Source organism: Phaseolus vulgaris, chromosome 7, assembly GCF_051622355.1.
Source record: "Phaseolus vulgaris cultivar YP4 chromosome 7, ASM5162235v1, whole genome shotgun sequence".
Classification (NCBI taxonomy): Eukaryota; Viridiplantae; Streptophyta; class Magnoliopsida; order Fabales; family Fabaceae; genus Phaseolus; species Phaseolus vulgaris.
The window spans coordinates 53,752,812-53,875,203 of NC_143504.1; the positions used below are offsets into that span (position 1 = coordinate 53,752,812).

Genomic DNA, 122,392 nt, shown 5'->3' on the forward strand with positions numbered 1-122,392 from the left:
TTTTGTCCCTATTATAACACCATGTAGCTTGTGAAATTTTACTTATTATTTCCGTCGTTTTATTAAAATAAATTACAAACCCAAATAGCTAGAATTTCTTTTTCATTTAATTATATTTCGCTTTCACTTTTCTTGAATGAATAACTCTTTGTTGCACTAGTTTTCTTAAATATGCTTTTCCTTTTCTTTTAACTCACGATAAAGAAAGAAAGTAGTATAATTGATTGATTTTATTAAATTAATAAAGATTGATAGTTTGTTTTTAATGTAATTTAAAAATTGTCTTTAAGTAATATTCCAAAATATAAATATTTTTTTTAAAGATTAGTTACAAAATTAAAATAATATTAATTTTAAAAAACAGTTATAAAAAAAGCAAAAAATAAATAAAATCCTTACACATCTCGTTTTCTTTTTCAATTCTTTTTTTCCCTATAAAATTCCTCACAAATCTCCTAAATCAAAATAAGAAAATCTTCCTAAATCATCTCAAATTAATCCAGGTAAATCGTCACAAATAGTAAATAATGTCTAATGGAGAGAAAGAAGATTTGAGAAGTTACAAATAATTCCTGTTATTTATCAGAGAGAATACAGATAAAGCATAGTTATGAGTTTTCCAAAGGAGATGCAATGAAGCTAACAAAGTGGTCTTAACTCTTTAGAGAGAAATACAACAAGTGATGTAGATGATTGACTCAGAGTGAATAATCCCCAAAAGTTCTGTGAACTTCGAGAGACTTGTAACATATAAGTGACCAAAGAGGTCGTGTGTTGAAATCAGTGGTTGAATTTTTTGCCCAAAACCATAGCTCGCAGGTCAGCAACATCAATCTCGTTGGTGTTCTCAGGTTTGTAGTAACCTGTGACAGGGTCAGGGACCCACGAAACCTTTTCAGCACCTCTCCCCTTCTCCTCCCCTGATTTTGGGGTTATGTTGCCGCTGATGGAGGCACCTCCTCCTCTGGTTGCGCTTTGTGTCGCCGCCGCCGCCGCGAACCCACGCCTGTTCCAACATAAAACCACATGAACATTAATCACCACTTTTACCGATTCTTTATCCCTCACTTCACCACCCGTTACAACAAGATTCCCCCTTTCGTAATAAAGGAGACAAAAGAGAAGAAAAAAGATCCCTCCCACCCAAAAAAAGCCAGCAAGTGCGGCTTTTGAAATATAGCTGAAAAAAAGAAAGAGAAACGGTTGGTGAACCTGGTGAGAGTGTTGGAGAATCCGTCGGCGACAAGAGCAGAGAGAACCTTAACGGTAGTGAAAGAGCGAGCCATGGTGATTGAGTTGACGAAAGGGTGTTCAACTGCGGAAAGCTTGTTCCTCGGATGCGAACGAAGAACAGGAAACAAACTCTCCACAGAAGACTAGAGAAACCTCTGTGGTCTAGAACGTTCTTGAAGGCAAGTTGTTTTGTTATGAAGTGGGAGAGAGAAGTGGTCGGGTATATATAGGCGAAGGAGAAGGTACGCGTTGGGGAAAAGCGCAAGATACAGCCTCACACCTATTCGTTCATTTCTAGAGCCATTTAGTTCTATTACAGCCTTTTTCTTTTTCAGCGCCCAATTCTTTTACCTAAAAATCCCCACAATTACATGGATATATCGTATGTACAATGTATTTGTCCAATCCAATGTTTCAAACTTCTAAAATAATTTTCCTCTCCTCAAACAACAGTCGTGTACATACGGGAAAACAAATGGAGAAAAAAAAATATTTGTCGCATCAGAATTTCAGAATCGCGAAATTTATTCATAAATATTGTATGGAACTATGATTGGCATGAACTAATAATTATGCGAGGAAAAGTCGGCGTTCGGCAGTGGTAAAATACTTTACGGATTCAGTGTTCTCCACATCACTAACTATAACGACCGTTCTTCGCATGATAGTGTGACATCAAACCATCCACGTGGCAACGCTAGTGGGAATTTTGAAAGAGACTGTGGGGCCGTGTTCTGTCAAAAGAATCCTAATGTTGTGTTCTGTGTTGCAGCGTGGTATTATGAAAAGAAAAAGGAGGAAGTATATAAATTTAAAAATAAAAACAAGGGAAAAAAACAAATTTGATTGTTTGAAAAGATTAATTTTGTGATTGATAATAACATAGCATAGGAGTAGGAGACCGAGCTTGACGCGTAGATCACGAGGCTTGGAGGTGAAGTCGGAATGTGGGGTTGTTTTGACTCTTCTTCCATTTGAACTTTACAACTTTGCCAACTTGTTTGTGAGTGGCGTCTTACATGAGTTATTATTGACTAAACCAATGGTCCTTCCTGGGAATCTTCTAAAGCCGGTTGACAAGTTCTTAGAAGCGGAATTAATTGTTTAGGAATTCTACTAGTGGGACGTGTTTTGGGTTGATTCGAATGTAATAACTCGGTTAGATAAATCCACTTGAAAAATATTTAGTTCGGTTTGAATAATAGGTTCAATTTTCATGAGATCGCTTCAGATAATTGACAATTTAAATTAAAAATAATAATTAAAGATAAAATAACATAGTGATTAACAAAATTAGTTAGATGTATATATATTTTAGATGTAAATAAAATTGATAAAGATAAAAGTTGCATGAACTTTATTCTGCAGCAGATTCTTGTTGATAAAATTATATTTTTGTTGATGAAATTGTTGAAAGAATGTCTATAAAAGGGGTTAAGACCCCAAGTAAAGATAAGTTTTTCTAAGAACTTTACACTAATATGAATTTTTATAGTTTGAATGTTCTCACTAACTTGATGTCAGGGTGTGATTAACAAGTTGAGTCACTGATCACAAAGCACTAGCATCTTGGTTCAGTATCTTAGCGCTTCAATCCAGAGTCCACTTTCAAGTCTGCAAGAATCAATACCTATTTTAAGTTCACTTTACTTTTTATTTTTAAAATAAAAAAAAATATTTACGTTGTTAAAACTCTTATTTTTTTAATATTTTTTTATATATATGTGAAAAAAAGATAGAGTGGACTTAAATAGAAGTACGCTTATATAATTTTTTTAATAGGTATTGTTATTATATGACAAATAATCTTACATTATTTAGAAGTGAAAAGTCAACAATAATTTAGATATAAATTTCTCAATAATAATTTAAATATGTATTTCTCATTTATTCTTTTATATGTCTTTTTCAGTCCGTTTGTTTTCAAGAAAAAATAAATAAAGTATTTAAGAAAATATAATAATCAAAAGAATAAAAGGTTAAGATTACTAATAATTGTTTTTACTTTTTTTTAAATAGATGCTTTAATGTTAGGTATCATTATGCAACTTGACATCTCATGCTGACACCTCAACTAACAACAATCAAAATTATTTTTCCTTTAGTTTTTACTTTTAATTTTTTTAACATTTTAAAAGATATTGGCAAGAAAACGTATATATAATTTACTTTATTACCCTTTTTCATTTTAAACTCAAATTATAATACATTTTTATGTAAATTAAAATTACAATCTAAACACAACAAATATAAACAAAATTATAAAAATTATTAGTATTAAAAATAATATAATTAACCATATTATAGATATAATAAAATATATATTATGTTTCAACCACGGAAAATAATATTTTAATTAAAAATAATTAGAATCTAAAAAAATCAAATTATTTTTTCAATAATTTTTAAATATAAGGATAAATTTGTAAATTTATATTTTTATCAATTAAAAAAATACAATTTCAATGTCCCATTACTCACAATTTTTTTTCACACTTTTCACTCTATTTACCTTAATTTAAGTAACTTCATTTTCTTCACATTTTCTCTTATAATCATCTCAAATTCAATCCCTCAAATTCATTTTCTAATCCAAACAAACATAAGGATATAATGTCGATAGAACTTCAAACTTAAAAAAAACATCTTGAATATGTTAATTAACCTTAACTATTTTATCTCAATATATTTAAGTTCAGAAGATATATAAAACTTTTTTATGGTTAAATTAATGTTAGTTTTTTTTAAAAAAATAATGTTATACATATATGAAATGAATATTATTTAATTTATTAAAATCATTATTGGTTAAAAAATATTAATTCTTTTATTTTTAGTATTTATTTAAGTTCATGTGAATTAAATTGATATTAATATAGTTTTTTAATATTTATTTTAATGCAACAACCGTTTGAATGTTATAACATTAAAGAGGTTGAAAATCGTGGATAGAATTATAACATTAACAAAAAAATATAAATATTTATTATGTTATAATATTAATGGAGGTTTAAAGTTGCATATATAATGTTATGATATCAAGGAAGGTTGAAACAATTGATAATGCTATTTCTTTAGTAGAGTTCAACACAGAAAAATATCAATATATACAATGTAAAAAATTATACAATGCTGTTTCCTTTACAATAATTCAGTTTCCCTAAATTCTAAACCACCAAGTTCTTAGTATGCAAAATTTAATGTTAAAAAGTATTTTTTTTAAAAATATTTTCTCTCTTATATTACTTGTCCTTTAAAATTTAAAATTATGGTTTTCAGTTAGTTTATAATATAATTTGATTTGATCTGGTCGAAATCATGAATTATTTTTATGTTATATTTACTATAATTTTATAATAATTTATCTTTCTTTGATTTTTATGTTATTTTTTGTTTTCATGCTACATAGTACATGAATAAATCACGTTACATATATAAGTGACTTATAAATCAGCGTAAAGAATTTTTATGTGTATACTTTTATGTTTTATTCTATTTGATAACTTTAGTTATTTAAACTTTGTTAAGTATATATAATTAAACTCTGTAACTACATTTTTATAATTATATTTTTGTTGTATAGTTTGTTTGAGTTGTTATGTTATATGATCTTACTAAATAATATTTGTTAAATAATATTTTTTTCACTAACTTGCACCATTTTTTAAAACATTATTTTCTAACTTTCTTTTACATTTATTCTTAAACTATTTCTTAATTTTTTCTTTACATTTTTTTTATACAAGGGATGGCTTTGTTATATATATATATTGTTGATTATTTATATTTTTTTTATCTTTATTATAAGATATTGTTGAATGTGTACTTTATCTTTGTTGGAGTGTATACTTATAGAACAATTTTTTATATTGAATCTGTATTAGAATGGATTAATTTAATATTAGGACAACATTTCGTACAATTATATAATCAAATCTACAAATTGAGGTTCTTAAGTTTTTTTATAATTAAAATGATTTTGTAAATAATTTAACAACTTTTCGCTATCATCTAATTTTGTGAAAGATAGTTAAAATCAATATTTCTATAAACTTTTATAATTATATAAATTATTAGCATAAATAATCAAAGGCATTGTAATATAACTAGGAAGTGATTTAAAGGTCTGAAGAGAAATAAAAATATTTAATGACACATCTAATATGAGAGAAAAAGTATGAGAGGAGAATTGTCAAGTTGATGGAGGGAATGAGACTGTATAAGAGTTTACTCTTTGGGGAAAGTCAAGAGCCATTGCATATCTTTCTTTTTAATTAATGCACCTTGTTTCCTATATTCTAGACTATAGAATATAGAATATATATACACCATAAAGACTGCAATTCATAAACATATGCTTAATCATTCTCATCTAATACTTGACTTTTTTAATTAATTTAAAATTATATAATTTTACTTTATTCATATTATAAAAATATTGTATTAATTTTGCTACCAGCTTTAGCTCTGATATTATATTTAACAATAAATTTTATTTGTAAATTGTTAATTAATACTTTACATGTATTCCTTTGCATTTTGCATTTTAATAAACATGAAGTGAGACATTTTGATGGCATTAGAACATAAATTTAGGCAAAAAATAAATAGTGGAACACAAGTCAGCCAAAAAGTTGGGTTCTACTTCCTCCATATGCATCCTTATCCATTAGAACATGCAACAGGGATCAACAAGGACTTTGTTAAGAAATATGTTATATAGAATTCCCTGAATGTTTTCTTACAAGTACATCATCATAAAGTTATTGATTAAAAAAGTCAATACTAAACATCACCTTAAATGTCAATCTGTAAAAAACATTTAACTTAAAGTAGACGCCTACGTGTGTAGTTGCGTTTGTTATGAAGGTTGTCCATTTTTCTTGTATGTTTTTAAATTATTATATAGATAAATAAATCAGTTTATTTAACTGAAGAAAAACCTGAATACGTTATACCTAGTAAAAGAATGAATGAAAAAAATGTGAAGATGATTTTTGTCGTGTTCTGTTCCATAGTCAAGTCACAGCAATTACTCATTGCACACCCTTCTACGGAAAGGATACAAGTCCATATTCTATTCGGCCCACACTAAAACGAAAGTGAAAGTAACTACAATGACTTTGTTTTGCATCTCTATATTTTCTTCTTTTTATAAAGTAACGATAAAAACTCATATTATTCTTTATATTATCAACTTCACTTATTATATTACTAACATCACTTATTATAAGTTTATATATGTTGATCTTTATTCCATATTCGAATAATGTTTTTTCAGACTATTTTTCAGAAATTCACAACTCAAGCCAAAGGTTTCTTTAACTTTGAAGAATTCATTTAGTGACGATTCATATTTTAGTAAAAATATTTTATTCATCTTTAGATAGCATATACTATTTTTCATGGAAAATTATAAGCCCATCAAAAACTTATTTGCATATTTGGTTTAATTGATTTTTTTTTTATATCCAATAAAAAAAGACAACTAGGCAGATTCTTCCTGCACCAAATCATTTTGGACTGCACCCAATATACGTAAATAAAAAAACTAAAATATCCTTAATGAAATGAAAATTAAAGTTTAGGTAAAATGTGCACCCAACCCACACCCAACCCAACAACATTGCATCTTTTTTTTTGTCTGTGAGAAGGCAGCGTGCGGAGAAGACTGTGAGGCAGCGCGTGGAGAAGGAGACAAAGCCACCAAAGAAGGATTGAAGCCACCGCGCGTTGCCTCCTCACAGTGATCACAGAAAAAATGGTGCAATGCTGCTGGGTTGGGTGTGGGTTGGATGTGGGTTGGGTGCACATTTTACTAAACCCTAATTTTCATTTCATTAAAGGTATTTTGGTCTTTTTCTTTATGTATATTGGGTGCAGTCCAGAATGATCTGGTGCAGAGAGAATCTGTCAGACAATTATAGGATGAAGAAGTGTATAAAACACCTTAAAAGAAACCATAAAAGAATATTAGAATCTTGTTCAAAGATTAAAAATAAGATTGAGACTGCAGTTGGTTTCTTTAGCAAGGACAAATTATTATCATTTTTTAGTAAGACTTTAGTTTAAAATATAAAATAAATTATATGAGTAATTTGAGTTTATAATTTAGTTGTTTTTTCTTGCACCTCCATACCTTCTGCTGACACCCCATAGTTTATTTAATTCCATAAATACCTTCATGTAAAACAGATAACTTTTATGGAGTTTTCGTTGTGGAGGTAAGTGCGTGAAGAGCTTGGTGAAGGTCACGGTAGTGATTGTTTTCATAATGAGTTGCAAAGTGGTTTGTGGTTGTTTTTTGTGGTGGTGATAGTTGGAGGTGTGTGTTTATTGTATGCTTTTTCGTTTATAGTATAAGTTCTGGTGTGTTTTTTATTAAAAAAAACACATTCCGAATTGGAGAATTTAGAACTTATTCCTCAATAAGAAAAAAGGCTTATGGATTCTAGATTTTATAATGTATTTTTTTAATAAATACATTTTGGGTCTTATATTTTAACTTATGATTAATTAGGGTTAGCATTCTAAACCTACCTAGGGTTTCAATTGAGTTTCCATTGACCCAAAGAAACCTCTATAGTGGTTTTAAAGCAAGGAGGGCACAACAAGGGGGTCGAACCTCAAAGAAGGTACAAGGAAAGCATCAGAAGGAATGCGTAATTAGATACATGACACATTTTCCTTTATTCTTCTAGATCTATGATTTATTTTTTAATTTTGTCTCTCTTTTGGACCGATCATAGCATTATAAATAAATGTGCTCAATTCATATAAATTTAAACTTGAATGATAAGAGTTATGCTGTCCAAATTTGACAATAAACACTTGTTATTTTTTTTAATGAGCAAATATAAACACTTGTTCTTGAACTCTCTTCAATATAGTTAGCCTAATTTTAAACTATTTCTTAGTAAGTTGACCTTCCCTCTCACTCTCCCTCTCCCTCTCCCAAACTCATTTCTCCACTTCAGATAGAAATTTCTATTCCTCTATTACCAACAAACTTTCGCAATTCTATTCAAAATTTCAAAACAAGACAATGGTAAAGGAAGAGATGCTACGTTTGTTAATATAACCATGGTTGTATGAAGTAAGTGTTTTTTCTTCTACTACTTTCTTTCTTATTTTCATTTTGTTGGAAATGAACCAAAACAAAATCCCTCGACAATAGAATAATCTCTCATGCACAGTATTTTATAGGACTAAATCATTTTTCTCTTTCATATACAATGTTCACGCCAAAAGGAAAAGAAAAAGAAGAATGGGAAAAAAGATGGAATGGATAATTTGGAGTTTTACTTTGTAGTAGGCAGTATAGAGGCATTACGGAATGACAAACAACCAATAAAAGAGACATGAGTCACCATAATTAATAAAATTTTATAAATTCTCTTATTTCATTATTTTTTTTATAGTTAAAGTTGGTATTAGTGACAAAATTTGTTTCGTAACTAAAATACTTATACATGTTTCAATGATATTTAGTTTAACATAGTGATTAAAATACTTCTACATATTTCGATGATATTTAGTTTAACAACATAATTAAAGTTTTGTATTAATGATTTATCTTAATTAGTAATTATAATATTCCTTATATTAAAATAAAATAAATAGAGGTGATTTTAAAGTTACTACTAAAGCCACCGCCACTTTAAAATTATATATCTTTTTTAAAAACTTAATATTTTATTAACTAAAAATTAAATAATAACAATTGCAGACAAATACTAATTCATGATGGAATTTTGGTATCCATTTAAAACCGTTGCTAAATATAAATTTTAACGCTATTAAAGCGATTAGATGGAGATAACTATGTTTAATTTTTTTTTTAAAAATTATGAACGTAATTAAATATTTTAAAAATAAAGTAATCAAATTAAACTTTTAAAAATAAAAATCATAAAAATATAATTTAACTTTTTTATACCCTTAATTTACTGTAAAGTCTACTATGAAATAATCACTCATTCTCGTGAATCTATTTATTGGTCTAGTAAAAATGTAAGTAACATGTGAGGTGAAATTTTTTTTATTTAAAACAAACATAGTGTCATTATTTTTTGTTTAAATATTTTTTTTTTTTGTAATAATAAGGTTGAGATTTCTAACATTATTAGTTTTAAAAAACAAACTTACATATTTCTTATTTTTTATGAATTAATTATTGCTTTTTATGCAAAGGATTAGAGGAGTATCAATAATATAAATTAAAATCAAACATATCTTCTTATTACATTCTAAAAATAATAATAAATGTCTTTTGTTATAAAATAACAGAATAGTTTTCAAATAAATATTTTTTCATTCATCAAACGAGTGAAGATAATTTTTTTTTAATTCTTATTTCTATCTGTTTAAAAAACTCTTATCCACAATTCTTATGTCTTTCTATCTATTTTACCCTCTCTCTATTTCACCTTTAATCCAAACAAAACATTCATATATATATATAATAATTACTTTAAATTTCATAAAATACACTTATAAGTTATTAAAATATTTTTTCCGAAAGTAAGAAAGCATATCGGTTAAAATTTTACATTTCAGCCGCAAATTTTAAAGTTGATTTGAGTTTTTCTTTAAATATGCTTTTAATTACAAAATAATAAAAATTGCTTTCACTATTTGTTTATTCACTTTTTTCTAGAGTAGTAGTAAAATGAAAATTTTCTCAAACCTTAGTTGTTGAAAGGTCGAAAAAATGGAGGAGAAAGAATCACGTTGACCATTAACTTCAACTTTTTCTTTACAAAGATGATTTTGCAGTTTAGGCCTTGAATTTAGTTCTTATTTAGATATTATTCCAGCGTGCGAAGCACACCTCATAAGTCAAGCCCTTGTATAAAAGCGGCGTCGTATGCTGCAAGTTGAAACAAAAGCTTCAAAATTGAAAGTTGAGTGAGTAAAATAACGTCACCCATTTCCCTCTAAAATGGCGTCAAGTAAAATGAGGGTGGAAGAGCTAAGAACGGAGCTCCACAACCGTGGACTCTCCATCACCGGAACGAAACCCACTCTGGTACTCTCTTACCAAATTCACACTCATTCACTCTTTCTCTTTTCTCTCTCTCTGATGCATCCATAATTCCAGCTACGTAGACTTGGAGCCGCTCTTCGCAAAGAAACTCGAAATGCGACGAGTGAAGCTGATGCTAGTTCCACTCGTAGAACTAGAAAGAGAGCGAGGGATTCGCACAATCAGGATTGTGATCACTCCCAAGAAATCGAGGTTGCAGAGGAGACAAAAGAGGAGGAGGTGAAGATAGTGACTGCAACCAAAAAGGGCGTGGCGGTTCTCGATCAGTATCTTCCGGATTCTGTGAAAACGAATTATCATGTTCTGCGTCTGGTAAGTTTAGTAACTATTACGAGACTTAGTTATCCTAAAATCAACTAAAATTTAGAATAAAAACATATTTTCGACATCACTATTTCCTTGGACATTGTGTCACTTTAGGATTAAAAACTTTTAGAAAAATGAGAATATTTCTTTTTAATTTAAGGAGCGAAATACGGTTTATTCAAATTTCAGACGTTAAAAACATAGTTAAACCTGATTGCATATTAACCTTGCCAAGTTGTTCATTTTGTTGTTATTGTCGTCTGTGACGTGCTATCATTTTGTTGATTGGTGGTGGTTTCTTAATGTGTTTAAGGCTCACGTGTTTTGGTACGCTTTTGAAAAATGCAGGGTGGTGACGTCTATGATGCTATGTTGAATCAGACGAATGTCACAGACAACAATAACAAGTTCTATTTGATTCAAGTTCTTGGTTAATTTCAATTCTGTCTGCCTATTGATGATTTATGATAGCTTTTTGTTGATACGTTGATTTATTGCAGTCGTTAAGTGGTTGAGACTAGTGGTTCTTCATAGCTGTGGAATTTTGATAAAGTTCTCTATAAGCGTTTGCAGGAAAACAAAATTAGAAGTAAAATGTATTTAGTTTCTCCATGAACTAAAATCTACTTAGGAATCTTAACTTTTCAAAAGTTAAAGGAAAAGGCTTTTTATAAGAGTTAAGTACGTTATTTGATTTTGGCCTATGCAAGAGTTCAGTTCATTTTATTTCTTATTCTCTTCTAGTGCTAGTGCTTACAAAAAAGTTTATCCTAACAAAGCCAGACAATAGTTTGGTGCTTCTCTCTCCCCCACAATTTTGGAGTAATTTTTATCTTCCATTTTGGAATATCAGATGATTTTGAGAGAGATTAAAATTTGATATCAGTTATCTCCAACTTGAGTAATTACGAAAATTTGTTGCTTGAGTTGTATTGGAGTTGTTTTGCATAATACTTAACCAGCATTTCTGTTTATTGCACTGGTTTTGCTGACTGCATATATCAATTATTTTGCAGAATCGGATACTGGTGGTGAATTCCTTGTTTACAATAGATGGGGAAGGGTAGGTGTAAAGGGCCAAGACAAGATACTTGGTCCTTACAAATCATGTGAGAGTGCCATTCAGGAATTTGAACAAAAGTTTTTAGCCAAGACCAAGAATGCTTGGTCCGATAGGGATAGTTTTGTTAGCTATCCTAAAAGTTATGCGTGGCTGGAAATGGACTACAGTGGCAAGGAAAATGAATCTACTGTGAGTTATGCGACTCTATTCCTCTTGCTGTAGTTTCTTTTGCTTCATAACTTGATGTGCATTTTGCAATTAACTCTAGTCCACTAGCTATTAATTCTGAAGTTAGTTCTCCGTCTCTTTTGTATAAAAGCATTTGTATAGAGTAAAGTTCCCTTTTTTTCTTGTCAATATTTTATTTTATTTGGAGTGTCACTGGTGGATGGGGAGCAAAAGGAGGAGAAAATAATTCGATTGGCCATTTTAAACGCTTGGATCTTGTTTTTAGGTTACAGAAAATCATGGTCGTGCTTTAGGAAAGCAGCCTCAGGAATCTAAACTTGAACCACGTGTTGCAAAATTTATATCTCTTATTTGCAACGTGAGCATGATGAATCAGCAAATGATGGAAATAGGTTGGTTAGTTATTGCTTCTTTCCTTCATGTGGGATGAGTCACGCATATAAATCAAAAACATGCTTGATATATTCTGTTGATTAATTTAAATCAATGATATGGTTTGCATAGATTTGTCAAACAATTGACAGTCAACACTCATTGTCATGCATTTGAATTCCTCATTCTAGAATTGTGATATAGCCGAATTCAATATTCTTGATGTGCTTTAACTGTGAGATCTTTACTTTAGGGTACAATGCAAACAAGTTGCCCCTTGGAAAACTTAGCAAATCAACAATTTTAAAGGTAGGCCTTTGACATGTAGTATTGTTTATTTTATTTAATATTCCTATGAAAAGTCTGTCACATATACTAATTTCTTCTTTTGGCATTGTCATGTTGATGGAATCAACATTTATTAATACCGTTGAGCTTTTAGTATTTCTCCTTTTATATTTGGGTAATGCAGGGTATTGTCTATGTTCCTATGTGTGAGAATAGAAAAATTAATTCATTTGTAGCCTCAATTTTCATATATTGTTATTAAGAAGCCTTTTGACTTCAATCCACTTCTCTTTTGCTTCTTAGAAACTAATAAAAACTAAGAACTTATAAAACACCAGGTACTTTACATCTTTGCATCTTGATCACAAAGTTCTCTTGGGCGGGGATTCTGTTGTTTTCATCTTTCTGGGAACTGCTACAGCATTTCAACTTGCATATCTTGTCTTGTTAAAAGATTAACTATTTATATTTTGTGAATTATTTAGGGCTACGAGGTTCTCAAAAGACTTGCTAATGTGATTGATAAAGGTGACAGGAAAGTTATGGAGCAATTAAGTGGGTATGGAATTTGGGTGTTCTTTTTTATTTTCCTCGATGTCCTATGCTTTGCTTTTCATTTGGAATACTTGCCTTTTTTATTTACTTTCAAACGAGATGTGTGCTGTTTACTTGTATTATAATTCATTTTCTGTCATTTGAGGTTGGAATTTCTTGCTTTAATGATATTGGAAAACCATATTTTATAATTGGTTTATGTGCTTGTTGCAGAGAATTCTACACTGTAATTCCACATGATTTTGGATTCAAAAAAATGTGTAAGCTGTCTCCTTCTCATTTATCTAAAGAACACATGCAAAGGTTTATATCATAATGGGTCTAAATTATAAATAAATCCTCTTGGTGGCTATGCATTCTCTTTTTCTAGAGGAATACTAACATGAAAATATTAATATGGCAGCTGTGTTTGTAATTGACACCCCTCAGAAGTTAAAACGCAAGTTAGAAATGGTAATCTTTTTTTCCCAGATGCATGTGTTGACCTGGTTATTCTGGTTGCTCATAGATTATGATAACTATTTTCTTACATTTTGGATGGTGGATTCTCTTACAAGGATACATAAATTATGTACTTCCATTTATGACATTGTTGCCTCTTGTGTTGTCCTTAGTACCTTCCTCTTGTTTCCTTAGGAACTACTTCCTTGAATTTCTTACAATTTTTCTAGAAAAAAAACTTTATAACTTTGTTTGTTTAACCATTAATTGATTCTTTACTCAAAGGTTGAAGCTCTTAGTGAAATTGAGGTTGCCACAAAGCTTTTGAAAGATGATGCAGAAATGCAGGTATCTCTATTTAATTTTCTTCTTGTAGTTGTCTATATCTGGAATTTTTTGGAGTCTTTTCAGTGTTTTTCCTGGGATGCTTCAGTTAGTTATTACAGTTACAATATTCGTGTCTCTTCCAGCTACAAGGATAACTTAAATATGTAATGAGCTTGATGCCTATGATATAGGCTGTAGCTGAAGTGTAGTTATCGTAGATAATATACTCATCTCCAATCCTAACAATTTAGGAGTTATTATTTATCATTATATTGTAATCAGAATCAAAACATAAATGTGTACTGCTGAGAAGAATCCTCTCAGGCAATTCCAAGTATTCTAAAGAGTTCAAATGCTATTATGAGTGCTGAAATTATTATGGAAATTCTAATTATTTAACATTAAAGATTAAACTAATTTACAAATTATGATTATTTATGGATATATTTGATTTGTCCTTGGTACCACATATTTTGAACAAGATATTTTATAGTTGTATTTTTAGTTTTGGTGAAATGAGTACAGGTGTCCACTATTATCACATCAAACAACCTAAATGGATTTGCTTTCTCTGGAAAATATGTATTTGCAGTTTTGTACCAATTTAATGAATTTATTGATATAATGTTATTTAGCACAATTCTGTATACCAGGAAGTGCCCCTTGTGCAAATAATATCCACTTCGCCAATGAATGAAATGCATTCTTGTTTTGTTTGTGCTAAGTATTTCCTTCAATTTTAAATAGCCACTGGTTTAGGCTCATTATTGTAATTCTGATTTGCTGTAGGGAGATCCCCTGTATACGCGTTATCAACGCCTTCATTGCGAACTGGTACCTGTTGAATTTGGTTGTGGGGAATTCTCCATGGTAAACAACTATGCCGTCTCTAGGGTTTTGTTGAAAAAATTAAAAGTTTATTACTATGATAGACAAGGGCTGAGAAAAGAAAAGTGAATTCTAAATGGTGGTATCGTTTCTTTCCATCTGATATATGAAATATAATTTTGTTCCCAAGCCAAAAAATCATCCTCCAAAATTTCTTACTGCAGTCCTTAAATTTGACCTGTCGCTGGAGCTTCAGTTCTTGATCCTGACAATATCATCTTGTCCCTTTTGATGTCACTAGATTGAAGAGTATATGAAGAGCACTCATGCAGAAACTCATTCAAACTATACTGTGGAAATTGTTCAAATATTTAGGACATCACGAGAAGGCGAGTCTGAACAGTACAGAAAGGTGTGACACTGGCTAATGCATGATTGATTATGGATCTTAAAAAAAAATTCTACTAGGAATATATATTTTTTAATTAAAAGTTTGTTTTGGTTTATGATATAGCGTATATATTTCGACCTTTTTTGCATTGAGGAAATTGCCTTTTGGTTTTGAGACAGTTCGCTAGTACAAAAAATAGGATGCTTTTGTGGCACGGTTCTCGGCTTACAAACTGGACTGGAATTTTATCTCAAGGTCGTTTCTTCTCTTATTTGTTCAGTAGTTTTTTGGTTTGTGAGCATGTGGATATGGAGTATAGATATTGTAATTTTTGGTACATTAATATCCGAGTCTGAGATGGACATGTAATTGTCAGGTTTACGCATAGCCCCTCCTGAGGCACCTGTAACTGGCTACATGTTTGGAAAGGGAGTGTACTTTGCTGACATGTTCTCAAAAAGTGCAAATTATTGCTATGCTAGTCGTACTGCTAAAGATGGAGTGCTCCTTTTATGCGAGGTTGTTTCTTGTTTAATGAAATTATTGTTACATTACTAATATAAGTGCTCTCAGAAATGAGGACTGAAACTCCAATTATCAATTTCACCAATTGGTGTCAAATATAACAGCCTTAGTTCGAGAAATTTGCAATTCTTTTATTTTATCACATGTTTCTGAAATATAATGAGAATTATGCAAGATTCTATTTAGAAGATCAATCTTACAATATATTTATTATTGATCGACTTCAAAAAAATTGATTTATTATTGATCCAATTATCCAGTAAACATTCTTTATTTACTGTATTTTATAGGTTGCACTGGGAGAGATGGCTGGGCTTCTAAATGCCTGCTATGATGCCGATCAGTTGCCTGAAGGAAAACTGAGGTTTGTTCTCCAATTTGTAACTGTCACTACTCTCTTCATACAGTCACAGTCATTGTTATTTGTTAACATTAGTTTAAAATCAACTAAATTGATTATAAGACCAACTAAATAGGGAGCGAGACCCAATACTTTCAAATGAGTCTGGGATGAATTCCACTCAATAATTGTGTGCAACAACCATTTTTCACTGTAATTCAATGACAAAATCTATATTTGATCAATTGACTTATGTATTTGACCAAAAATAAATGAATATTTATGCCTTCATGTAATTTCAGTTAGTATAACAAGTTTTCAGGGATCCTGGATCCCGTTTGACCCCACAATACTAGTTAAGTTTATATACTTCTCAATCTCATACTGCAGCACGAAAGGATTAGGAGCTACTGCTCCTGATCCCTCAAAAGCACGGGAACTTGAGGATGGGCTCGTAGTTCCCCTAGGAAAGCCTGAAAAACATTTATGCCTCAAGGTATGCACTTGAAATTAATTTTTGATTAGCAGGAAAGTTTGTTGATGATTGTCATGATTTAATACTTCATATTTATTCTCTATCACTTTGTATTGCAGAGCTCTCTGCTGTACAATGAATACGTTGTTTATAATGTGGAGCAGATTAGGATGCGCTATATTGTTCACGTAAATTTCAATTTTAAGAGTAAACGTTAGCGTCCTAAATGATTACTATGTTATTTGAGTATTTTATCATTTTGAGCCAATCAACAATGATCATCAATGTAAATTATTTTTACCTTGAAACTGATTAGCTCTGCACTGCTGCTTAGAAAATGAAGTCAAAGGCTACTTAGTCTTTTCTTTCTTATCTTTGGTAATATTTTAAGCCAAGATAATCAAATGGAAATTAGGATAACTAAATTAAGAAAGGTAAGGGATATATTAATAAAATCACTAAATATAGCGACATTTGATTTTAATTCTTCAATTTCTTTGTCAGTTTTAGTTGTATTTTTCTATAAATAATATGCTATTCGGTGACGATCTACATCTGTCATCAAAATACATGCTTTGCTCCTTTCTACTCGTTTCTTTTATTGTGTATAAAAAAACTTTGTACTCTTTCTATGTTTTTTTTTATAAAAATATTTTTATTTTAGTCATCATTATATAACTTAACATTTGAGATAGACTGATACCTCAAGTAATAACAATTATCTGTATCACATGAAAAAAATATTAAAAAAAAAATTAGCCTAAAACTTATATGTTAACAAAAACAATACATAGGTATACTATCCTTATTCATAAAGAAAGATACTAAATAGAAACTTATTATACTGAAATAAAGAATTTTAAAAATATACTAAATAAAAACTTATTATACCAATGAAATAATCTCTTACTATATTTTTATATTCATCTATGTAACATTTCTACCACATTTATATTATATACTATATATGACATTTTATGTAATTATATTAACGTATTTTTGTACTATATCAATAATATTGCATAACTATAAAAGTATTAATTTAATCCCACAAAAAACCTTTTTTTTAAGGATATCACATAAGCTAACTAAATATTAAATAACTATAATATTTTCTTAAACAACTTATTTAATATGCTAGTTTTTAAATTTTATCATATATATTTTTTCCATTTTTTTTAGCTGGCAATCATATTAACATATATTTACTATATCATTTAACAAAACAAATAAACATATAACGAATAGCATTTTTAGATATGTAATCATCTTTTAATTGCAACTACTTTTATAACAGAGTTCTACTGTCAATTAATATTTTTATTATTCTAAATTCATTTGTTTTGTTTTAATGAATAATTTTGGTGCATGTTATAATTACCTATCATTTATATTCTATATTGTAATGTACTGGTTTCTTGATGAATGGAAGTTATCAAATATTTACACCCATCAGAAAGTAAAATAAATTAGTTTGAAGTGGTGAGTATTTGCATTAACAAGCGGTAAATGAATAAAAAATCCGATAAAGATATTTTGAATAAGATTATCATATTTATTTATTTGTCCTTTTAAGCAATCCACATCTTTTCATTTTTCCAAGTGTTCGACTAACTTAATGTTTAAATACTGATAAATCAGTTTATTATAATATTATTGTTTTTCTTTTTCCTTATTTTAATATTTGAATATCTGGATTTTTTATAATTTCACACACATATCCCTTTCTCGTAAGAATCTTATTAAAAGTTTCATTTCATCATCTAACTTTTATCATTCTAAATTTGTGTAGGTATCTTGATGTATTTAATTGAGATTTTAAAATATTTACTCATAAAAATATCTTGTAGTATTGAATTGAATTTTTTAAATATTAAACAAATTCATGATATTACCTTTTTTAGAAAACAACAACAGGTGGCATTTAATTGAAAATTTAAAATGCTAAAAAAATTAAAATCATACAAATTTCGATAGATAATGTTGTTAATTGAATTTTTATATATTTTGAGTCTTTTTATTTGTATGTATACAAAAGCTTATTAAATATTTATATGAAAGTAATTTAATATTTAAATTAAATTTTATAAAGAAACTTCTAATAATATGATTTATAAATATATACTAAATATATATTAGATTGATGGATTGAAACACCACCTTAAATTACATAAAACAAACAATTCCAGTAATACTTAATAACCTCTATTATCTTGAATGAAAAAAAAAGGAGTTGTGAAGGAACTTTTTAAATGTGTCTCTTCTTTCTTCTTCTTTCGACGTTAATGTTTTTATTATTTATTTGTCATTTATTTATTAATTAATTAGTTAATATTTTTTTTATTTTCTGTTCAAAAATGTTACTTTGTATTATTATTATTATCTAATTAGTTGTTTACTAAAGTGAGATATTCATAATAAGAATTCTTTTTTTAAATGCATGAAAGGATGAAGTCCTTTAAATTCTTATGAATCCATAAAACCATTTTCGTTTATATCAATCTATAAATCTTATAAAATGTGAAAAGTGCTGAAAAAAAATAAATAAAATAAAATAAAATAAATAAATAAATAAATAAATAAAATAAAAATAAAAAAATGTGAAAAGTCCTTTAAAATTCCAAATTATAAAATTTTAGTTAAAAATATAATTTAAAAAATTATTATATTATTACAATTTTTGTTAAATTTACCTAACTTTTTTAATGGAAAAAAGTCTTCTGAATCCCATACATCCCCTGATATAAATTTAATAGATGATATAATTAATGTTTCTGTAATATTTAAACTGCATAGATATCTTAAATTATTAATTATTAGATTAAAAAATTATTATTTGGTTTTCTTTTTTTACCGTCTAATAATATACAACATACAAATCCGTTATATAGTAATGGCACGTGGTATAATTATCCATAATTTATTTTATTTATTGTAATTTATTATTTTTAAATAATTAACTTATAATTGATTTATTATACCATTATTACTCTTGTAAACGACCTGCCTTATGATTCTCCTAAGAAATCCATGAGTAAATAGTTATTTAGTTATTATAAACATCATCACTAAAATAAATTTTGTCCAATTTTAAGATGGCATTTTTTTTCTCTCGCTTAGTCAAATGTTTGTTACAGTTATTTTTGGTTTAATTCATTATCTCTTAATTTTATTACTTAGAGAATCTGACGTTGATGGTAACTCTCTTACTTGTCATAATATATTTTTCCACTTATAATTTGCTTATTTTCTTAGAATGTGACGTCCTTTTATGATTTTATACACCATTATTCTATAAATGAAAAATAAGCAACTTCCAATATAAAAGCAGCTTCATCACATCTTCAAAATGAAAATGAGATATACCATAAGAGCATTCAGAAAATACATTGATTACATACCCTGATTGTCTAGGCTTCAGGAAATTCATACCTTATGATTAGTTCCAGCATGGAACAATGGTTGAAAAACTGGACCACAGTAATCATGAACCAAAACCAGAAGATTTTGAATTCAAGAGAGTTTTTCTTAATAACATTAATGCAGATATGGTAGGGGGAGGGAATATGACAGTAATTCAAAGCATTGAAATCAGTGGTAATAAATGTGATGTTTTTTTAAAAGTTCTTACTAATTTAGCTGGGTTGAAACATAAAATTCTGCGATATTTGGAAAATTTAAGAATTTCTGTCTCTATCCCTCTGTTGATATGCTTAAATTCATTTAATATATATATTGGCAGAAAAAAATGATAACATCAAACCTTTAAATTTTGTTAAGTACCATCTTACTCTAAAAGATAAATAGTCTCTTTGTTCCTCTCATCATCTGCATTTCAAATACAAAAACTGCACTCTCTGCATTCAAAAGACTTTCTGGAATCATTTGCTTCTATAAAAGTTAGATTAGAGAATTATAAAAGTTAGGTTATCTTGTTTTCTTCGTAAAAAAGTTTATCTAAAGCTGAAGTTGTTATTGGAAAGCAAAATAGAAAAACTCGAAGGAAAGGGTAATGGTAGGTGTTCTAGACTTGAAGACTGCTTAAACTACCTTACTTAGAATTTGTCTGGTTTTGTTTTTGTATTTTGAAAATAATTGATTATTTTCTTAGGCTACCTGAATTAAGGGTCTATATCTTTTGATTTTTCTATATTATTTTGTTAATTTCATTAACTTGTATTTAGTCATGATTAATCGAATTACGATCTAGTAATTTGTTCCAAAATTAATATTTGGAAGAAACTTTATATATAGGGAAAATTGCGCAATTTTTTTAATTTATTTGTTTGTGTTCATAATTTCTTATTTCCTTGGTGGTGTAAGAATGAAGCTTTTGTAATGAGTTTTTTTGTTTGTGTTCTGAGTTGGAGACAGAGTTTAAAGATGAATATAAAGCCTTAGTGTTACTGCATAAGCCTCCTCTTTGAGCAATAAAAGAAGAAAAATAGGTTGGGAACCATGGCTATGAGTAGTGTAGGCATTAGTTCCATACCTGCAAATTATTGAAAGGTGTTTGAGTCCCACGTGAGTGGTGAGTGCAAAGGTTGAAAGATTTGATGATGTCCTAAACATAAGGGGTAAAGAAGGAATGGGTTGTTTTGTTATGTTGCTGTTCCTTTTTCCGAAGCATAGTCAAACACATACATCAAGTGCTGTAGAATTTTAGCAGCTTGGGAGCATGATTGACTTTGAAAAACCTTTGAGTAGTGCTAGTGCTTCACCAAATAAAGCATTTACCACATACCAAGTGCAGAGTGCACACGCCAATATTAATGTCCTTAGATTTCATAATGACCTCATCCAGAATCTATGTTCTTCTCCCACAAGATAGATAAAAGCATGTCCATTTTCTCAATCCATATTCAATAGATCACCCTACACCCATAACTTCCCCTACTACCACTTCATTGTTTCTTTAATGCATAAGACATGCGTGCATGCAAAATTTAGAAATCCACTGTGACATACCAACCTGTTTCATTTTTCCCTTCAACCATTCTGCATAATTAATTCAATTGACCTAGCAGTGAACCCAACAGCAAAGAGTAATGATGGGCTGCGTAAGTGTGACCTATGGAGAAACTGAACTAGGATTTGAACCATTGCTGCACGCTAAGGTTCTCGCATGCTATTCACTACACTTTGAAATCTTTCATCACACCTCCTCCCCCCAAAGGGGCAAAAACCTCTCTGTTGTGAAAACTAAATACTTTGCTAAAGACAAGACAAAAATTTGTTATACCAAGGTTATTTGAGCAAACTCAGAATGCAAAATGAATTCCATGAAAGCTTAACAATCTAAACATGTCCTATATGATTGTGTAGGACTTTTGTCACTCGGGCACAGTGGCTAATCAATAACTTGTCAGTTTCATTCATGTCCTTGATGGAGGCATTAATGTTACCCTTTGAAATTGTTGGAGAGTAGGGTGTGTTAATTAAATTGCTAAAAGCTTAGGGGAGAAAAGGTAAGGGTCTATTAGGTGTAGGGAATGATATCAAGCTAGGGAGGCTCCAACTTTCTCTAAAACTCACACATGCCATGCCATGCCATACTCAAAAACTTGCGACCAACACGCAAAGCCTACGTGCACTCATACATTATTCTTCTTTATCTCCCTTCTTGCTGCTTCCACAACCCAATTCTTTGCAAACCAAAAGGGTAACCCAACATGGGGCTGCCCCATATCTATGCATGTGGGTCCCAACACTCTGGATCCAAAGGCTGCCATTAGTACTACTCTCTCTGCTGCAGTGAACCTCAAATGAACAAAGGGCTTCCTCACTTTTTTATGAAATTAAGCCAGACAACACTCCAATCGCCTTTCCTTCGATATCCCCTTCTTTCAATTTCTGTGTATACACTCACTGCCACCACATGCCACGGTTTCCACCGCCACACTTCTTTTTCTTTTCTTCATTTTCATCTCCACTCCAATTAACACCATTACATGATTCACTTCTGTCGTAATCACCCATAATCTTTTCATAACATGCAGTACAATGTTATTACTTTTAAAGAGAAATGTTATCAATTCTTTCATATTAATTGAAATTTTTCATTTACATGTGTAATGCTATGTTACGTCAAAATTAGGATTGAGTCACCTTCTGATGTCTTTCACCACGTTGCTTACATAACTCTCTTCTGTCTCCTTCTCTCTCTCACACACACACACTCACTCGCACTCAAGTTGCTACCTATAAATACTGAGCCTCTACCACCACCCTCGCACACTCTCACTCATGTTGTGCAGTAATTTTCGTTCACTGGGTGAGAAGCTCCTTGTTGGAGAAGCAGGGCACGTGCAAGTGTGCAACTCTTGGCTCTCTTAAACGCCATAGAACTCATTTGCACGTGCTCCCCTTCTCCAACACGGCTTCCTCACCCTCCTTGCTTCTCTTTCTCTGTTACTCTCTACTGAACCTGCCACTTGAGAGGTAAATTGCTTTCCTAATGTCTTCTTTGTTAATTTTCCACGTAAATTTAGTTCCAAACTTACATCATGATTCTTGTTGTTGGAAAGAGTGTGAAGGGTATCAATGTTACACTGTGGTCTCCAATAAATGAATTATGAAAGATTAATTACCGTTTTATCTTACAGCCCTATGATCAGTAATTTCATTACACCACTAAGTTATCATACACCATACTGAGGAGTGAGGGGTGATAGCTAGAATGTGCAACTCTGGATGTTTAACTAGGAACTACTATGAACACATTTTTTCCTGCTGTAAAGGGTGTCAATTAATTTCTAGTTTGAAAGTGGATGCACACTGTTATAAGCAGTATCTGAAGTTGATGATATGTATTTGGCTGATTAAATATTGTTGAGTCTGTGAGTGAAACTTAACAGGGAAATGTAACTGAGGCACCTGACATAACAGCGGGGCCATGAAGGGTGAGTTTGTTTTGAGTGTAATAATGGAAAGTTATAATTTGCAAGGCTTGTAGTGTAATCCGAAATGATGAAACATGTTAATGACTCGGTGGTACGACAGTGTAGCTGTACAAATGCTTTCGCTGTCAAAGAATCTTTAGGATTTATTTTAGGCCTATGGTTTGTTTGGAAGCTCTTAAACCATGCATGAAAAAGTTGATAAGAATGAGTTGTTGAAATAAAACAATCACTATTTGGTGTGAAATAGTATTCAACAACAAGTAGGGGTAAGTAGGAGCAGGTAAGTGGATGGTTCGACCAGTTTAAGATTTGGTAAGTCTTTTCAAACGAGACAGATAAGTCTGGTATGTGAAATGCATCAGTTCTTTTTCTTAAGTTCTTCAAAATCTGTACATAAACTGATCAAATAAAAGTATTTAAAATATCTTTTTTTCTCTTATTTTTAAAGAAAAGTTTTATCGTACTATGTTATTTATATTTGTAACTAAAATATATCATAATTAATCTGCACTATCAAAATTAAAAATCAATATCTTCATTTAAATGTTTTCTTAATAATAGATATATTATGTACCATCAAGTGTAAAGAGACATGGTTTCGTGAAGGGCAACTGTTTTACACCATTGTCTTGTGCCTGCACTATTCATTTGCAGAAAATTCTTCTGAAAAACAACATCGCTACAGGGTTCGGAAACCACAGTTTCAGTGTGGAGATAAAGATGATTTCTTACCGTTATGCGAAAATATGCATGTACAGTTTCATAACGTGAAATAAATTTTGAAAAAAAGGGAAAAGAAAAGACGAGTGTGGGAAACTATAAATGGGGCAATAAAAACAGATAATATATATAATTTATTTATTTTATCTGTTTTAAATAAACGTAATCTATAATAGGAATTTTATTTTAAATGGATTAAAATGAAAAAAAAAAAGTTATAGTTTTAATGGATTGATAACTGGTTGTTAATTTTAACTTGAAGCTCATGATCAATACCTCATATTTTTCTCATCTCACGTCTTCTATTGAAAGAACAAAATACTCTTAAATATTATTTCAAAAACCAAATTCTGTCTCGTGCATTCTAAGACTATCATTTATCAATATTGCACTTTACATCTGTATATCTTCATCTTGGAATCATCGCAGCAGTTATTTCACAATTGTCCCATAATTCACCACCATGCATTCATATGAGATAAGAGATGGATCTTCTTACGGTAAGATTTTCCATTTTCGATCCAAAACAAGTTTAAGCTTATAGAGTTGCAGATCTAATAGACTTTTGAAATAAACAATCTAAAAGTATATTCGAGAATATAGGAATAAGCCTAAGAACACTTTTATGTTAAGAATGTACGGAGATAATATGACTCGTAACTTCTAAATAGAATTTGATGTGTTGTCATTTAAGCTTTGCATATTTTTAAATTTTTATGCTGCTTGTATTAGTTATTGATTGTGGGTATTTGTATGGAGAGCTGAAGTTGAGTCTCGCTCTCACAACACTAAACACATATCGAACAATGTGGATTATTATCATTATCTGTAAATTATTTTTTCATCAGTAACTCATATTTTTTTTAAATAATTATTGAATTATATCATATTATACCTTAGAAACACGTTCAAAGAGATGTTCAAAAAATACAACAAGAAGAAAATGTTAAAACCTATAAACCAAAGAGATACCAAAGAGAAGGTGATCTGCTATTGTAAAAAAAATAAGGCATTTCAAAAAGCATACTATCATGAGCAAGAAAGACAAAAAAAAATCTTTTATATATATATATGTATATATATATGTATATATATATATATACACAGTTGAGACTCTTACTAAGAGGAAACTCATATCGGCGGAAATTACACCAAAATGGTGTAATTTGGTAATGAAAATACGAAAATGACATATGCATAACAAATTAAGGGAACAAGTATTTTCAAAGTCGTATTCTTAAATATCACACATCGAGTATAGATTAAGACATTTCATATATAATTGGGTGCAAACTTATAAGTTGATAAAGTTGAGTATTCTTAATACGTATATTGTGAGTACGAGTTTTAGTTTGAAACACAACTTAAGTTAGATTTTTTTTCCTCATCAAAATAATAATTTATACTTTTTTAATAAAAATATGTATATAATAATTTAAAATTTGTTTAAAATTACATTATAACAATGTGTAAAATTTTATTTATAGTATATAATTTCAAAATTTTAATTTTGTATTATTTAAAAGAATCATAAATAAAGTTGAAGAGTTTAACTTTAAAAAAAAATTACCTTAAATCAAGTTTTGATATATTAAAAATATATATTAAGTATTTAAAATAATTTGTATTAAAAGTAGGTTATGCAATAAATTAAAAATAGTTTTTATTTTTTAAATATTCTTAAAGTTAAAAATATTTTTGTTGTTTTTAAAAACATTAAATTATGTTCCTGAAGTAGCATTTAAGATTGATACGGTTGTAAATAAATTGGTTATGGTTTATGTATAAATTGTTAGATTATGTAATATGAATGTTAATGAAAATATAGATTATATGATATATAAAAAACAATAAAATACATGTATTTATGTTAAAATAAATGTATTAAAAAATAAATAAAGTTATTGAATATGAGTCATTAAAGGAAGATGATATTATAATATTTGATGAAAACAACAATACAAAGGATGACTTTACTGTTTAAATGGATAATTTCATCTGTTGTGACATTCATTACGACATTAAGAATTTTTTTTGGCTTGTTCTGAATTGGTTGATCTCTTTCATTATGCAAACAAGATGTAATTGGTTGTCCCGACTCTTTGCGTCGCATGTGGAGGTCAGGTATGAGATTTGGTCCAATATAAGTAGACCAATAATCTTCTTTTTTAACTGTATAAAATTCAACTTATGCCTTTTTAATAATGTGGAAGTTGTAGATTGGATCAATGAATGTCATCATTTGTAAATGACAAGAAGAGAAAACGACAATAACGTAACGACAGGGAAGCCGAAGAGCTTGGAAGTGGTCACAAATTCACAATCACACCATTAATCATTTAATCTAATTGTATTTGACTAAAGTCGTTAACCATGTTGGGGGTAACTAATTTTTGGACATTGTTTAATGTATCGGGCTTAGCCCATAGTTTATATTATTATATAATTATGTTATTGATTTTGTTATTATTCTCATCTATAAATAAAGACCCTTATGTGTGTATTTTACACAAGGGATATCAATCCTAAATACATTTTCTTCATTCTTAACATGGTATATAGAGCTTAAGGTTAGGATTCAATTTTTTTGGGTGAACCCACTGTTCACCGTCAGCCGTCACCGCCATCGAAGTTGTCACCGTCGTCGGAATCTCGTCAGAGTTGTCGTTGTCGGAATTCTTGTCAGAATCTCACTGGAGTCGTTGCTACTAAGCCCAATCTCCTACTACTGAGCCCAATCTGTCTCCTACCACTAAGCCCAATCTGTCTCCTACCACTATGTCGCCGATAACTAGGTATGTGGCTTCCTCGATTGCCACTATGCCCAATCCCTCCATTTATAATAATTATGTCAATGTTCATCTTTCTATTGACAAATTGGATGAAACTAATTATGACACTTGAGCCTCAAATAAATTATGGCTTAAGAGTCAAAATTATGTTGATCATCTTACCCAATGTGTTCGCATTGTTGCTATAGGTGAGGCTTCCCGTTGGTTGAAAATTGATGCTCAATTATGCATTGTTATTAAATCTATTATTCACTCATCTTTAAAACAATTTTTTCGTGCTTTTGAAACGTGTTTAGAAGTTTGGGAACGGGCGAAATTATTATACACCAATGATACTCAACATCTTTATGGTGTGTGTCAAAATTCCCTTACCATTGTTGCTTCCCAAACGTCTTGATGGTACAATGACTGAATATTTGGGTAAGCTACATGCTTTTCTTCATGATTTTAATGAATTATTGTCTCTTGCCTCCACTCCTACTCAAGAACTATAGCAATGGTCCAAGTTCTTCATGTTATTGGGCTTACATGGCCTTCCTGATGATTATTCTCATGTCTGTGATCAGATTTTGGGATCTCCTGTTGTTCCCAATTTTACTTCTACCTGTTCTACCCTTCTATGTGTGCCAGGTAAATACATCATTGATATACCTCTTCCAGTTGATGACTCTTCTGCTTTAATCTTTCAACGTTATGATCGTACTTGTCCTTCCAAGTCGGGCAAATTGAATCACAAGTGTGACCATTGAGGCAAACTTGGCCACAAAATTGATCGGTGTTATGCCTTACATGGTCGTCCTCCTAAACCTGTTGCGGTTGCCGAAAATGTTCATGTGCAACCTTCTACCATGGGCCCTCCTTCATCTAATGATGATAATCAAATAAAGGAGGCTTTTATTAATGAAGGAAGAGGTCATTCACCTTCACATTTGAAGTTCTTCCTTCTAGTCTTCTCAAAATTAAAAGAAGACATAAAATAAAGAGAGGATCAAGCCTAACGCCAAAGAAGTCTACAAGCTTTCAAGAATGGGGTTCAATTAAATATATCTCTTTATAGTTTCTTTTAAATTGTAAATAATATAGAATAGTGTTTAGAAAGATGCTTAGAGGGAAACATTAGACACCTCTTTTGTAAAAGCATCTTTAGGCTTTAGTTTAGAAAATTCTGGAAGCTTGGGGAGTGAGCTTAGTAAGGGGGTGTGATCTTAGGAGCTTTTTGGGTAGCTTAGGGAATAAGCTATGTAAATGACCAGCCCTTGCTCCTATAAAAGGAGGGCTTAGGTCCTTCACAATGCAGATTGGAAAAATAGAGTAAAGTTACTATGCTCCATTTGTGAGTGATTGTGAGACGAGTTCTCCCTTTCCTTGTCTTATCTTGTGATGCATTGGGAGCATTCAAGTGGCGGAAAATCTGCACTTATCTTGGAACATTCATCATCCAAGTGGCGTGTCCATTCCCAATCCTTGCTTCAATCACATAAGTCATCTTCCTTCATCTTGTTCTTCAATTTCAATCTGTAATTTTGTTTGTTTTAGTGTTCTTCATCGTTTTCACCGTTTAAATGGTGTTTTCCAGCTTTGTTTTCATTTTCTGTTCGGTGCAGTAGCTGTATATTTCAATTCTGTCCAGCTTTCAATTCTTGTTCTTCATTCCTTGTTGTTTGATTCCATTTGACAATATATGGACTTCCATATGAGCTTTGGTTTGGTGCAAAGTCTTGGTGAGTTCTTGAGTTAGAACATTGATCCAATTCTAAGTAAAGTGCCTTTTCATGACCAACTCAAGTTGATAATGAATTTCTTAAATGGTATGAGGATTGTCAGAACTCTGGTTCCACTGCTCATGTTGCACATTCAGGTACACCTTTTGTTGGCCTTATTCAGTCAATTCTCTTGGTCCTTGGGTTCTCAACTCAAGTGCCACCGATCATATTATCGGTAATAAATATTTGTTCTCTTCTTTGTCTACCTTCGGCTACTTACCAACCATTACCATGGTCAATGGCTTTAGGGTCTCATCCCATGGTGTTGGTACTATTCATCTTCTTCCTTTTGTATATATTGATAATGTTCTTTTTGTTCCCGAGTCTCCCTTTAACTTATTATCCATTAGTCATCTAACTCATTCCCTTAAATGTGTTATTTCTTTTACCAAAGATTCTATTTGTTTACAAGACCAGAGTTTGAGACGGATAATTGGCACCGGATGTGAGTCTCATGGTCTTTACCACCTACGAACATATGCACATGTTGGTATAGTTATGGATTCTCCATCTCTCATTCATGCTCAACTAGGTCATCCTAGTCTTGCCAAGATGCAACACCTTGTTCGAAGTTTGTCCAAAGTGTCTAGTTTATCTTGTGAGTCGTGTCATTTAGGTAAACACAGTCACAATTCTTTTCCTATTAGTGTCTCACAACGTGCTTCATCCCCTTTTGCCTTACTTCACTTTGGCATTTGGGGACCAAGTAGTGTCAAGTCTAATTTAGGGTTTCAGTATTTTGTTACTTTTATTGATGATTATTCAAAGTGTACTTGGTTATTTTTAATGAAATCTCGTTATGAGTTGTTTTCTATATTTCAATCTTTTTATAACGAAATTAAAAACCAATTTGGTGTTTCAATTCGAACCTTACACAGTGATAATGCTCAAGAGTATCTTTCTCATTCTTTTACCATTTTTATGAAATCTCATGACATTCTTCATTAAACCTCACGTGCTTATACCCCTAAACAAAATCAGGTGGTTGAGCGCAAGAATAAACACCTTATTGAAACTACTTGTACTATGTTACTTCACGGTGACGTTCCTCAATGTTATTGGGGTGATGCGATTCTTAATACATGTTATCTAATTAATCGTATGCCATCTTCAATTTTAGAGAATAAAATTCCTCAATTTATTTTATTTCCTCGTGAACCTCTTCATCCCTTACCACATAAAGTTTTTGGGTCTACATGTTATGTTAACAATTTTTGTCCTGGTCTAGATAAATTATCTACTAGGTCACACAAATGTGTTTTTTTAGGGTTTACTAGGTCTCAAAAAGGATATAAATGTTTTTCACCCTCTCTTAACCGCTATTTTGTTTTTGCATATGTCATCTTCATTGAGTCTTCTCTTTATTTTAAGTCTCTATCCTCCCCATTTGTGTCTCCATTTGAACAAATACATATTATAGTTGTCTTTGATCCTCTTGTTATGTCTAGTGTGCCTGCAAATTCTCCTCCCCCACCACCTCTTCAAGATTACAATCTTCGCCAGTCTTCCCATCGTGCACTAGATGAATCTCTTTTAGTGCTAGATCCTCCGTCCCTTCTGGCTCCGATAATTAAACCTGATATTCCCATTTCCATCCGTAAAGGTATACATTCTACCCATAATCCCTCTCTACATTATAATGCTTGAAGTTATCATAGACTATCTCAACCTTTTTTTACTTACCTTTCATATATTTCCTTTGTGTCTATTCTGAAGTCTGTAGGTGATGTCTTAGCACATTCTGGTTGGCGTCAAACCATGCTTTATGAAATGAGTGCGCTTTAAAATAATGGAACCTGGGACCTCGTTCCTTTACCTTATGGGAAATCTGTTATTGGTTGCAGGTTTCTTTGCTATTAAAATTGGTCCTAATGGTACTATTGATCGTCTCAAAGCTTGTTTTGTGGCTAAGGGTTATACCAAAATTGTTGGTTTAGACTATGATGATACTTTTTCTCCAGTAACAAAGATGACTTCAATTCGCTTATTTATAGCCATGTCTTCTACAATGACATCTTTATCAACTGGATGTCAAAAATGCTTTTTTTAACAATGGTATTGTTATTTCACAGAGGAAGTATGTGATGACTTTCTACGACAAGTGCACCGCGTTGTCATAAGTAATACTTGTCCATAAGGGCGGATATCGATCCCACAATGAACAATTCAATTATCAAGTACAAAAATCGCTAAATATAAAGACAAAATAATTAAAAGTGTGTTGAAATTGAATGAGTTGGCTATGATCAATAAGAAAACAGACAAAGAATTTGGTTGCTTTAAGTTGGAATAATAAGGATTAAGTTTCATTTTTCTCACTCTAACGTATTTTGATTAACATGTTAATATTAAGTTCTTTGATTGAAATTGATGGCAGTAAGAAATTCATTTATATCGATTTCTTGCATATAAAATTTTTAAGAATGCTTCATAAATATCAATTTCTCGCATATTTATAAAAATATCTTAGAATCACACTCAGACATTAATGACAATTAACATTTCAAGTATATTTCTAATACTCAAATATGTTAAGTATCACTGTTAGAATCCTAAAAATACCTCAGTCAGATCTAAGATTCTCAAACTGTCACAACGATTTAGAAGTAAAACAACAATACCAATAATCAATAAAGAATAAAATATTAAATATTTAAATATCACCTCAATACATAAGAGTTCGACACAACTTATTCCTAATCCCAAATGGGTTACAATTGGTTACTAGCACATTCCATTCTTCCAATTGGTTATAATTCACTCAATGGTGTTTTCTTTTCACTCTGTCACACTAGGGTTGTGCCTCTAGCCCCTATTTAACCTAATTGCTATGGTTATGTGACTTTGTCGTGCTCATAGACTTAATGATAAATTCATAAAAATAACCAATTTAATCTTTCGCATTCTAGTATAGTAAAAAATAAATTACACCTTTATTACAACAAATTTAATTTAATTTAAATTGATTAATATAATTGAATACATATTTGATAAAATATTAATTAATGTTGATATAAAATAATCTTAAAAAAATTATTAAAGATTTTAAATTTATAAATTAAAAAATAAGTAAATACTCATCTCAAAATTAATTACATATTAATACTAATTTTATCAATATTTTTAATAATATATCATGTGATAATTATGAAATATTATAATTTCTTCTTCTTGTTATACTAAAAACAAAAGTACTAAACCCACTATTTAATAAACTCATTGAAATTGAATCCATATAAACACTGAAATCCTTAAAATGCTTTAACGTTTTTCTTATTAGTTTTACCTTTTAGCGCCAAAGTCTCAAAACCCCAAGTTCTTCTTCACATGCACTAGGGTTTTGCTTCGCTACTGCAATTCCATTTGACGAAAATGGGAACCGGTTCAGCATTAGCTGGGAAGGAAGTTCCCGTCGTCGGAAGCGACGCCGTTCGCTGGATCGATCTCTCCGTTGCTTCTTCCTCCAGCATTGTCGCCGTCAACGGCGACGCCGCTCCTCCTACCACCTACGACCGCGCCTCTTGCTTCGTCGTCGGAGATCCTCCTACCTATCTCATCTGGTTCTCTTCTTCTCTCTCTCTCTCTCTCTCATTTATAATTTCATTTTTCGCGTTCCGAAAACTCACCGTTTTGCTAACCGCAGGAGAATTCACAAGACTCTACCTCACTCTCTTGAGTTGCTTGAACTCGGTGCTTCCAAGGAATTCCCTCGCGTGGGACTCAGATTCACTTTCCCCGACGCGCTTTGCCCATTCGCGTTCATATGCAAAAACGAGGTTACTTACTTCTTCACCACGTTTGGTTGGGTTTGCTGTGTGTGTTTTTGCATTCGCAGTTCATTTGGTTGCCTTTGTCTTTGGCGCAGATTTCTGGTGCTTCTAGATTCCCTTACTTGCTCTATGTGTTGACTGTCTCTGGCGTTGCTTACCTCTTGAGAATTCGAAATCTTTCTGCATATGCGTCCATTTCCATTTTCCCTGTGGAAGAGCTTCTGGAGGTTAATGTGCGTGGTTATATTGCCAATCACGCGGCAACGATAGCTGCCGTGACTGCCACTGCAGGGGGTCTCGTTGTTGGTACGAGTGATGGTTCTGTTTTCTGTTTCCAACTCGGTGTACTAGATCCCAGTGCTCCTGGTATGAACTTGCTATTTTCTCTCTGGACATGCGTTTTCTCTTGCCTATGTTTGCTTTCGTAGTAAATTGTTTCGTATCTCCTAGGGGAACTTAAGAATGCACTGAACTGCACCCCTATTCTGGTTTAGGCTGGTGTTGTGGGATGTTTTGATGGTGAATTAGAAAATAGGGATGGGGTTCAGTTGTATGGCAACATAAGTTCATCTTTTGACAGTCTTGAATTTCTCCTTTTGTTTTGAAATTTCGGTTATGTCTATTTTATCACTTTTCAATGGTTTCTTTTTATTTGTTTTTGTCAAAGATTTTGTCCATGAGCTCAGAGATGAAGCTGGAATCACTCGCTTGTGGGGTTTAATACCGCGGTATTTCCTTCTTAAATTCTAATACTCGTTAAGCATGTTTAGTATCTTTTCCATGTTTCTAATATATTGTTTCTTCATTTGATTGAATCTGTCTCTATGATGTGAATTATAAGAAATTTCATTGAAATGTGTCTTTAGGGGGAAAATGGTGGGTACTGTACAGGAGTTGGTAATTTTGGAGTTGCACGAGAAAAAGTTTGTCTGTGTGCTTCATTTGGATGGGACTTTACGTATTTGGGATCTTGCATCTCGCAGCAGGGTCTTTAGTCATAACATGGGGATTATGACAATGACAGGTATTGTCTACCTCTTGGATTTAATTCCATCCTACAGTATTTTTTACTTGTCCATAGTTAGTAATGCATTTAGATAGGAGTTTAATGAGCAAGTTATGTGTATGATGTGTCAGAAGTTTAGGGCGTCGATGTGTTTCATAGAAGAGTATTAAGTGAGAGTTGTTCTCTATGAGGAACTTTGTGCTGTGTTCTTCCTTTGCTATTTGATTACTTTCGTATCCCTTTGATGGTCTAATCCAGAAAATATACAAATAGAAGGCTTAAATTTTTTGAAGTCCATGATAATGTATCATTTTTTCTACTCTCTATTGTTTGTTTTGACCTTTTAATCCAGCAATGTTTGCCATCAACTTTATCAAATTAAGATTCAAATAATGAATCGTGAATCTTAATTTTGTATGAAATTGTAGGATTCAAGTACAATGAAAAATTATTTCAAATATATGATACAAATAATATATAGTTTTCAATTTAAACAATTCAAACTAGTAATAGATAAAACGACTAAAGCAGAAGTCATACTAAACAAGACTATTAGTTATATCTAAGTTTGTGAAGTCTTTATTTACAAGCAATTGAATGGCTAAATAGGGTACATGCATTGAATGAGTGAGTGGCAAACAAAGGTGGAATAGTAAAGTGGGATGAGTTCCTGAGTGTTATTTCTTAATTCCTCTTTAAGCTCACATATTTTTTAATTGTTTTTTTATTAGAATTGGTGAAAAAGAATTCATGAATGGTTGAATTGTATCAATGATATGAAATTAAGTAGATATTAAGAAGTGGACTTTAAACCTAACTCAATCTTATAAAATCGGTTTATAAGGTGAGATTTGCACATACTTATATACTATAAAATATCTTAATCTTTAGTTAATGTAGGATCTCAAACACTCTCTCTCACGCCAAGGTTGCTAACTCGTGTGTTGGACTATATATTAATGGGTGGCCAATAGCGGTCTGATAACCGGTGACCTGATAAGTCCAACAAACGTACCATTTGAGAGAAGAAGATTGAATGTATTTATGAATGTGTAAGATCAAAAGGTTTAGAACTTCTATTATTATTGGGAAGAAAAGTTGTCCTATGGTATTTTGCAAACTAACAAACATCACCATGAAAAGACTTAGGGTACTAACAAACTTCTAACAAATATTTTTATAAATAAAACAAAAAAATAAGGACTTTAGGGTACTAAATGAAGGATGAATGACCAAGATGTCTGTGTTAAAACCATATTTGAGAGGATGACCAAGATTCAGGGCCTTGCTGAAGATTAGAAGTTTGTGCCTGCACTCTAGTACACTTTTTATTTTTTTCTTGCTGGTATAAACCTTGTTACTGTTTAGCAATTCTAATCATCCTCCTCGTGGAAAGATCTGGGGAAACACAATGGGAATGAAAAAAAATATCACTTCACAATTTAAATCTTGGGTAATCTTATGAATAGACAAGAGGTTATTAGATAATTTGGGGGACCTTCACCTATTCGTAATATCTCAGGTGCAAAATGGTTTGTTTCATTTATTGATGATTGTACTCGGGTTACCTAGATATTCCTCATGAAAGATAAGTTCGAAGTTTTTCAATAGTAGAGTCATTCACATATGTAAGATACAAAGTCATTTGAGATTTATCTTGAGATACAAATCAGTAGATAGCCAAGATGTACCAGATCGTGGTTCATAAGATCCTAATGACTATGTTTGCCATAACTTGGGTTGGCCCTTGGCATAATAGTAGGTCAAAACCTGCATACACAGTCTTTAGGTTACACAAGACAAAAGCAAAAATTATCTTATTTTTATAGAGACTAAACATAAATCACCATATTTTATGAGGACAAAAACTCTATATTTGTAGGGACATAAAACATGTTTTTTGTAATGGCTGATCACCTAGCTATGGTATCCAAATACTCCTAAAATGCAAAAAAGTATTGGTGTTTGACACATATTTGACATCACTACATACCTGAAATATATCCATTGATTTTTTTGAGTAAATTATTTTTATGACTACCAGACATCTAAGATACTGTAAGATATAACTCGAGACCCAATTTCACACTTACTGTAGTTTTTTATTTGTTATATTTATTGTTAAAATGTATGTTTTATGTGATATTCTAACTTGGGCAGGGATAATGTATATTTTGTTGATGGGTTCATAGTAAAAAGAATACATTCTATTAAGTGGGGTAAAAGATATTTAACTATGCTTACTTGTAATGATCACAAGTATATTTTAAATTGTGATTATTTTTTATTTTATGTATTGATGAGCAATTGCCAATGTGAATATCTCTTTATAAATATTGTGCACTTATATTTTTTTACACACACTTCTTAAAGTATCTTGGTTGTGTTGTTGTATCTTGATTTTTTAAAATTTTCCATATCCCCATATCAGTTTCATGATGTACTTTTATTATACTATATTTGGGTTTTCTAGCATGTTGGATTCGAAGCAGGTGACAATGAATATTGTGGAGATAATAACTCATTTTTTTTTGCTCTGATTAAAACATATTTAAGCTTAAACAAAACATCCTAGTTTAGTTTAATTTGTCTGTGTAATTCTCCGGAGTCTATTAGAATGTTAAACGTCGTCTCTTTTTTGCTGGCATGTCAAATGCAATTAAGTACATTTGATCTCTTCTTTACTTTGCTTATTGATATATTATATTCTCCCAATTCTTTTGTGTACTTGTACTATCTGCTCTCATACTTTGCTGTTTGTATTTCAGGTGCTACCTTTGAAAGGTTATGGGTGGGTCAATCTTACCCAGATACCAACATAATTCCTTTGGCAATTTTATTTCGAGACACCTCGGTATGCATTTATAGACATTCTGATTTCTTACTCTTTTTTTAAATACAACTTTACAATATTGATGATGTTTAGATTATCTTCTGTTTTGGAATTACACTTGAATGAAACTTCATAGTCTCTGAAGTTTGATGATAGCAGGACTTGTTAAAGGAGGACATATATTTTATTAGGAGTTAAAAAAATGCATATGTCGATTGAAGATTTCCTGTTTTAAATGTATTTCTCACATTTTAAATAATAATTTTACAGTTCTACACTAACATTGAAGCCTATGAAAGAATCCAATTTGGTTTCTTGTGATCAATACGTTAAGTTGGAAATAGCAAAGTTAGATGAATCTGTAAAATAGTCTTTTGAAGTATCGGTCTGGTGATAATAATTTCACAATGATAATTATTATTTAAATTTGGCTTGAAAAGGACTGCATTTTGTAACCTAAGATGCTATGTTTAAGCATTAATTAGTGAAATAGGAACAAAATTTGATGATATAGAAATATAATTCATATGAAATATTAAATTAGCAACATTTTACTCCCTTGTTTTGTTTTATAATTTCAATTTATTTGATGGAGTGTGATAAAATTTCCCCTGTCCTCTCCTTTAGGGTATGTTTGGATTGGGGAGTGAATTTGAGGGAGTGAATTTGTAGTGATTTAAGAGGAAAGTGTGAAGAAAGTGAGGTTGTTTGGATTAAGGTATGTTAGAGTGGATTTGTGAAGAAAGTTTATTGAAGTTTGTGAGTGATGTAATGGTTGTAAGAGTATTTTGAATTATTTTTAATAGTGTGAATTACAAAATTATAAATTTACCCTTGTGTATAAAAATGAAAAAAATAATAATAATTAATTTTGTGTATATTTTAGTTGATTAAAATAATATAAAATTACAATTATAAATAAAGAATAAAAAATGTAAAATTAAAATAAAGAAATAAAATTATATTATTTTTATTTTATTAATCTAAATTACATTATTATATATATATATATTAATCTAAATAATTATAGTTATTTAATTTATATTACATTATGTTATATATATATATTAAGTACATATTTTTTTATATAAGAAAAGTAATATTACTGATGATTTTTATTATTATTAATTAAGAAAAATATTTTTGAGAATGTTTTCAATTCAAATATTACACTGGACAAAAAAAGCACATTTATTTGGGGACAAAAATGGAAACTAAAAAAAATCTTACGTGGCTTTCTCTGCTGGGTTCCACTTTCTTCTCAACTATGAGAAGATACCTTATACCCCTCATTCATCTTTCTTCGCCTTTCCATCTGTCTAAATGACTAGAAACAAACAAAAAATTTCTGTCTTTTTCCATCCGCATGTACAGTATATACATAGATACAAACAGAGCATTAATGATATTAAAATCAATTTCATATTCATTGTGGTTCCTTGGACTCTTAGAGGGAGGTGGAGAAGGTGTATGCAGCTATATGTTGGCATGGACTTCATTTTCTCATATATTTAGGGAAGGCAATAATTGTGTTGATAAATTGGCTAATCTGAGTGTTGATAATAAGTTAGGCATTTTTTGGTACACTGCTGTTCTGCGTCCTTGTCTTAGTTTGGACATTTTCCATAACATATAACAATTTCCTTTATTCCATGTTTAGATTGTGTTCCTTTTTCTTACATGTGTTTTGGTTTGGTTCCCCATGTTTTGTATTCCTTTCTTTTCTCTTTTATGTTATGTTTCATGTGATGACAGATAATTGGTGGATGTTGAGGTGTTAGTCTAACTGAAATGTCAAAATTCATACTGATGACTAACATGAGTTTTTATAAGAAAAAAATAAATAAAGTTTTATATTCATTGTGTATGCATACTTGTTTATGCAATTGCCAGCTAATGAGCCAAATGAGTTGGCTAGGCTTCTGAACTTTTTTAACTAATAATGCCTAGAAATTGTGGTTGTGTTCGCTTATTTAGTTCACGAGATTTCCTTCTAATTCTAAAGCAAATAATTGATCAAAATTTGGAATTCTCCTATATGTTTTTGCTTAGTACTTTGTGTTTGAATTTCTGTTGTTTTCTGTCACTCTATGGTTCTTTTGTGTTCCCTTTTTTCTTTTTCTCCCACTTTTTGGATTGAATCTTCTATCTTCTATCATAAATTTGGGCTGAAATGGTAACATTGTAGTTTTTCTTATGTTTTCATTTCATAATAATCTACATCTGTTGAAATTTGTTGAGAGAAATTTGGGTTTGTTAAAGATGGTGTAATCTGTTGTAGCATTCGATGTTCATTCAGCTAATGTAAATTTGATATTACACTTTGACTTGTTATATTTGTTTTGTTTTCTTTTTGTAACTGAGTTTTTAGGCTTAATTGTGAAGGATGAAAACTTGGAGACGATCTCTTTATATAGTATCGTGTATAATTTTGGAGATAGAGTTGTGTTTTCTATGGAGTCTTCAGTGCAAAATATTCCCTTGGAGGAGGTAATCTGTTGTTTTTATTCATTCAGCTTGAATTGGATGTGATTTTTCCCCTTGCTCCAGATATGAGTGTCCTTTTATTTTGTGCAGGGAAGATGCCTTGATGTTAAATTAACATTGGATAAGATATGGATACTGAAGGATGATGAATTAGTATCACACACATTCTCTACAAATACTGATGAGTAGGCAACATTTTCAGTTCTTTAATATCTGGCTGTTCATTTGATCATGTTTCAGAAGTAGTTGTGGAATAAAAAACCTGAAACTATATCTGCAGTGGTTTTAGCATTTTATTGCTCAATTGGAAAAAATGAAGTTGATTTAGAACTCTTACGTAGCTAAATCTTTGCCAATTGATAGTGATAGTACATGTTTTGTTGTCCATAATTCCAAAGGCGGGCAGGCTGGGTGGGGGTCTGTTTTGGTGCTGTTGTAAAATTTTATACTCTCATAACACATAATTTGCTTTTGAAAATGGTTTTCATCTGCAATATATTTACAAGTATCCATCATGTCATTCTACAGTTTTGTCAAATTTCTGAAAATTTAGATATTATATTGAGATTGTTGCTAACTGCTTATGTTTGAAAAAAAATATGGTACATAAATTATATTACTTGCAAATGCAATGCAGTATAGTCAATTTTGGGTTATTTTGGAACTCATTTAGAAATATACAATGGTGGTAGCTTTTAATCTAGTCAATTGTAACGTTTGGAATATAACAATCATTTAGTAAGTTATTCAATCTTCTAAAGAGTATTTCACTTTACACTAGTGTGAAAGGTTCTTAACTCTATATATTAAGATGTAAAAGAAAAAGTTTACTAGACAAATGAGGATTGAGAGTGCTCCTAGTCATACTATACGAAAATCCAGACATCCATTTTTTATTTTTGCTTAGTTGTTATATTGTGTTTTGTCAGGGTAGAAGCATTTTCTTATGCTTTACAGGAGGAATTTGTTGCTGATCAACTATTTCAAAGTTCAGAGCATCATGCAGATGAAATTTTACAGATTGCACATTCAATATTTTCATCTTCAAAGGTATTAGGTCACGTATAATTTTCATCTTGAAAGGTCTTGGAGGCTTTTTATTCCTTTGCTATTATTAATCGAAAAGAGGTGTACTTCATAGTTCATTAAATGCATCTACACACATTGGTTGCACCGCATTTGTGTACACTCAAATACATGTGCACTGGGTTTGCTTATTGCTAATGTTGATTACTCATGGTGGTGGTTTGTATCCAAACTCTCTGGGCGTATTTAATGATACTGTAATTGCATACCTGATAGGCTCTTGGTGCTTGGTTGCTTATCACATACTTAGTTTTCGTGGTTTAGGATGTCTATATGTATCAATTTAAGTGGTTGGTTCTAGCTTGTGTAACATTTACTCTGAAAAGCGTTTCTGTCAATATGTGTTAATGGTTTCTAGAAGCAACTTATCTTCATTGCTTCTGAAGGTTTAAAAAAATGTAAGTTTTGAACTACCTGTTTTTCTACCAAGTAGCATGTAAATTGTTACTGTTCTGGGAGTTCTCATACGCTTAAAGAAACAACTTAATTATTTCTTTTATTGCTGAAAGAAGAAATTCATCAAGAGGAAGAGTTTGATTCAGTTATCTTTTCTGCAGGATGATATTTTACCTTTTGTATCTTGTGTTTTCTTAAGAAGGTTGCTTCTTCCTGGGGTTCATCAAAATGCTACTTTGTATGCAACTCTAGTTGAGTATAGCAGGCATTTGGGTGAATCTGAGTTGCAAACATTAACTGCGGATGGGATAAAAAAGGAGATACTTTCAGTCATCGAACATGAGGTTAACATTGTCAAAATTTATTAAATCTTTTTCATATGTCCTTAATTTTTTTCCTCTTTAATTTTAATGATGGGAAAGTTGTGGTAAACTGACGAGATTGATAATGCTGTAGGTTGGATCTGAAAAAGTCTCTTTATTGCACTGCTGGAAAAGTTTTTTCACTCGCTATTTCCATAATTGGTGCAAGAACAATGCTTTGTATGGTTTGGTTGTTGATTCCTCTTCTGATGCCGTTGGTGTAATCAGAAAAAATTCCATTTCACTCTTTCGGTCTTTGGAAGATATTGAGCGGATCATGGAGGGTAAATAATAACTATAATTACCTCTATCTCTTTTCTCTCAATGAATTCTTATATTATAAAATATATTTTTGGCTTTTTTCTTAAATCGTTGTTGTTAGAAAACCTTTAGAAACTATGCAGAGAGAGCAAGAAAAGAGAGAGAAAATTAGTCTTTTATTTTTTGAATGAAAGAGAGGTAGAATAAGTGTTATCAATTATCGGCCGTGGTGGAAATCGGTGTTGGATTTGTCAGCGAATGCCACAGCTGGGTGGTGGCGAATCGTTTTTCACATTGCATTCCATGGCAGCCGCTTCGGTCATCGCTGAATGACATCATGGAATGGCTGTCGCGGAAATCACATCTTATGGGTAGAAGAAGAGGCCTCGGGTCCGTTAGAGCTGACCCGACTTGAGGGAACACCCTATTTTTTTTTCATGTGTTATACAAGACCCATGTTAGAAAAGAATAGATGGCTTAGCTAAACCAAGAGGGGGAATGAATCTTGGTTTTAAAACTTTAAAAAAAGATCGGCCCTCTCAAGTTTTTTTTTTTAAAAATTGATTCACTATGGAAAACAAAATGCAATGAATTTAGGAATTAGAATTGATAAAAGATTGTTAACAACAATATAATAAAGACAGGGAAGGAGAAAGATTGCTGAAGAAATTTATGTTGGTTCATATCACAAATGATCCTAAGTGCAGTCTCAATTTTTTCAATCTAAGAATAATTGAATTTTCACTATCTTCTAAGTTTGTACAAAGCCTAACAATGACAATTCAAAGTTAGGTCAACTCTTGAACACAGTCAATTTTAACATAATCAACTTTTGATTGCACTAGAGGATATACACTGGAACACTCCACCAATATTACAAGGAAAAGATGTACCAAAGTTCACATCAGAAGCAAGGCACTTTTATTTTTCTTTACTCTTTTCTATGTTTCATTAATTTTTTTGCATTGCTATTATATTTATGCATTTTACGTATTTATATAGATGAGGACTTGACATCTCGACTGTTGCCCGATAGTATGTGGGACTATAGGCTTAACAAACCTTACTAAGATAGACCCTAATACCATCTTAGGAAGTGACATTTAAGTCTAACTTAACTTCACAAAACCGATTTGATACTGCAAGGTTTACATTAGATTCATAATATAATTTGGTTATATCTCTAGATGTGGGATCCTCAACAGTAACAAACTACCAAGTAGATGCAGTTGAGAACTACATTTGTTTAATACAACTCTTAATAGCTTTAAATTCATTAGCTTGCCATTGTAAATGTTAGAGATATGATTTGATTACATTAGATAGAGATATATAATGACTTAATAGTGAAGTATATTTCCCTTTATTAAATATTGATTTTGTCTCTTCTATTGTATCTCTTCTTCATTATAAATAAGAATAATCATGTGTCTACACATTACACAAAATTTATTGTATTTTTTTTTGGGTTTCTTTCTTAACATAGTATATACTGTGATGTAATTTGTCTCTAATCCTTTCAACAAGGTATCGAGGGTCTAACGAGAAGGGAACTTAAATGCGTTCTTTCCTTGTGGGTCCAAAACTCTTAAGAGTAAATTTTTTAGAAACTATGTACATTTTCTGATTTAATTTTTTCCACTGCGATCACTGTTCATGCACCGTTCAAAAATGTTGTCATAGTTTGGCATGTTTTTCTTTCGTCGAGTATTTTCTGGCCAACAACCATCATTGGCATCACCTTGATGACTGGTGATCATTTTTTCTCTTTGATAGCTGTTGTGCCTTGTTAGCGTTTTTGCTTCCCAGCAACTATCATGCTCTCTGAGTAATTTTGCTTTCCAGCAATGTGTTTGAGCATGTTGCTTTTCTCAGCCAATGTGTCCTCTGATCATTTTTTGATTTCCAACAGCTGGCTCACTCCCTTAGCAGCTTTTGCTTTCTGGCAGCTTCTGTATTATCAATTCATTTTATGCTCTCCAACAGCTGTTCTGTCTCGGATTATTTTGAATATGCTTGACTCGTGATATGTATATTCCAGCTTGAGAGGGAATTTTAAGATATGATTTGAAAGGAGGAAGCATATTGAAGATTGATTGTTGCTTTAATAGAGAAAAAAACATGTCTGGGGAATATCTATTAGCTTTGTCATTATTTACTTTGTCTGTTTTAGTACCCTCAACTGGCTAACATGTTTACTAAGTCTCTCAATGGGTCTTGAGTGGATGACGTTTGTAACAAGTTTTTCTCAGGATACTTATGCTCCAATTTGAGGGGGAGTGTTAGATACATGATTTCATTATATTAGGGATATGATTTGATTATATAGAATAGAGATATATGATTTTGTTTGTTAGTAAAATATTTTACCAAATATTTCTCATTATTGATTTTGTTCCTTATTATTGTATCTCTTTTCATTAAAAAATAGAATACTCGTGTGTACACAATACACAATCCATTACATTCCTTCTCGGCTTCTCTCTTCTCAATGTGGTACTAGAGCAGTATTCTGTGACCTGTTTTGTTATTATCCTTTCAACAGTTAATGATGGCTGCCTTTCACCAGAAACTATACAACCAACAAGAATAACAAACTAAAAAGAAGACGGTGTTGAGAACTGCATCAGTTCTAATGCAACTTAATAGTTTTAAATTAATTAACTTGCATTATAATCAGTTCTCTGCTTTCCTTTGCTTTCCTTAATATAGATTTTTGTTTATATTCTGTAGGCTCTTCAGATGATGTTGGTGAGCTCACGGGCCTCATGGATATTTTTGATGATGAACTGGAGTGTGAAATTCTAATCGAATTGCTCAGATGTGTTATGAGTTTCAGCCAACAGTTGGGCAAAACTGCTTCTTCTATATTTTATGAATCTCTTTTAACTACACCGGTGATCTCTTCTGAAGATATCATTCGCTATGTTGTAAAGATTCTTGAAACTGGATATTGTATGTCAGGTCCAGTGTTCCAAACATCTACTTCTGGGGATCATATAGTTGTTCTTGAGAAGGAGCTAGCAGATCATAAAAGTTTGAGGAAACTTTCCGTGGATATGTTTTTGTCCCTTCAAAGCTTGTACAAAAAGGCTTCTGCATGGGGCAGGATTTTAAATGTAATTGAGCGTTTCCTGAAATTTTTGGTTCCAAAGAAAGTTATACAAAATTTTAATACTGAAGTATCATCAAGCATAAATTCTTCCGTTATAGTACATGCTACTTATCAGATTGCAAAAATGATGTTTGAATCTGCCTGGGACTTTCTTCTATTTCTAAGCTATTTGGTGGACATCAGTGGCCAGGTGAGTCCATACTCATATATGTATGCATATTTATTGTCTGAAGTGTAATTGTTTTTTTATTGTGAGCATCATTTATTTGAAATTATTGTCTAATTAAATCAGATTGAAATCGGAAATTCTCATCTGTTTGTTTTGTTTTTTTCTTCATTCAATTGTAAAGCCTGTAAGTTTAATGCTTGGTGTACTTGAACTTGGATTGATGTTTTGTCAATTCTTCAGGTGTCATCAATCTGATCCACTATGAATCATGAGCACTATAATTTTTTTTTCTTTCGCTTTGCTGCCTTGGCACTGTGTTTCTGAGCCCTTATTGATGGCAATTTTCTTGTTTATGCCTGAATATTGTCATTCACACATGTCAAATATTGTCTTGATGCCATATATTTGAACAAGTTTGAAAGATTTAAGTTGAAAGGTGACAGTTAGAAATTAGGCAACATTACATGTGTAATTTATCTTATTTTTGTTTTTTTCCAATCCCATGTAATAATAACATGGAGAATCTAAGTGGCAATCACTACTGCAATAGTAGAATCTGACTTTGAAATGAGATTGAGAGTCATGGGTCCCTCCAAATTAATCTTCAAGTCATCTAAGATAATTTTTAGCCATAGTAACTCACATAGCCCTTGTGCCATGGACCTGAATTCTGATTTAGCGGATGATCTTGCCACCACATTCTGTTTTTTGCTTCTCCTTGTCACTAAGTTCTCACCTAGGAAAGTATAATATCCAGTTGTTGATCTTCTATCAGCAAGAGAACCTACATACTTTGCATCAGTGTAGCCTTCAATAGTTAGTCTTCCATTTCCTTTGAATAGTATTCCCTTTTCGAGGGCTGCCTTTCAAGTAATGTAGAATTCTATAAGCAACTTGAAGATGAGATTCCTTCGTTCATGCATAAACTGACTGGAACCTGACTGACGACACTCATTGAAAGAGTAATGTTTGGCCATGTGTGAGCAAAATATATTAATTTTCTAATCAGTCTCGGATGCATCTTTTTGTCTATTGCTGATTTCTTTTCTGCCTTACATAACTTATTATTAGGATCCATTGGAGTTGATACTGGTATGCACCCAATTTTCCCAGTTTTTGCCAGCAAATCAGTTATATATTTTTGCTGAGATATGAAAATTCCCTGGTTAGAGTAGGCTACTTTAATCCTTAAAAAATACTTTAATCTTCCTAGCTCTTTTAGTAGTTCAAATTCTTGGAATAGTCTGTGTCAATTCTTCCTTCTCTTTTTCATCATTTCTAGTCAGTCACTAATTATAATACCATCAACATGACCTAGAAGTACTGTTACCCCCTTTTTCCCTGTTATAAACAAAATGTGATCTCCTTGACTTTGTTTGTAGCCAAATCTTTACACATCATCTTTCCACAACTGCACCAAGTCAACATATAAAACTGTCATTTTTTTACTCTATCAACTCCAACAACCAATAATTGACATGTTCATTAAGTCTCTCAAGGAGTCTTATGTTGATGGCATTTGTAACAAACTTGACTAACAGATAAGTATGCTCCATCTTGAGGGAAAGTGTTAAAAGGTATGATTTGAAAGGACAAAATGTATTGAAATTGATTGTCACTTTGTTGGATAGAAAGTTATGTTTGGGTAAATGTATACCAGTGTTGTCCAATTAGAAAATATATTCACCAAGTCACTAAGGGGCATATGTAAGAAGTTTGGTGCATTTCACCTATTTGCTCATGCTCGAGGGGGAGTTTAAAATCTTGTACATATGTTAGAATCCTATAGATATAGTAACAATTAATATTAGGATCTAAGATTGATTCTATATTTGTTATTAGCCTATAATATTCTGTAATTATGTTTGCCGATCAAAAAAATAAAAAAAAATTTCTGTAATTATGTTTTCTTCCCTACAAATTGAGCAATTCTGTTGTGGTCTAAACACATGGAATTCACCATAGTCTCTCTCTTCTGAACAGCTACCATGTTGATCAAGTTCTCAACTTATACAGACAGTTGTATTTGTTAAGGAAATGCTATTGCCTTTTTCTAGATGTAGATTAATATCTTGTATGTTTCATGCATATATGTCGTGGTTTTTTTTTCATGCAGGTTCACATGACCCATGATGATATAAAAAAAGTACAGCTTGAGTTAATTCCAATGCTTCAAGAAACTATTTTTGAATGGCTAATCATAATCTTCTTTACGATCACACCATCTTCACCGGCTGTAACCGAGGACTTCAATTCTAAACTTTCATCACTACAAATAGGTAGGTTGTATGGTGATTTTACTTATATTGTATCATGGCAGTTCCAATTTACTTAGGTTGACATGAGTTTATCATTGTACGGGGATGCAGGCTCACAAGATTATTCCCCTTCTGAATTCTGAACGAAACAAGGAATTCTTCCATAAAGTAGCTCAGGATTTTAAATTGAGTTGATTCTAAAACAATTTCAACATTGTTTACACAGTTGGTGAAATCACATATCCTAAGACAAGAAGATGAAATTGGAGTTGTTTTTTCTTTGTCAATTATTAGATTTCATTTTATTAGATATGAATAAATTAAAGAGATAAGACATTTAAAATTAACAAGGAAATTATTGAAATAATTGTTGAATGAAGAAATGTCATCTCCATGCCTTTTAATGTGATATGATATGTGTAAATTTAAAATTGGGAGTCAAATTCACTCAATTAGGCAATACTATTTGGGAGACCAAAACAAAACAAGTATTACTTGGTATGGAATTATTGAAAAAGAGAGTAGATCCTAAAATCCTTCTTGTTCAAGAATAAGTACTTGGACTTATATTTTATAATAATAATGAAGAGGTGGATAATTAAAAAAATAATTTTTACGAAGTTCCTCATTATAATGCTTTCATTTTTTTGTACCTCACATCTTAGATAGAAATGCGGTTAAATTAGTGAGATATGGATTGCATTTTTATATTTAAGATCCTAAACTGTAAAAGTATTCAGTACAATACAGCTTATGCTCAATGGCTAAAAGAAATGTCAAAATTATATTTGTTCACTATTTGAGATTCATAAAATATTATAAGTTAGATACTCTAGATCATCAATAGTTAGAGAGGATGGAAAGACAGGTTTAGCTTAAATAGGAGTAGAGAGTGGAATTCAGCTTTGTTAGCGAAGGGTAAATGGGGTAGTGGCTTGGTTGTAAAGGAAAATCTTTGGAGTAGAGATCTTTCTCCTTCTCTGGTGATTTTCATTCAAGCAATAAAACTGCTTTTTTTCTTTCCTCCCCTTTCATTATGAGTTTGTAACATTTACAGTTGAGGCTTACTGGATTGAATATGTATAAGCCATACCTCTGATATTGTGTTAACCTTTTTGGGCGTGATACAGATAACAACATGGGGAAAAGATTATGGAATGAGAAGCTGGGCAGATGTGACTTTACATTGGCTTTTTTATTCTTGCTCAATGTTGGAAGTTCATCCTTAAACCATAGCCAGTTTTCTTCAGATCGTTTTTCAAATGCACAGAGCTTTATTAATAAGGCAAGAGACTTCATCAATTGGATCATTTGGGGTCAGGCTGGAGGATCTTCTACTTTCTTCAGCCGTTCTATTGATCTTGTATTTATTCTGTTCAAGCATGGCCAGTATGGTGCTGCTGAGGTTATTTACTTGTCCTTTTTTTCCCCGCAATGGGATATTGATCCTTTCTCTTTCTTTTTTACTCTATAGTTAGTTATCTTTACTGAAAATATCTTGTATTTCAATTTACAAATGTTTTAAAAGCAATTGCTTATGATCACGGAAGCACATTTACTAAAAGAGAAGACATCCCATAGTATTCAAGATGCTGATGGTGGATGGTGCATACGTCACCATCTTCTAGGGTGTTGCCTACTTGCACAGGTGCAGTGTGGATTACATGCAACCCAGAAGGATAAAAAAGTTTCTGATGCCATTCGTTGTTTCTTTAGGTATTACAATTCACCTTTGAAATATTTCTCTTCTTATTATTTGCATTGTGCGGTTACACAATTCAAAGATGCAATTTTTATTTTACATTTTCATCATGTTACTTGATTACTGAGTCGAGTGATATTGTTTATTTTCAACTAATTTGAGGTTATTGGAGTACATACATACTTTAACCTTTTTCTTTTACCATCTGTATAATTAACTAAGTTAGCTACAGTTTGTTACCTTCACTGCAGTCACTTACGTTAGTATTCTGGTTAGTCTTACAAGGTCTCTATAAGCTATAAATAGCTGAAGCTCACCTTTTTAATGCGGCTTTTGTAATCCCTCAATTCTTAATGAAATCCTCTTTTCTCTCTACTCTGTAATTCCAATGGAGGTTTTCAACTTGAGTTTCATTGAGAATTAAAAGGTCTAAATGGAAGTCATCTTACTTAAGGTACTCAAAATCAAGGTCCTACCTAGATTGGAGAAGATAGTGTGTAAATAAATTGTCTGATCATTGCTCAAATCTATAATCATACCTAAAGTACAAAACGGTATTCAAACACATGTACATATGCATAAAAATTAACATATATAGCATATAAGTTAAACTATAAAGATGTGCCCGTGCTGAACATGGACATGAAGAGCAAGAATATACCTGTCAAAATAAAATAAAAAAGTAAAATAAGAAGTGAAAAGACTGCTTACCATGACTCATATAACAATGGTTGGGTACTGGATATATTTATAAATAAATACTATTGATTACCTCTGAATCACATTTAAAATTGTTAAACTTAATTTGAAATGCATAAAGGTCTTGCACTTTCATCACAACTCTGGTTTTGCCCGATGGGCTGGCCTGAATAGTCCTTCAAATGAGCCGAGTTAGATTCATAAAATATTGGTCTAAATTGAAGTGGGTCAATTTGGCCTGGCCCATTTACCCTGCAGCCCAAATGGGCTTAGGACAGCCCAGCCCATAGACTTGTAAGTTGCCCTTTTTTTAAAATTATAATTATAATTTTAAAAAATTTGAAAACAATATTGTTTTATTGAAACACTGGATATGTTTTTAAATCGGGTCAAAATTTTAGAATGAGTTGGGCCACCCATTTTCCCAGCTCTACTCACAGGTGTACTAGTTGCGGAGTTGCCACCTGCAATAGCTGCACCCACATTAGCACAAGCTTCGCTTTAGACATTACAATGTTGCAAAACAGAGTAGTCCTTGGCATGGACTCCTTGCCGAACCGCACAAAATAGTAAGTTGAAGCCGGAAGAGAGGAATAGGTAACCAGGTCCATACACAACCTGACACGAACTTCCTGCCACTTATGAAACATTGATATTTGTATTTGCTTAATATATCCATAGCTAGCAACCAACATGGACCACTGCTCAACTGATCAAATCTACCAACCAGACAGTGTTCTGGAGAGATTATGGTGACGGGTTTGAGTGCTCCAGCTAGTCAAAAGGGCAGAAGATGAATTCTAAGGCTTTTAATTGTCTTAAAATTTGGGTAGTCCCCATGGGTTTTAGTTTTAAAAATAGGTATTGTGCAATCGTTGGCATAAACACAAAAATCTCACAGATCGTGTTTTGAGGTGGAAGCTTATTGCTAGGTTTGGCAAAAATGATATAATTGTGCAATTTCATTTGTTTTATGTTGCAATTTTAACTATGTGTATATTACTTATACTTGAGATGAATACAAAAGAATAGAGAATGAATTTGAGAGCTTGATTTCACTCTCTTAGGATCTCATTTATAATGACATTGGAGGTTCAGATACGATGAATGAGAGGGAAGAGAAAAGAATAAGAAAGGTCATATCTCGAAACTAGGTACAACCCAAAGCACACAACACTTTTCAATAATTTCTATTTAAGATGACCTATTCTAACACTTGTTACGTCTTTGCTATTACAGAAAGTGCTAAGTACTAAATCTCAGTTCTGAAGTGTTGCACAAATTGGGTAAACAGATTCAATGCTAAAAACTTATGACCTTGTGCATAAGTAACACGAATGTCAATTGATATAAGACTAAAACAAATGGAGTTAAGAATATTAGGAGATCTGAAATCAATTGTCAACTTAGAAATTTCAGTGATAACAGTAGTCTTCATGTGTGTGTTTGTGTGACTCCCTATATGTGTTTACATTGGCTTTCATTTTTTTATATTAAGTGTTTTATGTTCTCTGCATATTTACTTGTGGTTGCCTTGAAGTATGACCCATCACTCTTGGTGTTTATTTCAGGGCTTCTTCTGGAAGTGGTGCATCTGAGGCTCTGCAGAGTTTATCAGATGACTTAGGAATTATATACCTTGGTTTTAGTGAGTATTACTGTGGCTTAATTGTAAAGATCTTAGTAAGCAAATGGATAATCTTAACTTCAGTTTTCTGGTTTTTATGCAGGTGGTTGTACATCAATTGCTACATGGAAGCTTCAATACTATCAATGGGCAATGCAGTTATTTGAACGTTATAGCATCAGTGAAGGTGCTTTCCAGTTTGCACTTGCTGCGCTTAAGCAAGTTGATGAGGCTCTATATATGAAAGATGACAAGCGCACAAACAACTTAGTTAATGAATCAGTGACAACCATCAGAGGACGACTATGGGCAAATGTTTTCATATTTGCTTTAGACCTTGGTCGATATTATGATGCATATTGTGCAATAATTTCAAATCCAGATGAGGAGAGCAAATACATTTGCCTGAGACGTTTCATAATTGTTCTTTATGAACAAGGAGCTATAAAGGTTGGGACAAACTATGATAAACTCTTCTGATTTTTCTTAGTTGAATGACCTCTACTTATTGATTTCCTTAGGTTAATATTTAAAATAGAAGGAAGTAGATATCTAACTATCTATTTTTCAATGGTACTTTCATGCTACCATGTTCAAAGTTTGATTACAATACAAGAATATTAATTAGTTATGATTGCAGTGGGTATTTAAACTGAAGTTTGCAAGTTTAATTTAACTCCTACAACATTTTTCAGAGATGTAATTTAACTCCTACAACATCTGTTATGATTCCTGTACCTTTCTAGTTAAAAACAGCGTGATGTTATTCCTCAATTGCAGATTTATGTGTTGTAAATAGCAGATTATTAGGATAAAAAATATTCTCAATATCTCCATAGTAATTAGGAAAAAATATCTTCATAATCTTCTTATTTATTTCAATATATTTGTATTCCCCTTTTTAAAGGTTTTGGTTATTAAAAATAGAGATGATGAAAATGTAATTGGTGTGATTGATTTCAATAAAATAATTCTTTATTTTCTCACATAGTTCAAGTTGGTATCAGATCTCCTGATCTTGGGAATCCTGTTTCCGCTGCCATTTTAACTGCCATTGTTGTTGAGGTTAGTGGTGGGCTATAAAGGTGTGCCCTTCACGCCGCTAACATAGACATGGTCGTCAGGACCTCTTGAGCACCAAAGGGTGTGTAGTCTCATTATATTCTGATTTGGTTCGTATGCCAAATGGGTTTTTTTTTTGTTAGGAATCAAAGGGATAAGGGTTGAATCTTTATTCACTTCGTTTTTGGGTTTTTCAATGTATAGTATGAAAGCTTTTAAAGAAGAACTTGATCATTTGAAAACAGCTAATTGAATCAAGAACTAAGTCCTCTGGATTTAATACCCTATCTATGAAAGGTAAGAGTACATTCGATACTATTGGCCCCTTTAGGGTATTTGGATTTTGATTCTGGAGCGATCACATGACTTCTTTTCCTAAGCTCTTTAAATGATTTCCTAAGCTCTATCTCCCAAAGAAAATATGAACTTGATTTCCTTAAAAGAAACATGTAAGTTGGGATGTAGAATCTCAGGAAAACTTATCTATTTATTACACTGTAGAACAAAGTTGTTTATGTAGTTACTGTGGTAAGCTAGTTTATGCATGATCCAAGCGAAAGATACATGCAAGCAGTTAACAAAATTCTTGAGTCCAACCCAAGAGAGGTTATTCTTTAGGAAAGAAGACACCTTGAAGATATATACTGATGCGCGGACTTTGTAGATTCTGTTATTGACAAAATCTTTAGGGTACTGTATGTTTGTATGTTTCTTGGAGAGAGTTTAGTGACATGGAAAAGCAAAGGATAGGATAAAGTATCTTGTTGTAGTGTAGAAGCTGAATTTCAAGCCCTTTCTCTAGGTGTATGAACAACTTTGTATGAAGATCATACTTGATTACCTCAAAATAAAGGTTGACATCCCTGTGCAATTGTACTGTGATAACAAGTCAGCTATGAATGTTGCCCATAATCAAGTCTAACATGATAGAACCAAACATATTGAAATTGACAGACATCTTTATTAAAGGGGTTTCTCAAGGGAGATCCCAAGATCTTGTAGGCAAGTTGGGAACGATTGATATTGATTTACCAACTTTAGGGGGAGTGTTGTAAATAGCAGATTATTAGGATAAAAAGTATTCTCAATATCTCCATTGTAATTAGGAAATAATATCTTCATAATATTTCTGTTTATTTCAGCATATTTTTATTTTCTTTTTTAAAGGTTTTGGTTATTGCAAATAGAGATTATGAGAATGTAATTGGTGTGATTGATATCAATAAACTAATTCTTTACTTATATAGTTCAAGTATATGTTAATATTTGATTCATTTGTTGTGTTAAAGGAAGATGCATTTCAATAACTCCCTCGAGATATTTTATACTTTTCCGTTCACTTTCTTTTGGTAAAATTTCCATTTACTTACTTTAAGTACCCTTCCCCCTATCTTTTGTTTATTCTCTACAGATTCTTTGCAGCAATAAACTTCCTCTAATTGGTTTAGTGGACAAAGTGGAGCAAGAGCTTGCTTGGAAGGTATGTCCTAGCTGAACAAATTGTATGAGGTTAATTTTGAAGTTTTCTTCAGTATGCATAAATTTTACGTGTAATATGTAGGCTGAACGATCAGATATTTCTGCAAAGCCAAACTTGTATAAGTTGCTTTATGCATTTCAAATGCACCGGCATAATTGGCGACGTGCAGCACACTACATCTACATGTATTCAGCTCGTTTGAGAACTGAAGCAGCTTCGAAAGATAGTGTAGGCAGTTCCTTGATGTTGCAAGAGAGGTTGAATGCACTCTCTGCTGCAATCAATGCACTGCATCTTGTTCACCCTGCATATGCCTGGATTGATTCCTTGGTTGAGGGAAGTTCTCTTGTGAATGAACAGTATCCAAGTAAGAAAGCTAAAAGAACCCCAGATGAACATTGTAAGTAATTCAACTACAAAAGTCATGCTGGTAGTTATGAAGTAATCATTTCATTATGGATTCATGATGTTATATGAAATGAACAATTTTACTTCATTTTTTTAACAGAATGAAATATGCTGGGTCAAAAAGGATTCTTGTGTAATATAGTCTTTTTAAAAGTTACTCTTGTTAATATGTTGAGGGATTGGGTAGCTTTGTTTCATTAATGTTTCTTTTGTTCTTTTTTTTATTTTTAGTTTTAGTTTTAGTTTTTAGGTGGATCTTACTCTCCTTACTCATTATAATGATCCCTGTCTTGATGAATTTCTTCTTTTATCATGAAAGCATTTATTTGTTTTTGGAGTGGTGATGTTATTATCTTTAACATAGCAGCAGCTGATAATGATGCTGAGCCTCAAGGCTGGCAGTCCTCAATTGATATTGAAAAACTTGAGAATGAATTTGTGCTAACTTCAGCAGAGTATATGCTGTCATTGGTAAATGTGAAGTGGACATTTTCTGGTAAGTGTCTTTTCTTTTCAATTGTGAGGGAATCATATGGTTGGTTCCTGAGCAACTCTGGTGATATTACATGTTAAAGTACTTTGTATTTGTCATTTGATAGAATTTTAAACCAATTTTCATCCTCGCCCTTTCATTTTAAAGGAAAACATGGAGCTCTATCAGACTTGGCTGATCTTCTTGTCCAAAACAATTTATATGATATGGCCTTTACAGTTGTTGTCAGATTTTTCAAGGGTTCTGCACTGAAGAGGTATACATCTTGAACTTGAGATGCATGCCTACATGCATTCACACATATGCATGTGTATATATTGTTATGCTTATAAATATCTTTGTATTTCTCTTTAGGGAACTTGAAAGAGTGTTATCTGCTATCTCATTGAAATGCTGTCTTGACAAGGTGGAATCCACTTGGGTTGAGTATGTTGACCTATTCATTTCCATTCTTTTTAAAAACCGTTTTTAATTTTAAATTGATGAAATAAGATACCTGACTTTACAGGTCATTCTGTTTGGTTTAGAATTTGTGCTTTCATTATTGTTTATTTAGTGTTTGGGCAATTGCCTTAATTTCAAAAACTTCTTTACACTGTTTCTGTCAGTATGAATTGTGTTATGTACTCTTTATTAATTTCAGGGAACGCAGTCATTTACTGGCATCATCAAAGAATGAGATGGTAGTCCATGGTTCACCTGTTACTGTTTCCACAACTTCACGAACTGAAAGAAGCAGTCAGTGGGCAACACTCAAGCTTTACCTTGTTAGTATCTTCTGCTTGTTTTAATGTGTTGTATCCCTCTGAACATTTAGACATTCTTTTTGCCTTTGTTTTGTAACAATTTGGGAAAAGAAGAAAAAATTTCATGTAAGTGTAGATTATGTGATGAGATGTATTAAGTTGAGAAGAATGTTATTTTTTTATGTAGGCATTACTGTTATTTAGAAACTAATCAAGTTGGAATATTAAAAAAAAAATAATCATTAGTATATAATGGATGTGTTGTCTCTCAAGTTAGAGCTATGTCTTGATATTCTACTATTTTTTGTCCCTGCATTGAAAGGGTTGAAGAACTTAAACCCCATAAACTTGTGGTATTGGATTTAGTGTTCCACGCTCATTTGAATTTCTTTCAGATGTGTAGACTGTTACAGATGGAAGTTTTCCCTAATAAAAGACATTTTTACGCTTGTGCATGTCTCTTGTCAGTTTTTCTTAGTGGGGATACAATTCTGTCGTTTTTCTGTGTTTGTGGTTGTTTAAGACAATTTACGTAGCTTTTATTTTCATTTTTGAGTCCCTGTTTCACCCTTTGTTTAAAATTGCTCCTAAATTGCAGGAAAGGTATAAGGAATTTCATGGTAGACTACCGATTATTGTTGCAGAGACTCTTCTACGTGCAGATTCTAAGATTGAATTGCCTCTTTGGCTTGTGCAATTGTTCAAGGTAATTTTCTAGGCTGAAAACTGCAGTCAATGATTGGGGTTCATTGATGCAAGAGAGTGCCTGCTTGTTTTGAAAATTGGTCTCCGTAACATTTCAATGATACATATTATATGATTCCTATATATGAATCTATCTAAAATTTCCAGTTTTCAATGAAACTAAAACTATATAAAATGCTATTCTAGTTGCTTCTGTTCTACAAATTTAAGGGATATTTTTTCCATTATCATGCAGCCAGCCGTGGGTGCTACAATATTGGCTTTTGTACAGTTACTGATATTGTTTGTATGGCTTGTGACAGGAGGGTCAAAGGGAAAGGTTGTGGGGGATGACTGGCAGGGAATCAAATCCTGCATCTTTATTTCAGCTTTATGTTACATATGATCGATATGCAGATGCTACTTACCTTTTACTTGAGTGCATAGACTCATTTGCCTCAATGGTAAATTCTTTTTACTCTTACTGATGATCACTTCGATTTTTTTATGCTCAGCTGATATATGATATATCAACAACTAGTTACTTCTATCACCTGACTTCTTGAGTTGTCTTCTGCTGCATTGTAAATATTTTACTCAACAGATTTTTTTTTTTGTCATGGAAATTGATAATATTAGTTAAATTGAAAGTTATTTGAAGAGTTCTATTTACCCATGTCTGATACTTGTTACCTTTACATTATATTGGATTTATTATTATGACGTGTATTAAGAAGTAGACTTTAAGTCTAACTCAACCTTATAATACAAGTTTATAAGGTGAAATTTGCACCTATTTATATTCTATGAAATACTTTTATCTCTAGTCGATGTGTGACCTACAACACACTTCCCTCACATCGAGATTCTCCAGCTCGTGTCTTATAAGGCTAACAAACTCTCGCCAAAATAGACTTTAAATGACTTTAATGCCATATTAAAAAGTTGACTTTAGGCTTAACTTAATCTTATAAAATCAATTTATAAGGTGAGGTTTCTACGTACTTATATACTATGAAATATCCTACTATCTAGTTGATGTGTGATCTTCAACAACGGGCAAGTCCCAACGCAATGGTAAAGTCTCTTTGCATTTGCCTAGCACGGAGTCTTCTAACACTATGCTTGTTGTACGGCTAAAAATTGTTTTGCAGTGTAATTGTTACTTGATGGGTATTTAGAAACAGTTCTTTTGGATATGTTGAGTGGTTACTATGGGTACTGAAAATTCTGGTTGGAGTCTGTGGTGGTCACTGATGAACTAGTGCATAAATTTTATGTGGTTTAGCTTGTTTAATTTTTTGGTTTGTTAAGGGGTTCAAGATTTATGACAAGTTTTTGGGTTGTATTTTGTGACAATGTTAAGGTGATCAAGATTAATGACAGTTTTAGTGATAAGATTAGGGAGGTTGTGTTTCAGAAAGCGTTAGTCTTTGGTTGTTCTACCCTCATGCATTTGTGATCATTATCAAGTTGGTGTCTATTATTAATGTTGACACTCAAAGCTATTCTGCCCTTTCTTCTCCTATGTGCAACCAAGGATGTCATAGGTTTGGGAACCGTTGTCCGAGTTTTTCTTTTTGATATTGGGTGGTATGGGCTCTGTTCCTTCGCTGTTTGGAGTGCTGAGTTTCTTTTCTCTTGGTGATAGCTTCCTATTAAAATGGGTTGCAATACTTCTGCTGTCATATTGATATTCATGATACAGTATGGTGGCAACTTTCAAGTTTATGTAGTGCATGACTTAGCCGCAGTGTCATTTGTCCGTTCTGTATTTAATACTGTTGGTAATATCGTTTTGCAGAGACCAGCAGATATAATTAGAAGGAAAAGACCGTTTGCTGTTTGGTTCCCATACACTACCATTGAGCGGCTTCTGTACCGGCTCGAGGAATTAATCAGAATGGGTCACATGGTTGATCACTGTGACAAGCTCAAAAAGATGTTACATGGTTCTTTACAGAGTCATCTCAAGATGGTAGGCATAATTAGTCTCTTTTTTTTTCTTTGCTTGTCACATGTTCATACCAATCTTTTTCTGTCTGCATTTCAGTTGAAGGTGGACTCAAATGATGCCGTTTCTGTAACTTCTTGATTGCTTCTTACACTGACATCTGGAAGTTGTAGATAATAGTGTGATCACAGTGCCTCTTCATTATTCGCTCTGTTCAATGGTTTGTCTTTTGAGTGATCATTTCTCTTCATTATGCATCCCTGTCACTTACTCTTACTTGTTTCCCTCATGTATATATGGCTTGTTCCTTTGAGTGATCATTTCTCTGCTGAACAGCATAAGATCCAGTGGAAAGGCCCTGGCAAGATGGCATGGAGTGTGAAAATTTTGGGATGAAAAAGCCATGGCTGAGGAGGGTATTTCCCTTTCTCTCTTAGAACGAGAACAGGACAAAATAACTGAATGATGGTCACCTCCTTATCTGTCAAGAATTGGAGATGTAGTCCATTTAGTGCATGTCCTTGAGCAACGATTTAAAATTTGTATATGATTTATCTTCTGGAAATTTTGAGCAAGGTTGACTGACTTTGTTTGATTGAGGGATATGCAATGAGGCTCGTCGGATACTCCTCTTAAATGGGGTGTTTATGTCAGATATATGTATCAGATACCGATATTTGTATGATACTCTTATGATACATGATCAATTTAAAAAAATATGTTGGATTTTTTATAATTTTAGTACGATTTTAACATAATTTTAAAAATGAGAAATGAGAAGTACATTAACATTTTAAAAACTTTTATTGTATAAACTTTTATTATGATTATAAAAATAAGAATAATTTTTTTTTGAACAGTCATAAAAAAATATCTTTCTCTTTCAAGAAAAAAAACTTATAGAAAAGATTAAGATTTGTTTAAATTATTTCCAAAATTGTGTTTTCCTATGACCATTTTTGTATTAAGGTAGTATAATCTAGTGTTTGTTACTTATTTTATTCTAGAAAATATATAATTAATTATAGCTTGTTTAATTAAAAAACAATAAATAGATAGGATAAAACAATGCATAATGATTATATAATCTGTGATGAAGAATGATAGATCTTATAAATGTATCTTGACACAACAAATGTCAGATGCAATAGAAAACAAAGTTTTTCTAAGAATATCTTATCATAATAAATATGATCAAGTAATAGTCATATAAGAGATATATTACACAAACAATTACTACTTAAGCATCCTAATGAACTTAATTCGTTCTCTTTGGAAGTTTTTCTACTATCGATTTCGAGGTTTAGTCTCAAAAAAACTAGACATATCCTAAAACAAGTTATTTCTATACTCGCATAATAATTTATTTCATTAATTAAACCTCTAAAACAATTGTCTTAAAGAAGAATTAGACATGTCCTATATATTTAAGTCAACTAGTACTAAACTTATTTTTGTTATTCAAACCCTCCTTCTAGACTCAGTTAATTTTTTAATAAAAGGAATATTTAATTAATTTATAAGTCTTACAACAAATACAATATTAATACTTATAATATTATTTTAGTTAATTCATCTCATTGAAAACATTTTTTTTCTTAAGCAACATTAATTATATAAAGCTTACATCATTTATTCTATCAAAAAAATTGTTAATCAACATTACTCTACTATAATCAACATTTGTAACCAATTCCAACATAGAATGCTAGAGGTGATTTATGTTTAAATAAATTTTAAGGTATCAATTATGCAATTGCCGTTTTTTTTCTCCATCATCCTCTAATGCATTTCTCAGAGAGCACTGCAGGGCACATTTTCGTCTCCAGGTTTATTATAAAAACAGATTCCATTCAAATATCCAAACCTAATAAATTATATTAAAATCACTTTTTACTTGATATATATCCAACAACCACTATATTCCATATGACGGATTATCAAAATCAGCTGTAACTCCAATTCAAACCCTCTAAAATTTTGTTTCCCAACACTTCATCTATTAAACAAAATAGAGGAATTGAACAAAACATATAGCACTCAAAATTTAATACTGCTTATGTTGTAGTGTAATAAACAAGCAGTATATCTTATAACTCCAGTTCCTAAGACAATCTTTCCATCCACTACCAAAAACGAAGTTACATAGACATCAGCTTTGGTCCATTGTCTGGCATACCCATCCCACCAGCTAAATCGGCATCAAGTTGAGTATGTGGTGCAGGACCCATCATTTGTTTTACACTACACAATGAAACTGTAATATTAGAAGCAATATAAATCAGGGAAGAATTCTATAAATTAAATCAATTTTCACCAATATAAACCAGGGAAGAATTGTAGCATAGATTCAAAAACAAAGCATAAGAAAAAGTAGCATACCGCTTCCTGTGTCGTTTGGTCTTAAAATGTTCATCCCTCACAGTTACATTGGAAAAGTACCGACTGCAGAAATCAAAATAGTTACTCTATCTAATCATGAAACCAACCAACAACCAAAAAAGGAACATAAAAAGAGAGCTTGGAGACAAATACTTCAGCATCCATATTCCTTAAAGTATAATAAAACGGAATAAATAAATTGAGAATTAAAGCAAAACACATAATGATTTGTTCTCCCATGTTGCTCCAAAACGGAGAAGTGGGATGGGATTGAACTGAATTAGTCTGAGAAAGAAGAAAACCCACTCCAATTAAAAGTTTGAAACGGCAAGAAGAAAAATGCTAGCGATGCTAACTATAAACCCACTCCTAAAGTGCAGTATTATAAGGAGCTCATCTTCTCTGGGTTATTGAACAATCTGAATTAAACAGTTTTAAAAATCAGTTTTTAAAACCAGAAACTGAAAAGTGAATCAGACATGACCTAAAATCTATGTTTTCTCTCCTCTATCTCTTCTACTGTTCTCTCAATTCTATATTCTTACCCTTGTACCCTTTTCATCTTCTATTCCTATGACCTAAACTTGGCATCGTAGTGTTCCACGACACCCAAACTTTTCAATCTCATGTTAAAAAATCAATAAATATACAAACATTATGTATATTGATAAAGATGCACACACAAAAGAGGAAAATTACTCGCAGTGAGGGCAATAGTACTGTCCCATCCCAGGCAAATCTTCGTCGACGGGTAAAGGGGTTTTGTCTTCATCGGGTTTGTTTAGCTGCGCGTAAACCATATCGTCCCCTTTCAACTCAAATTTGGTTCGGCGTGCTGTCTTGTGAGAATATCTTCTCTTCTTCACGCTCCTGTGCGGACATTTGCCTCCCATTCTTCGCGTTTCACAACCGTTGGGGTTTTACAGCTCTGATACTACTTCCCCTGCAACTTGGAATTAGGGTTTTTACTATGAAGACGACGATGTAGTGTGAAACCACAACGCCTCAAATGTCTCGGCTTAAAGCATTAGCAACTAATGTGTGCGTTACGCGAGAAACGGAAGTATCAAAATGGGCCTGCTGGATTATCTGGCCCAGTCTAATTAGCTTATAGGATTGCACACCCCTTTAATTTCTTTGTACACCATACAAGAATATGTAAAGACCAAAATACTCCTCTGCCCAAAAATTAAACTCTATTCTTTTTGTTTCCTACTAGTCCGAGACCGTGTGTACGCACGTGCTTTCCGTTTATTTTTGTTTTATGCTATTTAAAAGATTATTTTCAATTTATTATTATATTTAATTGACTGTGTAATTTCATAATAAAGAATTTTAATTACAAATAGTAATTCATATTTAAATATGTGTATTTTCTAGTATAGATATAGGATATAAAGATAGTATGGTTAGTTAAGTTTATTTTAATTTTTTTTTATGTGTTGGACTTTTAAAATATTATTTCATTACATTATTTAAATTAAAACATGTAAATAATAATATTTAATAGGATGTATTTAAAATAATATAAATCGTTACTTAAACGAGATTTACAAACATTTAGATGAATATATAAATATCATAGTTTTAATAGTAATTTCTAAATATTGTAATCTTTATATAGATATCAAATATTATCGAAAGTCTCCTCTAGTTATACAGTCCAAAATAAAAGATAAAAAATTAAATCTAAAATCTTTGGAACAATATAGAGGGATAACTTTTTACATAGTCATGGTTCTTGGATGTGTAGGAACAAAGTATTGGGGTGTACGAAGTAAAAGTCCAGATATGTTTGCAAAGTCCGTTGGTTATAATTAATTGCATTGTGGTTGTGGTTGTTAGGTGTCTTTGTCCAAGCATATTGTTCATGCAAGTAAATCTGTATTGGGTATCCAAAAGACGAAGTCAGATAAATTTAAATAGAAGATACTTAGAGAAAATATCTTGTAAAGTTGATTATTCACTTAGCCAATAAAAGGTTTGATTTTGTAGTTTTTGGCTGAAATTTTGTTTGATTTAGTTACTAAGCTTCTTTTCACCTTTTGATTTATTGAAACCTACATAGATTTGTTCATTGTTATTTTATTCTACTGAACTTCTAAGCAGGATGTATAAAAGAAAGATGTATACAAGAAAATGATAATAATAAAGATTAGTGACAAGATCAGTGTATAGGAAAACTTGTGACTTTTCCAACATTAAGGTTTTTTTAAATAAGTGACAATGAGAACGTCCTACATCACATAAAGCTCCTGTTTTGATCGTAGCTTCATAGAGTGGATGAACAGAAATTGTTAGTTGTTTAGTAATTGGTTGATTAGTTAAGGGTTGTGCTTCATGGTAGTTTCCCTCCACACTCTTTTATGTCAAATGTCACCATTAACAACCAATACTAAGCTTTTCTGGAAAACATGATTGATTGCATATATGTAATAATAAGATTCATATGAATAATTTGTGGCGAGGAGGAACCTTCCTACTCTCCATACAGCAAACAAGCATGACCATCAACATTGACTCTTGACATGGATGAGACAAAATTTGACACAAACTGAACAATCGAACATGCTCTTAAACTAACTATAAACATAAGCTAACGCATGATTTTCACACTTTTAGCATGTGGGGGAAGCTACGTTGCTATCTGCTGCAAAGTGACCATACATTAATTTATTCTAATTCACCAATTAAAACACAAGCTCAAATCGATTAAAGATAAAAATATCTTAAATACAATTTTCTCATTATAAAGTTCGGTTTTTTACGGTTTGAGTTATAATTAAAATTTACTTCTGATTTTTTTTTATCAATAATAAATAAATAAAATTAAACAATACACTTAAAAAGGTCAATTCTTTTATAAACAAAACCAAAATGAGTCTATATTAGCTCAACAGAGACGAAATTGCATATTTCCTACCCAAAAAGCAGAGAAAATGAAGGTTAAAAAGTATTGAGTTTTCCTAGAAAGTTACTATTTATAGAAGATGCAATTTCCAGAAATTATCCACTACGTAGACGTCAAAACTGTATTAGCAAGTGAACAATTATGCTATGTAATTTGTCATGCATCTGCCTCCACATCCTACACATCATTTAGTTTCTGTTATACACTGTGTTGTGCATACAATAATTCCATTTTTGCCCTTCGTTCATCCTTGCTTATAAACTTTAAGTACCTAATGAATGCAAGCAATTTAAAGGGTAAAGCACCAAATCAGAATAGGAAAAGCTCAAGTTCTTTACTGTTCTCCTTTTTTTTTATCAGTAATAAAAAATAAATAAATGGGAACCACTTCAGGGGTGATCCAACCCTTATACATAAATAGGTAGCGTCTTACCAACCTCCAACCAAGAAACCCCTTCCAACTTAAATAAGGAACAACCAAAGCAACTCAAGAAAACATTAAACAACCAACCTCATACAATTCACTGGGTTCAAAACCCAGTTGGGGTACGTAAAGGAATTACTACAGGACTTTGCAAAAATTCAAGACCAAACATTTACCTGTACAGTGCAAATACCTCGAGCACATCTACCACTCCCCTGTCGAAGGTCATCGAGTTCCTATGTCTCCAAATTCTACTCACAACACCAACCCAAATCGCCCCCCAAACGTCATTAACCACATCAGAAGTCGAACACAACCTGAATTGTTGGAAGTTTACCAAAGGGTCCTTGTGAATAACAAACGACACTCTAAGCCACTCAAAACAAAGACACTACACTCGCCAGGTAAACTCGCAGACGAAAAACAGATGACAGGACAACTCTTCCACCTTTCCACACAAACCACACACCAAATTTTCAACCACCACCCCTCGCCTTTATTGTTCTCCTCATCCAGTGCAAATTATGAAAGCCAAATAAATTTACTCGTGTTCCACGTTTTGACCAAGAATGTTAAAAATATGCATTTAACTGTAAAAAACAGACTATAAAAGTTGGTAATTTGTATGACAGTTTTTTGTCGACCATACATACAATAATACTTATGTGTTGTCATCTCACTTGATAATCTACAAATAAAAGTATGGAAGGTTACATTTTACAACAAAACAAAGACGCATAACATTTTATTAATAATCTTCACTAAAAAATAAAAAAATAAATTATTTTTTAAAATTAATTAAAAAAATATAGAACTGTAAAAGATTATTATTGATTATAATAATATCATTAAAAGAAAATTAATTTTATAGAAAAATATAATTAGTTACTATATTAATTAAGTTAAATATTATTTTATAAATTAAAAAATTATTAATATCTAATAAAGTAGTTTCTATAATAAAAATTTATAGTTAGTTTCTAAATTATTACTTAATATTAATTATTAAAATTTTATTTACTAATTAGTTTAAATTCTAAATTATTTATTATAAAAAATAATTTAAAATCTAAAATAGGATAGTTAATGCTAAATAATTTTTTTTTAAAAATAATTTATAAATTTTTATTAATAATAAAAAATATTTTACATATCAACACTTTTTAATTTATAAAATAATATCTAATTTAATTAATTATTTGTACGTCTAAAATTAATATTTAATGAATTTTAATTTTATTGTACAGTTATGTTTAAAAAATAAATATGTTTATTTTTTAATATATTCATAAGAGTTTATTGAATTTTACTAGGATTATGAATAGAAAGTAATCCTATAACATTCCATATTTCTATTCGACATTTGTGTCATGAAAGTAAAATATAACTCATTATTCACTTGCAGTGGTTATAAACTATAATTTATTTTTCTTGGTAAACACAATTTTCTTTTACCTCCTCGGGTACTTTAGCCTTATATTTTGGTTACACGGTGAGAAGAAGAAGGGAAAATGATTGGAGAGTTGGTATATGTGTATGAACATGTCACGTTACAATCATGTGACAAATTTTGGAGGCAAGACGGCTTCGTGGAACTATCGTTTGTTCTGTTTTCACAAAGAGACATCATTCTTTGATTCAAACTCATTTAGAAGTCCAAGTTCTCATCAATTTTTTATTTTTCTCTGTCTAAGCCCTACTTTTCTTGTCAAATTTGTTTGTTTAAATTAAACGAGGAGAAAAAAAAGGAAGTAAGAGAGAAAAATAAAAGGAAAAATACACTTTTTTTTTTGTCTGAACTTCACATATTCTTTCTTTGTATTTGTTTTTCAAACTTCATTAAGTTTTTTTTTAAGCAAAGATTTAATTAAATTAAATTGGGGACACTTCAGGGATGTCTCAATCCTTATACAAAAATTAAAAAATTGTACAGTTATTTTAACTTCTAAACTTAACAAAACAATCATAGGCTTCCCGAAAGATAACAAACTCTTCAAGAATCAAAGCTAACTCCCCTCAAACATAATCCCTCAAATCACCCTTCAAGATGAATACAGTTGCCCTACATTGCATAAAATGCACGCCTTCTTCTATGCCATCCAACTTTAAAAACTCATGAAAAAGGGATATTTTATACCCTATGTAGGAAGCTTTTATGCAGATTTCAAGGCTCACTACTCAAAGCCAAAAAGCAGCTTAAGAGTTTGGTCACTGTGCTATATCACCAAACTCAATACTGCACACAAAAAAATCAGCAACCTATTATAAGCATCTTAAATTGGCTACTACAAAGCACACTGAAAGTAGAACGCTTCTAGTAGTCCAAACCCTCCTCCGGACTCAACATTTTGCCACATATACGAAAAACCTTTGTGATTCTACATCAGTAACATAATTATTATTCTTTGAACTTCTACTTAAATCTGCATCCAGTTTTATCTGCATAAACAATTCCACAAACATCCCACTAATTGAAGGCACTCTTTTACGCTGGATGCAAAAGTCTTTCAATCTCCTTCCACGAACTTTGTTCACTTCTAGCTTCTTGTACAGGATAGATTCCCTGCTCCCCACCATCTTAACCTGCACCAAGAAAACAACCTTCCCCACCAATCAAACTAATTCAAAGAGACAAAACAACCTATACCCTTGACCTTGAGTAACTGATGCCAATTTATTGCAACATCCAACCGTACTTACAGCATGTATAGAAGATTGTAATGACTCTTTTAAATTACTTTCAATTAGATTATGAAAAAAAATGCTTACATACTTATGCACTTACCTTGTTACCATACTAACACAGGTTATAGGTGACAAAATCCAATCAGAAAAGGAGAATATAATTTTCTTCTCTTTATGTTTCATCCATACCCATGATTGTACTTGTGCCATAGTAAAAATTTCCTCTGCATCTACCTTTGCTTGGTTAAAGATGACCCTGTTTTTGTGCTTCCATATACTCCATACTTCTGAGACCCAAATACTTTTCCATAACCTATTACCTTCCTGATTAAAGCAAATGCAAGAAAATTGTTCGAAATGATAATTCAACTCATTATGGTTCACCGAACTAATTCCCATCCAGCTAAAACACATATTCCACACTTTACTTGATTCCCTACATAAAAGGAGGATATGTGTCGTTGTCTCCTCTTCCCTTCCGCATAAAACACATAAAGTATCCCCTAATGTCACTCCCCTTTTATGCAGGTTCTGCTTTGTCGCTATCCTATTCAAGAGAGCCCTCCACACATAGAATAGGGCTGAGGGCATAGCCTTCAGATTCCAAAGAGACCCGAACACTGATACCCCCGGCCTGTGATTTACTAACTTATTGTAAGCAGATTTTACTGAGAAAATGTTTGATGGAGGGTCGTTCCATAACCTTGAATCCTCTTTACCTTGTTGTAATGTCACATGTGATATTATAGACATGAAAAAATTTGATCTTCTCTCCTGATCCTACTTCCCAAGTCATATTCTGATCGAACCAGTTGTCACCTTGGTCAGAGAGACTTACTTTGAGTAAATCATTCCACCATCTAGATGTATACTTATTTCTTTTCGGTGCAATTGAATTAAGCAACCCCCTCGCTCCATACTTTGATTCTAAGACCTCCTTCCAAAGTCCTCTCTCTGCGGAACACCATCTCCATTAAGTTAGGAAGAAAAAGAAAGTAAGAGAGAAAAATAAAGGGAAAATACATTTCTTTTTCTCTGAACTTCACACATTATTTCTTTCTTTTTGTTTTTCAAACTCCATTTAACTGAAACAAATGTTTTTCTTCTCGTGTATGGTACTGCGACCTAATAAATATTCACATTGATTATACTAAAATCAAATATAATACAACTTTTTTATTGTATGTAGATCTTTTTCGCGAATATAAAGAAGATAATCATTATAGTAATTCATAATATTTTTAGTGTTATTATGTGAACTAATAAAGAATTATTGAATTCCAAAAAGATAAGTTCAGAAAAATTAACTTCTTAAACAGAATATAATATTTTAAAATGTTCATTTCAGACTTCTAAAGGAAATATCAGAAATTAAAAAAAAAAACTTATGTAAGATATAATTTTTAAAATAATTATTATGCGTTGTTAAATTATTATACAAATTGGTAGTTTTATTATATATGATTATTATGCTAATCATCACACAACAGAAAACCATAAAAATTAAAGTAAGTGAACTTAAATATATCATAAATATGCGAAATCATCACACAAAACCACAAAAATTAAAATAAGTTAAATTAAATATACCATAACTAATTCTAATTGCGAAATACGGTATCGAAAACAATTTTTTTAAATGTAAAGATTCATTATTGTCTCCACAAAGATCAATAGATTCACATAAAGGTTTATTATCTCTGCAAATATTTAAGAGATCAAATACACATCTTTAGTTTCCATTAAAATCGAGGAACCAAATATATTCCTAACCTCCATAAAAGTCCAATCGACATGAGAAATATTTGGAAGATCCATGCTGAGTAAAATTTATCAGAAACTATAAAATCTAACTTATGCTGACACATATAAACTAACAACTAACTCATGCATAACATTGATGAACAAACAATATTATAATATGATCAATGAAATCAGTTAAAGTATTTGATAAATCCAACTAATTTTATAAAAATTTTGAAAAATTGCAATTCGTGAAAAGTCTTAGAGAACGATTATATATAAAACTCTTGACCACTATAATTTTTTTTTTTATATCATCTTATGATTATTATTATTATTATTTTTATTATGATTATGATTATTGTTTTTATTATGATAATGATGTTGTAGTAATTTTGAAACTAAACAAATTCAAAATAAGTTTTTTTTTTTTCATCCTGACTTCAATTCTTAAACTTATTTATTTATATCACTTAATTAGTTCTTAAAATATTAATATTATCACTATAAGAATTAGAAACATATTAAATTAGACTGAGTGAGTGATAAATTATCCTTTTAAAGATTTTTGTTATGTGTTACTTTTTTTTGTCACTTTTACCTATTTATCCGATTTTAAATTTGTATATGACAAAATATTAATTAGAACGTTTTAATTTGTAAATTCTTTTAACATTTTTTAATTACGAACTAATTTATAATTACAAATATTTAACCTTAATAATAATAATTACTTATCATGCCTAAAGTGATTTTTAGTTAATGGATTGTTTAATTAAAGTATATTTCATTAAAATCTATATAAAATAAAATACGTTTTAATATTATTTAAAATAGTTATAATGATTATGTTTAGATTCTATTTAAAGAACTTCGTTTTATAAAATTTCATAAAGCTTAAATAAATACATTATAAAATCTTAAAATAGTTATATTTTTTCAAATAAAAACATTTTACTATTGTAAAATTTTGAAGTAAATAAAAATTAAAAAAATATCAACAAACCTGAGAGTGGATTTCATTTGTAGTTAGGGATGGTAAAGGATCCGTCCATCCCGCATAGGTCCGCCCTGCCACTAACCCGCACAAGCTGCTGCGAATTATTTGAAACGGACTAAAATGAGTTAATAGATTAAAAAAGTGAATCCATCCCATATTTGACGGCGGAACTTTTTCACCCAAAGAAGTTTTATCAACTTAAGAACAAGTTTATTAAGTTAGCTGTGACCGTGTAAAAAAATAGTTAAGAATATATATATATATATATATATATATATTATTTTAAGTTTCCACATAGAATTAAATTAAAAAAAATTACCAGACCATTAGAAGTTAGTTGTGTAGTTTTAAATCTTTTGAGCTTAATTCATCAACTCAAGCCTCTTTACTTTCTCATTCATTTAAACTTATTTTTAAATTTTAGGAATGCAATTTTTGCAAAGTAAAAATTATATCAAAACATGTACAAGGTAGATAACTATAAAAAAATATATACAGATTTCATAACCCAGTTTTCACTTTTTTTGAGTTTCTTGTTAATTATATGTTTCTATACAAGTTCAATATTCCATTCCAAATTCATTTACGTGGTTTCATTTAGTTTCTTAAAACCAGACATCACCCGGTTTTGAGTAAGAGTTATTCATAGTGAGAAAGCTAATGGGTTATTCTAAGTCAAGAATCACATGCGACGTTGCATTGGAAAACCAAACAGAATTGAACATGCATCAGGTATGAATGTTCTTGTTTTCCGTGAACATGAATATTCTAGAGTATGATTTGGGCACGTAATCTTAGGGCTGTAATTATCATTATCATTCCTCTAACGCAACGATGATACCAAACGCTATTTTCACTAAGAATTGCTTCTTCGATCCGAAACTGGTTTAATTTCTTCCCTATATTTAGGTGCCGATAATTCCAAAGTCATGCATGTAAACCAAAATGCGTTATGATTTGGACACCCTGCAAGTTGCTCATTTCAAACAACGGAAATGAGTTAGTGGTCCTTTTGCCTTAATGTTTACGTCGCCTACACTCCTCAAAATTTTGCATACCAAAAACATTAATAAATGCTCCTCAAACTTTTCAACCATGCATGGTATCAAAGACAAAAATAAGAGTTTATGCAATCTTTACTTTGCTCAATAATGCGCTCTGTTGGGACCAAAACGTAGCTGGCTACCAAGTGCAGGTTTTTTTCTTAAAAATGTTATTTGTTTCGTTATCGCTGTGATTTAATATCTAAAAAGAAATATAGAAACATGTGCACATAATTTAAGTTACTATTGATGAATTTTCAAGATAACACCGGTCTTTTGTTACAACTTTTTTTTCTTTCACCATAATTTTGGTGCACATTTAAGCATGCTACATTTTCATTTAAAACTTTAGATAAAGAAATTATACGTAAGTATGTATTAAAGTCCCGAACATATCTTTGAAGGTAGATGATAAGTTTTGTGTTTGTGTGGTTAAAAAATGCAACTATCAATCACTTATTTTTTTCAGCTGCAATATTCTCCTTTACATAAAATTCATGTAATAACTGGATAGGAATGTGTTTTGTATCACATAACCAATATCACTTACAACAATTTATCATTCTAGGATTTTTTTTTCAGCATCATTCTAGGATGAAAAGAATCTCGAACCAAAATTTGGAAGGTTATATGAATGGTTGTTGTGCAGTGTTTATGAAATAAAAAAAAATGACATTATTTTTGGGAAGAATAACATGTGGTGGAAATTTTTGGATTAGTACAATTAAGACATGGACGTCAATATCTAGTAGAATCCATGGAGCTAACTTCACTTGTTCAAATTGGTATTTTTGTCCAAAATATTGCATACGAAGTATCCAGAAATAAATGATATTTACAAAAAAAGTCTAGCTGGCTAAAAAGCTATATTGGAGGGATCTAAACATTGAAGTAGATGTCATACAAGCTGGATATCCTCATCCAATAAAGGAGAAACTAACCTATAAAAACACGATGTTCCCTTGCCAGATCTTGGTGTTTGTGAACAAAATCCAGCAACCCCCATATTTATATGCTTGGACAAATCTATCTTAGCAAGGCAAAATATTATTGATAATATTTTTTCTATTCAATATGCTAAAGATGGATTTTGTTTTGTAAGGATTGTTCATTGTCAATCTCTTCTTTCATTATTTCTGCTCAAACTTACCATGTCTTTATCTTTGCATGTTTGGGTGAGATTTATTAGATAACTATATTTATACTTTTCATAGTATTTTCTTTTCTCAACAATAAATAAGTTAAATAAATTTAGAATACTTCATGGATGTTTCAACCTTGATAAAAAAATCAAGATCAATCCCATATCCTTTACGTAGTTGCCAAAAAATTGGTAACCACAACAGAAAATATGTTTCAAAACAACACCAAAAACCTAAGGAAAGACTCTTAAAAAAATCTAAAACCATGAATAATCTTCTTCAAATACGTAGGAAAATTCAGACTTAATAACAACGTGCCTCAAATAGGTCAAACACCCACCTTTGATCTACTCAAGAACCAAGACTCAATACACCAAAGAAACACAACATTGCAAGGAAGAACACTCTATTACATGTTTGTATATCTTTATTCATCATGGATGAAAGCTTATTCTCATGCCTTCTTTAACCCTGCAAAAGACAACAAGACTCCACATAGATATGGATGTAACATTAGTAGCACCAGCCCACTATACCGAAACGAGCACACCAACCCAAAAAAGACATGCAACAAGAGGTAAAAATATGCACTCATTTGACTACCACCACACCATAGCCTTCCAAGGTGAAATCCTAGTTTTCTTCCCTATGTAGCTTACTAACAATTCTATTAGAGGTCCTATTCAATCCATCATTTTCCCAACCTTATCTTTTCTTTCTGATGGATTTTAGGCATTCCTTAGGCTCCATGCACCATTGGGCATAGGAAAATTCGGCTAAACTTTCTTTACTAGATAGTCATGACCACAACTTGAGTTGAGCCAGAGAAAAAAATCTCAGAACTATCCACTTTACCATTCTTGAATATGATTAGGTTCCTTTGCTTCCAGATTTCCCCAACCACAACAATCCATATACACTCATGATCTATTCGTAGTTTGGGTTGCCTAGGCTGGTTTAAACTCCAAAAAATGGGTTTAAGCATCCCAATGGTACATTATTTTCTCACTCACCCACTTAAAACACAAACACCATACCCTCCAAACTACTTTGCCTTTAAAGAAAACATGACTCTCTGTTTCCTCTTCTTTCTCACATATAATGCACAAGATGTTATTTAATACTATCCCTCTTTTCTCCAAGTTAACTCTTGTTGGGAGTCTCTCAACCATAACTCTCCATGCAGTGGTCATAGACAAAGGTAAAACCTTGATGCTTCAAAAGAACTTGTATGTTGACCTAAAATCCCCTTCTTCCTTCGTCCTTAAACATCAGTATGCCGAACTAACCATATAACCAAGATTTTCATCTACCTTCCATACCCAGCGATCCCCGGTATCTTTTGTAAGAGATTTATCATTTAACAAATTTATGAGTTGGTTTGCTTCTCCCACTTCTCACTTAAACAAGGTTCATCTTCATTCCACTTTCCTGAACCACTGATGATTGTTCTAAGAGCCTACCTGTGACAGATTAGCTACTTATCATTGGAGATATAGAATAGCTTCAAAAAATTTACATCTAAAGCCTCACTACTTAGCTACTTATCTGCCCAAAATCTAATCATCTTTTCATCGCCTAGCATCCACGTAACTTTGTCCTTAAAGTTATTTTCTCATTCGTTCGATGACCAAACTTTCTTTAGATTCTTCCACCAATTAGATTCCTCAGAATTCCTACCAGCAATTATTAGCTTTCTCCAACCTCCATACTTCGAAGCAAGTATATCTTTTCACAGATCACCCACGTTTGACTGCTCACTTTTCATAGTCTTAATTGTTATTGCAACACATATATAGCCTCTGAGGCAAATCCATAATGGATAAATGAACAAGATATAAGCGTTATGCATGAGTTTGAAATGCTAGAGATATCTATATTTAGACTTTCTATTTTCTAAAAAAAACTTTTAATTTTTACACACAATATGTTAATGTTTTTTTTTATATTTGTTTCTTACCCAAGAACATAAGGTGAAATAATAGGAATATCAACACTAAGTGAGGGATCCTCCTCCCCAATATTTGATTATGCATCATTTCTATCAGATAAGGCACAATTATAATAAAAGTGATATTATTTATCTTTTTTCTTGATTATATTCATTACAAATAGACTCTTACATTACAAATAGAATCATAATATAATGGATTACCAATAGATAAATATAAACAAAAAGATTGAATATAAATATTGCTTTCTTCCTACTTAAACCCTCAATTTATCAACATATATTATTAATAAAATCGTAGTATAAGGGTTTGATGACGAACATTAACAATGGATAAATACAAATAAAATGATTGAATATGAAATTTGAATTCTCATTACAAATATATCCATCAATAATACTATTTTTATTATCATTGCCTATCCATTAATGCCAATTTACTAACGAATGCAAATTGATTGTTAATATTTCTACAGTAGATACTAATTTTTTTTATAATAAATAATGATCTAAGGATATTTAGATATTCATAAGATAAGATAATCGATACTAAAATTATTATCCTCACAAGTATAAATATAAACATGAGTTTAAAAAAATATAAAATAATATTTAAAAATATATTTAAATATGAAATATATATTATAGTACGTTACCAAAAATCTCAAGTGTTAAATTCTATCTTAATATAATTGAATTACCCACTTATCTCTAAATACACATGTTAAGCATATATTAAGATCCAATAAGTAAATATGATTTGTAGATGGAAGATCGGTTGAAAAGAGAAAGAACTAAAAGAAGCAAAAGTCAAAAATTAAAGAAGGTTCAACTAAATTATAGGGCAACCCAAGAATTCTCTCATTTTTACTTTCAAGACTACTTTATCTAAAGACTATGTATTTGAAGAGCAAAATAATCCCAAAGTTTTATGTCAAAGATTTGGCGGGAATTTATTAGATGAATTACTTAGATTTTTTGTTTAAAAAACTAATTATGATACAATTTTTTTTCTATATTTTTAATTTTATATTTAATTTTGATATAATAAATTCATATGTCTTTTTCAGAGTTTTTAAGTCAGTTTTACATTTTTTTAAAGCTTCCAAAACCATTGGGTTGGTTGGTGAGACTTATTGGATAATTATAAGGGAAAGTGGAAGGTAAAGAATTAATGAATGTTCAAAGTTAAGAGAGATTTTATTTGCTAGTGGGAATTTATCATCTTATTATAGAAATTGAATTTCCCTTAGAAATGTATAAATCGGGAAAAAACTGTGTAATTTAAAGACCAATTAAATTGAAATGGTATATGAATTTTCTTCTTTTTATGAGACCTTCACTTTATTAGTTATTAGGTAAATAACTAAATTTGATAATGATCAAATATACGACTTACCATGTATCTTTTTACCCAAATGTTAGTGCGAGGTCAAAATTCTTTCCCAATAAATTTCATTTCCTAAATTTAAATTCTTCAATAGGATCAATTTCACCTTCGGAATTGTATCGATACAGGTCAACAAACTCAAATTTTTATAAATTTATATTTATATAATCTCAAACCACTATAATATATATTGAAAATATAAGAATATTATACCATATTACTTTTATGGGTTAAATCTCATTTCAATATTTATACGTAGAATCAAAACATGGTTAGGTATAAACCAAAAGTGCTCCTGACAATTTCTCTATTTATAAAAGTATTTATTTTTTTCATTATAAAATTATCTTTCATCAATATTTTTTATTCAGTGACTCTAGATCAATTTCTTTACATGCTATCTTAGAAATACGTTATCATATTTATTAATGGTTGCAATTGAAGATTAATTCCGCTGCTGTATAAAAAAACAAATTAATACGTCTAGAATTATTGTACCCAAAAAATACAAAAAATACGTCTAGAATTAAAATTATAGTATAAAATTATAATGTGCTAGAGTTTACGCAACTTACTTAATGCGTCACCTGGTTTGGTTAGTGAGAGTCCAGTCAAAATTTGATGAGTCAAGTCACAATAAATTCTTTTCCTCAATTACAACCACTCCATTAGGCGGCAACATTATAAACTTTTTGTACATCATATTTATATTTATTTATTACCAAATATAACTTGTACACACACACGCACGTGCCACTATTGGTAAAGGTAAACAAAAATATGTGTGTATTTTTTGAAACTCTTCCATGCCCCCAAATATCATCAACCATACCACATCATGATGGATGTTATGCATACATAAGGCATGATGTTAGTCTGACCCAACAAACAAACCCATCAGGCATTACCTCACCCACCGTTGCTGACTTAAACTCTTCCTTCCATCTTATATATAACCCTTTTCCTTGCCTCTCATCTCATTCTTCAAATAAACCATCAAAATCTTATCTTTGCTACCTCTTCACAACACTATCATTTTTGTTTTCTCATACCTTATTAGGCAACAAAAATGGGAGAGGTTAGTTTCAGTTCCGTCTATATTCGATTATTCATTCTCTTCTTCACTAGATTCCTGAAATTTCAATCATGTGTTTCTGATTAATCTTGTCTGGTTTATGACAGCAAAAGGAGCAGCCAAAGAATGAAACAGAGAAGAAGCCCGAGGATGGAGCACCCAAGAAAGACGATGGGCCCGCCCCTGTCGTTTACAAACTCGACTTGCATTGCGAGGGATGCGTCAAGAAGATCAAACGCACCGCTCGCCACTTTCAAGGTACTGTAAATCTTACTAATCAATTTTCGCTCGAGATATATTCATCATTCGTATTCAATCTTTCTCAATTTGCAGTAATTGTAGTTTATGCATAAATTCGATGTTAGAAATTGAGAAAATGCCGATGAAACATGCAGGTGTGGAAACTGTTAAGGCAGATCTGTCGACTAACAAAGTGACCGTTACCGGTAAAATGGACGCCGAGAAGCTGAGAGAAAAGCTCGCTGAGAGAACCAAGAAGAAGGTTGAGTTCGTCACACCTCCGCCGAAGAAAGAGGCCGCCGCTGAAAAACCGCCGGAAAAGAAGGCTGAAGAGAAAAAACCTGAGGAGAAAAAACCCGAGGAGAAAAAACCAGAAGAAAAGCCTAAAGAGGTAATTAGTTAGTCATTAGCAATTAATTAATCTTAATTTTTAAAATTTAAATTCCCTAAGCTCAACTTCACTGACTGACTTTCTATTGAATAATTTCTGGTTCGCTACAGATCACGGTGGTTTTGAAGATCAAACTGCACTGTGACGGTTGCATTGCGAAAATCCGAAGAATCATTTCCAGGTTCAAAGGTGAGAGAAAGTTGACATAATCATTTTTAATTGAACATGTGATTATTATAAATTAAGCAATTGATTAATAATTGAAGTGGCGGTTAAGTGGCTAAGGATATTAACGGTGATGGTGGTGGTTTTACAGGTGTTGGGTCGGTGAGTTTAGACGGAAGCAAGGACTTGGTGACGGTGAAGGGAACTATGGACGTGAAGGAGATGGTGCCGTACCTGAACGAGAAGCTGAAGCGAGCCGTGGAAGTGGTGCCTCCGAAGAAAGAAGAGGAGAAGAAAGAGAAAGACGGCGGCGGAGAGAAGAAAGAGAAAGAGGGCGAAGGAGAGAAGAAAGAAAAAGAAGTCGCTGCGGCGAAGGCAGAGGTTAACAAAATGGAATTCATGTACCCGATCGTGCCTCCTTCGTTTTGGTACCAAGGAGGACAATTTCCCGGTCAAACAAGTTACCCTATGGAGGTTCAACCATCCTATGGTAGTAACAATCATTTCGTAGAGCAAGGGTACGTGAACCATGGTTATCCTATGCAGCCACCTCTACCGTATTACATGCACCCTAACGCTCCTCCTCCGCAGATGTTCAGCGATGAGAACCCCAATGCTTGTTCAATCGTGTGATTAAGATTAATTTTCAGTGTAGCTTACACTCGGATACGGGAAACGGATACGGAATACGCATGATGTAATCTGTAAATAATAAAAAAATGATGTGCGTGTAAAAATGAGGGGTTGATTCCGTGTTACTGAAAATTAATTAATATAGAGAATTTTTATGATATGGTAGAGTTTTGTTTTGAAACTATGATATGCATAAGTAGAGGTTGGTGTTTTAGAGAGGGTGGCCGGCTGGCAGGAGAATCCTGTCCAGATTTTATATGAAATTAAAAGTACTCACATCACATGAGCTGTTCTTTGTTTTGTATATTTTTAATATAAGAATAAATGGTTACTATATTTCAATGAGATTTGTTCATATCGAAACATTTCGGGATTGGTTCTGAATTGCCGAGGAGTACGTGCTAAAAGTGATTAGTTACTTGTTTGTCTCATTTGAGATTTTTTTTTGCTTTCTGTTTTTCCTTTTGGGTACATATGAGGAAGACAATTTACATTCTGGACTCTTAACCTAATACTTCAGTTACTGTTTCCCTTTTCTTATTCAAATATAATTACGCGTTGAAAATCACATGGTTTTGGATTTGGTGGGGAGCGCTTGACAACGTCTCGCCAACAGAAAAATACTCCACTTTTAATAGTTGAAAATTTAGATTGAAACGATCGAGATTGCTGCAGTTCAAAGTAAAGTGGACGAAGCAGAAGAAATTACCTCAAGTACAGAGATATTATGACCTTACATAAATTGCATCACACATTTCAACGACTCCAAGCAACCAATGCCCATTCAAGAGACTTTGGTGGGACGGCAGGGAGGCCATTTCCTAATCTTATTTCAATGGAAGTACCAAATAATAATGCCTCTATAGTCCAAACATATAAACCAATTTTTTTTTTCCAGAAATTATGATGGTGATTTTGAATTATCTAGTCCCACACTAGATATGTCCAAGATAAAGCCTACCCTTATCTTTCTTTCTAAAAATTTAGTTTCTTTTAATAAAGCTGTCCTTTTTATTTAATCATTTTTTTTTCTTTTCGTCAATATTGTGTCATGCACTTGCCTTCAACCACAACGTTTTTCAACCTATTTATATTAAGAACAATAAAAGAGATAATTAAGATCCGATTTTGTTTTGTTGTACGCTTAAGAACAGCTTTGGTATACAATTAGAATTAATCTGACCAAAAATGCAAAAGAAAAAAGTTGATAGATAATTTGTGGCCCTTGTGATTAATGGAGCTAGCTAGCAGAACACTAACTCTTCCATCATCTTCCTCCCTCTTATTAAAAAGTGTTTGTGAGAGGTCCATTGCTAGGGTCATTGCCAACTTTTTTTTCTTTTAGTTCGTGTTTTGTTTCAACGATACAACGCCTTCACGAAGAAGGGACTGTTAGAGCATTAATTAGATTGATAAATTGACCGCAGCCACACGCATTTAACAAGTGGGTGCTTCTATAATGACTTTTTAACTTTTAATTTATAATCTTTCAATTCATTAACATTTGACAAGTCCCTCCAACTACTAAAATACGTATATCATTCATCTCGTCACTCTCATGTTTTCATCCTTCTATCAGCCGCCGTCAAGTATAGATTATTCATTATAAGGTATTCCTATTTTAATTTCATATCTATGCATCATTTTTAAACCATTTGCTGTCAAATTTATTTAGTTTTTTTTTCATTTTTGTCAGTATTTTGAGTAAACCTGGCAACCCATGCTTTGCATTCTTTTAGTGGTTTGCTTTTTTTCTTTTAAAAAAAAAGTAGTTTAGTTGTTTTTAAAATATCACTTTTTAAAGTAAATATTGACATCTTAAAGAATAAATTAAAAGTGTGTTCAAAAAGTTGATATCTCTCTTCTTTTGATGTGTTTAGTTTTTTCTGAAATTATAATAAAAGTTAATCTGCTTTAATGGATTACGCAAAAGTAGAGTAAGAATTTCAAACTAGTTAGAGAGAGTTGTCAAAAACTAATTAAATTAATATAAATGTCGCTCTTTCTTTAATTGATAAACATTACATTTTTTTAACTTTTAGCTAGTATGTATGTGCACTATTCCTTTCAAATTTTGGATCCTTCTCCCAAGAGTGTGCGTGTGTGTGCAAGAAAAAAATTATTGTTAATATTGAATTCGGTGGATTATTTTTCAAGTATACAGAAAGACATGCAAAATGGGTAAATAAAGTGAGACAGAAAATAAATAAAAAAGACAAAAAAAAAGGCAACATAAGGTGCCGAATTAATTAAGACTTTGTCTATGGTCATATTATTATTTTTGGGTTGGGTGGTGGTGAAACTATTAATTTATTTTTCATAGAAAATGAGTATGGCTGATAAAAAAAATTACACAAGTCACAGTTCATAAGAGCCACATATTTATTTATTTATTTAAGAGTTCCATCTCTAACATATCCAAATAGAAAGGGTTTATATTATTATCTTGTGTGAGTTTTTAATATGGCGCATGCTGTTGATGAAGTGTGGAAAGATATATTAGCATGCAGTATGCAAGAATGCATGCCTATATGACTCTTCACTCAATAATTTAATTGTGGATTAATTATTAATTAATTTATGATTGAGAGAGAAAGCAAGTATGTTCAAGGTTAAAACGTTGACTATTTGTGTAATGTCCCTAGAAGTATACCAAATAACAACATATACATAAGGGTTAATGTAGATGTTTATGCTTGTAGAATCACACATAGCTCCTTTGCATCACTCCAAAGGAAGGAGGATATAACATATGAAAAGAGGTCTTCAACAAGTGTTTTAAGTCATATAATACTGTTACCATCAATTTAACACAAAAGACTGTATTACCCCATTTTTTTAAAAAGTAAGATCAAATTAATAATGACACAAAAATTGAAAATAATGATACATAAATATGTAATCAAGTTATGAAAATATCTGCAGTGGAAGCTTTGCTTTTGGTGTAACAAGTTTTTGGCCTGACATTTAAAGCTTTGGAAAGGTCGCTCAGGACCGAAGGTATTTATTTCTACCGGTTGTCCTTGGAAATCATCTACGTATAGATGGGTATGCACAAATGTTCTGACTCTGTGTACATGCAAATCAATTTTTTGGAAAGAGAGTTGCAAATTTTTTTGAAAATTTTGTGAGTAATCTTTTTGATGGGGGTAATGTGTTGCACATTCCAATAATTACTCTCTTTATGTACACTGTATATAAATGGGTTGGTCCATGTTCCCCATTATAAATGAAAAACGAATTTAAGTGAACTTATGAATATTAAACAAGTCAAAAAATAGTTGAAATAATGAAAAGTTATATATTAAAGAAATAAATAAGATTTTTACAAATGAAATGAAGCTAGGAAGAAGAGAAAACAAAGATAATTACTTAATAAATTATAGAAATTTTAGTAATTTAAAATAAGAATAGGTATAAAACATAAGAAGGGTGGATATGTACATATTCATTGTCAACATATTGAAAAAATCATAATTAAATTTCTCATTTTTTTTATACAAAATGAGTACTTGCAAAAGTAATAAACATACAAAAGAAAATAAAATAATGTTATCGAAAATTTTAATGTGAGAAAACTTCATTAACTTGAGAAATACAAATTCACTGGACCTAGTCTAAAAAATGTCTCTATGAGAGTAGAATTATAATATTTGTTTCTCTCATTCTATGGGTATAATACTTAATCTCACCCAATAAGGATGTAATATAATATCTCTCTAGTCTCTCTAGTGATTTCTAGTCTCACTATTTTGGATATAAATTCTCTCATTTACTCTCCATGTTTCTCTTTCACTTACTTGCATTTCTTTTCCTCACAAGTTCTCTTTATACATAGAAGAAGATAAAGACTTCTTCATAGAGAGATAATAGATAATTAATTTTTATCACGTTTTCAAGATACCTTTAAAAGATAATCTTCAACTTTATAGGTTGAACTTCATAATTTTTAAGAGAGATATAATTTCAAGATTTTGGAATGTATATCATTAAATGTATGGATTACTAAAATTCATTAGAAATAATTTTCCATTAATTAAGGAGGTTTCCAACAATCCGTAACTAATTAAAAAATAATTATTACTCATACCTAACCAATGCAAGATTCTCTCTTAAAATAGAACGAGTTAGAGTAATAGACGGATTTATTTATCATCTCTAAATAACACAAATTTTAGTATTTTTCTATCACTGCTCTTAAATAAGCAAACAAAAGAGATAATTTATTTTCTTTTCTTCCACTTTGTCATTCCAAAGAAAACATTTAAGTTGTAAAAATGAGAGGGGGAAATTATTAGAAATTAAAGTGTTTGTATATGGTGTGTATTTTGTGTTTGGCTTTAATCATTGTATTGTCCTCAATTACTTAAGTGATGTCTTTCTCGTATGAACATGCAAAGTCATTGTGATCCTTCAATACCTGTTGAGAGATGTTTCTTGAAATGCATGGAAGACATTACAAGTGTGTCTTGTCTTTATTTTTACTAGATGAACATGTGTTTTTTCTACACACTGTCTCCTTATAATTGATTGGTAGACAATCTTTTATTTATATTTTTTTTAAAAATGGTTTTTAACATACTAGTTAATTTAGTGTTTAAATTTTTCTTATTTTTTTATAAATATTCCTGAAAAATTTATCCATAGAATTATTATCAATTCATCTTACGTCAAAATTATTAAATGTCGACACAAAGCAATAGCAAACGGCCATAAGTTTCACAGTTGCACGGCTTTTTCTTTTCTTTTATATTGATATTGTGGATATTATATTATATTATATATATATATATTTTTTTTTTATCGACAATAATATTATATATATATATATATATATATATATATATTACACTACCATTTAACTAATATTCAGGAAGATTATTTGATAAGGATTATCTCAAAATAAGAGCGCAAGAATAATTATTGAAAAATCCAAATTAGGTTTCTTGAGTGTATTGACAACATGGAGATGTTGGAAATTTTGAAAAGATTCCATTTAGCAAAAGTCTAAACATTCATATACATTCAATAACTATAGACTACGAATAATGACACATGATGAGGAGACTTTTAAATTCTGCTTTTTATGGGAAGACAAAAGAGAAAGCCAATCCTTTGTTGTCTTCTTCTTTTTCTTATCTATTAATTACAGATAATAGTTGAAAGATAATGAAAATAAATTATTAAAAATTACGATAGATATGTATCAATAACATTAAATTTATATCTTCAATAAAGATTTTTTATCTTTTAAGTTTTAGAAACACTAAATAACATCATCTTTTTAGTTTTAGACAAAAAAATATGCACCAACCAATCCTTTATTTATATATGGTACCAACCAATCATTTCAATGATAAGAAAATGGACATTACTTACGTCATTATACGCATGATCAATGGTGCTTTTCACTGCTTTTTAAATTGAACTAGTGATTAGAAAATGAATGATACGAAAGGCCTATTATAGATTATAGGGATCACAGGGAATCTTATATTTACTTATTGTATGAATAGTATTTCTGTTTCTTCCATTAATATTCTATATACAACTTTTTTGTTTTTAGTTTTTTTCAATTTTAGTGTCTAATTAAAAAATATATAACTTTAACATAATAACCAATTTTATATATTTTTATTTTTATTTTTTAATTGAAACCTAGATCTAACATATTCATTTAAATATTTCAAAAATATATATAATTAACTAAAATGGGATCAAAATTTTGGATGAAAAGTAAATAGGAATAAACTTTCAATTTAACCTTATTTATATTTCATATTTTGTTTCTCGAAAACAATTAATTATTAAAATATTAATGTTTTTAAATAATTATTTTCTAATGGTAAGTGCTGAAGTTAATATTGTTAGAAAATTATGTAAATTAATTTTATAATGTGACTCATAAAATAGATTAGACTTTCAACATGAATATGTTTTAATAAAATTAAAGACCTTACGTGATTATATATTTTATATTATCTAATGAAAAATTAATCTGATAGATATTGAAAAAGAATAGAAACAGTTTTGTTACAAATGAGATTGTCTAACTGGTTGATTATTAAAAAAGAGTGTGACAAAAACCAAAATCGCAAGAGATAGATCGAAAAAATAAGATTAAAGAAACTGTTCACATAGATATTCTTATAAATTTATAAAGAATATATAGAATGTGAGAATCATAATTTGTAAAATCCTGATAATGATGGATATTATTTTTTATTATTGTATATTTTTTATTTTATAAATATTTCTTTTGAGATTAAGTACAGATAACATTAAAAATACCAATTTAATACTGGCAGTATTTTATGTTAAAACAAGAAACACAGTACAGATGGAAAATAAAAAGCATATTTTTTTCAATAAAATGTATTATTTTAGTTTTCTAATGAATTTTATTTGAGTCCTAAACATGTTTTTATTTATTTTATTTCCAATCAAAATTATTAAATCATTTCAGGATCGCCATTATTAGGTTTTATTAACGACAATAATATTCAGAAAATAATCTTAGGGACGTGGATGTGATGGTAGAAAGATAACTTTGTTGAAATGGAAAAGTGTTAGTAAACCAAAAGAAGAGAAAAGATTAAAAATCAAAGATATTGTAAAGTTTAATATAGTTTTATTAAAGGAAGTTTATGGTCATTACTCAATTGAATTTGTATATGTCTAAAGGAGAATATCATAATTCTTATACTTTTTAATAACATAAAAGTTATATGTTCAATTTATTAATTCATCTTTTGTTTTTTATAATGATTCACATAGATAGGGAGGTCCATTTTCAATTCAACCCTACTAACCCCCGATTCATCATATAGTATATTTCCTTCTCGATTTTCATACTCAACATCAAGTTTAGTATCCACGTAAACGACTTTTTCTTTTTTGAATCTTTCTCGAATCTTTTAAATCTTTCTTTTTCAAACGTCTTTTATTAAGATTTTTACTTTAATTATCTGCTAACCGAATCATATTCATCAAAATTGGTTTTACCAACTTTTTCCTTATAACCTAACAGGTGTCATTATAACTTACTCATACTAATGGATTTGAGTAAAACTCTTTGTTTTCATTTGTATAAATCGATTTAAATAATCATATGATATCTTGTTTTATGCATTAAATTGATAAGATTCACTCTTGCTTTTGCAATGAGTAATTGTTCATAAAAACTTATTTACAAATTTGTAAACCAAAAAGAGTTTGGAAAATATTTCATCTTCAAATACTTATGAGTCATAATATCACCTTGTTCAATACATAGTCACATATTTTTAAATAGATTCACCACTTCATCCCACAAATTAGCATATTTGGATACTTTTGAGACAATTCAGCCCTAAATAATATACCTGGTAGTGGAGAAACAAAAATATGGCTAATTCAAATGTTATAATTCAATTCCTTGTTGGTTTAAAACTTGATAAAAATATTATTTACTCTATATGTTGATTAATTTGCTCAAAATTTAGATATTTTTACCTTATTATTTAAACTTATTCGAGTATTATTTCTCGTTTGTTGTAATATAGAATTAAATTTTTCACCCCTAGTTATAATATATGGATTTTCTTGTCAATGAATTTCATTATTTACCCCTAATTATAATATATGGATATTTCTGCCAATGAATTTCATTATTTACTCCATGATTACCTATATTGTTTTCTTCTAGATGCCAAAGACTCTTACCATTTGATTGATCAACATTACGAAACCATTGGTTTTTGTTTGAACTAAAGGATAAAAAACAATTATCTCTATTTGAAATAACCACCATATTGAAATGATTGTGATTCACACCTTAACATTTTAACATTTTAATATTTAACATTTTAAATATCAATCCTGGATCATTATTTAATCTCACCATTTAAGTATTTTGCAAGCCAACATTTCCCAAGAGTCTTGGTTCGAAGTTGTAGAATTTGTCATTAGTTTTCTGGTTAATATATTAACTAATTTTTTAATTAACATAAAATTTAGTTATTTTCACTATAAGAAAATTTAGGATTGGTTACTAAAGATAAGTGTTGATCAAAAGAGTGACATAAATAGCATTGTCCAAATTCGTGTCAGACGGACAAAAAACAACTAGTGTGAGTCAAACCCACACTAAATGGACGCTAACAAAATAAAAAAAAAAGTATTGTATCGGTCAAAAGAGGAATACAAATAGCTTCGGTCAAACCCACTTCTACAAGAAAATCATCAAATAGAAACCAATTTTTAGAAACCAAAATAATTAGTTACAATAGTAACTAAATTAGAGACATTTTAGAAACTAAAACAAAAATTGGTTTCTAAATTAGTTTATATTATTTTCTATTATGGTTAAATAGTTTCTAAATTAGTATCTAATTAGCAACCAAGGTTTTATCTACCAATTATTTAGTTTCTAAATTTAGTCTCTAAAACCTTGGTTGCTAATTAGAGACCAATTTAAAAACTATTTAACATTAATAGAAAATAATAGAAACTAATTTATAAACCAATTTTTGTTTTAGTTTCCAAAATGGTCTCTAATTTAGTTACTATTGCAACTAATTATTTTGGTCTCTAAAAATTGGTTTCTATTTCATGATTTTCTTGTAGTGCACGCTAAATGGATGAAAAACAACTACCGTAGGTCAAACCCACTCTAAATGCTAGCAAAAATAAAGAAATAAATTAAAATAAAATGCACTGTGTCAGCTTGTGCGACGCAACTAATGTATTTTTTTTTAATTATTTAGAAAGCATGTCTTGGGCTTGGTTGACTTGGGATAAATTATTTTCTTTAACTCTAATTCAGTTCCATAGGATTGAAGTGTCTCCGACCAACCTTCTCTCTGCAAGCATTCCTGTAGGTGCTTAGCAGTGTTATATTTTTCTCGTAGCTCCTTTATTGTGCTTGTTGTGGTTTTATTTAATTTTTGAATTCTTTAATTATTTCTTTGGTAGATACTTTCAAATATTTGGATTTTGTACACATATTTAAGCACATGTTAAGTTCTAAGTGATTTTTTTTATAGTTATTTGCATTAAGTTAATTGGAGGTTAGGTATGTTGATGAGTTTTGTTGAGACTCTTAATTAATTTGTGTTGTGAATAATGTTCATAAAAAACTGAAGCTGAAATATTGTAAGTGTCTGTTTCTTTTTTTGTCTGTCCGTTATTAGTTGACACTAAGTTACGTTTTTCTTGTAATGTTTTGTTTATACTTTAATATGAAGAAACTATTTGTATTAAAATCAAAGAAATGAGATCACATTAAAATATTAAATAACATAATTTTATTTTAATTTCAATAAAAATATTTTTCTTACAATTCTTTACCCAATATTCTTTATAATCATGTTATTTATTTGGACTTACGATTATGCAGAAAGACATGCTTTCTATTCCAAATATTTTGTTTTAAAAAATTAAGTCTAATATTACTCAAACCCAATTAATTTTATCTAACCTTTCGAAACAACTGCTAGCATGAAATTATATACTTTCTTCCATCCCAAAATGAATGTATTTCTAATCCTTTTAAAAAAGAAAATTATTAAAAAATAATTTTAAATTTAATTCAATTCATAAAATTAATTTATAAAGTAAAATTTACCTCCATTTATTAAGTAAAAAATATCCTATTGATATGTGATGTCCAATAATTATTCTCACTTTTCAATATAATATTGTTATTTTTATTTATAATTTATCTATAAATTGAATATTCTATCATCATAAAAATAACACATTTACCGAGAGTAGGATTATTGTAGTAAACTTAATATGTGCAAACAATTTAAAAGAAAGGATGGAGTGGTTTTTATAAAAGTAATAAGTAACTATTAGTCTTCATTGTTAGAAATTCAAAATTAATTTTAAATTTTCATATTAAGTGAAAAAATAATATATAAATAAAAAGTCGTAAATATATTAACTTCCTAGCTTTGAATTAGATTTAACATTTTATTCTCGTATATAAGTTTATTCTTGAGATCAGTTTTTTTTTTTGCATTTCTCCTCAAAGAATTACGTATACGTGAGCAATAACAAGTGGATAGCAGCATGAAAGGAGGCAAAATAACAAACGATGATAGCTGATTAATTAAAATTGGTTTAAAAGCGATAGTTACAACCACATTAGCAACAAAAGAGTTTGATATTTATGAACTAAATTGGTGCATTACAAGTTTTAGTGGTTGATTGATGTAGAGATTAAGGTGAAATACACATGGATAGTGGATGCACTTACGTGACATAATTGAAGTTAACATAGGGAAAGTATGAGATTAATTAATTAATGAGGAGGAAGATTGAAAAGAAGGGGATGAGAAGTTTGTAAGCATTATGACAAAATTTGACAGATCTAAAAGACGAAGGGGATATTTCCACCTTCCCATCATTACTTAGTCTCTATGTGCAAAGCGCTTTGTAATTTGAGAAAAAGACGTAACTGTGAAAGTTCCAGGAACCACATTCATCACTGCCTTCCAATTCTACACGGACCATACAATACAACAGTACAACCTTTTTATTCCCTCTTCTAGGTCCCACCCTAACACTTCAATTCATCAACCACCACTAAAACACTTTTCTCACACAAACACGCTTCAAACACATTTTTCTTAGCTAAATTATTTTCACTGTGTCTGAATCAACCATGCCTAACAATTGTAGGTTTAAATCTGGTCACATTTTCCGACTACAGCGAGCTCTCCGAAATTAGGGTCCTAGGAGACCGATTGTTGGAAAATGGAAGAAGAGAAAGCAAGAACTAACATATGTATTCTTCCAAAAAATACTCTTTTGTTGATGAGATGAAGATCGCATCCAGTCAAAATGGCAGCTTTGGCTAACCGTTTGAATATTTCTTCACAAAAACAAAAACAAACGTCAAAGAAAAAGAAAAAGACGAGGAGGAACATGATGAAAATGGTGGAGATGAAGAATGGGTCGTTCGAGATCAAGAAACAAAGTTCCCTTTGAAGAAAAAAACAAAACCCCTCCCAAAATTCAGACTCATGAGCCGAATTCTGATGGGTAAATGTTATTGCTAAAAGAAAACGAAGATGGAGGACCGAATTTCCAATGTGAACAGAAAATCGTGCTAGTGAGGAAAATAATGTTTCAGGAGGTCTATTTGGAAAAAAAAAATCCTCAGACAGTGTTTTTTGGGGAAAATTTTCAATTATTAATAACTGTAAGTTATGCATCATCTTTAAATACTTTAGATATAATTATTTCACGTATTTTTAAAACTTCAATTTCTCTTTAAGTAATTTAGTTTTAAATAATGATTCTTTATAATTAAATTAACCTTTTTTTCTTATATTTAATTTGGTTATTTTTTGTTAGTTTGAAGGTATTGGTAAAAGATTAAATTTGTGAGGGGGTTAGAAGTTTTCATAAACATCAAAATAGAAGAAATGAAACTTATTATTTGCAATTGGTTGTCAAAATTGGATGGCTTAAGACTATTTCTAGACAGCAAGAATCAACATTATGTCAGCCCTAAGACGACATGAGAAAAAAATAAGCAAGTTTTTTTAGCACACAAATGGTTTCTTTTTGGATAGCTTAAGTTTTTCTATCTAAATCTCATAACCAAAAAAGGTTCAATGCATATAAAAGTCATACTTTGGAATCCAATTTGTTCACAATTTATACACTTTGAGACACTTGAAAGGCTGTGAGAGATTGAGTGTTTTTTAAATGAAATTTAATGTAATTGGATCTACTTTAATACAATTGTTACTATTTTTATTCGATTAATTTTGTTATGTTTAATGTTTATGTTGTTCTAGTAGTGAAATTTGAGTAATTGTATGGTTTTAAAATTTTCAATTTTAATAGAAAAATTCTCGAGTTATGAACTACAGAAAACGAAGAATCCTTTTATGAATAGATAAGAAAAAAAGGATTGACCATAGTTAAAAAAACATTTTATCTTAATATAAATACCACTTTAATAACTAAGATTTAACATAAGTTGAATATGTAATTGATGTGAAAAATCAATCTTTTACATCAATTAAATAAAAAATTAATAGATATCATTTTTTACATGAATTTTAGATATAATTGATGTAGAAAGCATCACGGGCAATATCGTATTCACTTGTGTGTAATATCGTATTCAATATTGCAAGTGGTTTTTTTTTTAAGAATTTATTTGGTTTTAAACAATTTTTCTTATAATACCAAATAATTTTGCACATTTAAACAATGACACTAAATATGTATTATTTTCGTGTAATTTTTTTTAAAATAAAAAAATATTAAAGTTCAAACAATAAATCTTAAACATAAACAAACACATATATAATGATTCCCATTATGGAGTGTAGTAAATAACTCTTCCTTTGAAGAAAATAGTAGCAATATATATAACATTATTTTTTTTATTACTCAGAATTTGAAACTACAAATAATTTAATTTTCCAAAAAAATTAAAGTATATTATTATCACTTGTGACCTAAGGCATATATATAAGAATCAACTATGTTAAAAATTGGAAAGAACATTGCACCATTCAAATGTATAACAAGATAAACAGGTATGAAAAATCACCACTTGTGACCTAGCTCACAAGATAAGAAACCTTGAGAGAGAAAATTCTCTAGTTCCCATGAACCCCCAATGCGTTATACAAGAGATACTTTAAGGAAGTAGTAAAATACATACTTTGAATGCAGCACAGAAAAAAAAAAACAATGAAAGATGAAGAAAGTAGGAAAAGATATATACTTTAATACTTTGATTGCAATACTTGTTGAACCAATGCGTGATAATAATATCAATTTTTATTTTGAACCAATGCAATATCTAAATACAACATCACTTACACAAATAACCAGTCTAATTTCAAACCTACTGACTACTTTAATTATATAATAATACAATATGAAGAAAACATTAAAAAAATACAATAAATGAGGGTCGAATTGTGTTTGTGTGATTTTTCACACGTCATATGTAATTTTAAGTTTAGTATATTGACTTGTTTAAAAATAATTTTTAATCTAGTTTTTATACTATTTTTTTATAGTTCTGTAGATAATTAATAACATGTAAGGTAAAAGAGATAAGGAGAAGCATAAATACATAAAATATTTAATAAAGAAAAATACGTTCAATTTTTAATCAATAGATTGAGTTTCACTAAATATATTAATGTTGCAAAATACACACAAGTATTCTTTTGGAATGGAGTCAACACGTACTAAAACTGTTTGGTCGTCGATCAACTTTAGCTCACTTAATTTATTTCTTGTGTATGATGAACTTCTTTGTGAAGGATGCATTAAATACATTCCAAGCAACATTAATTGTTATTTTCTTCTTTACATAACATCTCAATCGTTGGATGTGTAATATCTTCTTAGACAATGTATCTTTACTTTAATTTATCTTAAGTGCAAAGTCGTACAAAACAAACAGTATTTTTAGAGTTGACAATGCTAGTGTCACAAAGTTGTTAAAGAAAATAAGCTTTAACTTTCATCCAATAGATCATTGATGTAACTTGGAATGAATTTTCTCGTTAGAAGAAAGTAATAGACATTCGTTACAACACAAAATAAACATATATATGTTCGTATAGTATGAGAAACCTGTTTGTGTATTGTCTAAGCACAATCATGTTTTATGAGACGTAAAAAAAGACTCATAACAAATGAAATACTTGTGGTTTACCTGATCTATATAAATAAAAAATATCCTATTATATACTTATTACACTTAATCAAAATTTTGAATTTCTTCCTAATAATATTAAAATATTATATCAATCAAAATAAAAATTAATGTTATATCTCTAAACCACATCAATTATACAAATATCCGGTATAAAAAAATTCAAAATGACCACAACATCTCCATATTTCTTTTCATAGATTTCGTGTTAACCAATATAACTTTTATTATATAAACAAAAAGTTTATTTTTTCCGATAACACAAATTTTGGAAATGAGAATCTTTTGAAGGGATTATTGGGCTTTTTTCATTAAATTTAAAAAGGTGTAAAATAATGGAAAATATCTACGCGCCTGCCACATAAAAAAATAGTAAGTAACACTAGAAAGTGTGTTGGTTAGGTCTTTTGTGTCATGTGGCTTTGGTGTGTTGGCTGGGTCATGTAAACTATTGATGCAGTTGCATTCCACGTCAGCACCCATGACATTTTTAGGAAGAGTTCAACCGAGGAGGATTCAAGAAAGAACAAGGATGATCTAGAACCCTAACTAGTTACTACACTTGTCATCGTATTTTGGCATTTGGATTTTATGATAAGGTCATCACACCAAACCAACCCACACCTTCACTAATCTTTAAATTCAAGATTCATTATTATTTTCTAATTGGAAGGTTAGTCCAAGATTATCCTCCTAATCATCATCCATCACAGCATAGGCTTTTTCCGGGTCACTGCCCTAATAATTTAAGAGGTGAATAAAAAAATTTAAGATGGAAAAATTCTGCAAACAAATAATGATAAATAGTTTTGTTAACATCGCAGCTTCCATTTTTGGCTTCATCACTTTCATGTTGTGCTACACCCTTTTTAAATTGCGCTCACCACTTACTTCAACATTACCTCAAAATTGTAAACGTGTAAAGTTATATGCTCAAATCGCATGCATATTATGTTCCAACTACATTAACAATGTTCATATTATAATCTACGTGGGTTGAACCATCACCATTGTCGATCACATACAACAAGTAGAGTATTGCATGTTACATTTTATTATTGCGTTGTAGTTCTGTGAGTCTATCCCTACGTAGAGAATGCTTGTTTGGGAAAATACTTTCTGGATTATAACTTTATAATTGAAAGAAACCTTTGGAGATGAATAACAAATTCAAAAGCAACAAATATGAAAGTAATTTTAAGTAACTTACTATATTTTTAACATGTTGTGTTCAATGGCTAATCCCAAGAAATCGTTTTCTTTTAGGTATTGTTTATTTTCATTTGTACTATCTTTTGTGAATAATTTTACTTATCGTTTAATATAAATGTGGGCGTAGATTTCAAAACCCACGGGCGTTCATGGTTTTTAAAATTGCCATTTTGAATATTACAAACTCAACATGGTTAATAGAATTCCATTTTACAATTCTAATACAAACATTTCCATGAATCTATCTTTGTTCCAAGACCCGTCTACTATAATTCTTCTACATCATCCACAAGCAAAACAATCTTAGGCATGTTCCTTCAATGTTTTAAAAAATTAAAATATTATAATAAAAGTAATTGAATAAAGTGTATATAATTTATACATCAAATTATTATATCTAAAATTAAAATTAATTTATTAATGTAATTTAAATTTTAAAAATACATATTTCATTTTAAAGTTTTTATTTAAGATTATTTCTTTTCTTTTCTTTTACTTTTTTTTAAGCGGATCAAAATTGTTTATTAATCTACTATAAAATCGAACAAAATTTAAAATTTGTAACTCATTTAAAATAAGGTAGATTCATCAAGCTAACACAATTTTATTAGATAGTCTATCATAGCAAATGACAATCGATACTTTTTAGTCTTTAACATTATCAATTTTATCACTCTTTTATATATAAATCACAGGCATCTTTTACAGAGAAACAACATATTTGTATACTATTAAAATTTTAATACTTTTCTTTACAAAAGGTGCTATATGTTTTTTTTTATTATAATAAAATTAAATATAATAATCAATATTTAATAATAATAATCAATAAAATATATCAATAACTAGGACATTTATTTTTTATTTACTTTTATAGTTAAATAATCTCTCTTTCTACTATTTTTTACTTTTTCTTTGTTTTTCTTCTTCTTCTTTACAGTAATGAAACTAGGAAAATTTTTAGTTTACAAAAATAAATAAAATAAAGTCTGACACTGACTGATTACAAAATGCAGTGTTTCATAATTTTAGTGTAGCAAAAGTTGTACTACATTTGAGATTTCAAGTTGTACTATTCAAATTCAGAGTTCAGTAAATCAGTGAGGCGCAGCAAATGTTTTTGGTGCTATAGATAGGCATCATTATCGTAAACAGAACAAAATTATACATACTTTTTTAAGATGGTTTTAGTAAGAAGATTTTCTAGTTAGATTCAGAATTTCACTACAATTGTCTTAAATATCAATATAAATTATCATTTTTTCAATTATAATTAGAAAATTATAATAAAATACTTATAATTTTGTCCTTTGTAAATGGATTCTATTCCGGTTGGAAAACATATTATTTTGTTAGAAAAAGTGTGGTTTTGGTAGTTAACTACTTGTAATTTTAGCAATGAAATGAAGAGAAAAACAATAGTTGTTGAAAAGGAAATTTCGCCAACAACAACATTGGTTGTCAAAAATACGAAATTGAAATTGGATGACTCATGAAGTTGTTGAGTTAAGACTCTGGGAGGAAGGAACAGTCATGAACGTGGTCCCCACTTCCCATTTCTGACTCAGCGGTGACTATGATTCGCACAACATATGTGTCGGCTACTCATGGATCATGGAGTATGACATGGTACACCAGACATGCATGACATGAAAATGCATTATCCATCATAGATAAGTGGATGATGACCCACCATCATACCCATGGTTTTAAACTCATATCAATTAATAGTCATAAAATTTCTTAGAATATTGATTAATTGAACTTGTCAGTTAGAGCAGTCTAACCGGTTAAACTGTTTCAGTAACATGTCAAGTGTGAATAGATTGTGTTCAAGAATCGATAGATATGATGTCACTTAACCCATTCCCACTATAAACAAATGGAACTTTCATTGTCTTCAAAAATAAAAAGCTTACCTTATTATTTATGTAGGAAAATGTTTTCTGAAATTTTAATGATAACATAAACTATTTTTCTAATTAATTTTGAATTAATATTTTAGATGTTTTTATACAGAGATGATAATGTTCACAATAAGAAAGTATAGAATAAAGTAGACATTTAAAGTACAGGTTAACCTGTTATATATCGTATTATTTTTATTATTATTATATAATATTATTTGTATATTAAATATTTTTATTTTATTTTTTATTTTATTATATCATATATCTTATAAGAAAAAAACAAATTATCTAATTCTCTTTAATATCAAATCTCTATTACAACCAGGTAGTTAAACATATTGAAGCCACAACACTCTTTTTACGTAATACTCACACTTATTGTATACCTGGAGTAATTAAGCCTAAACACCAATACCATAAATTTAGAACTACCAATTTAATTTTAATATACCTTTACTTTAATAAGTTTTTGTGTATATTTTTTATTTATCTGTAGTCCATTATAAGTTATTAATTTTAAAAATTTTCATATAATTACTACACTTGTAATAATTTTTTTTATAAAATAATTAAACTTTTTTTTTTAATTTATGCGAATTTGTAGGTCTCAACTCTTTTTCTCGGGTGGATCACAAATTGCCACCATTACTATATAAAATAAAAGAAAATGAGAGATAAAAACTACTTTCTGTGACGCATATATAATGTCGTTTTTTAATAATGAGATTTTGTTGAACATTTATCAACATAAACAAATATAATATATTTTAAGCAGGAGATTCAGTAAGACTAATTAAGGTAATACACTTTTAAACATATCTAACTCTCTAGTCTCATCTAATAAGAAATATTCATCAAAATAATATAAATAACACAAATCCCAAAAATTATACAGTACTCAGACTTCGAGTACCGAATACTAAATCTAACTTGAACATCAGAGTGTTTTTTACAGGTATCATCCGAGTCTGAATTATGTAAAGACCAAGGAGTGAAACAAAATTATTTAGAAAGAAACATAAGTGTAAAACGATCGACCGATTAAGAAAGTTACCAACATTTCTAGAAATAAAGGTAATGTTCAGAACATGAAAATAAAAAAATGATCACTTGTATAAAATAAATTATTGAAACAAATCAATTATAAAAGTGTAGAAGAAAGAAATAAGATATTCAAACGTAAATAATAAAATATTTGAAAATATTGTAATAATCTATTCCAACCTTTATTACAAAAAATAAAGTATAAAATACTGATTTTAACATAATTTTCAAATAATTTTTCTTGTTAATAGTCTTAATATTTGATTAATGTCATGATTAACAGATATCCCCTAATATTTATATTTTGACTATAATAAACAACATAAATACTAAAATATGTTTTTATTCAAATTAATCAAATTAAATATTAATTTTTTTATTTAGTCTCGTTATACAACAATCAAATATTTATAATTTTTTAAGAAAATAATTTTTATTTTGAACAAATATTCCTTTCAATACAAAATAATATTTTTAGCCACTTAATTGAAATGTATTTTCGATTGTTAATGGCAAAATCAATTTAATGTTTCTAATAAATATATTAAAATAAAAAAATGTATTAAAAACATAATAGATTGTATTTTTTTTTTAATTTCACAATTCGGTTACGAATGAATTGGAATTTAATTATTGATTTGTAAGAGATAAGAAAAGAAGAAATTTTACAGTTAGTTTATAAAAACATAATTCGGTAATTTATGATTAGAGGATTTCTAATGGAGAAAATTCACACTCTAAACCATCTACAAAACAAACAATCGAATGATAAGATTTGAAATTATTTGATGGAAAAGGAATAAAATTGACACAATTCTAATAATTTACGTATGAATGTAAACTTGTATATATCAATTTGATATGGTGAATGTTGATTGATTGATTAATTGTAGGTTGCTTGGGCTAAAAGCTGGTCTGCCATGAAATGACAAGTTTAACTTAAATAGTTATAGTTTTCCCATAATAGAAGGCATGAAGAAAAAAGAAAAAAAAAAGGACTGTCAAAGATAATGACATGCAAAACAATTTATTAAAATTATTTGATGCAAAAAGAGAAAATTTGACTCGTGAATTTTCAAAAAATTACATTCACTATACAACTAATTTTAATAATATATATTATATTTTTAAATTAAAAGTAAAACAAATATTATTATTTAGGGAAAGTCACTATTTTTATAATTTGATAGTGGTTAAAGTATCATCTGCAGCCAGATAAATTTTATACCTGTACTTACAAGTTAGATACCTGTACTTGCAAGTTGTCTGGTAAACTATGGTTATTTATTTGATATGTTTTCAGAAAAATGTTATTAATAAAAAGTATTAACCAATTCAATTGATGATTACTATTTATGTGAAAATTGAACTAACCTCTTTTTTTTTTTTATCTACCATGCTCGAATTTATCTATTTTGTAGTTATTAAACTTGTCAGATTTTCATTACAGTAGTATTTTTGAACATGTTGTAAGCTTTTAACAACATTGATTACTACGACAATGGTGGTGTTGGTGTTGGAACATTTATGTTGGGCATGTGTGAGTTTGAAAAAGGTTTAGGGTTAGGGTTGAACTTGGTTATTTTTTGACTCAGCAGAAGAATGTGGTTAGCCACCATAGAAGAGTGGGACCATCCCACGTCAACTACACATGGTGCTGTATTGGAGTTTGAATTTGCACGCCACGAGTGTGTTTTTCCCTGAACTTGAACACGTCTCCTACATTTCACGACTTCGTTTAAGGGTTTCCCTTTCACTTTTTTAAGGAAAAAACACTTTCAGGACACCATCATCTTCCTTTTCTGTTCAAATTCATGTTTATTAACCCCATAGTCAAGGCGTGGATTTCTCTTATAATATAGCCCAAAAACTGTGTCGGTTCAAACCCACGTGCACTGCACTCTAAATTCTTCCCCCATTACAATTCAATCCTTGAACTTCAATCATTTTTCACACATGCTCAACTTTGTCTATATTTTATGAGGTAAAGTTGGTCGCTATTCAAAACTCTTTTTGATTTTGTAATGCTGTCGATCTTTTTGGTCATGTTTTTTGACTTGGTATATGTAGTTTGGATAAGGATTGGAATCAGGATCTCATACATTCAATCTTCTTTTCCCCGTGTAGAATTCAATGGTTTGACGGCAACTTGTGTGCTAGTAGGTGGCATTGGAAAAAAACATAAATAACTAACTACATGTTTCTTTTGTTTTGCACATTCTTTAAAATATTGTTTTATTACTTTATATATGTCTAAGTTCTTATGTTGCTAAAATCTATAATTCAAGAAGATAACATAAAAAAGTGATTTATTTCCTTTACTTTAAAATGGAAATGATGTATTTCCTTAAATAATTTCGAAGAACAAAAGTGTTCCCATCTTTTCTTAGGTACTGGAAAGGAAATAAAATGTGTTTGGTTAGCTTCCAAAAGAGAAAAATAAGAAAAAAAAAATCAAACGAACTTCTCCATAAATTAAAATTTTGTGTATAAATTAAAAAATGCAAATTTAGAAAATCCATATGAGAGAGTTTATATATTAACTTATACATCAAATAATTTTAATTAATGAAAAAACATTTGTTTTTTTCTTCTTGTGAACAAAGTTATGGACAATTCTTTTCATAAATTAAAATTAGTTTATGCTCAAGTTTAGAGAAATTTTATGAGAGAACTTTTACTATTAACTTACATAAGTTAATGAAAAAATTATTTTCAATTATTTTTATATCTTTTCTCCTAAAATTTATTATAGAGAAGCTTAGGTAATTACAATGCTGACTTTTATTTAACTTACTAAAAATATAGGCTATATTTAAAAGTTGAACCTAATTTAATTTGGGCCTAATTAAGCCTGTTCTAATATTTTGCAGTTAATTACTTCCTGCACCACTGCACCCGATTTCAGCATTCAACACCGAAAGTACCCTTAAATAAAATGGAAGTCCAAATACATACATTTCGGCCAATATTCCCTTTTCCGGTAATATATTTGGATTTTTTTTTGGAACAATTTTTTTGTATTACGAAATTGTTTTTCTGGAAAGGGATTTTGATTTTTTTAATTATTTTCCAAGTTTTTATTTTCAAAACACAATAATCTCTTTTTGATATGCTTTTCCGAAATGCATTATTTTTAATTTTAATTTTAATTTCCAGAATTAAGGGTATTTTTGGAAATTTAAGAATATCTAGGTGCAGGTTAAAAAAAGGTTGGGTGTAGAAATAATTTGCATATTTTGCAAGTTGGTAATTGCCTAGGCCTATATTTAGGCTCGATATTTATTTTCTTATAACGATTTAAATTATCATTATACAACTTGTTTACCCATCATGTTAATATTATAAATCTTACAACAAAATTTAAAAATCTGCTGAATGAAAAGTCCACATTTGTTTCACTGTCTTTAATAAAATTGTTTTTAAAGAGATACTCATGGAAAAAAAAAAATCATTTGGATTTTACCTTTGGTTTAAGGAACATATAATTATTTTTTTAAATATCTTAAAATAATACTGCTCTTTTTTCATCAATAAAATTTAAATTAACTCATTTGGCTCACAATTCACACGTGACCAAACTAACAAAGTTTTTGCTCAAAATTTAATTAACTTAATTTATAGTCTAATGTAAAAATATTTCTACAAGAAAATCACAAATAGAAATAAATTTTAGAAAAAAATATATTTAGTTATTATATTAGTTAAATTAGCTAAAAATTTATAATTAATTAAATATTAATTTAGAAACAAATTTATAAATGTTTAACTCTCAACGAAATACTAAAATGCAATGCGTATATTAGAATTTAGGTTCCTTTTATAGATAACATAAGATAAAGAAAGATTGATAATTTTCTAATCTTATTTAATGAGGAAACTCTCGTACATATAACCAAGTAGTGACTTTCAATAATGAGATATTTTTTTGTTGTTCTTCTTCTTTTTTTCTTATAACTACAACATTCTATTTTTTTTCTTTTTCTGCAACAGTGATGATACAGTTTTGGTGATGAGGACGATGGTAGGGTGCAATAAGGAAGAAGCAAACAAAACAATTCGATTATTTCACTCAATTGTCGGGGTGCAGTTTCAAAAATGGTGGGTGCAGAAGTAAAAGTCTAATCATAATCTCATACCTCTTGTTGGGCCATAACATAGACCGCTATTAAACCTTCTAATGAAATTATCCCATTGCTTTATTTTGTTCTTTTTGAGGATATTTTTTAATAAACCTTTTATTGGTACGTTTTTTTAAAGTAACATTTATATTCTAACCTTATTTTTCCACTCTTTTCTTTTTTATTCCTTCAAATCATTTTGATCCAAACAAGTTTTATTATCGTGTAGATGTTATTAGACATGAAAACAAACCACAAAGAGAACTGAATTCAGAATTTCTGAAGAAAGATATTTTTAATAGTTCACATATACTATATTTACATATTATTCATTTCACCCATGATATAATAAAGCTTCAAAGAGTCCTATTATCCATGATGAAAAGAAAAAAAAAATGACCAATGTTGACAATGACGGTGTTGATTAAGCTAAAATTTTCACTCTTCAATTTTCAACCACCAAATCAAATTTTCTGAGTACAATTGAAAAATCAAGCTTTTGAATAGTAATTATACTCTATATTATGACATTTAATTAAAACCTTTTTTCCTATTATAACATTGTAGATGTATAATTTATGTTCCACTTATTTTATTCGTTCACATCTCTTCATTATTAAGTCTGTATACTTTTCTCAATATCAATTTCAAACAAGGCAATATCATATTATCCTTATACATTTAAAAGTATATGATGACAAGCAATATCTTGTATAATTTGTTCTGTGTTATTCATGCTTTTCGGTTCCAATTATAATGACATTATTTTACATCGTAATTCAACTAAAAAAATTTCGCTTTTCAATTATGAAATATGTATTGCAAACCAATCTGTACTAATTATTTTTTGCTCGAACACAACTTCCATCAACATTACTAATGAACGAACTTTGCATAGATGCACTTGAAAATGAAATTGAATATTGCATATGTTAATAACTTTACTTGTAATGATATATTTACAATTCAATTTTTATACAATTTTTAATATTATTATTTTAATATTTTTCATATCATTTAAAAATAAATTTATTCTTTATTATATATATTTATTTCTAAATCCTTCTCATCAAATAAAAGATTATCAAAGATCATTTTCCTAACTCTTTTTTAACTTTCTGTAATGTATGCATACTCTTACTTAAATGCTAAATATCTGTTATTACTGAATTGTTTCCAATATATATATTAATCAATCATACTAAATAGATTTCTTGAAAAATTAGAAACTTATTAATGAGGAATAATTTATTAATTTTAAAAAAATATTCATAAACAGAAATGGCATTCTATTTTTTACTGTTTGGGGCAATGCGAACCTTAACTGCGATCATCGGTGACGAAAACCTTGACGCCTCTGTTCCTCAAAGCGTTAACCACGGTCCACACCTTATCTCCGTTGTCCACACTCTTCTTCTTGATCTCCCTCTCAACGCTAAAGTGGACCCCACCTCCCACTGCAACCTCCGGCGCCTCCGATCTCAGCCGCATCGCCAACACCTCCCCGACGGACGCCGCCGCCCTCGCGTCACACCCCTTCCCCCACTCGAACGCACTTCTCAGCGCGTGCTCCACAGTCGACGCACTCGCCACCTCCCTCCCGTTGTTTCCTTCCACCACCATCGCCGTCATGTGCTTTGCCGACACCCAAACCCTTAGCACATACCTCATCACCGTCACCATCCCAACGCTTTGGGCTCCCAAATATAACTTGGGCCTTTCTCACCCGGCCCAATACAAAATCTAGAAACTCTGTTTTTAACCCCACACGAATGTGGCAATAAGGCAATACTAATGGGAGCAATGGCACCAGCTACTATTACGCTTTTTCCGCCACGATTCACGCTCATCGCGTATCCTAGAAACAACGCTTCTAGAATCTTCAATTTCCGTTCTCCTCTCAGGCATTCTATCTCCGCGATGACCACACCTCAAGGACCCTCTTCTACCAAAACGGTGCGTCGAGACGAACTCAATCTTACGTATTGTTCTTTACTATCTGTGGTGCGATTGTGATTTAGATTGGGTGCAGGAGAGAGTGGTGATAAAGGGGAGGGTTCAGGGAGTGTTTTACCGGAACTGGACGATTGAGAATGCCACGCAGTTAGGGTTGAAGGGGTGGGTGCGCAACCGGAAGGACGGCTCTGTGGAGGCTCTCTTCTCCGGGAGTCTTGATGCGGTGCAAGAAATGGAACAGAGGTGTCGACGTGGCCCTCCCGATGCGCTTGTCACGGGGTTTCAGGTTTTTCCCTCCGATGATGACCCTGGTACCGGATTTCACCGCAAAGCAACGGTTTGATCTTCGATCATTCGAATCAATTCGGTAATTTCCCTCCTGCCACCGACCTAGAGGTAGTGAATCTCTGTGCACCTATCTTGTTTTACGCTGTGGTGGTGTATAGATTGTGTATGGAGAAGAATAAGTAAATTTAGGTTTTAGTCTCGTGGTAATTGCTCGCAGGATGCAATTTTAGTATTCAGGCTCTAATTTAGTAACTCTCTGTAGTTTCCTTCCAATGATTAAGTTAATAATCGTAATTATGGGCTTGGTTAATGCATTAGTTCCTTAAGTTGCAGGTGTGAAGGTACTATACTTTGAGCTTGTTTCATTGTAGGATACGAAAATAGAAAGAAAGTTAATAAACTTCTCGACAAGTATTTATAGAAGAATGAATGAAATATTTTTTTTAAGTTAAAATTAGTTTATCTTTAGAAATGTGTCATGTTAATATAATATCTTTCAACGGAGATATAAAGAATTGGCTAGGTATTTTCCAGTGTGGTTGGTGGCATGTTGTATAGTTTTGTTTATCATTCCATTCATATGGTTTCATTAGCTTGTGTGCTTTTCTCAAATTTCGTTCAAAAGGTAGACATTATGGGACATAAAAAGGTAGGAGAGTGATGATGTTTTGTTCCCTTTGAACTCCTAAACTGGCTGTAAGTTTGCGTTATTATGTGTGGTCTCTGAGGGCTGTAAACCAAATGGGTAGTTTAGTATGGTCATCGGCATTTAACTGTCTGATGTGGATAAGTTTTTAATTTACATTAAGATGCTATACTAATTAATTAGTCCTAATGTTTTGAAACCAAACTTCTATTTATATGAGCATCTCTAATACTTATTTGAAGAAAATTTCATTGAAATAGCACCATTCTTTTTATTTTTCCATGGTAGCACATTCTACACATTATTTACATAGGTAAACTTTCTTGTGCAAGTTTGAATTTTTGAATTTGCGCAATGGTTCTCGTTGAGGGAAGAAAGTGTTGGAATTCTGTCTTGAAAACATGTTGGATTTTGGCTTTCGAGAACCGAATTTTGACGTTGCTTTCTTAATATTTTAAGAATTGTTTTAAAAGGGGAAAGAAAAAAATTTAAAAATAAAAATAACTTCAATAATTATAAATTCATAGACGTAATAATTATTTTAAAAAAATATTTATATAGAGGAATAATTAATCAAAAAATAATTATTTAAATAAGTATGTGAATAATGATAAATAACATTCTTCCCTTTTGTTATTATTATAATTTTTTTAATAATTATGTGTACGGTGATAATTTTGTAAATGACAAAAAATTTTATTAAAAATAAAATCTCTATAATTATTTATTAAACTTGAAATGTTAATTGTTATTAACGTTTGAGTGTGATTATAAGTTGTTTTAATAAATATGCAAGAAATCAATATTTAGAAAACATTCTTAATAATTTTATATGTGAGAAATCGATATAAATGACTTTTATATGGACATCAATTTCAATAAAAAAACATAATGTTAAACATCGTAATGTGAAAAAAATGGATTTGATTTGTTTTCTTATTAATTTTTGTCAATATAATAATTTTCAAATTAACTTTTTATTATTATGTTTTATATTTAACGAATATTGTATTTGATAATTCAATTGTTCTTTTTGGAATCGATATCCGTTCTTAGGGACAATGGTCCTTGTAAGATTGATATACACTTATAATGACAAATTATGTGCACTTATAGTAAAAAATCATCAAATTTTTGAGTTTTTTTATAAATAAAATAAATAAAATGAGTATTTCATGCTTCAAAGTCTTAAAAAAAAAATTTCAAAGCATATCTACCGACATTATAAAAAAAATCCTATATCACCTAGAATAATATAAATATTACAATAAGGACTTATAAGAATTGTGATAAAAACGTAAATTGGTTAGTGAAATTGGGACAATAAACTTTATCTTAATAAAGAAACTTGAATGATTGGACTATTCATCCTATAAAAAGTTTCCAAAAAAGGTATGCTCTGGCATATTTAAAATCATTTTTTTACCATTGACAGATCCATCAATGACATACAAAGATGTCATCCCCCACCTATTAGTCATTGTCTGCATACTCTTTACTTCTCACAATTACTAAACTTTTCTCTTTGCCCTTCCTGTTGATATGATGATGAAACTGCTTTGCAATATGACTTCCTTCACTACTTTGTGGCTACAGCCCAATGTTATTAAAAACGGACTCCAACTCTAAAAATTTCTGTTGTTGACATTGTAGAAGTCATGCGTTATAATTGGTCCAAACAGTCATATCCCTCTTAAAATTAACATTGTTTAAGTTATTGATTAACACTTCTGGTGCTTTCTCCCACTCAAATCTACTTCTTCTCCACTCTAAGTCTCATGTCCATCCTCTTTCATTTCATCTCACAACTTTCCCCACTCACTTTTCATGATCATTCGAAATAGAATATAGTATGAAAAACACACCTTGAGTTAATTGTTTTAGTTAAAGTCTTAAAAAATACATTTTTAAAAAATATTATTTTTAACAAGCAATTTATTCATATCCATAATTTTTTAGAGTTTATTCATTTGGGTAAAGTTCTGGAGAAATGTAAATATTTCAAGAATGTTAAAAGTTCCCAAAAGCAAATGGTTCTCCTACTACACTACTAAGATAAGTCTTGTGAACCTTAACCTTTAGTCTAGATAAGTTCAAAATTAAACATACATATATACACATCAGTGTTGTCTCTTCTACTACTGAAACTCTAAATTAATTTCAGTTTCCCATCTATTAAGCTAATTCAACCCCTAAGCCAAAAAGAAAAATAATTCAAGAGTACTTGCTACAGCTTTGTGAATTTGTATAAAAGACTTTGTATTTGTTTTGATTTGTTTCAATAGCAACAAATTAAATTAATTACTCCATTAAAGACAAGTTTATCTATATGGTGGACTGCTTGTGCCTGATTAAGTCAGTGTTATATTCTTTAACCTTATTCTATTTGTTGTTATATAAAAATGTCAGTCATGGTGGCCAAGTAGTTAGAGAGATTACAGAGGAACTTCTTATGGGGATGAGGCTCAGAAGGAAGGAAGGTAGTGTGGGTTTCGTGGAAAAAAGTTTGTGAATCAAAGGAGATGGGAGGGCTAGGAATGTTAGAGATAAGTAAGTTCAATGTTTCTCTTTTAGGAAAGTGGATATGATGGTTGGGCACCGACAAAAAAGGTTTGTGGATAAAGGTGTTGGAATCAAAGTACGGAGGTTGGAGAAACCTAAGGACTTAAAGGATTAGTAGGTCAAACTCCTTGTGGTGGAGAGATTTGAAGGAAATCTGGAGGTTTGAGGGTTGGAAAAGAAATTTTGAGGATAACTTTTTTAGGGAGGTCGAGAATGGGAGAGAGATAATTTTGTGGGAGGATAAATGGCTGGGTAATGAGATTCTAAAAGATAAGTTTCCGAGACTTTTTTTCTATTTGTTTTGGCAAGGAAGACAAGTTGTGGCAAGGAAGAGAGTGGATCAACAATCTTGAGTAGGTATGGAAGATAGGATGAGGAGTCTGTTTGATTGGAAAAAGCATTAGGAGCAAGAACTGATAATACTAATGGGAAGCAAGAATATCAATGTGGAAAATGAGAATATGTGGGTGATGACTTTTTACGGCAAGTGCACCGTGTTTGTCAAAAGTAATAATTGTCCCTAAGGACGGATATCGATCCCACAAGGAACAATGAATTATCGAGTACAATATCCACTAAATATAACAACAGAACAATAAAAAGAGTTTGAAGTGATGATGTTGACACTGATCAATAAGAAAACAAACAAAGAATTAGTTGCTTCAATTGGAAAAATAGGGATTAGTTTTCATCTCTTTTCACTCTCATGTATTTTGATTAGCATGTTAATATTAAGTTCTTCGATTGAAATTGATGCACGTAGAAAATTCATTTATATCGATCTCTCGCATATAAAATTCTTAAGAATGTTTCCTAAATATCGATATCTCGCATACTTATAAAAACAACTTAGAAATCACACTTAGAAGTTAATGACAATTAACATTTCAAGTCTATCTCTAGCACTCAAATATGCTAAGTATTGATGTTTAGATCTGAACCCTAAAAATACCTCTCGGTCAGGTTTAAGATTCTCAATTTGTCACGGAAAGTTAAAAGTAAAACAACAATACCAACAATCAATCAAGAACTGAATATTAATATATAAAATATCACCTCAATACATAAGAGTTTGAGCAGATTACTCTCAATCCCAAATGATAGAATTAGCCACACATACTTCTAGCACCTTCCATTCTCCCAATTGGGTTACAATTCACTCTATGGTGTTTTCCTCTCAATCTGGCACACTACAATTGAGCCTCTAGCCCTCTATTTATCCTAGTTTTCTAGGGTTAGGTTGCTTCCTATGTCGCGCTAATGGGCTAAATGATAAAACATAAAAAAAAGCTCAATCTTTCTTTGCATCTTTTTCCATTCTATGACCTTCTATCTTTATCTTTTTAGCTCAAATCATTCATCTTAAATCCAAATCTCCAATCTTCCTTAGAATTATGCAATTAACACCAAATTTGGGAATAAAATACTCTTATTCAAATAAAAATCATAACAAATATAAAAAGGTATAAATTCATAAATTAGGGATTATTTTATATGTAAATTAGCAATAAATCCTCATAAGTGCCTATATTTTAATATGAAATATTACTGAAATTAGACACTTATCAGTGGGTGTGGAAAGAAATACGACAAAGTTTACAGTCAAATTTGTGTATAATATTCTAAAAGGTGTAGAACAGAGGGAAGGAGTCACTATGTATGAAGGGTTTTGGAGGATTAAGGCCCAACCATCAGCTCATTTGACAGCATGGCGGGTGCTGGAGGATAAAATAGTATCTAAAGTAAATCTGGTGAATGGGGGGATAACTTTGGAGAGTAGCATTTGTATATGTGTGGGGAGGGAGCGGAAACAACGTCACATCTTTTTTGTATCTGTAGGGTAGCTTGGTTGGTTTGGTCAAAATGCTATGAGTGGGTGGGTTTGGCATCGACGATTCATCATGAGCCAAAAATGCATTTCTCACAGTTTAGGATGATTGAGGAAAGTGAATCTGTCAATCAAATATGGTTATGTGTGTATAGCATAATAGGAGAACTATGGAAACAAAAGAATAAGAAGATGTTTAGAAATGAAAATGTAGACCATCTTGAAATCTTCACGATGGAACAACTGAATGTTTGGTCATAGGTAACTGTGAAGGTACGATTAACATGTTTTTCTTACTCCGATTGGTGTCTCTGATCAGTTGTCTATATGAGGTCTATCAAAATTAATAAAGGTTAGATATGTGAGTGACAAAACAAAGGTAGGGTCGGAAGAGCACGATCTCTTTAGATTGAGGTGATGTAGTCCAGTCCCGAACCCGTCGAATGTCGGTGGACTGCTCGAGCTGCTCCCGTGACGAAAGCAGGTCGTTGCGTGCAGGTCAGGGGACGGATTGGGAACGGACCCTTCAAAGTGTTTTGTAACTAGGGTGCGAAGGTAGATGCAATTGTCTTGCAACTCTATGTTGGGTAGTTCGCAGTTCAAGCTTAGTTTTCAAAGGATGTTTTAGGTGTAGTGGTGCTTTTTGATTTCTTGTATAAGGATTGAGGTATCCCTAAAATACCTCTATTAATTATTTTTTTTACTGATAAAAAAAACTAATTACTCCAGATGATTTTAAAATTCATTTGCAAATCAACATCAAAGATTCAATTCATTAACATGCATATAACGCAATTTCTCATAGTACCAAATTAAATCTCAAGGGTATCGACTCAGAGTTACAACTAAAAACCTATATCACAACCTAATGTTGATAGGTTCATAGTAATCTACCAAATTATAACAAGAAAAAAACAATTTTTTTTACTTAAATGATGTAATTTTAAAATTGTATTGACTAAATCAAGTTGTTTCCATTTCAACATTTTACTTTTAAAATTTGAATTCCGTTTGAAACATTCACTTTAGCCTAAAAAAATCAAACTCTTAGATTGTAGTAGTTGAACATATACATTATAAGAATAAGGGGACAACAAATTCTAGCTAGGCCCTCCCTCAAAGATAAGAGGATCCCTCAAATAATGGCAAATTACCAATAAATGCAATGCATGGAAACACGTCATCCACTGTATGTAACCTATAGAGTCAAGAAATTCCGCGTTTGCTCTTTAGCATAAATAGACAAACTCTGAATACAACACCAAGTTCTAAAACTTCTAACTCTTTAATTCACTATTTTTCATCAGAAGAAAACAAATCGAGATGCTTAGGTATTTTGTTGGGAGGATAGAAAAGGGTCTTTCACTGCTTGTAGCTAGAAGGCCTGCATTCAGCAACTTCAGTGAAGATGGTGCCCCAACTGAGGCACCATATGATGTTATGGAAGGTTATTTTGCTGTTCTTGCAATGAAGGGTAAGGAAACAAAAAGGTTTATTGTTGGGTTAGATTACTTGTCTGATCCTGCCTTCTTGGGATTGTTGGACCAAGCTCAAGAAGAGTATGGTTTCCGACACCAAGGAGCTCTTGCTCTCCCTTGTCGACCTCAGGAGTTACAGAAGATTCTAGAAGCCCCAAAAGCATAGCCAAAGATAGGAATGAATCGATTGTTATCTTCCATTGTAGAGAACAAGTGTTAGGAACAAAATCTAATTACGAGTTGCTTTCTGTATCTCCAAACATGATCGTGTTCTTTCAATGAAAAAATAACAGAAGAATATATTAAATTACAACTATTTTGGGTGGCTTTAAAACTTTTTATTTTGCCAAGTCAATTACTAAGTTGTGAACGAGAAATACCCAAACTCGTTCAAGAGGAAAAAGAAAGAACATATAAGGGAAACACAATTACCAAGATTGACGCATCAGTCCAAAACATTTGATTTTATCATCCAAGCTTTCACTTATAGATGGTTTAAATTAATTTTCCAAGTTAGTATATTACTTTAGGGTTAAAAGACAAAAAAATCCAACTGTACATTTTGTCGGAGAGATTATATCCTGTACAGTATTTGTAGAGTAACTGTGAAGAAAAAAAAATCTTATGAAAGTAACTTGAGAACAGAAGTACATATAACTTTGTGGCACCATAGCTTCTGATTCTCTTCTCAGCCAGATTTTGATCTTTGAAGACATGAGTTCATACTTTCATACAAATTATTATTACTTGTGAACTTTGCAGTTGAGAAGAATCATATCCTATTTAAATATGTTAAGCTCAAAATCACAAAAAAAGAAGAACCTGGATTTCAGCTTCATAAGCCTAACATATACCAGCATTTCTGCTGACACACTTCCCCCAATCAGGTGAACCTCTAGCAGCATCAGCATAAAATTTCAACAAATCATGACCTAGTGGAGTAAAAATAACCTGATTCATCCGGGTTTTTTTTATCATTTTGGGAAGTTGGTACTTTTTCCAATTGAGGAAAATTTAAACAAATGAATATAGGGGGCAATTCTGTACCCTTACAAAGCCAAACGCCAGACCACTAGTACTGTACATAGTCCCCACCCTAATATTCGTAGTCTTTCTTCTTTTATGATTTCTGATGCTGCTTCCTTCTCTAATATATCAGTAATAATTTAGCTCTTCCTCTAGAATTAGCGATTGATCACCACCACCCTACACACCTTCACTATATGCATACCATCTTCTACAAACATTTCATTTTCTTTTGAAACAGTGCTAAACTTTCCTAGCTTATAGTCATAGTAGAATTTCAAAATTTCTCAACCAAAAGATTCAATTTTTTCCCCTTCTAATTACACAGTTCATTCTTTATTTTATTCATTTATATGTGGAAAATTCTCATGAGTTGAGATGGCCGAGTTGGTCTAAGGCGCCAGATTAAGGTTCTGGTCCGAAAGGGCGTGGGTTTCAAATCCCACTCTCAACAGTCTTTTTTTATTTTTAATCTTTACTAAAAATATTCTATTTTTTAAATATTTCAAAATTAGAAGTTACTGATTGTAATTGAGTTCATTTAGGATGGGAAAGTTGGGAATATAATAAAAATGGTTACCATAAAATGCTGATATTCTTAATAAAATTATTTTGACTGATAAAGAGAATGAGAGAGATTTTTTTATAAAAAAAAATAGAAATAAAAAGTAATAGCTGGGAATATAATAAGTGTGCTAAAATGGTAACCATACAATGCTGATATTCGTAATAAAATTGTCTTGACTGATAAAAGGATTGAGAAATATTATTTTTTTTCAAAAAAAAACAAACATTGAATGTGAAGATATTAGAGGTGTTAAAAATCCATGTACAAAGCCAAATAAATAAATAAAAAAACAAAAAGATGGCCGCACCCAAATCCGTGGACACTACGCTTTGGGTTCTTCAAGATGGAATTTATGTGCTTAAGCAACAACTTATTTTTGTAATGATCTTTTCTCTCAATTTCTTTCATTTATCTGTCAGTCTTTTAAGAAACAGAAAACAGGCATTATTTTGTATTCTATTGTACATAAAAGACTAGTTTTGAACAATTAGTTCCATCTAATAAGAGTGAGGAAGTTCTTATGAAAACAGACAAATTTAATAGTTTTGAACAATTGTTTTTGGGTCAATGATTGAGTAAGTTTAAACACAAGGAAGAAAGTGAGAGGAGGAGAGAGAGAGATAGAGAAAGAGTTTCTAGATTCAAAATTAAACTCTAATTTTTGAAAAAGCCCTAGGATTTTCTAAGGGTGAGAGAGTTTATAAATCACGCTATCAATAACACACCTAACTGCTACATACAAAATTTTGTCTGTTGCATTTATAATCTTGACCTTCTCAAAATCATTACATATATCATTGACTCGCCAACAGTAACCGTTAAAGATCCAACAAATGCAAGAACTGAATGAGCCAAAGGTTGCATTAAATGACATGTGGAATGCCTCCCAGTCCTACCTGGCTTAGACACCCAATCATGGAGATATATTGCGTGTTCTTGCCTCAAAATCCAATTCTACTTATTCCTGCAATAATCTGCAACCTCAATATAAATTGTGGTTGTAGTTTATTGTGAAAATTTGTGAGAAAATAGTTGTTGATGCAGCTGAAATTGCAGCAGCTGAAAAAGGATTGAAATGAGCAGTGATTCTTTACAGTGTGATTATAATTGTGATGCGTTTTAAAATCATGGTTTAGACTAAATCCAATGTTGAGATTTCATAAATCAAGTTTCCAGTTATGTTTTTTCTTTCATTGGCAAAGAAATATATGTTTTTTCTTTCATTGGCAAAGAAATATACCGAAATATAGTGATATTAGGATTTGGTCTGATCCTAAAACTTTCGTTGTAATTCATTGTATCATAGCGTTTTTGTTGTCCATGATGAAGAAATACATAATAATCGAGTGGAGACTCTAATAAAGATTCTCAAAATCCTTGATTGCGAAGGTATTATTCAAGGGTCATCCACATTCTGGACCAGGAAAATCGCTAAGAGATGTTGATGACGAAATGAAACACCAATAGTGGTGCCACTTGCCAGAAGGTGTTAAATTAGAGGTAAGTTTTTGGGGGTAATGGTAGCTATCATGAAAAGAGTCCCATTTATTTTCCTTCGATGATGTGCAAACATATCAATACATCTGAAAAGGATAGTTTCCAGTATCACCTAATCATGCAGAAAAATATAAAACAAAAGAAGGGCACAAATACAAGATGCCAAGGCTTATAAGAAAAGAAATCACAGTGCTACTCAATTTACACGAATATTGCACGGGTGATACTCACGGAGACACCGCGTAAGAAATACACGCCAATTGTCTATATGTGAGTCCAGAAGGTTGAAAAAGACCGTCAAAACGTTGCATTAAGTGTGCATGTTTTGCACCAATAAGCAAAAGGCTCCCACAGTAGTAACTCTCAAGAATTTTTACGTATTGCTTCTTCATCTCATCCTCCTTCTCATCTCATTATAAATATCCACACTCCATAATCATGAAACTGCAACCTCATCTATCAAAAGAACCTTTTCCAACCATTATCAAGATTTTAATTAATTAAGATATATACATTATATTACAAAGTTCATGATGCTTTTGTCTTTCTTTAGCAAGATTCACGATGGTCTCTCAGAAGTCTTAGCACCAATAAGGAGATCACTAACACAGATTATCAACGAAGATCCACTGCATGCATCAGCACAAGTGCCAGATGACGTTTCGGAAGGACACTTTGTGGTTGTTGCTAACAAGGGTGAAGAAACCAAACGGTTTGTTGTGGAGTTGCACTATTTGTCTAACCCTGCATTTTTGGAACTGCTGGAGCGTGCTAGAGAAGAGTATGGTTTCCAGCAAAAGGGGGTTTTGGAAATTCCCTGCCTCCCTCAAGAACTACAGAAGATTCTAGAAGAACGAAGGGATGAAAGTGTGGGAGATGAAAGCAAATTACCAGATTCAATTCAAATGAGTGACTGTAGCACTATCTCCTGCAATTGACTCGTGAAGTTGAACAAATTTGTAGAATTTATTACTTTAATAATTCGATTCAAATCAGCCGTCTTGCTTGAGACTGCGGAGGTAGGCTACTAATAATTCAGTAGTGTCAAATTGCTAATGGCTCCATATAAGCATGACTTCACTGCACCAATCAGTTGAGGGTCAAACTTCTTTTTGATTTAGCTTGGTGCAACAACTACAACCCTTTTAATTTCTTCCTATTTGAATTGTAAGTTGCAGTAACATTATTCTTAAAAAAATCATCACCAAAGTTTGATTAATAAATATAATTCATTGAAATAACTATTTAGGGTTTGTATACATAACTCCGGTCTTAACTTTGATTCATAACAAAATATAATTTATAAAAAGGAAAATAAAGCAAATCCAAGATCTATAAAAAGTCCCTGAATTTTGGCTTCAATAGATCACATGGACCACTACAGCAGCAACAGTGATGGCAGATGACATAAGGTAAGAAAAAAAGTTAATTCGCTGCTGCATTTTTTCTTGAGACTATTAGTGTAACCTACAGAAGAATCTGACTTTAGACAGAGGAAAAGCTCCTATCCTTCCTTACAAGCCCTGAAGGACAGAAGAAAGTAAGAGAGGAGAAAAATCTATAAATAACTCCGATTTAATGCAGTCGAGATTCGTAGTCAGTGCTATTTGGCTACCACCATATATGTTGTACAATCAAAATCTAACAATTGAGATTTTAATATCACCAAATCTGACCTCACTTGCAAGTATTCATATGGGGATCTGATATCTTTTTTTATCGGCAAGGTCTGATGTCATAATATTATATAGATATATATAAAAATTCGTATATCGTAATAAATATATAACCAAGATTTTACACACCAAACTTAAGAACATTTTTCTGTGATATCGTTCTCTTTTTTAAATTTTGATTTATAAAGATAGAATGATTTTATGTTTCAATTTTCTGCAATGTTTTTATGCCTCATATTTGGCTATAAGATGTTGATATCTTTATTTAAGCATGGTAATATATGGGAAGTATATATCAGTATCCAATGTTAGACCTTATTCTATGCATTAATTCAAGTATTTTTTGCAGCATTTTGTTCATCGCCGTAATACTATAAAATTATGCATAAATGAGCTCAAACCTTTGCTATTCAGATATCAGAGAACAAATTATGCAGAAGAGAAATCATTAGCAATATGCAGGTCTTCTCCCACCTTATCAACGCATTCTTTTCTACTGTTTATTTATTATTGATTTCTTAAAAATGCTCAAGGAAGGAGGACTTTTACGTTTGTACTCTTCCAAGGATCCATGTAGTTTATGCATTATTGCACTCACTTGTCCCAGGCCCCTACGACCCTACTGCACATACGTACAATGAAAGGGTTTTTCTGCATTCACACTGCAATTCGCTGACATGATATAATTATTACTAAAAGATAATAGTAAAAACATGTATTCCAATGAATGAACAATATGATAATTACAAGTCAAGAAACACATCTCACAGCAACGCTTTCTCTCCCTTTTGGGATTTTAACTGTTATCAGCATATGCATGCTTTAAGATTTTAACTCATCAAATAATGAGAAGGATACAATGTCTGATAACACCCCACTAGCAAGTTGTTCACCATCTACACTCAGGAAATTATGAATGCGTGTCGTTCTCGCCATAAATAACCTTGCAGGTAGACTCCCCTAGCTTTTGAATTCAGAGGGTTGCAAGTTCAGTAGGTGACGATTCTATGAAGAAAAAAAAAATGATCATGTCAGGGAAGGATATTTAGTTGTTGCAATCAACAGTTGAGAAACAAAAAATTGAATGAGCAAATTGGAGTCAAAATAGAAAATTTATGAATGGTTAAACTCTTTTTTATTCAAGTTTTTAATATAACTACGTATTTATAATTGTTTACCATGAGATTACCATTTGAGCTTGAGTGATTTTGTTGCACTCAGACAGTAACGAGGTCTTGCAGTCCCTTGTCGGCCTAAGAAATTGCAGAAGATGGTAGATTGTCGGAGAATGCACAGCACAGTGCCCCAAAGATGCCGTAAGGTACCTTGCCCTAATACTGTTAATTTGTTATTAATTTTCCCAAATTTCTATCATTGAAAATCGGATTGAAGTTTTAATTTCTAAGGTTACATATCTACTATTTTTCTTTATTTTTCTTTTGCAATAATAGTCCCTTGATTTAACATAAATTCCTAATTTGACTATAATCCTTACATATGCATTATTTATTTTATTTTTGGTCCAATTGAATTCAATTACGATTCTGTCTAAATTACACTAGATCAAAATTGCATATTCTTTTAACATGACGATAAAGAAATAGAAGAACCAAAATCGACCTAAGAATGGAAGAGGACAAAATATTGTAGTTAGCTAATTTCTAATTATAACTAATTTAGTTAAAATATTTATTGTATTCTTTACTCAATTTATCGCCATTTATTGCAATTAAGAATTGCAGTATAAGAAAAAATATTTTTTTTTCAGATGATTTTTTTATTAATAATTAATTAAAAATGTATTATTACAAAATTGGTTTGACAATATCACTGATCTTACTAATATTCAAGTTATAATTATATTAATAATTTATTGAAGTGATAGTCTTTAGTTTGATAAGGTAAGGATATGTTTAAAATTGCTGCGGTTACTCGTTGTATTTAATCAGGGAAACACATGTTCACTCGTGAATTGCATATAAAAAAAATTGTACAAAGAAAAAAAATGTTTGGTTTTTTTTATTGGCAAAAAAATAAAATAAATTTTGTACTCGGCATTACTTTAATATCAAACGTGATTCCATCTCCAAAAATTTAAGTAAATCAAAACGTGGATAAGGTAAGGATACCTTTCATTTCAATTACAATGTGTACATAAAAAATAACAATAATTATGTATAGTAACATTGTCATCACAAATTTAATGGGAAAATAAATACATTAACTCATTTAAAAGGAAAAAGAATAAATCACAATGTAAATATATTTTTTCAACAATAAATAATAAATAAATATAGATCATTAAGAGGTGACTCAACCCTTATACAAAAATCAAGAAGAAAGATATTATAGGACATCACACATCAATCCATTCCAAACTTCCAAAAAAAATTATTAGTTATTCCTTACCCCAAAACCAACAAAAGAAGTTCTTCCTCGACAACACTTAGAAAATAACAACACATCAAACACCGAAATACATAAACAAACCACCAAACACTAACCTCCAAAAATATTTTAAAACCCCTTTACAAAAAGTACACCACCTTTTAGAATACCATGAACACAACACAAAACCATACATAATCCTTTGCACATTAGTTTTGCTCCTCCATGAAGTCTTTTTCTTTTAATGTGAGACACAAATGCTTTTATTGCATAATATCCAAGCACCAATCAAGATGTAAACCTAGTGGTGGAATCATATGCACCTTTTTGAAAGTCACAATGAAGAAAAACATTTTTGAATCATAAATTAAATTTAAAATATAATCCTTAAGTCGTGTCAGATGAAGATGTCATCGTGTTGCTTGAAAATTGAGTTTTGACCATTTTCACATGATTGAGATTAACATTACCTTTGTTTTGAAACCTAAGTTCATTTTATTTTCAAAATAAAGAATGGTGTCATAAATTTAGTGAATAAAGTTATAGTTGAACATACTATTTAAACTATTACATTGTTAAGCGAAAAAAAATTATACCCTAATTTTCATCTATAACTTTTAATTTGATAAAAGTTTGATAGCTCCTTTTTTTTATATCAGCAAGTAATAAAATAAATCAATAAAGAATTTAACGGACACTCCAACTCTTTTGAAAAAACTCACTCACATAGTCCACAAAGACAAAAGATTCTTACATAAGGTCCTCCAAAATCGAATCCATAATATCATGAGCCTTCCGACAACCTGTATCAAAATACTATACAATGTACTAACTTAGAATTGTTTTCCAAAAATATTGACACAAGAAATTGACCAACCACAATATTTACAATATCAATAGAGGTAAAATGATCAAAATTATTCAAGAAAGCAAGCAATATTTTCTTGCACATATATAAAAACAACAACACCCTCACAACATAAGCTCTATATTAATCATTAGCTCCTTTTGTTAGATCTTGGAGATGTGTGTAGTCTTTTTACATAGGTATATTGTAAGAAGTATATATAAAAAAGGTAGCGTTTTTTTTATGAATGGTGACTCATTAACATTTTTTTAAGGATTGAAGTATACTTAAAATATTTTTTTATTATATTCATTCTTCGTCAATATTTTTTTTATTAAAAAAAACTGATAAAAGTTTGATTCAAAAGTTATTCTAAAAGTCAAAAGTCTTCAATTCTCAACAAAATAAATTATCTATAGAATCTACTAATTGATCCGTAATAAAGATTGAATGAGTGAAATTATAATACTATTGCATAGTCGTAAATGCTCTTTGAATGAATAATGGATCCCTCTTGTAAAGATTTAAATCTATAAAAATATATTATAACATTTTTTAACGTGTTATTTGGACAATAATAATTAGCTTAGTTTTCAAAGTGTGAGATTTATTTCTTTATACCATTTGTCATATTAGTATATAAATATTAGTATATAAGCCGTTAATACTAAAAGATTACTCATTCTAAATATATGCAAAACCAAACAAATTAAATGTGAATTTCACAAAACTATTTATACATAATGTAATATCATTTACTTATATCAACAATAATAAATAAATATGAAACAAGTGATTCAACTCTTATAAAAAAATACACTAAATAAAGTAATATTCACTTAATAACGTATAATTAGACCCATCAAATATACTATTAGGATGTACCCATCAAAGTTTAAATTTAGGTTTAATTCAATTAGGAAACTAATTCATGAAGTGAAAAGAAGGTCTTCTATAGACTAACTTGATCATAGCATTTATCAGCATCAGATTCTGAAAATTCACGAGTATGATGATCGTGACTGTTTACATGAAATATTTATACCATGCAGTGAATATTAACAAAAAAAACACTTAATTAATATGCATTGAATGAGTAGTGAAGAAAAAAATTGATGAAAACTTGAATAAACATACATTTTGCCGACACTTGGAGCATTGGAGAAAGGCACCAAAAACAGTGCAGCGATGAGCCCCTCGGAAACACAACGTACCGAGTACAGACGCAGAGTGCCTACTGGAAAACCCTGCATTAACTCACATTGTTTCTCCAACTTAAGTACCTTCCAATATCGACAATGGTATGTTTTGTTGTTGAGAGGAAATAAATAAATAGTAAAGAAATACAAAAAAAATCAAACTAAATAAGGAATTGTGTTCATTAAAAGGACCTAAAAAGGTAAAATATGATTCATTCTATTCTTTCTTACTTTCTTTTAGTTTTTTTTTAACAATTCTTCTCTCTTTCATCTAACAAAATTATTCTACCTTTTTTTTTTCTATCTATGTACGTTAGACGATTAATAGGATGTTGATGAAACTAAAAAAAGAGTGAATGAAAGGAACTCCATTGATGAATGATAAAACTCTGTAGAAGTATGAATTCTCATTTACTATGAGAAATTATTAATTTATTGACGAAAAATTATTTACAAGTTTGTGTTTATCAATAATTTTTTAATTACCAATGAATAAACATATTTATTGATGAATCTGTGTTTTTCTATCGATAAATATTAAAAATAAAAAATATTATATTTAATAATTATGATAATAATAATATTAATAATTTATTTATTATTAATAATGATTTATTGTAAAAGTAACACTAATAATTTTATTTTATATTAATATATATTATGATGATGATGATGATGATGATGATGATGATGATGATGATGATGATGATGATGATGATGATGATGATGATGATGATGATGATGATGATGATGATGATGATGATGATGATGATGATGATGATGATGATGATGATGATGATGATGATGATGATGATGATGATGATGATGATGATGATGATGATGATGATGATGATGATGATGATGATGATGATGATGATGATGATGATGATGATGATGATGATGATGATGATGATGATGATGATGATGATGATGATGATGATGATGATGATGATGATGATGATGATGATGATGATGATGATGATGATGATGATGATGATGATGATGATGATGATGATGATGATGATGATGATGATGATGATGATGATGATGATGATGATGATGATGATGATGATGATGATGATGATGATGATGATGATGATGATGATGATGATGATGATGATGATGATGATGATGATGATGATGATGATGATGATGATGATGATGATGATGATGATGATGATGATGATGATGATGATGATGATGATGATGATGATGATGATGATGATGATGATGATGATGATGATGATGATGATGATGATGATGATGATGATGATGATGATGATGATGATGATGATGATGATGATGATGATGATGATGATGATGATGATGATGATGATGATGATGATGATGATGATGATGATGATGATGATGATGATGATGATGATGATGATGATGATGATGATGATGATGATGATGATGATGATGATGATGATGATGATGATGATGATGATGATGATGATGATGATGATGATGATGATGATGATGATGATGATGATGATGATGATGATGATGATGATGATGATGATGATGATGATGATGATGATGATGATGATGATGATGATGATGATGATGATGATGATGATGATGATGATGATGATGATGATGATGATGATGATGATGATGATGATGATGATGATGATGATGATGATGATGATGATGATGATGATGATGATGATGATGATGATGATGATGATGATGATGATGATGATGATGATGATGATGATGATGATGATGATGATGATGATGATGATGATGATGATGATGATGATGATGATGATGATGATGATGATGATGATGATGATGATGATGATGATGATGATGATGATGATGATGATGATGATGATGATGATGATGATGATGATGATGATGATGATGATGATGATGATGATGATGATGATGATGATGATGATGATGATGATGATGATGATGATGATGATGATGATGATGATGATGATGATGATGATGATGATGATGATGATGATGATGATGATGATGATGATGATGATGATGATGATGATGATGATGATGATGATGATGATGATGATGATGATGATGATGATGATGATGATGATGATGATGATGATGATGATGATGATGATGATGATGATGATGATGATGATGATGATGATGATGATGATGATGATGATGATGATGATGATGATGATGATGATGATGATGATGATGATGATGATGATGATGATGATGATGATGATGATGATGATGATGATGATGATGATGATGATGATGATGATGATGATGATGATGATGATGATGATGATGATGATGATGATGATGATGATGATGATGATGATGATGATGATGATGATGATGATGATGATGATGATGATGATGATGATGATGATGATGATGATGATGATGATGATGATGATGATGATGATGATGATGATGATGATGATGATGATGATGATGATGATGATGATGATGATGATGATGATGATGATGATGATGATGATGATGATGATGATGATGATGATGATGATGATGATGATGATGATGATGATGATGATGATGATGATGATGATGATGATGATGATGATGATGATGATGATGATGATGATGATGATGATGATGATGATGATGATGATGATGATGATGATGATGATGATGATGATGATGATGATGATGATGATGATGATGATGATGATGATGATGATGATGATGATGATGATGATGATGATGATGATGATGATGATGATGATGATGATGATGATGATGATGATGATGATGATGATGATGATGATGATGATGATGATGATGATGATGATGATGATGATGATGATGATGATGATGATGATGATGATGATGATGATGATGATGATGATGATGATGATGATGATGATGATGATGATGATGATGATGATGATGATGATGATGATGATGATGATGATGATGATGATGATGATGATGATGATGATGATGATGATGATGATGATGATGATGATGATGATGATGATGATCTAGTGTTTGGTTTTCATAAAAATAACACAGGTCTCTATCAAATTATATTTAGAAATTTGTACCTAATAATTGATCATTTAACTTATTTATTTTGCTATATTTAGAGTTGTAGTTGTTTTATATTAAATTTATAGAGTGAATCATAATTTCTTATTTGAGATTTGATTTTATTTTTCATCAACAAGAAACAATAAATAAATAAAAATCACTTTTGGGGTGATTCAACCCTTGTACATAAAACTCTAAACAAAAAGAATACCTCAAAACCCACTAAAAAACTACTATAAGAAACACTACAATACCACATACTCAAACTAACAATTGTTCTTGATAATAAACAAGCAAGTTCTCGGATCAAGACATCAATCAGAATAAGAAAAACAAGTATAATCACACTTAGAAGTTAACCAAGACCAAACTTTTAGTTGAGTTAAAAAGAAAATCTCTATATGATCAATCACTCCTCCTTTATTTGAGATTTGATATATAAATCAAGTCTTATTATCAATTTTCATAAAATTTTGGTTTTTGTGAATTTCATTATTTATGTCACACTGGTATAACCCTTATACAAAAAAGTAACTTTTTTAGCCTCCCCTAAACCAACCTTTAACCTCCTACAAACAACTAACAAAAACACCTGCCAACTCCAAAAAAAAAAAACAATTAAAGGACTAATCAACAACGTAATACATCAATTAACCAACATCATACAAATCAAAGAATCAAGACACCAATTAGAATAAAAGAAAAAAATTGAGTACGACTTGGAAGAAATCCAAAACCAAACTTTTTAACTGAACAAAGAGTGAACATTTATAAAACATCAACCACACTACCTTTAAAAATAATATTATTCCTATGTTTCCAAATCTCACTTATAACAACAATCCAAATCACTTTCCAAGCTTAATTCATTACACATCTTAATCTTAAACTGTAAAAAATTATAGATTTGTAAAATTTAAAGGGTACTAAAAATTTTGGAAGTAGTTAATGAAATATGTCATCATTGTAATATGATTTTGATAGGAAACGAAGGAATTAGTTAAGGTAACCTATTCTTTTTTCTTTTTCGATACCATAAAATAGATTTAGTAAAATTTAAAGGTATTAAAAAAAATTGGGATAATAGATTTTTTGGAAGTAATTTTGATATCTTAGGTCACCTTCCCCCATTACCCCAAATGATAGTGAAAATTATGATGATAATATGGACTATGGTGTGATACTTAAGACAATAATTATGATAGTGGTAAGATTTAAAACATTAAAAATAGAAATAATTACAAACAATTACAATTTTTTCATAATGAGAGGTAGACACAACGGTCATCATAGTGGTGAATTATATAATACAGATTTCTTTTATGTTTCGTACATATCTTATATTCTTATTATCATGTATTATTATTTTATCTTAATTATATTTTAAAATTATAAAAAAAATTACTCATTTACTAGAAATAATACTCTGCAATACAGTTACATTTCTTTCACTTGTAATTTATATTATTTATCCAACATTATTTTTATTCAATTTATAAATTACGTATACCAAATATAAAAAATAACACACTATGTAAAAAAATTATTAATTTTACAATTAATATAAATATTATTTTAACTCATTAAAACAAAGTATCGTAATAAAAAAATGCAGAGATATAAACACGAAAATTCATATATTTCAGCTAGTTATTTAATAAGATATATTAAACAATCTCTCAACTTATTTAATTTTTTTATATTAAAAATATTTATGGAAAAGTTTGTGTAAATGTAAAAGAAAATATACAACACTTAAAATTTTAGTGTGTGCACACCGACAGTCCATGACATCAATATTAAGCCTTTATGCACATTTTATAAGCACAAAGCCTGCAATAAAGGTCCAAAAATATGCATAGACTCTTTCTGTTCCGTAAATATTAAGCTCAATCAATGAAAATCTTGCATTGAAAAACAGTAGAAGAGTCCATATGCATATAAGAATGATGAAAGAATAAATATTGTTATGGCCAAAAGTTGTTTGTGTTAGAAACCTTCACTTTACCAGAAGAAAACCATTCACATTGCCGGATTGCATACACAATCATATATTCATAGTAAGACATAAGGACAACAAATTCTTGGCCCTAAAAGGTGGTTATGGGAATCAATAATTAACCCTGTCAAACTCATATAATGTATCTGCAAGGGATACACACACATGGTAGTGGTCTTCTTACCTATACAATCCAAAATTTTCATCTGTAATGAGGGTGTTCAGACTGTATAAATAGCCAAACTCAGCATGTGAGTCCTCAAGCTCAAATCTGTAAGCTTTCAATTACTCATTAATTCCCGCTGTATAAAAAAACTTGAAGATGATGCTTTGGAGTTTTGTTGGGAAGACAGAAAAGGGTCCTTCCCCTTTGTTCACAAAAAGGCCCCCACTTAGCCACATGTGTGGTGCCAGACGATGTTAGGGAAGCTTATTTTGCTGTCATTGCAACTAAGGTGAAGAAAAACGTAAAGCGCTGACCATGGCGTTGTGGCTGTGATTTGAGTTTTTGTACGATACTTTTTTGTTTTTGCCTAGAATTTTTCTTTTGCTTTGTTGTGGCTGTGATTTGAGCTTTTGTACGATGCTTCTTGGAGCAAGCTGGAGAAGAATTTAGATTCACACAAAAGGGAGATCTGGCAATCCCTTATCAATCTCAAGAACTAGAGAAGATTTTAGATGATCAGATAGAATAGAGATACAAAACTTGCTTCACTTTATTTATATAAAGATTATTATCAATTGTATTAATTTTATATATAATATATACTTTGAAATTTATTCATCTTTAATCGATGTGAGATCTCCAACATTGTGTGGGATAACATATTATGGGTCGTCCGATAACGGCCCGATAGGGGTGGCCTGATAAGCCAACAAAACACTCCTTAGGATAAGATCGAAATGGTTCTGATACCATATTATGAAGTGGACTTTAAGTTTAACTCAACCTCATAAAACCGGCTCATAAGATTGATGTTTGCACCATATACAATTAAATGTCTTCTTTTCTAGTCGATATGAAATCTCCAACTATTTATAAAAAAAAGGAACATTCTACTTTAAAAAGTACCTTCCCACAAGAAAAAACATATCATTACT

The 122,392-nt window shown here is 30.7% G+C and overlaps 9 protein-coding genes and 1 non-coding gene across 15 annotated transcripts; 7 read left to right on the forward strand and 3 right to left on the reverse strand.

Moving 5' to 3' along the window:
• Positions 1–550: 550 nt before the first annotated feature.
• On the reverse strand, positions 551–1,427 carry LOC137830248 (indole-3-acetic acid-induced protein ARG2). Its single transcript, XM_068637445.2, has 2 exons — positions 1,213–1,427; positions 551–1,006 (listed from the first exon to the last, which is right to left on the reverse strand). Exons 1-2 carry the CDS (start codon positions 1,284–1,286, stop codon positions 781–783), a joined length of 300 nt encoding a protein of 99 aa, XP_068493546.1. The 5' UTR covers positions 1,287–1,427; the 3' UTR covers positions 551–780.
• Positions 1,428–10,071: 8,644 nt separating this feature from the next.
• On the forward strand, positions 10,072–16,752 carry PARP2 (poly(ADP-ribose) polymerase). The gene is made up of 17 exons (XM_068637443.1): positions 10,072–10,264; positions 10,337–10,594; positions 10,937–11,018; positions 11,605–11,840; positions 12,106–12,232; positions 12,466–12,521; positions 12,986–13,059; positions 13,269–13,315; positions 13,459–13,508; positions 13,782–13,844; positions 14,613–14,693; positions 14,953–15,063; positions 15,222–15,297; positions 15,419–15,561; positions 15,858–15,931; positions 16,298–16,403; positions 16,502–16,752. The coding sequence occupies exons 1-17, from the start codon at positions 10,178–10,180 to the stop codon at positions 16,598–16,600; spliced, it is 1,770 nt and encodes a 589-aa protein (XP_068493544.1). The 5' UTR covers positions 10,072–10,177; the 3' UTR covers positions 16,601–16,752.
• A 15,042-nt stretch (positions 16,753–31,794) lies between these two features.
• On the forward strand, positions 31,795–57,888 carry SAR1 (SUPPRESSOR OF AUXIN RESISTANCE1). 6 transcript variants are annotated; one of them, XM_068637446.2, is made up of 28 exons: positions 31,795–32,119; positions 32,203–32,335; positions 32,425–32,695; positions 32,997–33,057; positions 33,196–33,353; positions 36,104–36,189; positions 38,554–38,658; positions 38,746–38,840; positions 39,585–39,705; positions 40,299–40,481; positions 40,594–40,783; positions 43,494–44,065; positions 46,161–46,323; positions 47,433–47,707; positions 47,831–48,018; positions 50,275–50,351; positions 50,434–50,780; positions 52,804–52,872; positions 52,954–53,272; positions 53,645–53,776; positions 53,921–54,029; positions 54,128–54,199; positions 54,417–54,540; positions 55,118–55,225; positions 55,527–55,667; positions 57,008–57,181; positions 57,257–57,377; positions 57,494–57,888. In XM_068637446.2, exons 1-27 carry the CDS (start codon positions 31,932–31,934, stop codon positions 57,296–57,298), a joined length of 4,503 nt encoding a protein of 1,500 aa, XP_068493547.1. In that variant the 5' UTR covers positions 31,795–31,931; the 3' UTR covers positions 57,299–57,377; positions 57,494–57,888. The 6 variants fall into 6 exon arrangements, with proteins under 6 accessions (XP_068493547.1, XP_068493549.1, XP_068493550.1 ...); XM_068637448.2 differs by having other exon boundaries at positions 53,648–53,776; XM_068637449.2 differs by having other exon boundaries at positions 31,823–32,119; positions 38,540–38,658.
• Positions 57,889–59,135: 1,247 nt separating this feature from the next.
• LOC137830250 (zinc finger (C2H2 type) family protein) lies at positions 59,136–60,575 on the reverse strand. Its single transcript, XM_068637451.1, has 3 exons — positions 60,239–60,575; positions 59,540–59,602; positions 59,136–59,401 (listed from the first exon to the last, which is right to left on the reverse strand). The coding sequence occupies exons 1-3, from the start codon at positions 60,430–60,432 to the stop codon at positions 59,299–59,301; spliced, it is 360 nt and encodes a 119-aa protein (XP_068493552.1). The 5' UTR covers positions 60,433–60,575; the 3' UTR covers positions 59,136–59,298.
• A 14,059-nt stretch (positions 60,576–74,634) lies between these two features.
• Positions 74,635–76,677, forward strand: LOC137830251 (heavy metal-associated isoprenylated plant protein 3). The gene is made up of 5 exons (XM_068637452.1): positions 74,635–74,906; positions 75,011–75,161; positions 75,299–75,534; positions 75,645–75,723; positions 75,851–76,677. Exons 1-5 carry the CDS (start codon positions 74,898–74,900, stop codon positions 76,330–76,332), a joined length of 957 nt encoding a protein of 318 aa, XP_068493553.1. The 5' UTR covers positions 74,635–74,897; the 3' UTR covers positions 76,333–76,677.
• Positions 76,678–99,516: 22,839 nt separating this feature from the next.
• On the reverse strand, positions 99,517–99,989 carry LOC137829419 (uncharacterized). Its single transcript, XM_068636221.2, has one exon. The coding sequence runs from the start codon at positions 99,987–99,989 to the stop codon at positions 99,627–99,629; it is 363 nt and encodes a 120-aa protein (XP_068492322.1). The 3' UTR covers positions 99,517–99,626.
• Positions 99,990–100,100: 111 nt separating this feature from the next.
• Positions 100,101–100,860, forward strand: LOC137830254 (acylphosphatase family). Its single transcript, XM_068637455.1, has 2 exons — positions 100,101–100,262; positions 100,339–100,860. Exons 1-2 carry the CDS (start codon positions 100,101–100,103, stop codon positions 100,603–100,605), a joined length of 429 nt encoding a protein of 142 aa, XP_068493556.1. The 3' UTR covers positions 100,606–100,860.
• A 5,976-nt stretch (positions 100,861–106,836) lies between these two features.
• On the forward strand, positions 106,837–107,380 carry LOC137830252 (auxin-induced protein X15). The gene has a single exon (XM_068637453.2). It carries the CDS (start codon positions 106,910–106,912, stop codon positions 107,228–107,230), a length of 321 nt encoding a protein of 106 aa, XP_068493554.1. The 5' UTR covers positions 106,837–106,909; the 3' UTR covers positions 107,231–107,380.
• Positions 107,381–108,462: 1,082 nt separating this feature from the next.
• On the forward strand, positions 108,463–108,544 carry TRNAL-AAG (transfer RNA leucine (anticodon AAG)). The gene has a single exon. It is a non-coding gene; the product is annotated as a tRNA-Leu (tRNA).
• A 1,456-nt stretch (positions 108,545–110,000) lies between these two features.
• On the forward strand, positions 110,001–111,314 carry LOC137829420 (auxin-responsive protein SAUR40). Its single transcript, XM_090305109.1, has one exon. It carries the CDS (start codon positions 110,686–110,688, stop codon positions 111,091–111,093), a length of 408 nt encoding a protein of 135 aa, XP_090161235.1. The 5' UTR covers positions 110,001–110,685; the 3' UTR covers positions 111,094–111,314.
• Positions 111,315–122,392: the final 11,078 nt, after the last annotated feature.

Bases quoted from the DNA above. Each gene is read 5' to 3' on its own strand.
- LOC137830248 (XM_068637445.2), bottom strand. From the start codon at position 1,286: ATGGCTCGCTCTTTCACTACCGTTAAGGTTCTCTCTGCTCTTGTCGCC. The intron at 1,007-1,212 runs GTTCACCAACCG...ATGTTGGAACAG, and splicing joins TTCTCCAACACTCTCACCAG to GCGTGGGTTCGCGGCGGCGG.
- PARP2 (XM_068637443.1), top strand. From the start codon at position 10,178: ATGGCGTCAAGTAAAATGAGGGTGGAAGAGCTAAGAACGGAGCTCCAC. The intron at 10,265-10,336 runs GTACTCTCTTAC...CCATAATTCCAG, and splicing joins CCGGAACGAAACCCACTCTG to CTACGTAGACTTGGAGCCGC. The intron at 13,316-13,458 runs GTAAGCTGTCTC...TTAATATGGCAG, and splicing joins TTTTGGATTCAAAAAAATGT to CTGTGTTTGTAATTGACACC.
- SAR1 (XM_068637446.2), top strand. From the start codon at position 31,932: ATGGGAACCGGTTCAGCATTAGCTGGGAAGGAAGTTCCCGTCGTCGGA. The intron at 54,030-54,127 runs GTATACATCTTG...ATTTCTCTTTAG, and splicing joins AAGGGTTCTGCACTGAAGAG to GGAACTTGAAAGAGTGTTAT. The intron at 55,226-55,526 runs GTAATTTTCTAG...GGCTTGTGACAG, and splicing joins GGCTTGTGCAATTGTTCAAG to GAGGGTCAAAGGGAAAGGTT.
- LOC137830250 (XM_068637451.1), bottom strand. From the start codon at position 60,432: ATGGGAGGCAAATGTCCGCACAGGAGCGTGAAGAAGAGAAGATATTCT. The intron at 59,603-60,238 runs GTAATTTTCCTC...TGATTTCTGCAG, and splicing joins TACTATTGCCCTCACTGCGA to TCGGTACTTTTCCAATGTAA. The intron at 59,402-59,539 runs GTATGCTACTTT...TTCATTGTGTAG, and splicing joins ACCAAACGACACAGGAAGCG to TGTAAAACAAATGATGGGTC.
- LOC137830251 (XM_068637452.1), top strand. The intron at 75,162-75,298 runs GTACTGTAAATC...TGAAACATGCAG, and splicing joins CACCGCTCGCCACTTTCAAG to GTGTGGAAACTGTTAAGGCA. The intron at 75,724-75,850 runs GTGAGAGAAAGT...GTGGTTTTACAG, and splicing joins AATCATTTCCAGGTTCAAAG to GTGTTGGGTCGGTGAGTTTA.
- LOC137829419 (XM_068636221.2), bottom strand. From the start codon at position 99,989: ATGGTGACGGTGATGAGGTATGTGCTAAGGGTTTGGGTGTCGGCAAAG.
- LOC137830254 (XM_068637455.1), top strand. From the start codon at position 100,101: ATGGGAGCAATGGCACCAGCTACTATTACGCTTTTTCCGCCACGATTC. The intron at 100,263-100,338 runs GTGCGTCGAGAC...GATTGGGTGCAG, and splicing joins GACCCTCTTCTACCAAAACG to GAGAGAGTGGTGATAAAGGG.
- LOC137830252 (XM_068637453.2), top strand. From the start codon at position 106,910: ATGCTTAGGTATTTTGTTGGGAGGATAGAAAAGGGTCTTTCACTGCTT.
- LOC137829420 (XM_090305109.1), top strand. From the start codon at position 110,686: ATGATGCTTTTGTCTTTCTTTAGCAAGATTCACGATGGTCTCTCAGAA.